The sequence below is a fragment of the Ranitomeya imitator genome, chromosome 1 (assembly GCF_032444005.1).
Source record: "Ranitomeya imitator isolate aRanImi1 chromosome 1, aRanImi1.pri, whole genome shotgun sequence".
In the NCBI taxonomy this organism is placed as follows: Eukaryota; Metazoa; Chordata; class Amphibia; order Anura; family Dendrobatidae; genus Ranitomeya; species Ranitomeya imitator.
Genome location: NC_091282.1, coordinates 293,344,887 through 293,480,035, shown reverse-complemented (window position 1 = coordinate 293,480,035; position 135,149 = coordinate 293,344,887). Strand labels below are relative to the sequence as shown.

Sequence of the window (135,149 nt, the reverse complement as noted above, 5' to 3'; positions counted from 1 at the left end):
CTGTTTTTGCTATCGCTTCATTGGGGGACACAGGAAACCATGGGACGTCCCAAAGCAGTCCCTCGGGAGGGAAGAGCAGAAACTTATAAAAGTTCTGACTGAGAAGGGGAGGATAAGTTTTTCTGAAAAAGAATAGAAAGCGCTAACACCTGGCCCTTTAGCAAACTAAGAGCAAGACCAGCGTTAAGGCTAGGTTCACATTGTGTGAACAGCAGCCCGTTCAACACATACGTTAACGGGCTGCTGTTAACGCAAGTGCTGGTTTTGCAGTGCGCTAGCGCAGATAGAGCATCTGCTAGCTCTATCTGCGCTAGCGGTGACGGACCCGGAAATGCTGCAGCCCACGTCTCAGGGTCCGTCAGTCAATGACGGCACATGGCTAGCGCACGCCCATTGTGGGCGTGCGCTAGCGATGCGTCCGACATTGCATAAAGCAATGTCGGACGCATCGCTAGCGCAATGGGCGTGCGCTAGCCATGTGCCGTCATTGATGCTCTATCTGCGCTAGCGCACTGCAAAACCAGCACTTGCGTTAACAGCACCCCCTTAACGTATGTGTTGAACGGGCTGCTGTTCACACAATGTGAACCTAGCCTTAACGCTGGTCTTGCTCTTAGTTTGCTAAAGGGCCAGGTGTTAGCGCTTTCTATTCTTTTTCAGAAAAACTTATCCTCCCCTTCTCAGTCAGAACTTTTATCCAAGGGGTAGCTCATGCATTGCTTATGCCGCGGTGTAACGTAGTCCGTTTAATGGAGGTGCAGAACGCAATGTGAACCCAGCCTAAGTCTCGCCTGCAGAAACGCCAGAATGGAAGGGTGAGCAAAGGACATAGGGGGTATGTGATTAGACTAACACCAGCAGAAATAGGCTCTCCAAGTCCGTTAATAGACCTGGGACGACGACTGCTTTCTAGCCTAGATCATGGTCTGAATCACCCGATCTGAAAATCCGGACGCTTTCAGAACTGCGGTTTCAACAGCCACGCCATTAAATTGAGAGTCCGAGAATTCTGCTGGCAGATCAGTCCTTGAGACAGAAGATCCAGTCTGTCTTGAAGCCTCCAGGGGACATCTGCGAGAAGATTGATGATCTCTGCGAAACAATACCTTCTGGGCCAATCCGGTGCAATCAGAATGACCGGCATCCTTACCGCCTTGATCTTCAACAGCCTTGGAAGAAGAGAGGAGGAAGCAGGGAAGAACAAACTGTGACCAGGGTATTGCCAGAGCGTTGGTGCCCACTGCGAGAGGATCGCGGGACCTGGAAACGAACAATGGAACCTTTCTGTTCAGCCGGGACGCCATAAGATCCACATCCGGAATACCCCATCGACGGCAAATCTGATGGAAGACTCCCTGATGCAGAGACCACCAAGACCCTCATGGCTGAAAAAGTCTGCGGCCTAATTGTCTACACTGGGGATATGTACTGCAGATATCGCCAGAACTGTCGCCTCTGCCCAGAGCAGAATCTTGGATACCTCGGCCATCGCAAAGGGACTCAGAGTTCCTCCCTGGTGATTGACATATACCACCGCCGTGGCATTGTCTGTCTGAACTCGGATTAGCAGACTCCTGAGAAGCCTTTCCCAGTGACGGACTGACAGAAGAATGGCCCTTGTCTCGAGGATATTGATCGGCAGAAAAGATACCTCTGCCATCCAACGACCCTGGACAGTCAGATGGCAAAAGACTGCACCGCAGCTGAGAAGGCTGGAGTCCTGCCAGTGAACGGGAAGGAAGGACCGACCATGGAAGATGAGAGGGGATAAAAGCCACCAATTGAGAGATCGTTTGACTCTGGAGGAGAACCAAACCGGACGATCCAGAGAGAGAAAGATAGGATGGCCCGCTGAAGTGGTCTTGAACGGAATTGCGCAAAAGGCATTGCTTCCAATGCTACCACCATCCTTCCCAGGACTGCCATGGCCGAGCGGAAAGAAGGAAGCTGAAGGCCCTGCAGAGAGCAAACCCCCTGCTGGAGGATTGCGCTTTTCCCCTTGGGAAGAAAAACCCTTGTCTAGTGGGTGTTGAACAGCATGCCTAGAAAAATGAGGTGCTGAGTCGAGACAAGGCAAGACTTTGCCCTATTGATTAGCCCTCTGAATCGGGACAGGGTGTCGAGAACGATGGACAGACTTTCGTGGGCCTGATAAAAGGACGGAGCCTTGATGAGAATGTTTTCGAAGTACGGGATGAGCACTAGACCTCTGATCTGCAAAATGGCCATTAACGCTGCCATGATTTTTCTGAAAAGCCTGGGAGCGGTTGCAAGACCGAACGGCAGGGCGACAAACTGAAAATGGTCCGGTCACACTGCAAATGGCAGGAAACTTATGCCCTGGGAAGATAGGGACATGGAGGTAGGTGTCCTGGATGTCTATGGATCACAGGAACTCCTGCGACTCCATGGAAGCAATTACTGAACAAAGGGACTCCATTCTGAAATGTCGTAGACGGACCCCTTTGTTGAGTAACTTTAGGTCCAGGATGGATCGAACCCCGCCATTCCTGGTCTGGGGCAAGAATGATGACGCCTGAACTGAGAAGGGAGGTAATGGACGCAAAGATTCCCGGAACCATAGAAGCATCTCTTTGAGGACTGGATTCAAAGAATCGATCTCGGGGCCACAAAACAAAATCTATTTTGTATCCGAAGGATACAACCTCCCTGACCCATGCGTCCTCTACCGAGGCGAGCCAAACATATCTGAAAAACTAGAGACCGCTGCCCAGCCTGGGAGATTCCCTGGAACCTGGAGATGAGTCATGAAGAGGAAGATCTGCCATTTCTAGACCTGGCGGATCCACCTTGCGCATTATGGGAACGCCAGGAGGGTGTGGGTTTAAAAGAAGCACTTTTCTCATCCTGGAGAGCCTGTGGCCTCTCCTGGTGGGAAAAATCTTCCATCGCAGAGAAGCGGCGAAAGGACCAAAACTTACGATTCAGAAGAGGCCGGCGGGGTCTGGACTGAGGAAGGAGGAAGCACATCCCTCCGGTGGCCTCCTTAATAATTGGTCCACCTTGGAGCCAAATAGATGGGAACTCTGGAAAGGCAAGCTGGTAAGGGACTTTTCTGAAGATAAGTGTGCCTGCCTCTCCTTAAGCCAAACAGTCCATCGGATGGCCACAATATTGCTGGACGCCTGAGCCGCACATGAAGCGGCGTCCAGGAAGGCAGATACCATGTACTTCCCTGCATGAGAAATCTGGTCCACGAGATTGGCCAATTCCTTCGGTTGGGCTCCAGAAAGAATGCCCTGAGAGTTGTTTAGCCCATGCGGCTATGGACTTTGACACCCAGGTGGTGGCAAAGGCAGGGTACAATGTAGAAGCGGCCGCTTCAAAGGCAGACTTGGTAGAAGACTCTATGATCCTGTCATTGGAGTCCTTGAGGGATGCTCCATTTGTAAGCAGGAAGACCGTATTGGTGGATAGCCTGGAAACTGGGGGGTCCACAGTTGGAGAAGAAGTCCAATTCACCGTGAGCTCAGGGGCGAGGGATATCGGATGCTGAAGCGCTTGCCTCTTTGGAAGCATCTGGTCAGGTTTTCCCGTTCACTGGAAAGTACCTCTGATAGTGCATCCAAAATCGCCTTGCCTGACTCGGGGGAGGAGGACCAGGAAGAAGCAGTCCACCGGGAAAGACCAGGGGGAGAGACAGAGCGAGAGGAGGACCTAGAACAACGCTCCAGCCTGGATCTCTTACGGTCCGTGTTGGTAGGCAGAGCCTGTGAGTTCTGCAATCCACTATCAAGGGCAGAGGCAGGAAAAGGCAATCTGTCAAGAGCGGACACCAGAGTCTGTGAAACCTTGGTGAGGTCCACCACAGATTGTGACATAGAGGTAGGCCACACTTGGATAGAGGCACCACTCTCTCCTTGGGCAGTAGGGAACTCCTGGGTAGCAGGCATGCAGGGGCTGCTGCAGTCCTGACATATGGGAGAGGACTGACCTGAAGGAAGTTTGCAATTACATAAAGCGCAGACAAAGTGTCTGACAAGAGTAGAAGAGGAAGCAGGAGGGTGAGAGCACTCTCCTTTAGGATTAGGCATAAGAAGCAGACCCACTAACTAATGCCGGAAGGTTAGGGGACAGGAAGATGTGTGCTGAGGAGAGTGCTAGTCTGCAGCGCAGAGCTACTAACAAGAAGATGCAGGACCTGTCTGATTCCAGGCTGAAGAGGGAGCTCTAGGACAGTTGCAGGAGTAAATGCAGAACTTCCTGCAGAGAAAAACCACCTTCCTGGTTCCGATGCTGGCAAATGATTACCACGGGGAGGAAGAGGAGAGCCCCCAGTGTTAAAAGCGTGAGGAGATTCCGCGCCACTAGAGGAAAGGGGGGTGTGTGTATAAGAACTTACATGATAAAGGCCGAGCTACAACGGGCTGGAAAAAGCCCGTCTGATGATGCTAGGAAGAGGGACGGAGCTAGCTGCCGAGGCTAGGCCGTGCTGAAGCCTGGGACCAAAGTGGAAAACACTGATGAAGCAGGGGAGAGCGGCATGGAGGCCGCAAAGTTAACGGTACCGTAACGCTGCGCCCCCAATCCCTGCTGTGCTGCTCCCCCAGTGCCTGCCCTAAATAAAATATAGGAAAGCTAGATCTTCCTCTATCTTCATTCTTTCCTCCTTTCTTCGTCCTGCCTGAACCTTCTCATCACCTCTAGACAGGGACCTGAGAGGGAGAGAAAGAGAGAGAGAGAGATGTACCTCTCCATAGAAGACCATTGATAGACGTCTGAGCCTCTAAGGCCTCTTTCACACTTCAGTCTTTTGGCGTCAGTCTGAAACTGCCATAGCGGATCCGCCATTTTTTGGGGGGCGGATCCGCTATTTTCCCATAGACATACATTAGCGACGGATTGTGACGGATGGTTGTCCGTTCCATCTGCCATGTGACGGATCCGTCGAGATATGGCGGACGTCATCTAGACATTGACGGACATTATAACGTTTTTTGTCTGCGCCGAAATGGCGGTTCGCGACGGATCCGTCACGTCCGCCATTCCATAGAATGGCCGCCTATGGGCGACGGAGCCGTCGCCCCAATCCGCTTTTTCAATTGCGCATGCTCCAAAAAGTAGATACTTTTCCCAGACAACCCCCAAGTAACGGAGCTGTCAAAAAAACTGATCTGTCGGAACTGCTTTCTCAACAATTGTGACGGATTCGTCGATCCGTCACCATGTCGGAGCAGACTGACGCCAAACAACTGAAGTGTGAAAGAAGCCTTAGATTGAGGGACATCAATGCCTCCTGAAACAGACAGGCTCGGGTGGGTGAGTGGGTAGGAGACGGGGGGCCAGGACCAAAGTTAGGAGTCACCTAAACACTCTTCTGTGCTAGGGGTTGGGGTCCTGCCGACTAGACATATGAGGATACGGGATTGCAGTACACGCTGTACTCAAAGTCTCTACGTGGGAGTAGATTGTGACTGTTCACACTGCATCCCTCCAGAGGTAAAGAAGATCTATCTGAAAAAGAAGAGACGTTGCTGGAAAACACCGAAAACCTAGTGAAAGACCCATGTCCACCTCCTACTGACACTAAGCGAAAGCGGATTACCTAGTGACAGTCGGTTGGGTGTACACTGCGGAGGAGGAGTTCACTTTTTTTGTACACAGTGTCAGCCTCCATGTGGCAGCAGCACACACTCATGGTTTCCGGTGTCCCCCAATGAAGCGATAGAGAAAACCCTTTAGGGTATGTGCACATGGCATCGACGCCAGCGTACCCAACGAATTTTCCAAAGCAAAGACGCTTCAGGAACACTCCGGTGTGTTTTTCTGTAGTTCAGACTTTAAATAGCAAGTGGCTTCCGCATGAAGAACACCTGAAGAATGTTACTTCTTTTAACCACTCCTGGTTTTCAAGCCTAAAAGTACTTAAAAGAAGTGCTAAAAGATGGAACATTTGCACAGCTTTGTCATTTTTATATCGCTGTGCATTTTGTTCATTCTTTGTAGCATTTTTCTGCCCTTCAGGAAGGTTCCAAGCAGAATCCATCTGAAAAAGATGGCGTGTGCATCCATCCTTAGAGTGACATTTAGTAGCAACAAAATGTTCCAGAATTTTAGTATTTCATTATAACAAATTAAAGTTTAAATTAAAAAGTATCCATAAAACCTATATAACCTTTTTATTTTTGTCACTTCGGCCATGTTGATTTTCCCATTGATGGTCTACGCTAGCAATAATGGTTTATAAATGGTTTATATATATGTAGTTCTGCATGTCAGGACTGATAAAAAAAAAAAGCTCCAAACAGCTCCTCTCGTGGTATCATTTACTTCCCACCTCCCTCATCATCTATGCTAACAAATTGTGACACAGCAGGAGTGAAGTGTTCTCTTTGGACACTGCATTATTAGAGTAAGAGAAAAAAGGCCCCATTTCTTCTTAAATCTTTCAATGCAAAAAGTATCATATTGAGGTTATGTCTGGTATAGTGATGAGCGAATGTGCTTAGATAACGTCTTATTCGAGTACGCTCGTGTGTTATCTGAGTATCTGGGAGTGATCGTATATTATGTACAAGTCCTTGGAGCTACATGATTTTGTGGCTGTTAGACAGTCTCAACACCTGGGAATTCCCTAACAAACAGGCAATCCCAACATGTGTTGAGGCTAACAGCTGAAATCATGTAGCTGCAAGGACTTGTACATAATATACGAGCACTCCCAGATACTGGGATAACACTCGAGCATGCTCAGATAAGACGTCATCAGCACACATTTGCTCATCACTAGTCTAGAACAGATGCCCCAAGACTGTTCACATAAGACACATTACAGCAGCTTTGCTAATCCTGTACATTTAGGTGGTTTGCATGAATGGGGCACTGGAGTAAAAAAAAAAAAAAATCTCCATTCTGTCAAGTTCGTGAAAATCAGGACTGCACTCAGATGCCATCCGAGAGGTCCCATTTTAACCATGGACTCTGACTTGCATGGGGAGTGCGATCCAAATATTGCATGCTAATCAAGAATGCTCCAATTTTTTCCTTGGACAGACTCTGCACTCGGACCGAAAATACAATATGTGGTGTGGTATAAAAAACAAAAATTGTAAAATTTTGTGACATATAAAGCACTTTTACTCTATAATTCTAGCAAACACTGCTTGATGAATAGAGGCCTTAAGACACAGACCGTATGAAAATGTGGCAAATTTATCCCAGTGGATAAATTTGGATGATAAATTTGGGGCATTTTTTGTGATCTGTTGGCTTAGTTTAACACTACTTTTCTCCACCTAAATTTTGATGAGCATTGAGGAAACACTACTAGGATAAATTTTCTTTGACTGTCCCATTCACAAAAACAGTGATTTTTGTGTACTCACTGTAAAATCCTTTTCTCCGAGCCAATCATTGGGGGTACACAGGACCATTGGTGTTATGCTGCTGCCACTAGGAGGACACTAAGTAATACTGAAAGAATAGGTACTCCCCTGCAGTATACACCCTCCTGCTGGCTCCAAGTGAACCAGTTCGGCAACAAAGCAGTAGGAGTGTAACATTTAACCATTAACCAGAATGAACTATGTCAAAACCAAGGAAACACAGAAAACCAAAGCCATTAGGCTAACAGGGTGGGTGCTGTGTCTCCAATGATTGGCTCGGAGAAAAGGATTTTACGTTGAGTACACAGAAATCCCTGTTTCTCCTACGCCTCATTGGGGGACACAGGTACATAGGACGTCCTAAAGCAGTCCCTGGGTGGGGATCAACTGTAATTGCTCCTTGTACCCACAGGTTACAGATGCGGCACAGCGGCCTGCAAAATTCGTCTGCCAACGGTCGCATCTGCCGAGGCCTGAGAATGAATATGGTAATGTTTTGTAAACGTATGCAGACTGGACCAGGTCGCAGATCTGCAAACCTGTGCTGCCGAATCTCTTGAGAGCTCTCACTAAATCCAGTATGTGGAGGGCCTTCTCGATGCGATGTGCCGAACTATCCTCACCTACTGTATTCTCACCCATCCCTTGTAGATTGTGAGCCTTCGCGGGCAGTGTCCTCACTCCTCCTGTACCAGTTATGACTTGTATTGTTTAAGATTATTGTACTTGTTTTTATTATGTATACCCCTCCTCACATGTAAAGCACCATGGAATAAATGGCGCTAGAACAATAAATAATAATAATAATAATAAGACAATCTCCTGATTGAGATGGAAGGATGAGACAACTTTTGGCAAAAAAGACAGGGATGTTCTCAAAACCACCTTATCCTGATGAAAATTCAGGAACGAAACTTGACAAAACAAAGCCGCCAGCTCTGAGACTCGTCTAATGGACGTGACAGCAACCAGGAAGGCAACCTTCCATGAAAGAAAGGACAGGGAAACCTGTAGAGGTTCGAAAGGAGCTTCTTGCAAGACTCCGAGGACCAGATTAATGTCCCATGGTTCCAACGGTATCTTATAGGTCGGCACCTTATGGGAGAATGAACGTCTTCATTTGTAATCTGTTGGCAATCCTGTGTTGGAAAAGAACGGACAGGGCTGAAATCTGCCGCTTGAGAGAACTAAGGGCGAGACCCAAGTCCAAACCGGTTTGTAAAAATTTGAGGATGGAAGGAATGGAAGATTCAGGAGGAGAACGTCCCCGGTCATTGCACCAGGAAAAGAAGGTCTTCCAAGTGCGATAATAAATACGCATAGACGTAGTCTTTCTAGCGCTGATCATGGTAGACTTCCGGAGAGAAACCTGCCTGGGTTAGAACCCAGGACTCAAAGGCCATGCCGTCAAACACAGGGCCTCGGAGTTCTGGTGGTAAATGTGGCCCTGTGATAGCAGGTCTGCGCGATTCGGTAATCGCCAGGGAACATCGGCGACTAGTTGAACTAGTTCCGCGTACCATGCCCGGCGCGGCCAATCTGGCGAAATCAGGATTACTGGTATTCGCTCTGATGACTCTCGGCAGTAAGGGGAGCGGGAGAAATATGTACGGAAGCCGAAAATGATGCCACGGGAGTACGAGTCCATCTGCCCCAATGACTGTTGGATCGTGGGACCGAGCTATGAAGTTGGGAACTTTGGAATTTAGCCGTGAGGTCATCAGATCCACGTCTGGAGTTCCCCAACGACAGCAGATCTGGTGGAAGATCTCCGGATGGAGAGACCACTCCCCAGAGTCGAGGCTTTGACGATTGAGGAAATCTGCCTCCCAAACGTCCACTCCTGGGATGTGAACTCCAGAAATCATTGAGCGGTTTTCCTCGGCCCAACGGAGCATGTAGCCTACCTCGCTCATGGCTGCCATGCTGCGGGTTCCCCCGTCAGCTGATGTATGCCACTGCAGTGCCATTGTCGGACTGAATCCTGATGGGACGACCCGCCAGGAAGGGGTGGAACTGGAGAAGAGCTAACCTGATTGCCCGAATTTCTAAGATGTTGATCGGAAGGCGTGATTCCTGAAGTGACCAGCGGCCCTGAGCAGTGTGATGTAGGAACACCACTCCCCAGCCTAGAAGACTGGCATCTGTTGTCACAACTAGCCAATGTACTGGAAGAAAAGACTTCCCTTGATTCAGGGAGGACTTCAATGTCCACCACCTGAGAGACTGTCTGACTCGCTGGGGAAGAAAGAACCAACGGTTGAGGGAGGACGGGTTCCTGTCCCAAACAGCCAGGAGGGCATGCTGTAAGGGACGGAGGTGTAATTGGGCAAATGGAACCGCCTCCATAGCTGCTACCATCCTTCCGAGGACTCTCATACTGAAGCGCAGAGAGTGAGTGCGAGGTTGAGAGAGCTTCTCGCTGTAAGGGCTTGTTTTTTTTTTGCGAGAAACACGTCCGTGTCTCGCATGTGGAAGCGAAGCTCTGGTGCCGGCACTCCGGAGCGGAGCGTGCAGCTTCATGTGTTGCTATGCGGCCGCACGCTCCGCTCCGGAGTGCCGGCACCAGAGCTTCATTTCCACATGCGAGACACAGACGTGTTTCTCACAAATGGAAACAAGCCCTAAGGCTGACATCTTTTTCGGGGGAAGAAGCACCAACCCTTGGGACGAATCCAGTATCATTCCTAGAAAGTAAACACGCTGATCTGGTTCTGGGGAAGATTTTTTGAAGTTTATCTTCCAACCCAGGCGAGAAAGAGAATCCATTGTGATGTTCACAGCCTCCTTGCAGGTGCGGAAAGAGGAGCCTTTGATGAGGATATCGTCTAGATACGGTAGCACCACCACGCCTCGGGTGTGAAGGATGGCCACGGCGGCCGCCATGACCTTGGTGAATACCCTGGGAGCGGTGGCGAGGCCGAAGGGCAAAGCAACGAATCGGAAGTGTTGTTCCTGAACTGCGAAGCGAAGGAACCTCTGGTGAGAGGGGAACATTGGAAAGTGGAGGTACGCGTCCTGGATGTCTATAGATACCAGGAACTCGCCTTTTTCCATGGAGGCGATGACAGAACGAAGCGATTCCATTCGGAACCGTCGTACCCTGACGAACTTGTTCAGCAGTTTTAGGTCCAGTATGGGCTGTACTGTACCATCCTTCTTTGGAACAATTAACAGGTATGAATAAAAACCTTGAAACCTTTCGCTCTGAGGGACCGGGATAATAACCCCGTCTTCTTTTAGAGAGCTTATGGCTTGGAAGAACTCTGATGCCTTTGCCCTGGGAGAAGACAGGAAAAAAACAATTTGTTGGGAGAAGAGAATTCTATCTTGTATCCGGAGGACACTAGGTCGCGGACCCATTCGTCGTGAACGACCGAGAGCCACGCGTTGCTGAAGGAAAGCAGGCGGCTTTGAGGGTGTCCCGCGGATACCACAGGGAGACATTGTGTGGGAGATCTGCCCGGTCTAGACCCCCTGGATCCTGACTGCCTAGGCCTGCCTCTCCATGAAGGGGAAGGTTTGTAAGAGGTCTGGGGACCTCTATCCCTAAGTTGTGCCCGGCCGGGTCCAGAGGATGTGGAAGTAGAGGACCAATTTGAGTTGGAACGAAAAAATAGTGACCGAGCCTGCTGTTGCTGGTTCCGAAAGGGCCTCTGTTGTGGGAGAAATTTACTCTTCCCTCCAGTAGCGTTGGAAATTAATTGATCGAGTTTTTCGCCAAAAAGGCGACCGCTCTGATATGGTAAAGAAGTCAATGACTTTTTGGAAGCAGAATCCGCCCACCAGTCCCTGAGCCATAAGGACCTCCGAATGGTGATGGCGTTTGCTGCTGCTTGAGAAGCGCAGCCAGCGGCATCCAGAGACGCGGTCACTAGAAAATCCCCAGCTCTGGCTATCTGAGTAGCAAGGTCTGCTACCTCGGGGGGGGGGGGGGGGGGGGGAAGATTGGTATCCAAAACAGCTGAAGACAAGACCTCAGCCCAATGGGTCATAGCCTTAGCCACCCACCTGGCGGCGAAAGATGGAAAGAGTGCGGCTTCAAAAGGCTGAATGAGCCATATTGTCTTTCTGACGATCGGTGGGGTTTATAATCGAGGCGCCCTCTGAGGAGGATAAAATAGATTTAGTAGCTAGGCGCGATACTGGAGGATCTACCGGAGGAGACTGTGACCAATCTTTTCTTAGATCAGGAGCAAAGGGATATTTTGACTCCATGGGCTTTTTCCCTGTGAAGCGTTTATCTGGACGGATCCTATGATATTCAACGATTTCCTTAAATTCGGGATGATTGGCGAACACTCTGTGAGCCCGCTTGGTCCTCTTAAAGGACACAGCATGATCCGTTTTAGATAAAGGTTCCTGATCAAGCTTCAGGGCCTTGTTTACTGACGCAATGAGAGAGTTGAGAGTCTCCTGATCGTGTTGAAATTCCTCATCTAGGGACGTGTCAGAATCATCCTCTGAGACAGGTTCTCTACTAGCCCCAAGGGAAGGGGAGCGAGAAATGTAACTCTCAGAACCCGATACCCGCTGATGGTCTGGGGACAAGGCATGAGTCCTTTTCCTGGAAGAGCGAGAGCTCCTTGGTAAGGTACGACCCCTAGTGTACAAGGGGTTCGATCATCGGAAGCGTTGTCCATAAGAGTGCCCTGGTTAGAGGAAGGGTCTCGGAACGAGTCTAACTCTTTGGCCAGGGATGCCATAGACCGGGTAAGGAAGGTAGCCCACTCAGGGGGACTAGGCTCACTGGGTCCGGTATCAGTAACAGGTGGTTCCAGAGCAGTCACCAGTTCACAAGCTGAGCATAACGCAGTATTGTGACCCCGGTGTAGAGATACCTTACAAGACGTACAAGTAGCAAAAAACAGTGTGGGTTTTCCCAGACTTTTTGTCAGGCTTTGATTGAGACATAGTGTAGCCTTGAGGAGAGCGCTTACTAGCAGGGGAAGGGTTAAGCTATGTTTCTGCAGCTTACCCAGGTCCTGTGTCTTAAGTCCCCGGGGGAGGTCCGCAATGTCCACAGAAATCGCTCCCTGAAGCTGTGATTCAAAACGCTGGAGCAGCGCTGCAGGAGGAGCGCTGCAGCATCAGCCTGTTTGGTGTCAAAAGATGGCCGCTGAGATCAGGAAGAGAAGGCACTTCTCGCATAACGAGAAGCGCCAGAGAGAGTGGGCGGCGGTAACAGCCGGTGGGCGGAGTCAATGTTCAAGCCTGGAAGGGGGTTAAAGCTGGGGGCTAAGTTTTAAGCTTGCGGTTGCGGCCTGTAGCACCGCTACTTGTGCGACGTGACCCACGAACCCGGGCTTTAAGGTATATGCGGACCTCCTTTATCCCAGGGACCAGGACCCCCCAGCGCCTCGGCCTCGCAGGTGTACTCACGATAGATGCGGTGGGCCGGTGCTGAATCCACCGTCGCCATAGTCAGGGAGGGGGTGGAGCTTCTGCCGCCTTCCATCATCTGCTATAACAGTGGTGATGCAGTGGGGGGCTGCACGGACGCCATAATCATCATGTCCGGCTATGCACCTGGCTCCAGGAGAGGTAAATGGAGGACTACTCCATGTGGTCGCCTGCTATGGAGGGGGGGAGATCGGAACGTGAAAGAACCGTCACCCGTAAAGTGAGCTTAGGGCTGGCATCCAACGGTGCAGGATAGAGTACGGGGAGGAATGCTCCGCGTTCTTGCCTGTTGATGGTTCGGGAGAGATCGGAACCTAGAAAGGGTCCGTCGCCCCCATTCGCTCTGTTAAAGGGAACCTGTCACCTGAATTTGGCGGGACTGGTTTTGGGTCATATGGGCGGAGTTTTCGGGTGTTTGATTCACCCTTTCCTTACCCACTGGCTGCATTCTGGCTGCAATATTGGATTGAAGTTCATTCTCTGTCCTCCATAGTACACGCCTGCACAGGGCAAGATTGCTTTGCGCAGGCGTGTACTATGGAGGACAGAGAATGAACTTCAATCCAATATTGCAGCCAGCATGCAGCCAGCGGGTAAGGAAAGGGTGAATCAAACACCCGAAAACTCCGCCCATATGACCCAAAACCAGTCCCGCCAAATTCAGGTGACAGGTTCCCTTTAAGGGAAAAAAATAAATATAAAAATGGTGGGGTCTGAAAGCAGACCCAAGTGCCTCCTACAGACACTAAGCAAGAACGGGTTCACTTGGAGCTAGCAGGAGGGTGTATACTGCAGGGGAGGAGCTATTCTTTCTGTATATAGTGTCCTCCTAGTGGTAGCAGCATAACACCCATGGTCCTGTGTCCCCCAATGAGGCGTAGGAGAAATAGTGCTTGCATGAATCAATAAGCTGCTGTAACATCAACCCTATACAGATCTATGGACCACGTGTCTACGGGAAATACTCTTAATGGGCATCTGTTATCTCATGATCTCTACAGCTAAGACTTGGCTAACAACTGAAGTGGTGAGGGTAATCAACAGAAAGCGGCACTGACCCGGGTGCAATATCCTACTATAGGTTTATCAAGAAGTGAACTTTGTTCTTAAAAAGTGAAACCGTCATGTCCTATTTAGAATGTAAACTGTCCCCAATGAATTATTAATGCAATGTGCATTACTAACACTTTTTTTCATTATAAACGGCAGTCTAATCATGTGCAAAAAGCACTTTATATAGTTACATCGTACCTTCTCATTTAGTCATAGGGGTGTGCTTCATGTCATTCAGTCTTGGTTGTCTCTGCCCACTCAATTTGAATGATGTTCACAGGGTTGCGCCGACTTTACTCAAATCCGCTTTGAAAAATCCAGCGCTTGCGCACTATCGTGGAGTCGCGCTTGCGCCATGTCATTCAGGGAGCCACACATGCGCCATGACGAGCGGCTCCAGGCCACACAGTGGAGCTGGGTACCACACACAGCTTCAGTGCCCACGCGAGGGAAGGCGCTCGTCATGGCGCATGCACGGCTTCCCAATTGACACTGCGCAAGTGCGGGATTTTTCAAAGCGCACTTGAGTAACGTCAGCACAACCCCAGGAACATCTTTCAAATTGAGTGGACAAAGACTGAATGAAATGAAGCACAATGATGTGTTAGTAATGCACATTGTATCACTAACAACGCACTGGGGACAGTTTACACGCTAAAAAGGGCATGATGGGTTCCTTTTAAGAAGCAAATGATACAATGAGTATACAGGATGGATCAGCAGTCTCCATACAAAATGGATATAGTGGGCCATATTTAGAGTAAGGACACTGGCATTTTAGTCTATGGCATCCACACTGTACAACTTTAGATTGCAGCATATTTACTATGCTTTATACAAGTTTGAGATTGAACTTATTCTGTATAAGAAGTCCAAGTTTGTTCTAAAGAGTGCAGTATACAGCTGCTTAATGTCCATGTATTTTTATCTGGGCAGCACAGTCTTAGGTTTGATTCGTCAGCAGCTTTCCTGAAAATCGGTATTACTACTAATAACTTTGTAAAAAGCCTAGTAAAATGTTTTATAAAATTAAAGGGAATCTGTCACCTCATTTTTCGTATATAAGCTGTGGTCACCACCATTAGGGGCTTATCTACAGAATTCTGTAATGCTGTAGATAAGCCCCCGATGTAACCTGAAAGATAAGAAAAACAAGTTATATTATACTCACCCAGGGGCGGTCCGGGTCCAATGGGAGTCGTAGGTCCGGGTCCGGCGCCTTCCATCTTCATATGAGGACGTCCTCTTCCTTGTTTCTGTCGTGGCTCCGGCGCAGGCGTACTTTGTCTGCTCGGTTGAGGGCAGCGTAAAGTACTGCAGTGTGCAGGCGCTGGGCCTCTCTGAGCTTTCCCGGCGCGTGCGCACTGCAGTACTTTGCTCTGCCCTCAACAGCCGCAACAGAAGCAAGGAGGATGACGACATTGTATGAAGATGGGAGGCCCTGGACCCAGACCTGTGACGCCCATCAGACGCGAACAGCACCGGCCACCCCTGTGTGAGTACAATCTAATTAGTTTTTATCATCTTTCAGGTTACATCGGGGACGTATCTACAGCATTACAGAATGCTGTAGATAAGCCCCTAAAGGCGATGGCCACCGCTTATATTTGAAAAAAATGAGGTGACAGATTCCCTTTAAATGGTATTCGGATTAGAAGTCATCACTCATTTATCAGAAAGGTGATAGTTTCTAGATTAGTGGGGTACAACTAATGAGACCCCTACCAATCTCCAGAACAGGGGACTTTTACTCCCTGTCTGAATTGAGCAGCAATGCGCACGCTTGACCACTGCTTCACTCATTTTCTATGGGATCTTATCTGATTACAAAAAGAAGTGTGATACTTTTTTTTTTTAATTGGAAGTTAGAAAAGGAATGGAAAAACCCTGTTTTTTACAAACATTTAAAAATCAAAAACTGAATGAGTACAGAATCGTTGTTGGATTATTTAAACACAGCAGTCATAGTCTGACATCTTCCTACATTCGCCGGACATGTAGGGTTGATTGTTGGCCTGTGGACAGTGCATTACAAGTTAGTACAGTCTAGTATAAAAATAGTCTGAAATGGGGCAGCATTCTTTTTATATTCACAGATGAAATTTGGCTGGGGAAATAAAACCTTCAACGCGACCATTATCTTTACATTTGTATAGTGCAAGGTCTTGATTAAGCAATGGGACACTACCCTAAACATGGATGGGGCAAAGAGATTCAAGTGTTTTAGTAACATCCTGTGCTTTTCTTGCAAACAATGGCCACATCCTGTCTTCAGTCTTTAACAAACATCTTCAGTTTTCCAGCAGTTACGAAAGATAGAACAAATACAGGGCTTCAAGCTGATGCTCAGCAGGCTAAAATCGGCTTCTTTAGTTCATCCTTCATGTCCATGCATGTTCCCCACAGCACCTTTGTTTCTCACAGTGGTCACTGCCATGCTGGTCATCTTCCAAAACTAGCAGGCAAGCACACAAAGGAGAGCAACCAAAAGGAGGTTAAGGATGTGAACCAAGTGTTATTTGTCCGTTAGACTGTCCAGCTGCTCCCGATATTCCGTAAAAAGACGCTGGAATCTGAGATTTTGTCCAATAAGTGGGAGCAATTCCTGCAGTAAACTCCTTTTCCTAAATCCCTGGAAAATCAAAAACACACCAAATATCAGCACATTCTCTTTAAGGTAAAATTATGGAACCCCCATTTTAAGTCAATCACGTCCATTAGGCCCCAGTGGTGACCATCATGCGATAGGTCGTCTCTGCCATGAATTCTATTCAGCACTGTATCCAATTTCATCCTAAATGTGAGTGCTACCTTTTAAAGAAAAATGGCTTGTAAATCGGAATCCCCAGCAAAGAATATTCTATGGCTCCAAATAGAAACTACCTTTAAGAAGGAGATGTAGAATCTAAGAATACCAGTAAGGATAGGAATTCTACACGTACAAGAATATTTTTCAAGAAGCTTACCAATATTTTAGATTCCCATTGGCTGTCAGATGAGTGATGGACAGGACCAAGTAGCTCCTGACATACTTCACGTAGCTTCTGTTCAAAACCTGTGGGGAAATTGTTTTTCCGTCTGCGTTAATATATATTAAATTCTTACTTGAATACTTTTATCATGCAGTTGTGCCTCACTGACTTGTGTTTCAGCATCTGCTCTGTGAGCAGGCATTGCTCTGAAAGTCACTATTTTCTTTCATATAATTTTAAATTGCAAAAAGTCATGCCACATAAAAATAACGGTTTCTCATGTTAGGATACATTTTAGAGATTGAAACTCACCTTCATTAACCAGGTAACGTGCATAGATGAGCAACCAGTATTTGTATTCCTGGCTTGACTGTAGTATCAGGGCACCCGCAATCTGATTCTCAAGGTAAGCCATGGTGGTTTCCTGCTGCACTTGGTGAGGCATTGTGAAAAGGTGAGCGGCCTGTCTGCCTGCACTGAAAATTACAAAGCTATTATTTATAAAACTAATGAAAAATAAAAAAATAAAATGTTTACGTAATTTGTATCTAAGTTATACACTAATATAATGGTATATAACTGGGAGAAACAAGATTCTACATCTGGACAAGAAAAACCAAAATTAATCTACAGAATGGGATGAATAGAACTCATCAACAGCATGTGCGAAAAAGACTTGTGTATACTAATAGATCACAGACTGCACATGAGTCAACAGTGTGATGCAGCAGCAAAAAGGCAAGCACAGTTTTAGGATGTATTAAGAGAAGCATATAGTCTAGATCACGTGAAGTAATTATCCCACTCTACTCTATCTTGGTCAGACCTCATCTGGAATACTGTGTCCAGTTCTGGGCACCACATTTTAAAAAAAAGACATTGAAACACTGGAGCAAGTTCAGAGAAGAGCTATCAGGATGGTGAGCTGCAAAGTATGTCCTACGAGGAACGATTAAAGGATCTGGGAATGTTTAGCTTGCAAAAAAAAAAAGGCTCAGAGGAGACTTAATATCTGTCTACAAATGTCTCAAGAGATGTCACAGTGTAGAGGGATTATCTTTATTCTCATTTGCACATGGAAACACGAGAAGCAATTAAATGAAACTGAAACGGACAAGATCAATGAGTGGGACAGGTTGCCACGAGAGGTGGAGAGTTCTCCTTCAATGGAAGTCTACAAAGAGGCTAGACAGACATCTCTTTGAGATGGTTTAGTGAATCCTGCATTGAGCATGGGGTTGGACATGATGATCCTGGAGGTCCTTTCTAACTAACATTCTATGATTCTATCCGCTATCCAAAGGAACCACACCAATTCCAGGAGTGGGCCAAAAGGAATCTGAGCACAGGGACCTTCACATACCCAAGATAAACAGTACTCTGCATTCGCCTCCTCCATTCCATTCATTATGAGATTTCTGGAGCGCTAAGGCTACGTTCACATTAGCGTCTTGCGGTGGTGCGTCGGGCGCCACCGCGGCGACGCATGCATCATGCGCCCCTATATTTAACATGGGGGCGCATGGACATGCATTTGCATGCGTTTTGTGATGCATGCGTCTTTTTTGCCGCAAACGTTAGGGTGTAGAGGACGCAGCAAGATGCATTTTTTTGCGTCCAAAATCCGGCAAAAAACGACGCATGCGTCGCAAAACTATGCGTTTTGCATGCGTTCTTGTTTGCGTTGTGCGTTGCGTCGCCGACGCAGCAGCGCACAACGCAAATGTGAACGTAGCCTAAGCTCAGCATTCTTAGTCTTCCCCATGCAAACCCCCATTCTTGGTTAAGTGGAGGTGCCAGGAGTCAAACACCTGACGATCTATAGGTCTTATGTCTTATAGGTACGAGGTAACGTAAAAGCTTGTTACAAAGCCTTAAAATTCACCCTTTTCATACTTGGACAAAGTAAGGAAACATGGTATTTTTTAGACTATAAGATAAAAAAAAAATTGCTATATTTATGCGTCTTATCGTCTGGAGGCAGCTTCTTTCCCGATCACAGAACAGATCTCTCTCCTCCTGCCCATACTGATCAGTCTGATCAGTGCAGGACAGGAGAGCACACTATCAACACCTGCAAAGATGCTGCTCCTCCTGATCAACTGAAGGACCTTCAGGTCAAGTGATCAGTCACATGCCTGGAAGGAACTTCAAACCATGGTATAGTGTATGTGTGCTTGGATTATGTAGCCGAGTGAGTTATGATTGAGCTGTGCGAGTGTTGTTTAAATATAGTTGAGCGTGGTGTAATTGATCATGTGTAAATGTTGTAGAGGCGCTGTCTGTGTTTTGATGATGCAGCTGAGCAGAGTGTGTATGTACTGTACAGTGTTGTCTATATGCATGCACTGGAGCCTGGAGCTCCCTCACATCCACTGCTGTGATGCGGTGGCCTCCGGGAAAACATCCACTGGAGGCGGCCATTTTTCCGGAGGCCATAGCATTGCAGCAATGGAAGTGCAAGGGCTCCGAGCTTTCACAAAATGTTGGAGGAGCCCCCGCACCACCGAGCACTGCTAAATACTGCAGCGCCAGCCTGGGATGGGAGTGAGATCATCAACGTGCAGCATCAGAACACCGCAGAATCGCCCGACTCCTGTTGCTGCTATACTACTGGTAAGTACATTCTGACTATAAGACGCACCCCCAAAAAAGTGCATCTTATAGTCCGAAAAATACGGTATATGTAAATGGTATAATTCTTTGTATTTTAATGCAATACAAGAACACTCACATAGTATTTTGTATAGTAAATTGTAGTAAGCGAATGATAATACCTACGATAAATGTTTATATGAACCGTTTTTTATTTGATTCACAATGACTTGTATTTTTTTTATTTTTGTGTTTCATTTAGTTTTGATTGTTCTAAAAACAAAATTAAAATGTGAATGTATCTTGATATCTTTCACACTAAAAAATAGTCTAATTGGAAAAAAAAATAGTGATATTGACCCACGCACTTCTTTATGCCTCCAGGAAAGTTTATAATTATTAGGAAATATATTTTCCTGCTGTCTAAATCACCTGCGGTTTGTTTTATAGTAAGGTGCATCCTACAGTACGAAAAATACAGTATTTACTTTGGTTTGCTTTGCCTTTAGAGAAAAAGAAAAAAAATCAGACCTACCTCTATGAAACCACAGGGCAAAAAAATACCACTAAGATTGTGTGTGGGACATTGTACTAAGTGCCATGAGGGAGAGAATCTTGAAAATACCTATTTAAGGTTTCAATGTGACTTATAATTAATGGTATGTAGACATACAAAAAAAAATTATAGTTTTAGCTAGACTTCAAGAAGGAATATATTATTTTCTTACTTGGACGCTCTTCCTTGGATTATGGCTAGTGGTCCAGAGCACATCATGGCTTCCTGCGAGCCCAAACAATTCCTATAATCTGCGCACTGGAGCAAGAAATCTTGTTTGTCAGATACCAGGTTCCTGTTCAGGTACAGAGATCAGCAATTAATGCAAAAGTAATACAAATCATGTAGATTTTGGTGAGTTCTCAACAAAAGTAAAAAAACAACCAGGATGAGAACAGGACAGATGAAAAAAACAATATTACAAACAACATTGTTACAATAAAAGCATGCTTTTGATAATATTTAATAATATTTAGCAGGAAGTCTGTTTAGATCACATAAAAAGTAAAGACTGATCATAATGAAAAGAAACGTAGTTTTAATAAAGGTTGGATCGCAATAACAATTATTTGCTGCATATAAGCTTCAAATCTATTGATTTTATAGCATAGGTAAAATCCCAAATGCCACCCCAAATCTTTTGTAATGGTATTTAACTCATTCAATCTATTGCAACTGAATCTTGCATGTATCCAGCCACTGTTAGCCATCTTGGCAAGCTTTTGTAATGGTACATAGCTATTTCAACTTACTCTGCTTGTCCCCTTATGCTGTGAGGTCAAGTAACTTTTCAAAGTGGTTTATGATCCATGTAGGCCTGGACACTTATTTCTCTACTAGATGGTGGCCCGATTCTAAAGCATCGGGTATTCTAGAATAAATATGTATGTATGTATGTATGTATGTATGTACCGTATTTTTCCGACCATAAGACGCACTTTTTTCCCTCCAAATTTGGGAGGAAAGTGTGGGTGCGTCTTATGGTGCGGATGTAGCATGTGGGGATGTGGGGAGGGGGGCAGCAGTGAGTGGGATCGCACTGTTATCCCACTTCAGGATGTCCCTGCTGCCCGGAATCAGTGCTGGGGAAACCATGTGGTCCGGATGATTAAGTGCAGTGAATATTCGTTAGCGGCTCCCTGCCCACCTATCAGCTGAGCAGTGAGCCAGGAGCAGCAAATGAATACTGCACTTAAGCAGGGACACACATGGATTCTCCAGCGCTGATTCCTGCAGCAGCTGGGGAGGTCTGGGAGGAGGAGGCAGCAGCAGCAGGGGCCAGAGGAGATCGCTGCATACCTGCCTGCCATGCCTGGGCTGGACGCCAAGTGCTGTGCACAAACAGGACCTGTTTGATGTCAGGAGTGGGCGGGCTGGAGCATCACATGGCAGCTCAGAGCCCACCCTGTTCTTGACATCATCACAGGTCCTTCAGGCTCTCCACTAGAATCTGCAGCTTCCTCAGTCATAACCTGTGCTGTGGAAAGGAAACAAGAGGGAGGGCTCTGTGTGCAGTCATGGGATGCTTTTACCTCACCACAGTGTGGCTGGCTGCCACATTTAAGAGGTTAGTCTTTACAAAACACAATAAAGCACTCTGCCACTCCTTTGGTGAACTATAACTCCCAGCATGTCATAGGATCTGCAGGACATGCTGGGAGTTATAGTTCTCCGATGGGATTTTAAAGCAGCACTCCAGTGTTATTTTGCAGTGCTGGAGTGGTGCTTTAAATATAAGCCCTGTGCCCCCATTCTTGTACTAACCCTCCAGCATCTTCATATAGTACTGTACAGACACCACACTGGTCCCGCAGCTTCCAACATAATAAAATACTATTATATATAATAACACCACATATAATAATATGTTATTAAATATTTTACATTTTTTTGCTTCAAATATTTTTTTTCCCTATTTTCCACCTCTAAAACCTGGGTGGGCCTTATAGTCCGGTGCGTCTTATAGTCCGAAAAATACGGTATGTATGTATATAGCAGCCACATAGTATATAGCAGAGGCCACGTAGTATATAGCAAATACTACGTGGCCTGTGCTATATACTATTTGGCTGCTATATACATACATATTCTAGAATACCCGATGCGTTAATACAGGCCACGCAGTATATAACAGTGGCCACGCAGTATATAACACAGCCCAAACAGTATATAACACAGCCCACATAATATATAACACAACCCACGCAGTATATAGCAGCCACGCAGTATATAACACAGGGCACGCAGTATATAACACAGGGCACGCAGTATATAACACAGGGCACGTAGGATATAGCACAGCCCACATACTATATAACACAGCCCACGCAGTATATAGCAGCCACGCAGTATATAACACAGGCGATGCAGTATATAACACAGCCCACGTAACATATAACACAGGGCATATAGTATATCACACAGCCCACGGAGTATATAACACTGCCCATGTAGTATATAGCAGCCACACGGTATGTAACATTGCCCACGCAGTATTTAGCAGTGTGGGCACCATATCCGTTAAAAAAATAATTAAAATAAAAAATAGTTATATACTCACCCCTTGGGATCCAGCGAAACTCTGGCGATGCGTGTGGGGCTGCTGCCATCTTCCGTTCCCAGGATGCATTGCGAAATTAGTCTTCTGGGTAATTTCGCAATGCATCTCTGGGAACGGAAGATGGTGGCCGGCGCGAGTGCAACGTCGGACTATGGAAGGTGAGAATAGCAGGTTTTTTGGTTTTTTTATTATTTTTAACATTACATCTTTTTACTATTGATGCTGCATAGGCAGCATCAATAGTAAAAAAAGTTGGGGACACACAGGGTTAATTGCAGCGGTAACGGAGTGTGGTACTCGCGGCCAGTTACCGCTGGCATTAACCCTGTGTGAGCGGTGACTGGAGGGGATTACGGAGCGGGCACCGACTGCAGGGGAGTAGGGGAGGGACTAATCTGACTGTGCCCGTCGCTGATTGGTCGCGGCAGCCATGACAGGCAGCTGGCGAGACCAATAAGCAACGTGGGATTTCCGTTACGGAAGTTGCCGACAGAAAGACGGAAGTACCCCTTAGACAATTATATATATAGATGCACTACATTTATTGTGTCCTGCTGCCTCAACGTAATTTGATTGATTAATAACGAGGTAATATTGTGAGATCTTAGAGCTAGAGTCCTATATATTGAGACATAGCCTGGGGAAGCATTTATGCACATTTAATCTAAGTATATTTTATCAAAGTACGGGCAGTTATACCATGGCAGTTAGACAGGTAAGACAATTAAACAAACCTATTCCTAGTACATTTGGACTACAACAAATATTTACCATATGCATTTGTATAATTTATATCCTGGCTGCTGCATTCACTCACATCTACCATGTTTTCACCAACTCTTTACACTACATCCATATTGGCACCTCACTCCGCTCCTATGTACAGCACTCATGCTCTTTTCACATTGCTAAATTGCACAGATCCATTCAGTCCCAACATCAAACACAAGAGACTCTCTCACAAATCACTTAACCATCTGCTCACTCTTTCTATCCTCCTCCTTGTAGTCGCAGGAGATATCTCTCCCAACCCCGGCCCTCCATGTTAGGCTACTTTCACACTAGCGTCGGAATCTGCCCATCGCAATGCGTCGGGCCGAGATTCCGACGCTAGCGTTTGATGCGCCACACAACGGGTGCAGCGGATGCATTTCTCCGGTGCATCCGCTGCCCCATTGTGAGGTGCGGGGAGGTGGGGGCGGAGTTCCGGCCGCGCATGCGCGGTCGGAAAAAGCGGTCCGTCGGCAGCAAAAAATGTTACATTTAACGTTTTTTGCTCCCGGCGGTCCGCCACAACACGGCGCAACCGTCGCACGACGGTTGCTACGTGTGGCAATGCGTCGCTAATGTTAATCTATGGGGCAAAAACGCATCCTGCAAACAACTTTGCAGGATGCGTTTTTTGCCATAAACGACGCATTGTGACGTATTGCAAAAAACGCCAGTGTGAAAGTAGCCTTAGGCTGCCGTCACACTAGTAGTATTTGGTCAGTATTTTACATCAGTATTTGCAAGCCAAAACCACGTGATAAATGCAGAAGTGGTGCATATGTTTCTATTATACTTTTCCTCTAATTGTTCTACTCCTGGTTTTGGCTTACAAATACTGATGTAAAATACTGACCAAATACTGCTAGTGTGACGGCAGCCTTATAGTAAGTCAAACCCCTCAACTGCTACACTCAAACTCCTCTAACCTTAATAATATTCCCTGCATGCCTTCTGTCTTTCAATTGTGCCATTTTGAATTCTTGCTTAGTGTGTAGTAAACTCTCCGTCATGCATGACTTTTTCCTTTCTAATTCTCTTAACCTCCTGGCGCTTACTGAAACCTGGATCCAGAAGTCAGACACCACCGCTGCTGCTCTCTCATATGGTGGACTACACTTCTCTCATACCCCAAGATCGGACACTAGACCTGGAGGAGGCGTTGGTCTTCACCTATCAACCAAATATACCTTCCAGGTTATTCCTCAAGTACCCTCACTTGTCTTCCCTTCTTTTGAGGTCCATGCTGTCAGACTCTACCATCCCCTTCTCCATGCAAGTGGCGGTGGTGTATCGTTCTCTGGCCCCTCCCATCAGTTCCTGGATCACTTTGCCACCTGGCTCCCCCACTTTCATCATGGGTGATTTCAACATTACCATTGCTTTTCCCCTCTCCCCATCTGCTACTCAACTTTTATCTCTAACCTCCTCTTTCGGCCTCTCGCAGCATACTAACTTCAACGCATGAAAATGGAAACTCCCTCGACTTGCTCTTCTCCCAGCTTTGCTCAGTGGATGATTTCACAAACTCCCTTCTCCTGCTCTCTGACCACAACCTTCTTTCATTCTCTATCAAGAACTGCCATCCCGCTCAGGTCACCCCTACTTTCCACACGTATAGAAATATACAGGTCATTAAAACCCAGAAAGTTATGAAGAACTTGCAGTTACCATTGGCCCCTATCTCCTCCCTCATGTCCTGATTCTGCACTGAAGCATTATAATGAAACACTGCAACGTGCCCTGGTTGATGCTGCACCTCCTATACATAGAACATGGCACAGACGGCGACAACCCTGGCACACGCTGCAAACACATTTCCTACAGAGGTGCTCCTGGTGCGCCGAACGTCTATGGAGAAAATCCAATCTACCCGAAGATTTAATTCATTGTATGTTTTAAGCATAAACTTATAACACTGCCCTTCACCTCTCCAAACAAACCTATTTCAACACCCTCATCACCTCACTATCCAATAACCCGAAACATCTGACACGTTTCATTCCCTACTCAACCCAAGAGTGCAGGCCCCAACCACGGATCTCCGTGCGGACGATCCAGCCAATTATTTCAAAGAAAAAATTGACAATATCCGACAGGAAATTATCTCCCAATCTCCTCATACCATGCACTGACCTCCCTCCCCCACTGCATCTAGCTCACTCTCTGACTTTGATCCAGTCACAGAAGAAGTAATCAGGCTCCTTGCATCTTCTCGCCGGATCACTTGCACCAGTGACCCCATTCCGTCACATCTCCTCCAGTCCCTTTCCCCTGCTGTTACCACCCACCTAACAAAAATATTCAACCTCTCTCTCTCTCTTCTGGTATCTTTCCCTCCTCATTTAAGCATGCCATCATACATCCTTTACTTAAAAAAACCATCCCTCAACCAAAACTGTGTCGCTAACTATAGACCTGTCTCCAATCTTCCCTTCATCTCTAAGCTCCTGGAACGCATGGTCCACTCCCATCTTATCCGCTATCTCTCAGATAACTCTCTTCTCGACCCTCTACAATCCTGTTTCCGCTCTTTACACTCTATTGAAACTGCCCTTACTAAAGTCTCTAATGATCTACTAACAGCTAAATCTAATGGTCACTGCTCCCTCATTCTCTTGGATCTCTCTGCAGAATTCGACACTCTAGATCATCAGCTCCTCCTCATTATGCTCCGCTCCATCGGCCTCAAGGACACTGTTCTCTCCTGGTTCTCCTATCTCTCTGACCGTTCCTTCACTGTATCTTTTGCTGGCTCCTCCTCCTCCTCCTCTCATCTTCCCCTTACTGTTGCGGAGTTCCTCAAGGATTGGTTCTAGGCCCTCTCCTCTTCTTTTTGTATACTGCCTCTATTGGTCAAACAATCAGTAGATTTAGTTTCCAGTACCATCTCTATGCTGTTGACGCCCAATTGCACGCCTCTACTCCTGATATCACGCCTGCCTTTTTAGAAAATACTAGTGATTGTCTTACCGCTGTCCCTAACATCATGTCCTCCCTCTATCTGAAACTGAACCTGTCAAAAACTGAACTCCTTGTGTTTCCTCCCTCTACTAATGTGCTTATGCCCGACATTGCCATTTCCGTGTGTGGTTCCTTCATTACTCCCCAGCAACACGCCCACTGTCTTTGGGTCATTCTTGATTCAGAGCTTTCATTCACCCCCCACATCCGATCACTGGATCGCTCTTGTTATCGGCACTTCAAAAACATTTCTAGAATTCGACCCTGTCTTACTTTCGACTTTGCAAACACTCTCACTTGTTTCTCTTATTCATTCTCGTCTGGACTATTGTAACTCTCTACTAATCGGTCTCCCGCTTACCAAACTCTCCCCTCTCCAATCTGTATTGAATGCTGCAGCCAGGATCATATTCCTCACCAATAGTTACACCGATACCTCTACCTTGTGCCAGTCATTACACTGGCTACCCATCCACTCAAGAATCCAGTACAAAACTACTACCCTCATCCACAAAGCACTCCATGGCTCAGCACCACCCTACATCTCCTCCCTCGTCTCAATCTACCACCCTACCCATGCCCTCCATTCTGCTAATAACCTGAGGTTAGAATCCTCAATAATCAGAACCTCCCACTCCCGTCTCCAAGACTTTTGATGTGCTGTGCCAATTCTTTGGAATGCACTACCCAGGTTAATTAATCCCCAATCCACACAGTTTTAAGCATGGCCTAAAAACGCATTCGTTCAGACTGGCCTACCATCTCAATGCTTTAACCTAACTATCCCTGTGTTGCCCATTCAAAATTTTTACCATAGACAGGTTCCTCGCATCATGTTCTCACATGCTTTATGCATTGAATAGTCCTCTGTGTCTGTACTGTTACATACTGATAACCGGCTGATAACCGGTTCATGCACCATTACATGAACACCCGATTCTTACACTATGGCTGGTCCGAACAACTAAAGCAATTGTTACCATCCATCTTTTGCGTCTCCCCTTTTCCACATAGATTGTAAGCTTGCGAGCAGGTCCTCTTGGTATCTGTTTTGATCTATGTGCTTATTGTTATGCTGTAATGTCTATTGTATGTACAAGTCCCCTCTAAAATGTAAAGTGCAGCGGAATATGTCGGCGCTATAGAAATAAAATTATTATTATTATATGCACCTATTAAAGGGAATCTGTTAGCAAGCAATCTGATTTCTCAGAGGACAGGACTGGCCATGTAAAGTGTCACGCTCACGCCCTGACTGGTGGGCGTGAGCTCGGGGGGTTTGTGGCCCCACTGTGCCACAAACCAGACTACCCTGGAAGGGGCGTGACTATGACAGCTGCCTGGGTTTTCACTGGAGCCTTTGATGGTGAGGTCAGGCTTGTGCAGCAGGCAGTTGCCAGGTGCTACTCCAGGGTGGTGTCTGACTGTGGCTGCTGATCCCACTTGAGACACAGGAACACCAGGATTGGTGCAGGCATCAGGCAGGACTGGCAGAAGAGCACGGCTGGAACTCAGACGAGTAGGCTGGCACGGCAGGAGACAGAGGACTGGCTAGGACGGCAGGAGACAGAGGACTGGCTAGGACGGCAGGAGACAGAGGACTGGCTAGGACGGCAGGAGACAGAGGACTGGCTAGGACGGCAGGAGACAGAGGACTGGCTAGGACGGCAGGAGACAGAGGACTGGCTAGGACGGCAGGACACAGAGGACTGGCTAGGACGGCAGGACACAGAGGACTGGCTAGGACGGCAGGACACAGAGGACTGGCTAGGACGGCAGGACACAGAGGACTGGCTAGGACGGCAGGAAACAGAGGACTGGCTAGGACGGCAGGAAACAGAGGACTGGCTAGGACGGCAGGAAACAGAGGACTGGCTAGGACGGCAGGAAACAGAGGACTGGCTTGGACGGCAGGAAACAGAGGACTGGCTAGGACGGCAGGAAACAGAGGACTGGCTAGGACGGCAGGAAACAGAGGACTGGCTAGGACGGCAGGAAACAGAGGACTGGCTAGGACGGCAGGAAACACAGGACTGGCTAGGATGGCAGGAAACACAGGACTGGCTAGGACGGCAGGAAACACAGGACTGGCTGATGTGGTATATGAAGGAACAGGTAGGGGCCTGTTCACACAGGAAGTGCAGATACGGAAATGGAGTATAAAAGTAGTAAGAGGGAACAGGTAGGAACCTGTTCAGACTGAAAGAGAACTGCAAGCTTGCGAATAGGAGCGGTAGAGCAGCAAGAGATAGCACAGCAATAAAAGCTAAGCAGAGCAGAGCGACAAGGAATGTGGAGAGGAGATGCAGCAAGAGACACTGCAGAAGCTAAGCAGAGTGGAACCGCAAGGATTGCGAAGAGGAGCTGCAGCAAGAGATTAGTGCAGCAACGAGAGCAGAGCAGAGCAGAGCGGAGCAGAACCGCAGGAGTGCAGAGTAGAGATCAAGCCACAAAGGTATAGAGCAGGCAGAGCCGCAAGAGTGCGGAGTGTAAGCAGACTGAGAACACAAGGAAAGACACAGCAGGGAAGGAAGCCACAGACAAGGAGACCGAGATAGGTCAAAGTACAGACAAGGCACTGGAACAAGACACAAGGACCAGGATATTCTGCCTCCTGGAGGGCGGACAACAAGATCAAGGCTATAGCACAGAGAAAAGCCTCCAGAGAGGGAGTAACTCAGAGCAAGGCCTGGCAAACTCAGAAGCTAAACAGTAACTGAGCTAACACATTGCACAGGCCCAGTCCACAGGGTGGAGCTGCACTAAATACTGGAGGCCTCTTGGTAATTGGTCAGGAACAGATTAGACAGATGCACCTGATTCCTATAAGAACCAGAGAGTTCAGGCGCCGGCCCCCTATACACACAGCCATGAAGCATGCAGAGAGCAGAGACACAGAACATGGAGCTGGCATGAAACAGAAACCACATCATGGCCTGGAGCAGTGGGTAAGATAGTGTGAGAGATGTGAGGCCATGCCGTGATGCCAGCAGAGTTGTTACATAAAGGTATTGCCGGACTTGTCTTTGAAAGAGCTACAAGCAGATATAAATAGTTTGGGGTGAAATTTGTCTGACAGATTGTCTCTATTACAGACCCTCATTCACAGGGGGCAATCAGAGTAACCTAACCTGATTAACGCCAATAGATCCAGATGCAATAAATACATCTTTGTATCAAAAATGTTACATATTTTTTAATAAACTCAAAGTACCAATAATAAGATCATGTCCATAGCTAACAGCTGGGTATGAAATATTGAAAAAAATGAACATTTTCAGAAGCACTCAATTTAGCAAAATCCTTCCACTACTAGGTGAATTAGCAATCACATTTTCCATAAAGCTAAGTAAAAAGAGTAGAGTAGACAAATTGGCAGGACTCTTTTACACAATAAGGCAGCCAGAGAAGGGCAGTGTGAACTTCCTCAGATGGCACTCGAATGCTGGCATTCTAGCACTCCTTATGATTACTAGGGTCCCATGACATCATGAGAACTTAGTGATCTCAAGAGCACCTCCCATGATATCATGAGGGCTTAGTGATCTCAAAAGGTGCCCAGAATGTCAGCATCCTAGCACCTCCCATGACATCATGATGATGATCACAAGAGATGCCCAGAATACCGCCATCCTAGCACCTCCAGTGAAATCATGAGGGCTTAGCGATCAGAAGAGATGCCCAGAATGCCGGCATTCGAGTGCCAGCTGAGAACGTTTGCAACGGCCTAATCCATCTGCTTGGTCCTGTAAATGTTTTTGCTCAATTGAAGAAGAGAGGTATCCACACTCCACAAACTGATTACTAATGTTGATGCGAGCACAATCTAAATGGTACTCGGCATGTTGTGCATCCAACATACTGGCAAAAAATAACTGATCACATTTACCACATATCATGTATCACAGATTAGTTATATATAGCAAACCTCAGAATAGACCACAAATGTCTAATAGAGATCTATCAGACATGTATGGCATATTCTGTGTGAGATGAGACAGTGTTATGTAAGGTGCGGTTTATGTATGAAGGAAAAGTCTGACTGGGTCAATGCTATATGGTTTACTGCTGTTATTAGCACATTTAAAGAAGCCATTTGAGGACCGGCAAATATAATTTCCTGTTTCCTATCATAATCATGTCCAGGGGGGATTCTTCATGTGGAACCCTAGATGTCATCTTTGTTTTAAGTGATTTTAATTGTGTGGTGTGCCGTTTTTGTTTGACAAAATAAAATTTATTGTATTTTCAAAAATTGATTTAGTGGTGGTCCCTGCTGTATAGCTTGACGCTTTCTTGTCTTTTGAGTCTCATGGTTGGTCAAGCTTTGGGTTGACCCCCTTCTTTGTACTATTATGTTTGATGGTGCCCTCCACCCCCTCTTTGCTAATGCCTGGGCAATACACTACGCGCGCTGGGCAATACACTACGCGCGCTGGGCAATACACTACGCGCGCTGGGCAATACACTACGCGCGCTGGGCAATACACTACACGCGCTGGGCAATACACTACACGCGCTGGGCAATACACTACGTGGGCTGTGCATATTCTAGAACACCCGATGCGTTACAATCGGGCCACCATCTAGTAGTACAGGTCCTTCTCAAAAAATTAGCATATAGTGTTAAATTTCATTATTTACCATAATGTAATGATTACAATTAAACTTTCATATATTATAGATTCATTATCCACCAACTGAAATTTGTCAGGTCTTTTATTGTTTTAATACTGATGATTTTGGCATACAACTCCTGATAACCCAAAAAACCTGTCTCAATAAATTAGCATATTTCACCCATCCAATCAAATAAAAGTGTTTTTTAATAACAAACAAAAAAAACATCAAATAATAATGTTCAGTTATGCACTCAATACTTGCTCGGGAATCCTTTGGCAGAAATGACTGCTTCAATGCGGCGTGGCATGGAGGCAATCAGCCTGTGACACTGCTGAGATGTTATGGAGGCCCAGGATGCTTCAATAGCGGCCTTAAGCTCATCCAGAGTGTTGGGTCTTGCGTCTCTCAACTTTCTCTTCACAATATCCCACAGATTCTCTATGGGGTTCAGGTCAGGAGAGTTGGCAGGCCAATTGAGCACAGTAATACCATGGTCAGTAAACCATTTACCAGTGGTTTTGGCACTGTGAGCAGGTGCCAGGTCATGCTGAAAAATGAAATCTTCATCTCCATAAAGCATTTCAGCCGATGGAAGCATGAAGTGCTCCAAAATCTCCTGATAGCTAGCTGCATTGACCCTGCCCTTGATGAAACACAGTGGACCAACACCAGCAGCTGACATGGCACCCCACACCATCACTGACTGTGGGTACTTGACACTGGACTTCAGGCATTTTGGCATTTCCTTCTCCCCAGTCTTCCTCCAGACTCTGGCACCTTGATTTCTGAATGACATGCAAAATTTGCTTTCATCAGAAAAAAGTACTTGGGACCACTTAGCAACAGTCCAGTGCTGCTTCTCTGTAGCTCAAAAGTGGCTTTACCTGGGGAATGCGGCACCTGTAGCCCATTTCCTGCACACGCCTGTGCACGGTGGCTCTGGGTGTTTCCACACCAGACTCAGTCCACTGCTTCCTCAGGTTCCCCAAGGTCTGGAATCGGTCCTTCTCCACAATCTTCCTCAGGGTCCGGTCTCCTCTTCTCGTTGTACAGCGTTTTCTGCCACATTGTTTCCTTCCAACAGACTTACCATTGAGGTGCCTTGATACAGCACTCTGGGAACAGCCTATTTGTTGAGAAATTTCTTTCTGGGTCTTACCCTCTTGCTTGAGGGTGTCAATGATGGCCTTCTTGACATCTGTCAGGTCGATAGTCTTACCCATGATGGGGGTTTTGAGTAATGAACCAGGCAGGGAGTTTATAAAAGCCTCAGGTATCTTTTGCATGTGTTTAGAGTTAATTAGTTGATTCAGAAGATTAGGGTAATAGGTCGTTTAGAGAACCTTTTCTTGATATGCTAATTTATTGAGACAGGTTTTTTGGGTTATCAGGAGTTGTATGCCAAAATCATCAGTATTAAAACAATAAAAGACCTGACAAATTTCAGTTGGTGGATAATGAATCTATAATATATGAAAGTTTAATTGTAATCATTACATTATGGTAAATAATGAAATTTAACACTATATGCTAATTTTTTGAGAAGGACCTGTATATAGAGCTGGAAAACCAGCACTCCTTATATGTTGTTGTGTCAGTTCTTGGGTTCTGCAGCTCCCAGCTGCCTTTGTATAGGTTTTGGCAAGATGAGTACAAGACATCAACCATTTCAAGGGAGGTAGGACATAGTGCTGCTTGTGACGACATGCTGGAAGTGCAGCCTCTCTAACAAACAAGTGAGGAGCAGATGGTAAGCAAAGCCAAAAATCGCAGCATTTGCTCCGAGGTATAGTCAGCATCAAATTGTTGCCAAATACCGTAAGGAAAAAGCTTCACATGCTCTGTGTTTTCCAGATGTACAGCTATAATAATGGCATCAAGGGGAACCTGTCACGTGTAACACTATTAACATGCAGATATAGGATCAATCTGCTGTACTGAAAGCACGGCTCCAGGGAGAAAATTAACTGTATTCCTCCTGGGGGCCACCGGCTTTCATAAAAGGCATGCCCTGATGGCTACAGTCACTGCTCAGTACACAGAGAGCGGTGGCTGAAAGCAATTCTCAGCACTTTGGCTGATGCACTGTAAGGTTGGCTGTCAGTTAAAGCGCCAGGGCGTGCTGACAGCTGCCGCACACGTGCTGTGAGCTGTGACTGTAGCCACGCCGGAACCTTCCGGGAGGAATAAAGTTCATTTTCTCCCAAGAGCCACACTTTCTGTACAGTAGCCAGGCAGCTTTCTAATGCAATTAAAGGGAACCTGTCACCCCCAAAATCGAAGGTGAGCTAAGCCCACCGGCATCAGGGTTTATCTACAGCATTCTGTAATGCTGTAGATAAGCCCCCGATGTATCCTGAAAGATGAGAAAAAGAGGTTCGATTATACTTACCCAGGGGCGTTCCCTCTGCGGTCCGGTCCAGCTCCTCCCATCTTCTTACGATGACGTCCTCTTCTTGTCTTCACGCTGCGGCCGGGAAAGGTCAGAGAGGCCCGGTGCCTGCGCACTGCAGTACTTTGCTCTGCCCTCAACAGGGCAGACAAAGTACGCCTGCACCAGAGCCGCAGTGTGAAGACAAGAAGAGGACGTCATCGTAAGAAGATGGGAGGCCCCGGACCGGACCACCCGCCCAGGTGAGTATAATCTAAGCTCTTTTTCTCATCTTTCAGGATACATCGGAGGCTTATCTACAGCATTACAGAATGCTGTAGATAAGGCCTGATGCCGGTGGGCTTACTTCACCTTCGATTTTGGGGGTGACAGGTTCCCTTTAATTTGCAGATTAACCCAATATCTGTAGTTTAATAATATCAGGCGTGACAGATTTTCTTTAATTAAAAAGTAGGAACATGCTTTTATAAGAAATCTTATCGTTTGGGCTCAAAACCACTACAAGAATTATTATTGATTCTGACTGCCATATTCAAACCCAAATCACATGTAGTTATTACAACTGTGCAAAATGGGATGATCTTATAATTGCACGTTTAAAGACTTACCATGTAGAAAGTGCAGGATTAAAGCAATATGCTTTCCCATTAGACAAGCTTAGTACAGGTACACCTCTCTGCGTAAGCAACGTTTGAGAAACCAACAGGTCATTTCCTAAGAAAAAAAATTGTGGTGAAGAATATAATATTTATATATATATATATATATATATATATATATATATATATATATATATATATATATATATATATTTTTTTTTTTTTTTTTTTTAAATCAGATTCTGATAAATTAATGAAAAAATATAGCATCTTACAATAATGTAGTAGCATATAAACAAACAAGCAATAAGGCAACCCGTATAATAGTACAGAAGTGGTTACCTGTTAATATGGGCAATAAAGATTCATTCTTTATAACAGCTTTCTGGTTGTGGACATCCCTAAAAAAACACAACTGCAGCTATAAACACGTGAAATACCATGTTATCACAACAATGTATGCAGTCATGGTCAAAAGTATTGATACCCCTGCAATTCTGTCAGATAATACTCATTTTCTTCCTGAAAATGATTGCAAACACAAATTATTTGGTATGATTATCTTCATTTAATTTGTCTTAAATGAAAAAACACAAAAAGAATTGTCCTAAAGCCAAATTGGATATAATTCCACACCAAACATAAAAAAGGGGTGGACAAAAGTATTGGCACTGTTCGAAAAATCATGTGATGCTTCTCTAATTTGTGTAATTAACAGCACCTGTAACTTACCTGTGGCACCTAACAGGTGTTGGCAATAAATAAATCACACTTGCAGCCAGTTGACATGGATTAAAGTTGACTCAACCTCTGTCCTTGTGTGTACCACATTGAGCATGGAGAAAAAGAAGACCAAAGAACTGTCTGAGGACTTGAGAAACCAAATTGTGAGGAAGCATGAGCAATCTCAAGCCTACAAGTCCATCTCCAAAGACCTGAATGTTCCTGTGTCTACCGTGCGCAGTGTCATCAAGAAGTTTAAAGCCCATGGCACTGTGGCTAACCTCCCTAGATGTGGACGGAAAAGAAAAATTGACAAGAGATTTCAACGCAAGATTGTGGGGATGTTGGATAAAGAACCTCGACTAACATCCAAACAAGTTCAAGCTGCCCTGCAGTCCGAGGGTACAACAGTGTCAACCCATACTATCCGTCGGCGTCTGAATGAAATAGGGATTTTTGTGTACTCACCGTAAAATCCTTTTCTCCGAGCCATTCATTGGGGGACACAGACCGTGGGGTGTATGCTGCTGCCAATAGGAGGCTGACACTAAGTGATACAAAAAAAAGTTAGCTCCTCCCCTGCAGTATACACCCTCCTGCTGGCTCTCAGCTGACCAGTTCGGTGCAAAAGCAGTAGGAGATCAATAACAATATATGAGCGTATAGCATGTCATATTCTAAAAAACAAGCATAAGCTAATAACAGGGTGGGAGCTGTGTCCCCCAATGAATGGCTCGGAGAAAAGGATTTTACGGTGAGTACACAAAAATCCCTATTTCTCCTTCGCCTCATTGGGGGACACAGACCGTGGGACGTCCCAAAGCAGTCCCTGGGTGGGGACAACAATAGATCAGGCCCTGTGTAACCGCTACTTACAAGTGCACCACCGCGGCCTGCAGAGTCCGCCTGCCCAGACTCACATCTGTGGAAGTGTGGGAATTATAGTGCTTCAAGAATGCATGCGGACTGGACGAATCCGCAAGTTGCAGGCGTGCCTTGCTGACGCCTGGTGCCTAGGACCCTTGATAGACAGGGAGATAGGCTGACATCTAGCACGGAAGGACTCCTGGATGGTGAAAAGAATTCACCATGTTATCATGGTCGATGAAACGGCTAAACCCTTCCTGAAAATGTCAGAAAGCCTTCCTCTACCGTCAGGAAGCCCAAATAAAACGTCCAACCTTCAGAAGGACGCCGTCCTCAAGACGTACCTACTCAGAGCACTCACTTCGTCCAGAATATGGGGGATCTTATTCCATTTTGTGGACTGGAGCCAAAAGAGATGAGGGAAGAACTAAACCCTTATAACAGTGGTAATACAGTACCACCTTGGTAACAAGGGATGGAGATGGCCTGAGGACAACCTTGCCTCGAAGATAATAAGGGAAAAAAGCCTGAAAGAGCAGAGAAGCTAGCTCCGAAGACTCGTCAGAGTGAGAATATTGCAGAGGAGAACGGGACGACTTTCTCTGATAGTAAAGTCTGCCCGGATGAAAAAGGAGCCTACTGTAAGGCTCCTAGGAATAATAAGGTCCCAATGATCTAACGGTATGTGATAGGGAAGAACTACGTGTGAAAACTCCCTGTGAGAAAGTCCCTACTTGCAGTTGTGCTGCGATAAGGCGAGAAGATACTAGCTCTGCAAACAAAAAACGGACGTGGTCAGTGCGGATCTCTGAGGATCACTGGGGCCCCTTTATGCTTCCGAAAGGCTTTCGGAAGCAGTGGAAGGGGAGTTATGGAAACTGGTACCACGGCAGAACCAGAGCATGGAGAGCGATGGCTCTTGGATCTCGAGGCCGAACCACGAACTCGAATACATTGGCCTTCAGTCTGGATGCCATCCCACCTCCAACTGGAGAGCTCCAGTAAGGACAGATCTGATGGAAGACTTCGGGGTGAAGTTCCCACTGACTTGAGGCAGAACCCTGACGGCTGAATTTGTTTGCCGTTCAGAGTTCTACTTCTGGGATATATACTGCCGAGATCACCGAATAATAGACTTCGGCCCATCAGAGAAAGTGAGGTACCTCAGTCATGGCGCCTGACCGTGGGTACCTGCTAGATGACTGACGTATGGCACCGCCGTGGCATTATCCAATTGAATTTGGATAGGATGACCCGCCAGAAGGCAGTGGACCTGCTGTAAGACTACCGTTCGGATCTCCAGAACAATGATGGGGAGAAGAAGACTGGCATTGGTAGTTACGAATAACCATTGAACCGGGAGAAAGGCCCTGGATGAAGAAGGAGCTCAGAGACTATTGTCTGAAAGTCTGTTTGACTGGCTGAAAACGAGGGGAGCGAAGGAAACCGCTTCCATTGTCGTCACCATTTTTCCTCAGAACTCTCTTAGCAAATCGAATGAAATGAGGGGGTGAGTAATCAAGTCATCAGAACTCTCCTTGCGCGAGGTCCCTGTTGAAGGGCCATGACCTTGTCTCGAGGAAGAATTACCATCCTTCTAGAAGTGTGCAGGATCATCCTCAAAAAGGATATCTGCTGGGCTGGAAATGAGGAGAACTTGTCTAAGTGTAGCTGCCGGCCCAGGAGAGAAGGTATCGCAAGAGATATAGACGACTCAGCGTAGTCCTGGAAGGGCGGCTAGCCAGATCAAACAGGGCAGGACGAGCACGCCTCTAGAGTGCAAGAGAAACATGACATCCGCCATGACCCGAGTGAACACTCTGGGTGCGGAAGCAAGGCCGAAGGACAAGGTTGTGACTTGAAAATGCTGCTGACGAATGAAAAGGCGAAGGAATTTTTGCAGAGGGCAAGCAACCCGAATGTCGATGGATGCCGGAAACTGCATCTTTTTCTGTTGAAGTAATGGCTGAGCGGAGGAACTCCATCCAAAGAAGGAGGACCATGTCAAAGGTTGTTAGAAGTTTGAGGTCCAGGGTCGATCTTACTTTTCGTTCCCCTGTTTGGAACCAAGATCCCTTAGATCTAGACTGTGCTGGACAATCCTTAAACAATCCTTTGTCAGTCTCCCGCTCAAAGGATTTGATTGGCCAGTTGTTGCTGGTGTGAATCAAGGTAGTTAAGGTCTCCAGCCAGGAGACCATTGCTCTAGCAATCCATGCGGCCGCTAGGGAGGATAGAGCGCTGGACCCGAAGCCGCAAGACGGAACGAAACAGATTTGCTATCTGACAGTCCGTGGTATTTTTAATTGATGACCCATCAGGTAGGGATACTGGTAGGTATACCACAGGAGATTATTCCCGGTTAATCTGCCCCATGGCAGAATGTGCGGCTGCATCCAGCAGGTCATAGTCTCTTGCCATCTCCTCTTTTCACGGTGCAGAGATAAAAATTAGGAACCCTCGATCCATCAACCTCTTAACAGGGAAGTGGAGAGGAATTGTCCGCCTTCTTGCATCATCCACTAAATAGTGGTGATGCAGAGGGGGGAGCTTGTACGCCAAAAAGGGTGCCTCTATATGTCCACAGAGTTCAGGTCTCCAGGTGGACAGGACAGGTTGTCTGGCGTTAGGCCTGGATGCAGAAGAGGAAACATGGAGACGACACTCCTTGTGCTCGTTTGTTGATGGTGTGGGGAGATCGGTGCCCTTTAAAGGACCCGTCGCCCTTAAAAAACAGGCCAGACATGGCATCCCACGTAGAGGCTTCTGTCCAGTGAATCGCTTATCCGAATTGAATGGCAAATGCTCTCGAGGTAGTTTAGTCTCTGAAGCCCTGGCAAGCTCAGGCAATATCCAATCCATATTCAGAGCCTTGTTGTCATCAAATCGTTGGTGAGGGAGCAGGAAACGAAAAACTTCCGTTTTCTAGATGCCTGTATGTTTCTAGACGCCTGCACGTTTCTAGAATACTTGCGGCCCCTGCTAGCCGACGGCTCCCATGTAGGATAGGGACCATGTATATTGGTCCTGCGAGCGCTCCAAACACAGAGGGTACACAGAGGGATTCAATCTCTTGGTCAGAGAACCAAGGATTGGTCAGTGAAGAAGTCCACTGAGGGGAACTAGAGGATAAAGCTGGGGTCGGCGGCGGAAGGCTCCTCGGACTGATCAAGCGCCTTTAAGACCAGGGAATACTGGTCATGCACCTGTAAGACCAGGGAATACTGGTCATGCACCTGTAAGACCAGGAAATACTGGTCATACGCCTTTAAGACCAGGGAATACTGGTCATGCGCCTTTAAGATCGGGGAATACTGGTCATGCGCCTTTAAGATCGGGGAATACTGGTCATGCGCCTTTAAGAACAGAGAATACTGGTCATGCGCCTTTAAGACCAGGGAATACTGGTCGTGCACCTTTAAGACCAGGGAATACTGGTCGTGCACCTTTAAGACCAGGGAATACTGGTCGTGCACCTTTAAGACCAGGGAATACTGGTCGTGCACCTTTAAGACCAGAGAATACTGGTCATGCACCTTTAAGACCAGAGAATACTGGTCATGCACCTTTAAGACCAGAGAATACTGGTCATGCACCTTTAAGACCAGAGAATACTGGTCATGCGCCTTTAAGACCAGAGAATACTGGTCATGCGCCTTTAAGACCAGGGAATACTGGTCATGCGCCTTTAAGACCAGGGAATACTGGTCATGCGCCTTTAAGACCAGGGAATACTGGTCATGCGCCTTTAAGACCAGGGAATACTGGTCATGCGCCTTTAAGACCAGGAAAAACTGGTCATGCACCTTTAAGACTGGGAATACTGGCCATATGCCTTTAAAGACCAGGGAATACTGGTCATGTGCTTTTAAGACCAGGAAATACTGGACATGTGCCTTTAAGACCAGGTACTTACTTACCCGGGTACTGATGTAGAGTCGATGTGCCCCATTAATGCAAAAATACTGTCACCCCAGTGTGAGCTGGCCGGGTGGACCAAGATGGCCACCGGGAGCTGCAGAGTTGATAAACTCTCGCAGAGAGCGAGAAGCGCCAATTTGGGGAGCGGAGCCACAGACACGATGTTGAATAGGCCTAAGCCGGGGCCTAAATTTCTGTAGCCGGCGGACGTCACCAGTGGGTCGTTCCAGGCAAGACTTCCAGGATGCGGCCTACAAATCGGCCGAAGCCGGGGACTAAATTTTTGCAGCCATCCAGAGCGTTACCTCAGAGAGGTGGGCCACAGGGAAGTGGCTGAGGCTGCCTGTCAGCATGTGAATATCCCTCTGAAGATGGATCCACTCACCATTGATGCGCGTCCCGGCGTGGAGCCGCCGTGGATGTGGGTTTCAGCGCTGTTCTGTGCAGCGTGGACGGTGCAGGGATAAGCCTCAATCCATCATCCGTTTGTTAGGGAGGTGGAGAGGAACCGTCCGCCTCCTTGTGCCATCCGCTTTCACAGTGGTGGGACAGTGGGGGCTGCTCGGACGCCATAGAGAGGGGCCTCTGTACAGCCACGGAGTTCAGTCCGGGTGGACAGGGCCAGTTGTCCGGCATTAGGCCTGGCTCCAGGAGAGGATACATGGAGGAGACACTCCATGTGGTCGCCTGCTGCTGGTGTGGGGAGATCGTGACCATGAAAGGAACCGTCGCCCCTGAAGTGAGCTCAGGCATGGCTTCCCACGTCGCAGGAAAGTGTACGGGGAGGTATACTCTCCGTGCTCGCCTGTTGATGGTTCGGGGGAGATCGGAACCTTGAAAGGAACCGTCGCCCCCTTCACTCCGTTAATTAAAAAATAAAAATTTACAGAAAAGTAAACAATAAAATAAAAACGTTGGAGTCTGAAACAGACCGATGTGCCTCCTACAGACACTAAGCAAGAACTGGTTAGCTGAGAGCCAGCAGGAGGGTGTATACTGCAGGGGAGGAGCTAACTTTTTTTTGTATCACTTAGTGTCAGCCTCCTATTGTGTCCCCCAATGAGGCGAAGGAGAAAAGGAACTGTATGGTAGGAGACCCAGGAAGACCCCACTTCTTACCCCGAGACATAAAAAAGCCAGGCTGGAGTTTGCTAAAACTTACCTAAAAAAAGCCTAAAACGTTTTGGAAGAATGTTCTCTGGTCAGATGACACAAAAGTAGAGCTTTTTGGGCAAAGGCATCAACATAGAGTTTACAGGAGAAAAAAAAGAGGCAGTCAAAGAAAAGAACACGGTCCCTACAGTCAAACATGGCGGAGGTTCCCTGATGTTTTGGGGTTGCTTTGCTGCCTCTGGCACTGGACTGCTTGACCATGTACATGGCATTATGAAGTCTGAAGAAAACCAACAAATTTTGCAGCATAATGTAGGGCCCAGTGTGAGAAAGCTGGGTCTCCCTCAGAGGTCATGGGTCTTCCAGCAGGACAATGACCCAAAACACACTTCAAAAAGCACTAGAAAATGGTTTGAGAGAAAGCACTGGAGACTTCTAAGGTGGCCAGCAATGAGTCCAGACCTGAATCCCATAGAACACCTGTGGAGAGATCTAAAAATGGCAGTTTGGAGAAGGCATCCTTCAAATATCAGGGACCTGGAGCAGTTTGCCAAAGAAGAATGGGCTAAAATTCCAGCAGAGAATTGTAAGAAACTCATTGATGGTTACCGGAAGTGGTTGGTCGCAGTTATTTTGGCTAAAGGTTGTGCAACCAAGTATTAGGCTGATGATGCCAATACTTTTGTCTGGCCCATTTTTGGAGTTTTGTGTGAAATGATCAATGTTTTGCTTTTTGCTTCATTCTCTTTTGTTTTTTCATTTAAGACAAATTAAATGAAGATAATAATACCAAATAATTTGTATTTGCAATCATTTTCAGGACGAAAATGAGTATTATCTGACAGAATTGCGGGGGTGTCAATACTTTTGGCCATGACTGTATACTCTGATCAGCCACAACATTAAAGGGATTGGATTTTCCATTATCGGTTTGTTTTTTTTTGTTTTTTAAGACATAGGCTTCTGGTGACTGTTACAGCGAACATGAATGCGGCAGCCAATGTTTAGATAGGATGTCTTTTTCCCTATAATGAATCCTGATGACATTTATTTCCCAGGTAAGTAATGCATCTGGACGTCCACATGATTTATCTAGCCAGGCCAACTTCTTCCATTGTTCCGTGGTCTTCGTTTAATGTACTTGTGCCAATTACAGTATCTTTTGGTAATAGACAGGGAACAGCATGGGCACATACAGTGATCAGCTCTACACGCAACAAGCTGCAATGCACAGTGTGTGTTTCCTAAAACCTATCATCCTTATTCAGCATTTTGTGTATCAGTAATTTGTTTAACACTAGCTAGGATCAGGTAGGATGGACTAGTATTTTCTCCCTATTGGGCCACTTCTGGCAGGTAATAGATTGTGCTTACAGGAAACACCCTACGCAACTTGCATTCAAGAAAGGATTGTTCACTTGCTGTCAAATAGATCCATGTCCTGACAAACGTCACTGTCCCAGGATAAATCAATGTCATTCACTTTAACCTGTCACTAGTTTTAATTCTGTGGCTGATCGATATACAAGCAGTTGCTTCATGCAGGATAATTTTCCATTACTCACCAAACCGAAAGAGCAGCTGAGGACGTAAGAGCCATGACAAAGCGGCCTGTGCATTGTATCGTAGAGATTTGGGAAGGCAAAATGATAGGTGGAAATACTCGTCTGCCACTGCTAGAAAACATTGATAACATTCGCTTCTCACAAGCTACGCAAACCATCTCACTAAAGTATGTAAAATACAAAAAAAAAAAAAAATAAAGAAAAGGAAACCGTTACAAATTTGTACGATACCTGCTAGATTGCTTTGGAGCACCCAACCATGTGACAATACTAACTTGCTTCCTGCTGCTGCAAGAATGCGACTTGTAAGCACCGTCCTCCATTCCTTCCCGTCTCGGTTACACTTGAGCTGGCTTAGTTTTGATCCGCCTACTGATCGGAAGTCATTTTCTACTTCAATGTATATTGTGGGGTCTGCACTAATCTGAAAAGTTGGAAAAGTAAATAAATTCTTGGCACCTATGTAACCTGACAAAATATATAACAAACACAATTAGAACACTGCAGAACTATTAACAGTGAAACTGTTGGAACTCAAAGCATCAAACCGAATATGCTTGTTTTAGGTATAACCATATTTTGTATTCCATGCACTCAACTTTTGGAAAGTTTTTGAAAATCACCAGTTTTCTTATTTTGTAAATTTATATAGTTGACTGACCTGCAAGGTAAAAGATTTCTGAATGGTTGGGATAGGCAACCGAAGCGATATTGCAGAAGTCATACATGTTAAGTCCTTCTCGGATGTTGAAGCCACCTGAGACTGAAAATATTAAAATAAAAAAATGCGTTATCGGAATTCAAAAAGAAGAAATTAAACAAAAGTGGTGAGGTTTATACTCCTTTGTAGAAGCCTCTGTGCTTCTACACAGAATGTAGCAGAATTCAGGTGCATGTCGAACATAAATGAAAAGCACTTTTGGGCCTGATCATCAACACAATTACACCAGAATTCTGACATCAATCCCTATGATAAGTTGCAATTATTTTGTGCAATCCAAAGTTTTGCCAAAATGAGCAGAGCTGATGCAGAGCAGGGGAATGATGTCACAGCTCATAATGAATTAGACAAGCTTGATGACACTAGAAATCTATGACTGGAGTAAAATTTGTGGAGAGGTGTACACCACTTTTCAAAAACATGCTTAAGTCATCAAAAGAATTAAGAGCATCTACCCACACCCACGGGGCCTATGTGAAATTACACTTGCTGCTCATACTAAATTATTTTAGCTATCATATTTTGTGTAGTTCCATGATTGGTACTGCAAGTGCTCTCCTATAGAAGTGAATGGTATAGGTCATCAATAGTAAAGTCGCAGGAAACCTTTATAAACTTTTCTTTATCGCTTCATTGGGTGACACAGGTAAATACAGTTGTGGCCAAAAGTATTGACACCCCTGCAATTCTGTCAGATAATACTCAGTTTCTTCCTGAAAATGATTGCAAACACAAATTCTTTGTTATTATTATCTTCATTTAATTTGTCTTAAATGAAAAAACACAAAAAGAATTGTCCTACAGCCAAATTGGTTATAATTCCACACCAAACATAAAAAGGGGCTGGACAAAAGTATTGGCACTGTTCAAAAAATCATGTGATGCTTCTCTAATTTGTGTAATTAACAGCACCTGTAACTTACCTGTGGCACCTAACAGGTGTTGGCAATAACTAAATCACACTTGTGTCCTTGTGTGTACCACATTGAGCATGGAGAAAAGAAAGGAGACCAAAGAACTGTCTGAGGACTTGAGAAACCAAATTGTGAGGAAGCATGAGCAATCTCAAGGCTACAAGTCCATCTCCAAAGACCTGAATGTTCCTGTGTCTCCCGTGCGCAGTGTCATCAAGAAGTTTAAAGCCCATGGCACTGTGGCTAACCTCCCTAGATGTGAACGGAAAAGAAAAATTGACAAGAGATTTCAACAACTCAAAGATTGTGCGGATGGTGGATAAAGAACCTCGACTAACATCCAAACAAGTTCAAGCTGCCCTGCAGTCCGAGGGTACAACAGTGTCAACCCGTACTATCCGTCAGCGTCTGAATGAAAAGGGACTGTATGGTAGGAGACCCAGGCAGACCCCACTTCTTACCCCGAGACATAAAAAAGCCAGGCTGGAGTTTGCCAAAACTTACCTGAGAAAGCCTAAAACGTTTTGGAAGGATGTTCTCTGGTCAGATGAGACAAAAGTAGAGCTTTTTGGGCAAAGGCATCAAAATAGAGTTTACAGGAGAAAAAAAAAGAGGCATTCAAAGAAAAGAACACGGTCCATACAGTCAAACATGGCGGAGGTTCCCTGATGTTTTGGGGTTTCTTTGCTGCCTCTGGCACTGGACTACTTGACCGTGTGCATGGCATTATGAAGTCTGAAGACTACCGACAAATTTTGCAGCATAATGTAGGGCCCAGTGTGAGAAAGCTGGGTCTCCCTCAGAGGTCATGGGTCTTCCAGCAGGACAATGACCCAAAACATACTTCAAAAAGCAATATAAAATGGTTTGAGAGAAAGCACTGGAGACTTCTAAGGTGGCCAGCAATGAGTCCAGACCTGAATCCCATAGAACACCTGTGGAGAGATCTAAAAATGGCAGTTTGGAGAATGCACCCTTAAAATATCAGGGACCTGGAGCAGTTTGCCAAAGAAGAATGGTCTAAAATTCCAGCAGAGCATTGTAAGAAACTCATTGATGGTTACCGGAAGCGGTTGGTCGCAGTTATTTTGGCTAAAGGTTGTGCAACCAAGTATTAGGCTGAGGGTGCCAATACTTTTGTCTGGCCCATTTTTGGAGTTTTGTGTAAAATGATCAATGTTTTGCTTTTTGCTTTATTCTCTTTTATGTTTTTTTCATTTAAGACAAATTAAATGAAGATAATGATACCAAAGAATTTGTGATTGCAATCATTTTCAGAAAGAAACTGACTATTATCTGACAGAATTGCAGGGTTGTCAATACTTTTGGCCACAACTGTATGGGCATATTGCTGCTGTGTCGCTAGGAGGCTGACACTATGCAATAAAAGGAAAACAGCTCCTCCTCAGCAGTATACACCCACCGACTGGCACAAAGCACATCAGTTTTTAGCTTAGTGTCAGTAGGAGGCAGGCCTGGAGCTGATCGCAGATCCGTTTTTTACTTTTCAGGTCACCTGTTGTGTTTTATTAATCTTTTCCCCTTTTTCTTCCACGTTTTCCTTCTATAGGGTAACAGGGTGCAGGTTTTTCACCCTGTTTTTTCCCACTTTTGTGGGACCAAGAGAGCAGTGTAATATCACCATATCGCCCACTCTTGGACGCGCAAGACAAAACCTAATCCCTTGTCACCTCACGGTGCTTTCAGGGTGATTCCCGGTTGCCGGTCCTAGCCTTTTCCCCACCTTTCTCCTCGGAGCCGGATGGCTGGAAGACGGTGCTCACCGGTGGTGGCCTTCCCCCTTCTTGGTTAGGGGTTAACACCAACTTCTGCACTGTCCGGACCCATGACGGTGCGGGAAGGAGGATGCCATATCCCAGTGACCCTTATCCACCCGAGGGCTCCTGACGTTATCCTCAAGGATGAAGAAGGATTCGTGACTCACATTTACGTTACTGACTGCTACTGTCACATTACGTCCCTGTCCTCCCCGTGGTCCCCCTTACAGGATACACTTGGCACAGATGCACCACGATGCCCATCCAGGCCATTTGTTTTAGATTTAATGGCCTTCATAATGCCCCTTCTCTCCATCCACACCCCTTTCCCGGCTTGCTGACCACTCACTGCGCTTTTTCCAGATCATGCATCTTCTTGTCCAATGAGAAAGCTTGTCTATCTGTCCCGGCCACGCCCCAGCAATCACATCACTCAATGCACGTTTTCTCCACACGCTTTTAGGCCTATCACAGGGCCTCATCTCCTTGGCTTGTAGACACCCTCGGTGGGACAGCCAATCAACGGGCGGATCCCTTACAGTGCATTACCAGCCGGTATATCAGCCGACCACGCCTCCTTCAGCGTTTGGTTCTTGGGCTCCCTCCATCTTCACCTCCGCAGCCTGCAAAACAGACTGAACGCACCGCTTCAGGGTTGATGCTATGTTGCAATCGGTTTCTGACCTGGTGTCTCAGTCCCTGGTCCAGGTCCTAGAGTGCTCACCAAACCTGTCCGCCGCCAACAGTGCTCCGAACGTCTCGCACGGTGATTCGCATGCACCTGAACACCACCCTCACAAGGGCAGATCAAGGACTAAATCTAGGAAGCAAGCCGTTTTCAGCTCTTCATCCAGCTCTCCGGCCTCTGATGCCAATCTGAATTCTAAACTACAGGATATGGTCGGTAGCCTTATTTTGGCGATTAACCAAACCCTTAATATCGAGGATGAGGTCCCTCCCCAGGACCACTCTGGCTCCTTCAAACGAGTAAAAAATCCTGAATGTACGTTTTCCAACCACAGGGAATTTGAAGCCATTTTTTTCAAGCACTGATAACCTAAGAAGCCCTTCCTGGGGAGGAAGCAACTGGATAGTCTTTATCCCTTTAGCCCGGGCCTCATTTGCAAATGGAAAAGCGCCCCCGACCGTTGATCTGCCAGTTTTTTGGCTGTGTTCCAAGACTGTTTTGTCTCTGCCAGACAGATCTTCTCTCAAGGATTCCACTGACAGACAGATAGAATCCATGGCTAAGTTAGCTTTTGAAGAGGCCGGCGCCTCTCTGTCCCATTTTTGCTTCCACCTGGGTAGCAAATCCATTTCTGCCAGGGCAAGACTCCTTCGACAAGGCATTCTAGCTGCAGCATCTCCTGACAAGCTAACTGACTTTGTAGACCAGATCACCCACACTGGCAAGTATCTACTGACTGCGTCCTTGGATGCGGCCAGTTGCTCCGCCCAGGTTACCAGCAATAGAGTTGTCATACGCCAGATTCTTTGGCTGAAGGCCTGGAATGCAGATCCACCTTCCAAGAAGCCTCTTACCAACCTCCCCTTCCAGGGTTCTAGGTTTTTCGGGTCCAAGTTGAATCAGATAATCTCAGATGCTACCGGCGGTAAGAGCACTAGCCTTCCTCAGCCTAAGCGCCCATTCACTAGGAAGCGATTCCTCCAGTTACGTTCCTTTTGCCTCTTTTCCCCTCCTGGGACCTTCTCACATCAGTACCGCTCTCCCGCCCATCGGGAGAGGAAGAAGATATCCTTCAATCCAGCCCTTCACTGGCTTTTAAGGGTCGCTCCTCAAAGCCCCCAGGGTCTCGCTCCAACAGGTTTTTCTCTACGTGACGGGTCACTCCCACTCGGGAATCCTTCAATTTGCTAGAAATCAGAGCAATTTATCTCTCCCTTCGCCACTGGCAGATCTGCTTCACACGTCACCCAGTTTGCGTTCAATTGGACAACACCACGACAGTGGCATATATAAATCACCAAGGCGGGACGAGCAGCAAGTCAGTCATGGCAGAGGTAACAAGGATCCTACTTTGGACGGAACGTCAAGCTCCCGCTATATCAGCCGTTAACCTACCGGAGGTGGACAATTGGGCAGCCGATTTTCTGAGTCGTCAGGGTCTCGCATCAGGTGAGTGGTCTCAGCACTGCCGTCTTCGACCAGATCTGTCAGAGATGGTCCACCCTGGAAGTCGACCTGATGGCGTCTCGGGTGAACCACAAGGTGCCTCGGTTCGTAGCCAGGTCCTGCAACCCTCTAGCCATCGTTTACGATGTCCTAGTAATTTTGTGGTCCCAATTTCAGCTGCCTTACCTTTTTCCGCCTCTCCCGCTGATTCAGAGTGTCGTAAGAAAAATCAAAGTGAAAGGAATTCCGGTAGCTCAGGACTGGCCCAGACCGTTCAGATCTGCTCTCACAAGGCCGTCTCCTCCACCAGATTTCACGGTCTCCGAACTTAAATGGCAAGGCTGTTGAGACCACCGTTCTGAAGGAGGCGGGTTTTCTCCTCTGGTCATTCACACCATGATTAATGTGAGAAAAAAAGCATCCTCGCGCATTTACCATAGATACTGGAAAGCCTTCTTTCCTTCCCTTCCCTCCATATTGGCTTTTCTTCAATCAGGTCTAGACTCCAGTCTTGCACTCACACCCTTAAGGAGCAGGTCTCTGTGCTTTCAATCCATTTTCAGCTAAATCTGACCTCTCATCCCTAGGTCAAGAGATTCCTTCAAAGAGTCGCTCGCCTGTCACCTCCTTATCGTCCTGTGGTAGAGCCGTGGGATCTTAACCTTGTTCTAGGCGCTCTTTAGCGCCCTCCTTTCAAAACCATTCAGGACATTCCGTTTTCTCTCCTGTCATGGAAGGTTACCTTTTTGGTAGCTATTACATTCATCAGGAGAGTCTCTGAGTTGGCAGCACTATCTTGCCATTCTCAGTTTCTTGTTCTACACTTGGACAAGTGGTCCTCAGACCCATTCCTTCCTTCCTGCCTAAGGTAGTCTCTTCATTCCACATTAATGAAGAGATTGTCCTTCCTTCCCTCTGTCCTTCTCCAGTCCATCCCCTGGAGAGGTCTCTTCACAAGCTGGATCCAGTCAAAGCTCTCGGGGTCCATCTCTCAAGAACTGCTTCCTTCGTTATGCTTACGCCTTGTTTGTCATTTCTGAGGGTCATAGTAAGGGGCTCCCAGCTTTCAAATCTACCATTGCCCGCTGGATTCGCTCGGCCATACAGGAGGCATATTGCGTTCAAGACAGACATCCTCCTCCGGGTGTAAAGGTTCACTCCACACAGGAGGTGGGGGCATCCTGGGAAGTTTGTCACCAGGCCTCTGCTTCTCAGATTTGTAAGGCTGCGACCTGGTCATCTTTGTACACCTTCGCGAGGTTTTACCGGGTTCATACCCCTGCCTCCTTCAATGCGGGTCTGGGAAGAAAGGTGCTGCAGGCGGCAGTCGCCCACAGTCAGACTTAATTTTTTTTTCTTCTTACACTTGTTTCCCACCCTCGGGACTGCTTTGGGACATACCATGGTTACCTGTGTCCCCCAATGAAGAGATAAAGAAATAGATTTTTGGAACGCACAGTAAAGTCTCTTTCTTGGAGCGTTCATTGCAGGGGGACAGCACACTCCCTGGTTTTGTGCCTATGTTGGGCCTACGTGCCTTTTGTTAGGCTTGAATATAGTTGAGTTATTGTTGCTTCTCCTACTGCTTTGACACTAACTGACAAGCTTTGTGCCAGTCGGTAGGTGTATAATGCTGAGGAGCTATTTTCCTTTTTTTTGCATAGTGTCATCCTCCTAGCGACAGCAGCAAACATGTCCTCCAATGAAGGCTCCAAGAAAGATTTTATGTTGAGTACCAAAAATCCCTCTTTTCATATTAATCTAACAATATTTGCTTTAGATTTGCAAATGTATGCAGTGTTGAGAATGCTTGGATAAAGCAATTTACTACCCTTAAATTACATCAGGCTTAACAGTCTCTTTATAAGCTGTTAAAACATTCCAAGTATTACAATCCTTTAGGCTATGTGCACAAGTCAGGATTTCTTGCAGAAATTTCCAGAACAAAATCGGACATTTTCTGCAAGAAATCCGCATGCATTTTTTTTCGCGTTTTTTTCCCGGAGCTTCCCAATGCATTAAATAGCGGGAAAAACGTGAAAAATGCGCAAAATTAATGACCATGATGCGTTTTTACTGCGATGCGTTTTTTTCGCAGAAAAAAAACGCATCATGTGCACAAAAATTGCGGAATGCATTCTAAATGATAGGATGCATAATGTATGCGTTTTTATAGCGAAAAAAATGCGAGAAATCCGCAACGCGTGCACACAGCCTTACACACCAGCAGCATGAATCATTTGTTACACATCTATTAAGGCTAGACAGCTCTATATATTTGGCACAGAGCGCTATTCTTCTCCCACCTCACATCTATAAATACTTTTGCCAGTTGCCATCACTATCCGCCCTATTATTATTTAGGTTAAAAGTGGTACACTGATCGGAGATAGCAATAGGAAGGTTTTACAGTGCTGTGAAGGAAAACAAAAATACATTGAAATGAAATATCAATTTTTAAACCCTTAAACCCTTCTTAGGGAAAGGATACTCCTGGATTGATCCAGAGAGAAGATAGGTGATAACTTCCAAAGGGGTTGTGCCACGTAGGTAAACCATCAATTGTGCTGCCTATTACACCGTGGGTGGTATTGAGGATTAGGGATTTAAAAAGATAAAAGTGTTTCAGTAACCTGTACAGCGAGAGAAACAGACATCATGCGTGAGTCTTTCCGAGGTCGTCCCTTTTTTCTTTTTTCGACAAGGTCTGCATCTAATTCTGCTTTCCGTTTGGTGAGAGACTTTGTTGCATTATTTTTTTCTTCACTGTCGCTACTACTGTCTACTTCACGTGGCTTTGCTTCCTTAGAAACAACACTATGATCTTTTGGTCTGCATAAAGAATTTAAAAAACAATGTAGCACACATACTCAGAGGAGATTCACAAATCATGCATAAAAAAACTAAAAAATAAATAACATTCCCACGTGATACTGTAAATTTTAAGGAACACAGGTTCTTTACTATACATACCGATCAGCAGCGATCTGGTTTGCATGCGAAATTCCTGTTGTCCCTGAGGTAGCTTTTGATCGTTCAGTGAATCGAGAATCAAGTGCTTTCATGGGCTCAATCTTCGGCTGGGCAGAGACGCTTGTAGGTGTCGAAGGAGTAACGGTAGCAGTGTTTACACTGTATTGAATGGTCAGAGGACATGGAAATTGTAATGATCTCACAATAAACAGTTTCACAGTTATCTATTCTGACTAGAATCTACCCACAAGAAAAAAAACTAATATATGAAATTTAAAAAAACTCAATTGTTTTATACATAACATTATCATTCTGTAAAGATCTACACCGAGGTTATTTAAAACAACATATTAAATGAAAGCTACAGAGTAAATAAAAACAATCCTTTGCTATTAGCACCAAAAAGTCTTTTGTGTAGTAGCCATTTCTTCTTATCATCCCATATACATGCAAGATTGAGCGAAAATTAGGACACTCCCATATACGTTAGATTGTCAACAGAACCGAGCGTTTTTTTCTGACATTTATCTAATGTAGATGGCCACTTTTAAGAAAGTCTTGATGCAAATCCTAAGATTAATGATGAGCGCAAGTGCTTGTTACTCGAGTTTGCCTAGAGTGCTCGGGTATGCACCGAGTATTACAGATGCTCGAGTGACATGTTCGAGTCCCCATGATTGCATGTTTTGCGTCTGTTAGCCACAAAACATGCGGGGATTTCCCGTGTTTGTCAGGCATTCCCTGCATGTTTTGCGGCTGTCTAAGGCTACGTTCACATTTGCGTTCTGCCGGGCTGCGTCGGGCGCAGCCGCGGCGACGCATGTGCCATGCGCCCCAATATTTAACATGGGGGCGCATGGACATGTGTTTGCATGCGTTTTGCGATGCATGCGTTTTTTTGCCACAAGCGTTAGGGCGCAGAGGACGCAGCAAGATGCATTTTTTTTGCGTCCAAAATTCGACAAAAAAGGACGCATGCGTCGCAAAACTATGCGTTTTAGCGTGCGTTTTTGTTTGCGTTGTGCGTTGCGTCGCCGACGCAACATCGCACAACGCAAATGTGAACGTAGATTAACACATGCGCAACATGCAACGGCGGGAAATTGAACATGTCATTTGAGCACCCGCGCTACTTAGTGCATGCCCGAGCACCCTAGATAAACTCAAATAAGGGCCACTTGCGCTCATCACTATCTAAGATGCCTGACATCTTCAAGCACACCTATCATTAAGATCACTAGGTTTTTCTTCATGTTCTCATAAGCTAAAATTACTCTATCAGTGCCCATTATATACTTTACAGGTTTATAGGAAACCTATGACACCAGAAGACTTCAAGAAAGGCCTGCTAGAAGAGATCCCCTAGATATCTCCGAATGATCCACGTGTATTAGCGCAATGATTGGAATATGATGCCATGATTGATTATACTGTTCTGTACTGAAAGAGCTGCTACTACTAGTGCAATATTATGGAGTGGATCAGCATAAAGTGAATGAATGTTAAAACTTTTCCTTTCAGTTGGATATTTTAGCCTTGACAAATTCTCATTAGCAACAAGCAGAAAACTCAGTCTTATTTTTCATTACTATGGCAGTACATTATTATATTTTATACATACGGTATATACTGCTAATTAAAATTTCTCTGAAAGTTACGGATTTACAAGATGAATTGGATCAATCACTGTACGACAATAAGTTAATATTTGAAAGAGACAGTAAAATCTGAAGTTAAACCATAATTCCAGTGTTAGTTTATATATGGTGATTTCACTATACCTCTCTTTGTTGGCAGGCTCTTCTGATGGTTTTGCATTTCCCACTGGTTCGAGGGTGGATTTAGTGCCTAAAGAGCTGTTGGTGTTTGAATCCAGAGATAAGAGCTGCTGGTTGCTCTGAGATGACAGCATGGACCCTGCGACCGACCCCGATATAGGAATACTATTAAAAAAAGCTGTAGAAAAGTCCCTGCAAATACGAATAGCCAAAATAAACTGTGTTTATAACATTGTATGATCTTCACAACATGTGATGGATTATATTATGGCATTAAATATGACAAAAAAAGTGTAGCAAGTCATACAAACCCAGTGTCCAGCTGGGCAATGCACAATGGGGTGATCCTACGCCGGCCATCCGCTGTCCTTGTTTCCACTTGTTTCTTTAAAAGGTTCTATTAAAAATATTATTATTGTTATTATAATACATAAACTATTACCTGCAAATGCTACATGTTTTTCTTTCAGATAATTTAAGCATCCAAATGTGCAGAAAGTCATATCTGCTGCCTAATCCACTAAAATAAATAACATTTAAAAAATTAAAATGTGTATAGAGATGAATATGTGGCTGTCTATAGTCAAGCCAGACCTGTTATGCCAATACCAGTTAAGGTCAACTGGATAGACTGACGTGTGGCAAGGAATGGGTGGAGACAGACCGAGAAGAAACTAACATGGCCTTAAGGTACCGTCACACTAAGCGACGCTGCAGCGATACCGACAACGATGTGGATCGCTGCAGCGTCGCTGTTTGGTCGCTGGAGAGCTGTCACACAGACAGCTCTCCAGCGACCAACGATCCCGAGGTCCCCGGGTAACCAGGGTAAACATCGGGTTACTAAGCGCAGGGCCGCGCTTATTAACCCGATGTTTACCCTGGTTACCGTTGTAAATGTAAAAAAACAAACACTACATACTTACATTCCCGGTGTCTGGTCAGGTCCCTCGCCTTCAGCTTCCAGCACTGACTGAGCGCCGGCCGTAAAGTACAGCGGTGACGTCACCGCTGTGCTTTGCTTTACGGCTGGCCGGCGCTCACCAGTCAGTGCGGGAAGCTGAAGGCGAGGGACATGACCAGACACCGGGAATGTAAGTATGTAGTGTTTGTTTTTTTACATTTACAACGGTAACCAGGGTAAACATCGGGTTACTAAGCGCGGCCCTGCGCTTAGTAACCCGATGTTTACCCTGGTTACCAGTGAAGACATCGCTGGATCGGCGTCACACATGCCGATTCAGCGATGTCAGCGGGAGATCCAGCGACAAAATAAAGTGCTGGACTTTCCCCAGCGACCAACGATCTCCCAGCAGGGGCCTTATCGTTGGTCGCTGTCACACAGAACGATTTAGTTAACGATATCGTTGCCACGTCACAAAAAGCAACGATATCGTTAACGATATCGTTCAGTGTGACGGTACCTTTAGAATGATGTGGTAAAGAAAGCATAGCTAACTGCATGGTTTACGATAGACAAAGAGATGCCAATCAATGGGTTATTTAAAATGCAGAATTAATCTTTGGAATGATGAAAGGAAACAGTGCCACTTTGTCTCAATATACTCTCTATATTTGGAACCACTGGTGCCAGGACCTTGAGAGATAAAGCACTTTTCAAGTTTGGCTAGTTATTCCTGCACAGACTGTAAATTATACATAATCTGACACACCTCTACAACAGAAGGTAAAAAGGTGAGTAGATCAATAATAGACCCTTGTTAAATGGAATCTGTCAGCAGGTTTTGCCATGTAATCGGAGAGCAGTATAATATAGGACAAGAGAGCCTGATTCCAGCGATGTGTCACTTACTGGACTGTTTGGTGGAGTTTTGATAGAATCCCTGTTTTCTGTGTTGTAGAAGCGGTCACATAACTAAGCTGTATCTAAACCCGCCCACACCTGACTGGCAGCTTCCTTGTGTACACTGTGCATTTCAGCAAGCAGCCAATCATTGGTGAGGGGCAGGTTTACACAGATTAGCCTGACTGCTGTGCACTTGATACCTAGTCCTGTAGTGAGTCTGCGGATGATAAAACGCTAATCGCATTGAAACTACAACACACAGACCAGTAAATGACACAACCTTGACACAACCTTGGAATCTATTTCAAATGCCCTATATTATCAAGCTGTCAGATTAAACCCTTAATGCCCAGTGACAGATATATCCGTCATAGGGCACATCCACCTCTTTTGTGTGGGCCCCGGCAGTGAGCCAGCACCTTTTCCGGCACATGATAGCTGAACAGCTGTCATGTGCCCCTAACACCCGCAGGTGGAATTGTGATCCACCACGGCTGTTAACCTCTTCGACAGTGGCATTTAATATGGCTGCGCCAGAAGCGCATCTTAGTTCCACCTATCGGCACCCATGTCACATGACACAGAGTGCCGATGGGTTGGCATGACAACCTGGGGTCTCTGCAGGCGACCCCTGTGGTTGTTACCTCTATGGTTGCAGCCGGTGCTTATAGCAGATGAGCATTTTTGTTACACATAGCAGGGCTTCAGGCTCCTAAAGAGACTATTGGAAGTAAAAAAGTAGAAAAAAAAAACATTTTAAAAATATATATAAAAGTTCAAATCATCCCCCTTTTGCCCCCGTTCAAAATAAATTAAAAAAAACACATTTGGTATTGCCGCATTCAGAATCGCCCAATCATCAAAATATTAACAGAATTATTCCAATCACTAAACAGCGTAATGATAAAAAAAAATCAAAATGCCAGAATTATGTTTTTTTTGGGCCGCTGCAACGTAGCAATAAAATGCAATAATGGGCAATCAAAACATCAGATCTACCCTAAAATGGTATTAATAAGATCTCCAGCTCACCCTTACCAATCCCCATGATCCCGAAAAATGTTGACACTGCTCGTCTCGCAAAACTTCATTTTTTTCTGTTTTTTCTTATAAACTTTCGATTTTTTTTTCCACCACTTAAATAAAAAAATAACCTAGACATCTATGAACTCGTAATATCCTGGAGAATCATAATGGCCGGTCCAACACCCCCCCCCCCCCCCCCCAAAAAAAAAAAATTTGTGGAATTGCACTTTTTTGCAATTTCACCGCACTTGGATTTTTTTCCCATTTTTCAGTACATGATATGGTAAAATTAATGGTGAAGTTCAAAAGTACAACTCGTCCCGCAAAAAAAGTCCTCACCTGGTCATATGGACAGAAAAATAAGGGGAGCAAAAATCGGAAACGCAAAAATGGAAATACCCCTGGTCATTAAGGGGTTAAATGGCAAAACCCTGCTGACAAGCTTCCCTTTAAAAGTCTGCTAAATGAGGATGGAAGTTTGAAGGAGTTTTCCCCAAAGTGGGCATAATTCACTGGATAGGTGACAAAATCTCTGATTGCCGGGGACCCCATCACTGGGACCTCCACAGATCACTAGAATGAGGTTTCCGAACCACTAGTTCCTCAATAATGTATTACTCTAGTGATGAGTAGCTTGAATGAATCAACGGTCAAGCATATGAATTGCTGCACTTTTAAAGGTCTATAGGGTAGATAGAAACAGCAGAGCACTGAACTCCCATAGACTTTGGATGGAACAGCGCATGCTTGTGAGGTCATGCGATGAGGAAGGATGGATGGTTCGGTTTGGCCCCAGGGGTGAATAAATGACACCTGTCACTTGAGAGAACGCTTTAATGATGCTCCTAAAAGACCATCAGAGTTAAAGTGTACACAAGAGGTGCAAAAATATTACAATTTTCTTCTACAACCACACACAGGTAACATTTACAGCAATTTATGACAAAAACATACTATACAGATAACACTAGTTAACACTAGTTAACTAATGAATGGACAGACTATACAGAAATGCTGTTTGTATTTTTGCCAGGTGCAATTTCATACCTTTCTGATGTCCTCCAGGCTTTCACCATTTACCATGCTAGCCACTTTTGGTGCTGGGATATCTTTCTGTACAGGTGCCACGTGTTCTCCATCTAAATGTGGATGTTGCCTTTGTTGAAACTTCAACATCTCAGGATTTTCAATAATGGTATTAGGAAGCTGGGACTCCGTTGTAATGGCAAGACTTTTCCCATAAGTGCTTTGGTGGATGTGATTCTTCAATTATATTTTTGCACAATAAAAAAATAAAAAAACAACACAAAATCGACTCACGTTACAGCTAAAGGCTACGGTCACACTATCAGTATGTGGTCAGTATTTTACATCAGTATTTGTAAGCCAAAACCAGGAGTGGAACAAACAGAGGGGAAAGCTATAATAGAAACATATGCACCACTTCTGTATTTTTGTTCCACTCCTGGTTTTGGCTTACAAATACTGATGTAAAATACTGACCACATACTGATAGTGTGACCGTAGCCAAATACTTTGCGAAATAAGTAGCATGGAATAATTTAATACCTTCTCTTCCTCGCTCAGTGGATCACCCAGCTCATCTTGTGAGAAATCTAAGTATGCAACTGATCCATCCATGGAACACACCAATATGCCAAGCCCATTTAGAGTCCTAGAAGCAACCAAAGAACAGGATTTTGCCACTTATATTGAAAGGGATGAAATGTAAAGATTGGTAGCAGCATATGAGTTACAGGATAAAAGCTTTGGCTAGTTATCCAGAGGTTGAGATGCGAATGGAACCCTTCTGGGACTATAATAACTTCAGGGCAAAACTTCAGGCTTTTCTTTATTATTCAACATAGTGACAGCTCAGTACCTTAATTAAAAGAGGATGGGGCACTAGTGAGAAGTCGTTTCTAGTATGGATGAATGTATTGCTGGTCTGCACAATAGCAACAATCAATCTGTTGCCTGTGAACAGGGCAACCCAGGAAGGCATCGAGTTACTTAACATGTGTGACTATCAGAAATGGACACCTAATGTCTGTTCTGATAACAAATCACCTTGAATTTCGCATGTCAATCAGCTTTCCTCCCCTCTATGGTCGTCTATCAATCTAGACTATTATTTTAGCCTTCTGGGAATACATTGTGAATTTCCACTCATCTATATTCTTATTAATAAGCCAATAGACTACAAGTAAAAAATCATGAGGCTCAACTGTCATCATCTTCGGTATAACTGTGTGACAGGAGACCGTCTAATCATCATCAGTAACAGTGATAAACATTTCTGTCCCCAATGAAGAACTTGTGCAGTACAGTTAACGCAGTTTCAAAACGCAGGAATAACTTGGGTATACCCTTGTAATTAGTTCACCATGAGAGGACAATCCACATCAAAAAAAGAATTATGTAGTTTTCAGATACACAATTAGACAGGATAATATATACAGTATACATACACACATACAGTACTGGGCAAACGTTTTAGGCAATTATGGGAAAAATTCTGCCCAAGAGGCTCTCCATGCATGTATTGTGACTGTCACACAGCAGCGACACATGCAGCTGCGGCGCCAAACAGCTGATCGGGAGCGCTACAGGTAACCGAAGCACCTATTCGGTAAGTGCTATAGATATTCGGATGAGCTTTTATCCAAAGCTATTCGATCATCCCTACTAACCACACATCGTCGATGAATGTAGCCTTGTGCAAATCCTTCTGTATATTTTTGTAATCCCACACAGACTCAATGATGCCAAGTTAAGGACTATATGGGGGCCATATCATAATTTCCCTGCCTCATATTAATAGTCTTGTTGATGAGAAATGGTATATTCTTTCTTTATGTCAGGGGTGGGGAATCTTTTTTGCCAAGGGCCATTTGGATATTTATACCATCCTTCAGGGGCTGCACAATCTCCGCCCACAAAGCACATCCTGACTCTGGCACTGGTGTCAGGACGTAATCTTTCATTGCATGCCCTTCAGTGTACAGTAGTGAACACTGCGTGTGTGTGCTAACAGACCAAGAATGAATGAGCTGGTGGTAAACTACAGCTCCCTGCCCAAGCACTGCGGTCAATGAGAATCTGCCAGGGGCCGGATAAAAAGGTAATCGAGGGCTGTAAATGGCCTGGGGGCCTGAGGTTCCCCACCCCTGCTTTATGTTAATGATTTCTTCCAGGCTTTAGGGCGAGCGGTGCCTGAAAGAAAACCCTGCCTCCTGTCTTCATATTAATACTTACCTCCCATCAGCATCAGTTACGGCCCCGAAATCCTGCACTCCGCACTCCCTCAGAAATACATACCTCATCCTCCCTTTTGTGGGCACTGCATTCAGGGATCTTTTGCACAGGCGCCAGCGATTCACTGTGAACTCCAGTGTGCGCGACAATAATATGCTCTCTCCTCTTCCTACCTGCACAGTCATCACTAGGAACCATGTCTACATGGCGGTCACAATATTCACCGGCCGAGGAGATTAGTTCTGCTTCCAGAGGACGTCACTGTCCTGTATGGTCCTGCTCATGGTATCAGCCCAAGAGACCAAAGCTTTAGAAACACACACCACGGCAAAAGAGGGGGAGAGTGCCAAGCCCGAAATCTCGAAAAACCAAATGGTCCAGATTCTCTGCCAGTCCGTGGGGTCTTTAATTGAGGAACCATCTGATAAGGACAGAAGGGTTTGAGGCCAAGCGGGAGAAAAGCGGATCCACCGAAGGGGTTACTTCCCATTCCTTCCAAAATCAAGGGAAAGGAGTATCTCGCCTCTATAGGCTTTGACTTGTGAAGCGTTTGTCCGGTCGCTCTCTGTGCCAGTGAACTATGTTCTAGCCTTCCACCTACCCACTCCGAGGGAGAAGGACTGTTTGTCTTCCTGCCATCGCCACTGTTCATCAGAGGCTATGGGGAGGGGGCCGCACGGACACAGTAAATGCCTCTAGACATCCAAGGGGTTAACTCCCCAAGAATGGATCAGGGCTATTGTTTCAGCTTAGGGAAAAAGGGCAGGATGAAGCTGGGTGCAGAGGGGGCTACGTGGAGGCGACACTCCACGTTCCAATCGGCTGCTGGTTGTGGAGAACGGTACCCTGAAGGGATCAGTCACCCTGGAATATCACGGGTATGCCCATCACAAAAAACAATGCACGAATGGGTATGTGGAGGAGATACTCTGCATTCCCGCCTGTTGTAGGTTTGTAATCTGAGGTGTAAGAATCCTCCGAGACAGGCTGGCAAAGGCCACGGCCGATAGAGGAGGGACTGTATCGCTTTGGCCAGTGACGACATGGACTGCGACGAAGCCCGCTCAGGGGGGCTATTTACACTTGGTTTGGTAGCGGCGGAGGGCTCCTGAGCGCATTCAGGATCACAGTCCTTGCAGAGTGGGATACTATGTCCCTGCGGTAACAACGTCTGGCAGGTTGTACATGAGGTGAAGTACACCGTATGTACCTTGTTACCCTATTTAGATGTCATAGGGAGTGACAATGTACCACGGTATGCCCCTTGACTCCTTATTCTGCGAATATCCTCCAATAGGGAGTGAAGTCCAGAGGAACTGCAGGAAAGGGCCAATGTGGGCTGATTTGCAGGGTCAGGGCTCTTACTCAGGTCCTGTTGCCCGTGAATTCTGCAGGTCCGTTGTGCCCCTTTAAAACGCCACCGGGACCTACTTGGCGTGGGGGAGCGCTGGAAATCCTGCTGCAGGAGCTCACTGCCAACCAGGATTCACTTACCTGTGGTGCACGTCCCGGCATGGAGCTGCCGTGGATGACTGGGCTTCAGCGTGGACAGGGAGGGGCCTTCCATCTACCCACTCTGGGGTCAGAAGAGGAGAGAAGGACTGTTCGCCTTTCTGCCATCGCCGCTGTTCATCAGGGGTGATGGGGAGGGTGGCGCACGGACACGGTAAACGCCTCTGGACATCCAAGGGGTTCACTCCCCGAGGATGGGTCTGGGCTGTTGGTCCGGCGCAGAGGGCGTGATGAGCCTGGGTGCAGAGCGGGGCACGTGGAGGCGACACTCCACATTCCCATCTGTTGGTGGGGTAGGGAGAGCGGTACCCTGAAGGGATCCGTCGCCCTGGAAGATCACAGACATGCCCATAAAAAAAGGTTCAGAAGGGGGTACGTGGAGGAGACACTCCGTGCTCCCGCCTGTTGAAGGTTTTCAGAGAACAGAGCCCTTAAGGGATCTGTCGCTCCTCTGTAATCTGACAAAAAAGATGTAAAATAAAGAAAAAAATAAAAGTCAGCACATGTGCCTCCTTCTGACGATCAAAAGACCTTCAGAAAGACTTAACAGACTCTGGAATTGTAGTACATTGTTCTATTGTTCAGAGACACATGCACAAGTATGGCTTTCATGTTAGAGTCATCACAAGAAAACCTCTCCTGTGTACTCACCAAAAAATTCACTGTCACAATTATGCAAAAAACATCTAAACAAGCCTGATGTATTTTGGAAACAAGTCCAGTGGACCGATGAGGTTGAAATAGGATTCTTTGGCAACAATGATGAAAGGTATGCGAGTAGAGAAAAAAGGGCACAGAATTTCAGGAAAAGAACGTCTTGCTAACCATTAAGCATGGAGGTGGATCAATCATGCTTTCTGGTTGTGTTGTAGCCAATGGCATGGGGAACATTTCACGGGTAGAGGGAAGAATGGATTCAATTACATTTCAACTAATTCTCGATGCAAACGAAACACCATCTGTAAAAAATCTGAAGCTGAAAAGATGATGGCTTCTACAAATGGATAATGATCCTAAACAAATGTCAAAATCCACAATAGACTACCTCAAAAGGCGCAAGCTGAAGGTTTTGCAAATGGCTTCAACAGTCCCCTTAACTGAACATCATTGAAAATCTGTGGCTTGACTCCAAATAGCAGTGCATGCAAGACGACCCAGGAATCTAACAGAACTGGAAGAATTTTCCAAGGAAGATTGGATAAAAATCCCTCAAACAAGAATTGACAGACTCTTGTCAGACTACAAAATGCGTTTAAAAGCGGTGATACTTGCAAAAGGGGGTGCTACTAGCTGCTAATTAAGTAAACTTTTTCATCTGCCCATTTTTCTTTTTGAGAGCGAGATAATTTGGGGGGGGTATAAAGTAGGAAATAAATGTGTCATCTTAAACTTTAGGCCTTTTAGAGATAAGTTAATTGTCAACTTGCTTAACTGTTCACAATAAGTAATTTTGTCCAGGGGTGACCAAACTTTCACATTCCACTGTATATATTGCACACACATACATACTATACAAAACACACATACATACATATTGTACACTGCTCAAAAAAAAAAAGACAACCCTAAAATACCACATCCTAGATATCACTGAAAGAAATATTTCAGTTGCAAATCTTTATTCTGCACCAGCATATGGTCTCACACGGGGTCTCATCTCAGTATCTAATGGCAGTCAGGTTACCTCTAGCGAGCACATGGAGGGCCTTGCGGTCCTCCATAGAAATGCCACCCCACACAATTACTGACCCACTGCCAAACCGGTCATGCTGAAGAATGTTTCAGGCAGCAGATCGCTCTCCACTGAGTCTCCAGACTGTCACATGTGCTCAGTGTGAACCTGCTTTCATCTGTGAAGAGAACAGGGCGCCAGTGGCGAATTTGCCAATCCTGGTGTTCTATGGTAAACGCCAATCGTCCTGCACGGTGTTGGGCTGTGAGCACAACCCCATCTGTGGACGTCGGGCACCCAGACCATCCTCATGTTGTTGGTTTCTAACCGTTTGTGCAGACACATGCACATTTGTGGCCTGCTGGAGGTCATTTTGAAGGCCTCTGGCAGTGCTCCTCCTTGCACAAAGGCTGAGGTAGCGGTCCTGCTTCTGGGTTGTTGCCCTCCTATGGCCCCCTCCACATCTACTGGTGTACTGGCCTGTCTCCTAGTAGCGCCTCCAGCCTCTGGACCCTACGCTGACAGACACAGCAAACCTTTTTGCCATAGCTCGCATTTATGTGCCATCCTGGATGATCTGCACTAACTGAGCCACTTGTGTGGGTTGTAGAGTCCGTCTCATGCTACCACGAGTGTGAAAGCACAACCAACATTCAAAAGTGACCAAAACATCAGCCAGAAAGCATTGGTACTGAGATGTGGTCTGTGGTCCCCACCTGTAGAACCACTCCTTTATTAAGTGTGTCTTGATAATTGCCAATAATTTCCATCTGTTGTCTATTCCATTTGCACAACAGCATGTGAAATTGATTATCAAACAGTGTTCCTTCCTACATGGACAGTTTGATTTCACAGAAGTTTGATTTACTTGGAGTTATATTCTGTTGTTTAAGTGTTCCCTTTATTATTTTGAGCAGTGTATATAGAAGTACTATGAACTTAAAGTAGTGTGCGTATACATATATTACACATCGGGACTAGTTAGCAAATTCAGTTAAAAAAACAAACAACAGGAATAGAGGTTTCATATACATTAATTACCATGAGATGTCCATTATAGACTTGTCAAATAGGTCGTGGATTACCACCAAAGGTCTCTTAAGGCAAGTGAGCTACAACAAAGAGATAAATTAAAAATGCCCATATGAATGTGCTATGCAGATTAATAACACAAATATTATGTGTCTGAAATCTAAACAATTTGATTTTGATTTTGAGGAAAAATTCTACTACCTTAGTGGAGCTTAAAGAAAATAAAGTGTGGTAAGTCAGAAATTTATGAATAGCAACAGTCTAAACATCTAAACCAGGATCCCAAACTGCAATCCACTCTGAATAGGTTTCAGATTACTGTGATGAATGAGCAGAATGGAGACAATATGCAAAATGATGTACAATGATTCTGAATTGATCAGGAAATTATGTGTTTGTATTGTGATTAGGCTACGTCCCCACGGTCAGTATTAGGGCTTGTTTCCACATGCGAGAAGCACGTCCGTGTCTCGCATGTGGAAACGAAGCTCTGGTGCCGGCACTCCGGAGCGGAGCGTGCGGCTCCATGTGTTGCTATGCGGCCGCACGCTCCGCTCCACAGTGCCGGCACCAGAGCTTCGTTTCCACATGCGAGACACGGACGTGTTTCTCGCATGTGGAAACAAGCCCTTAGGCAGCACTTTGGATGCAGCACATGTCCACTCCGTCCAAAGCGCTGCCAGTTTTTGAATGCAGGTGATTCCAAATTTGTTTCATTGAACCGTGCGGATTCACCGTGCCCAATACATTGGAATGGTGATATTTATCTTGCAGAGACTGAGTGTCTCCGCAAGATAAATAGACATGCTGCGGTCTGGAAAGAGGCGCCGCATGTCCGTCTCAGCAGGGAAGCCGGAGGCGTCTGGGCACGCAAAATGGAGAGATTTCTTGAAATTCCATCCATTATGCTGTAACATCTGGACCCTGCGGATGTACGTAGCGTCCAACCCGTAGTGTTTTCTGACTGTGGGAACATACCCGTAGTCATACGTTTCATCCCTTTTACGGTTTATACCACACAAAACACAACAAGTGTAAGCTCAGGGAGAGCTGCAGTTTAACTTTCACTGTAGAAGGGAAATCTAAGAATTTAGGAGAAGAAAAAAAAAACTACTACAGTCAAACACCTAATGTCTTAAGGTACTGTCACACTAGACGATATCGCTAGCGATCCGTGACGTTGCAGCGTCCTCGCTAGCGATATCGTCCAGTGTGACAGGCAGCAGCGATCAGGCCCCTGCTGGGAGATCGCTGGTCGGGGAAGAAAGTCCAGAACTTTATTTCGTCGCTGGACTCCCCGCAGACATCGCTGAATCGGCGTGTGTGACACCGATTCAGCGATGTCTTCACTGGTAACCAGGGTAAACATCGGGTAACTAAGCGCAGGGCCGCGCTTAGTAACCCGCTGTTTACCCTGGTTACCAGCGTAAAAAAACAAACAGTACATACTTACATTCAGCTGTCTGTCCCTTGCCGTCTGGTTCCTGCCTTGACTGCTGGCCGTAGTGAAAGCAGAGCACAGCCACAGCGGTGAGTCACCACTGTGTGACTCACCGCTGTGCTGTGCTTTCACTTTCACTTTGCGGCCAGCAGTCAGTGCAGGAACCAGACGGCAAGGGACAGACAGCTGAATGTAAGTATGTACTGTTTGTTTTTTTACGCTGGTAACCAGGGTAAACAGCGGGTAACTAAGCGCGGCCCTGCGCTTAGTTACCCGATGTTTACCCTGGTTACCGGGGACCTCGGGATCGTTGGTCGCTGGAGAGCTGTCTGTGTGACAGCTCTCCAGCGACCAAACAGCGACGCTGCAGCGATCCGGATCGTTGTCGGTATCGCTGCAGCGTCGCTAAGTGTGACGGTACCTTAAACTGCAACTACACTAAATATTTCTGGAAACAAAAGGATAGATTGCCTCACCCACACAGACAGTGAGCGGTCCTTGCTCCCCACTGCACAGCAGCAGTACGGACAGCCAGCTTTGCTTGAGCTTCCATTTTTTTGTTTCTTCTTAAAGATTTTGGGATTAAATTTCTGTTTGAAGAAAATGCAACATTATTTCAAAGCTGTATCCTGGATTTAAAACACTTTATATTCATGTAAAAAAAAAAAAAAACAATATTCACACCAAGTAGGAATTATATTATTGTATTTGGCTGTTTGGAGACGCCAAAAGGTCAACGTCACAACAATACATTTAAAGAGAAAATGTTAGCAGCATCAAGATCTGGACACAAGGTGGTGAGACATTAGCTGAAATTGATATTTAAGCTCTAAAAATGACAACTGAGTTTGAGGATTTGATTCATATTGCATTGCAATGAGAAAAACAATCATGTTTCCTATAACTGAACACAAAAGAGGATTCCTACCACCACTGTGACAGCTTTTCGATGACCCACAAAGTCCATGTTCGTTTTCCAACCATCACGCTCAATAATCTGTGCTGTAGGACCAGAGTTGTTCATTGCATGAGCAGATACAAGGTAATGTCCATCAGGAGACCAACTAAGACGTAAGACATGGGTAGTTCCTCCACACTAGAGTAAAGTGTAAGACTGTGTTAAGCAAGAGTTTATCTACAATTTTGAGGTGCTGAGATCACTATGTAGCCGGTACCTCATCAAATGGTTTGGTGATACTAGTTTCTAGCTGCCAATCCATGGTTCTCCAGACTTTTAGGCTATGGTCATCAGCTTGAGAAGCTATATACTTTCCCACAGGATCCCATGTCAGTCCTTTAACAAGTCCCGAATGACCTCTCAATGTGGCTATAATCTCTGTAAGATTATGTCAAATATTCCCATTTTTCAAAACATTAAACTATCATAATTATTGATAAAATAATTATATTTTGAAGTCATATACATTTAGCCGACCTACCAGGAAATTTGAAGGCATTCCATATAACGATGGTGTTGTCAACACTGCAGGAAGCCAGCCATGCATCATGTGGAGACCATGCGACATCCATTACATCTGAAAGGTGTTGAAAGACAATACAAAATGTATCAAACACTATGCAGTTTACACAACAATACTAAAAGCAACGCACATTGTTACTTACCTCCTGAATGATTCCTGAGAATGGAGAGGCAACGCCACTGTTCTACATTTGCCAATTTGCTACTGGAGCCAAAGACAGTACTGGGTCCGATGTACCTGAGATACAGAACAACATTAAGGATAAGGCAGAAGATACAGTCTTGTAGATTGGAAACCATTGCACACATGGGCCTACGGAATGGTTTTCTAACTTATGTTATGGATTCCTGGTTATGTACAGAAAATCTTTTCATATGTACAGTTCCCTGGAGTTAAAGGTGTTGTCCAGCCTTAGGTTACAAGTCTGCAGCCTTGTGAATTCATTTCGAATGTGAGCATTCTCCGATGCCGGCGGTGAGAGGGGGCGGCCATGTGACTGCAAGTATGCAAATTGCAATAATTCCAACTAGTTTGTGTTCGGCCTCACACAATACTCTTGCATTGAGTGATGCTGCGAAAATCTAGTCGGCATGTGACCACATATATGCAAATCACATACTTACGGTCACACACCTGGCACTGGAAAATTCTCACAATGCACGCAATTTGATGTCTTCACAAGTCTGCAGTCACAGAGTGACTGCAGTCTTGTAGCCTAAGGCCGGATAACCTTTTTAAAATAAAACATTCCAACATTCAGGTTTTAATCCAAGAAATCCTTCATCTTTATAGAGGCTATTGGGAATTTTTCCAAATTATGGCAAGATGCATATTAATGCCACTGATGAAAATTCTCGATAATGTAATACTAGTAGTCAGAATTCTTATCTAGCAGGTAGTGGTTATGCAGGCTGGATGAGATGGGTGTATGCATAATGAGTGTGTAAATATTATATTTCAACATATATAAACTTTCAGTTCAATAAATATTTAAGAAAAATAAACAGTTAAATTCTCACTAAAATATTTGCTGTAGGAGATGGATCTTTAGTAATGTAGCTGTGAACCTATAGACCATTTAGACAACTTAACATGAACCTGTCCGCAGAATCCTGCCGTCATACTTAAAAGCAGCAACATGAAATACAGACAGGCTCACTATAAGGAATGCACAATGTTTTACTCTGGAATAAAGTAGAAAATGTTTCAGCGAAATGTGACGGGTGAAGAGCAGTTTCTGCCATCTGCATGTACGGAACAGACCCGTGAATTAAGTTGAAAATGCTTTAATTAGTCGCAACTTAGATTGTTTTTGTTATAAGTCCGCAAGTATGGAAGGTAGGTAACCGTTTCTGTAACTTCCTAGCTCGAGTACCTCTCCCTCCTCCGGCATCGCGAGACACGGCGTCAACAACAAGTGCCAAAGCGTGTAAGTATTTTGGTGCGGCTAACTGTAAGCTACAGAAGTTGTCTGCTTCTTGTACAACTTCTCATACCCCTTGCTTGGCCCCCATAAAATAATAAAGTTTATAATCATCTCCCGTGCTGGCGCCATTTCAGCAGTCTCTCTCTCAGGGCTTCGGTGCAGTTGTTGCGACACGTGAAAACGGCGCCCAATCAGCTCCTGTCGAAATGAACACAAAGAGGAAGTCAAAGATCAGCTGCCGTCCGGACTTCCTCTTCATGTTCAATTTGTCCGAAGGCGGGGACAGTGGGCGCCGGCGTCACATGTCACAACAGCCGGACGCAAGCCACGGGGATAGTGAGTGCAGACACCGCGGGAACAGCGCCAGCCCGGGAGGCGAGTATAGACTATTATTTTATGGGACCCAAACGTTTTGATCACAAACGGGTTGTCCTAGTAGTGGACAATCCCTATAACAACAAATTCAGTCCAAAAGAAGCCAAGACACAGTGTGGACAGTTGACCTCACCCAGATTTCTTCCACACCATGATGAGCTTGTCATCTCCTCCGGATGCTAAATAAGCTCCACTGTTGGACCATCGCACACAGTTCACACAGGCTGAAACAAAGAGTGTAGAGTTTTATTCAGTTCCGTAGTGACAACATGACAGGGACAGCAAGCTGGCTAATCTTCCATTCCTAAGTTCTTTCACATCACAAGAAATGTGAACCCACCAAGCAGTTATTTGCTATGTACTCTGGTACCTAAGTGGTTGTCCATCTGGCACAGCATCTTGGGGATACTTTCATTCTTCTCATCTTCTTCCTTAACAACAGGTGGCATATTCCATATGACAACTTTGCCAGAATCTTGCCCTGGGAAATAACATAATTAACAAACAACTGAGTGTAAATTACAATTATGCTAGACAGGCCACAAAACCAAGTAATAAACCAAACGTGTCCATGCGATGTTGTAGCGTAAAAATTTAGGAGCTGCAATTTGGCTACAGAAAAAAACAAAAACAAAACAACACCCCATTAACCAGCAAACAGGTTGCTCTAGGCAAAGCTACATGTGAGAAAACATCTAGAATTAGATTTGTTTGTGCATTTATTGGGTTGGAAAGCGGACAATCCTTAGACGTGATGTTGCAATGTGACACAGCAGACTCCATGCCACACAACCAGGGTCGCCGTTTGCTCCTGCCCCCAACATCCCACCAATACCACATAAGAAGGCTAAGGGCACATGATGGCTTTTAGACATTGGAGTACTACTGACTTCTTCCTGCAAAAGATGCTCCAGAAAACAGAGTGTTTTTCCTGAAACTTCTTTTTTTGTGTATTTTGCAGCAACTTTGCTGACGATGTAGTTTATTCATTAATTGTATGTATTAATCATGAGTGGCATCCAAATGCAAGCCGCCAGATCAATGCTCAGGTCACGTCTTTTAACTGCTTTGGAAGCCGGAAGTCGTTAAAACAGTCAACAGTCAATGGAGAACACAGAGAAATGATGTATCCAGTCTTCTCCGCACCTGTGCTGCGATTCCCTCAAGAATTGGATCACAGCAAATGATGCTCAGATCAAACTGTGACAGTCTGAGCCGACTGTCATTAGCATAATCGGCGCGATTCTCCGCAAGAGAGGATATACGAATGTGAGAGAGCCCTTAGACACTAATGATCGTTCGCACAATGGCCAATAATGGATGAAAATCAGATCTAGCTCACCACTGAACAGTGATCCATGTTTTGTCATGTCCACATCCCCCCAATAAAAAACTACCCTCTGAATGAGGCCCGAGCTGCATCTTACGTGCGTCCCAGCCATCAGCTACATTACAAGGTACGGCCACAACCGCACACCAGTCAGGCACATACATATAACAAGACCGGCACAATCCACCATGATCCCAAAACACACCTTGTCCTCCTGTTGCAAATTTTGTGCCATCGGGGTGTATGTCCACGGAAAATATTGGTTTTCCTAAAACGAGAGATAGTTTGGGTTTAATTCTCAGAGAAGCTAGGTAAGATATTAGGAAGGCATCAGTAAGGCACAATGTGTGTGACTGTGGCAGCGGAGCTCTGCCCCAGGGGGCCCCATGCCAGCTGTGCAGGTGACAGCAGAGCTCTGCCACAGGGGCCCCCATGCCAGCTGTGCAGGTGACAGCAGAGCTCTGCCCCAGGGGCCCCCATGCCAGCTGTGCAGGTGACAGCGGAGCTCTGCCCCAGGGGCCCCCATGCCAGCTGTGCAGGTGACAGCGGAGCTCTGCCCCAGGGGGCACCATGCCAGCTGTGCAGGTGACAGCAGAGCTCTGCCCCAGGGGCCCCCATGCCAGCTGTGCAGGTGACAGCAGGGCTCTGCCCCAGGGGCCCTCATGCCAGCTGTGCAGGTGACAGCGGAGCTCTGCCCCAGGGGCCCCCATGCCAGCTGTGCAGGTGACAGGAGCTCTGCCCCAGGGGGCACCATGCCAGCTGTGCAGGTGACAGCAGAGCTCTGCCCCAGGGGCCCCCATGCCAGCTGTGCAGGTGACATGAGCTCTGCCCCAGGGGGCCCCATGCCAGCTGTGCAGGTGACAGGAGCTCTGCCCCAGGGGGCCCCATGCCAGCTGTGCAGGTGACAGCAGAGCTCTGCCCCAGGGGCCCCCATGCCAGCTGTGCAGGTGACAGGAGCTCTGCCCCAGGGGGCCCCATGCCAGCTGTGCAGGTGACAGCAGAGCTCTGCCCCAGGGGCCCCCATGCCAGCTGTGCAGGTGACAGGAGCTCTGCCCCAGGGGGCCCCATGCCAGCTGTGCAGGTGACAGCAGAGCTCTGCCCCAGGGGCCCCCATGCCAGCTGTGCAGGTGACAGCAGGGCTCTGCCCCAGGGGCCCCCATGCCAGCTGTGCAGGTGACAGCGGAGCTCTGCCCCAGGGGCCCCCATGCCAGCTGTGCAGGTGACAGCAGAGCTCTGCCACAGGGGCCCCCATGCCAGCTGTGCAGGTGACAGCAGAGCTCTGCCCCAGGGGCCCCCATGCCAGCTGTGCAGGTGACAGCAGAGCTCTGCCACAGGGGCCCCCATGCCAGCTGTGCAGGTGACAGCAGAGCTCTGCCACAGGGGCCCCCATGCCAGCTGTGCAGGTGACAGCAGAGCTCTGCCCCAGGGGCCCCCATGCCAGCTGTGCAGGTGACAGCAGGGCTCTGCCCCAGGGGCCCCCATGCCAGCTGTGCAGGTGACAGCGGAGCTCTGCCCCAGGGGCCCCCATGCCAGCTGTGCAGGTGACAGCAGAGCTCTGCCACAGGGGCCCCCATGCCAGCTGTGCAGGTGACAGCAGAGCTCTGCCCCAGGGGCCCCCATGCCAGCTGTGCAGGTGACAGCAGAGCTCTGCCACAGGGGCCCCCATGCCAGCTGTGCAGGTGACAGCAGAGCTCTGCCACAGGGGCCCCCATGCCAGCTGTGCAGGTGACAGCAGAGCTCTGCCACAGGGGCCCCCATGCCAGCTGTGCAGGTGACAGCAGAGCTCTGCCACAGGGGCCCCCATGCCAGCTGTGCAGGTGACAGCAGAGCTCTGCCACAGGGGCCCCCATGCCAGCTGTGCAGGTGACAGCAGAGCTCTGCCACAGGGGCCCCCATGCCAGCTGTGCAGGTGACAGCAGAGCTCTGCCACAGGGGCCCCCATGCCAGCTGTGCAGGTGACAGCGGAGCTCTGCCACAGGGGCCCCCATGCCAGCTGTGCAGGTGACAGCGCAGACCCTGCCCCAGGGAGCAGCTCCTCTGCGGCTGGTGCGGAGCCTGGGGGGCGCTGGGCACACAGCTGCAGGACACTGCTCCTCCTGGCACCACCAGGGACCTCGCCCATAGCCGTCTATGGCAGTCACACATGCCCACAACACGCTCATCCCCATGCAAACTCATGACCGTTAAAAGTTGCGCAGAATTCGGCGACCTGTGCAACTTCTGTGGCCCCTGGGGGCCAGTCTCCCCCGCCTGCTCCTCCCTCACCATTGTGATTAACCCAGGTGGGTTTCAGAAGCTTCATCGTCCCGCTGTGCCCGGAGCAGGGTGTCAGCTCCGGCCGCCCATTGAGCACCGGAGCTTTCCCCTGTGCAGGCTTCTCGGAGCCGCCTGTCAGCGCCGCTCCATCCCGCTCCGGCACCCGCACCAAGACCGGAAGCCCGCGGGAAGTAAGGTTTAAAAATGTCCTACTGGAAACATAGACCTGGAAGCAGGCGTTCCTCGCTGCTCACAACAGTGTAGAGGAGGGAGGGACGCACGCCTGGTGTGACACGCGACGACACTGGTGGCATTCAGAGCCCCCCGGGAGCCTGCTCACACCTCAGCCTGTGAGGAGGGTCTTTGTGGCGGGCTAGGGGGCAGCTGCTACTGCCAGCAGTGACTGCTGTAGCAGGAGCTGCCTCCATCACACACGTGTGGCATGGCTGTGTGACAGTAGCACGGGGCAGACATTTTCTGGACTTCTTGTCATTAATGTGGAGATACTCAGTGTTCAGTCACTCCCCAGCCCAAAATGGCTGCACATAGGCACCAAATGAACCTGTGCAGTAAATAGCTTGTCCCTTCCAGGCGAGCTTCATCCAATAAGCAGGGGTGTGAGGGCCACATTGTCAGACTGGACCCCAAAATATTATGAGGTCTTCCGTCTGGAGCGTACGGAGGCGCAAAACCAAGGCGCCATGTTCCCACACTGGAAGCAATGACTTCTTGCGCTGCGTTGTGACCTCATATGACTGCAACAGAAGAGCCATGATTGTGTTGGATTTTCTCGTCACCATTGGCTACCATTTATCTGTAACGTTGTGTTATTTATGGTAAAATAGTCGCACGACGCTGGTCGCACAAATGGTTTTGGTCACAGGACACATGTCGCTCTTTTATGGTATGCGAATCCGCAGCAGTTTTCTATGCGGTGTACATTACCATGTAAACCTATGGAAAACCAAATCCGCAGTGCACATGCGGAAAATTCCACGCAGAAGCGCAGCGGTTTATTTTCCGCAGCATTTCAATTCTTTGTGCAGAATCTGCAGTGTTTTACACCTATTCCATTATAGGAATCCACAGGTGTAAAAACGCAGACGAAATCCGAACAAAACCCACAGGTAAAACGCAGGTCATTTTACCTGCGGATTCTGCAAAATCCGCTTGGAAAAATCCACAATGGAATCTGCAATGTGTGCACATAGCCTTAATGGAAATGAGTGGATATTTTAGAATAGGCAGTTTTGTAGGTTTTTAAATTATCATAATAATGACTTTCCACTGTAAAAGCCCAAAACCATAATGGTTGTGCATGCTGTCGTTGGCGTATAAGCTGAGAACGCTCCCAACCAGAGTTGGTGCAGATCGATTTGTCAAGTCCATCGGGCAGTAATCTGTGGTTGCCGGACAGGACCCCCGAGAATCGGCTCTGATCTGATGGCATCCGCTGCTCCTCTTGATGAGCCGTCCTGGCGCGATGTCAAGGTTTCGGTGCACTAGAATGCAGTCAAGCTTGCGGTGCGCCAGGATGGCTAATCAAAACAAGATGCGGTTACTCAGGGCACATGTCCAGCAGATAAGCAATATGGTAGCTGGACTGGGTCCTGCAAATGGATTTGCACCAACTCCACTCCCAATAATGACAATCACATGCATTGAGCTCCATACACCTAACAGACCTAGGGTCCCCTCTTGGTCTCCATTGTGTCAGTGAACATATATGATATGTTTAATCTGGTTTTTACTGAAAAGATTTTCAGAACAATCAAGTGACACAGGATTCAGTAACATAACGATTACTGAGTACAAAAAGAAATCTCATTTACAACTGTATATCAAGTGAACACATATCGTTACTTATTAAAAGGGTTGTTCACTACTTGGACAGCTCCTTCTTAAATGTTGTAGTCCCGAGTAACCTCACCTCCCGCACCAGTGCCGTTCCAGAAATGGAATAATATTGTTATGTCACATGAGCGCCGCAGCCAATCAGCAGTGGCTAAAGGGCCGCTACACTCACAAGTCCCCCGCGAGCATCATCCGAGGGACGTAAGAGTGAAGCAGTGCATTAGCAACCACTGACTGTTATGTCACAAGAGCACCGGAAAACCTGGTGCCGACATCACTGGAACAGTGCCAGTGTGTGAGGTGAGTAAAAGTTCGTTTTTGGTTTTACCCGGGGAACTACAGCGTTTAATAAGCAGTTTCCAGTAGTAGATAACCCCTTTAAATGCTCTTTTGTGTAAGGCAGTCCCACTGGGTCAACTTGCCATGATCGGCCTCTGGATGTAAGTAAAAATAAGAAAGTATAAAATGTTTTAATTAAAATCTTGTACATTTTAATAATGCTAGACATTTAATACACATTCTAATCATGAGGATGGCACGGACAGGCTGAGTGAAGTATTGTCAGAATATGTGAAGCTGAATACAGCTGTAAAATGTTTGTAGCGTTGATTGTTGTAGGAGCAGCAGGGATCAATGCCTCCTAAATGAAGAAGGTATTTGTTGCATATGCACACCATACTTCCTGTCTGAGGAGTGGAAAGAAGCCATATCTACTTGCAGCTTATATTACATGATTCACACATATATATTCTGAACTGACGTGCACAATGTCACTTATGTAAATGATCATTTTTGTTACAAGGAAATGCAAAGCAGAACTTATGTTTTATTCTTCTATTTAAAGGGAACTTGTCAGGTGAAAAACACACTATTAACCTGCAGATATGAGGTTACTCTGCAGGTTAATAGCGTTCTGAATCTGCCTGGCATCTGCACTTAGAGCCCCGGGATTTATTCCTCCCAGCAGCGTTCGCGTTTCTGTCACGGGGATGGCACCAGCGCGGGATCAGTCACCGCTCTGAGTATAGAGAGTGACAGCTGTAACTGCACCCATGGCACTGACTGATAGCCAGCCCTAATGCTAAGGTGCTGTCAGTCAGTGCCGGGGTCGCGGTTACAGCTGCTACTCTCTATACTCAGCGGTGACAAATCCTGCGCAGGCGCCACCCCCATGACTGAAACCTGAACATTGCCGGGAGGAGGGGCGCCAGGCAGTTTCAGAACGCTATTAACATGCAGATTAACCCAATATCTGCAGGTTAATAGATTTTCATTTTGTATATTGAAGAACTGTATTTTTACAAGGTCAAATATACTAACACCCAAATTACAAAACCAAAGATTGACCAGCACGTCCTAACAGAATGAAGCAAGTGTGAACAGGTAAGCTGCTATGACCGCATAATATGCAAACTATAGAATACAGCAGCACTCTGTATACACTAATATATACGGTATGTAAAGATTGAATATGTGAAATTTAAACTACGTTACTGGTATAAGGAATATACTTACAAAACTAAGGTTCTTAGCACACAAATTGGCCAATTTGTGTGTGCCCATCAGCCACAAGGAGGCAACCTTTCTCTGATGGGACTCTAACCTAATATTTACCAAACTTAATGGGAATCTGTCAGCAGGTTTTTGCTATGCAGAGACCAGCATGATATAGACGAGGCAGATGCCATGATTCCATCAATGTGTCACTTACTAGGCTGCTTGGGTTTTAAAAGCAGGAGATTGTCACTAGTGGACTAGTTGCTTTGTGCCATGTAGTCCTCCTGCTCTGTGTAAATCCACTCCCAACAATGATTATCAGCTTATTGTCAATATACAATGTACACAGAAAGCTGCTATTCACTGGTATGAGCGGGTTACGTAGGGCTCAAAATTCAGAGCTCTGCTATATCTGCAGCAGAGGAACCGTTCTGTCACAACTTCTGCACCCAGTAAAGTAAGTGATTCATTGCTGGAATCATGGTCTCTGTCCCTACATTATGCTGCTGTCAGATTATATAGCAAACCTCTGACAGATTGCCTTTCAAGTCTACAAATTACCCATCAGAGAAATTCGCCTTGTCATGGCTGGTGGGCAAACACAAATGGGCCCAATGTTTGTGCTATGTACTTTCATTTTATATGTGCAGTGGGGGATCCCTTGCTGATTTTGTAATTTTCCCCACTGACAAAGACATAAACAGTAAAGGTAGGTTATTTTTAACAATTGAGAGATAGAATATAAAAAGTATTTGATCCCTCAAACAAGACTTAATACTTGGTGGCAAAACCTTGTTGGCAAGCATAGCAGACTTTTTTTTGTAGTTGATGGTGAGGTTTGCCCACTCCTATTTGCAGATCATCTCTAAATCATTAAGATTTTGAGGCTGTCACTTAGCAACTTGGAGCTTCAACTCCCTCCATAAGTTTTCCAAGGATTAAGGTCTGGAGGCTGGCTAGGTGTCATGGACGTGGCTTATGGAACCACTGTGCCTAGGACCGCGGAGAGCCAGGAGGGGAGTGACTAAGGCTAGTTTCACACTAGCGTTCGGTAGGGCTGCGAAGGAAAGCCTTCTTCCTCCGTGAAGCCTCACCCACTGCCATGCCTCTTCCTTCAGCTCCGCCTATGTCTGCATGCGCCCTTCGCACCCTATCTTTAACATTGGGTACGCAGGCCGTGCTGATGTATGCGGATGCCTCCTCATGTGTCATTTTGAAGCTGCGCCGACCGCAACAAAATCCAAACATGTTGCATTTGACGCAGGTCAGCGCAGCGTCAAGACGACGCATGGCCTGTGTACCCAATGTTAAAGATACGGTACGCAGGACGCATGCAGACGTAGGCGGAGCTGACGGAAGAGGCACGGCAGTGGGGGAGCTTAAAGGAGAAACTACGCAGCCCTCCGCAAAACCCTCATCCGCAAATGTGAAACCAGCCTAAGCGAACACCGGACTGTTCACTAGAGCCTCTGATGGTGAGGTTAGGCTTGGCTCTCGATGAACGCCAGGTGCCACTCCTGGACAGACCAATGGATGCTCGGTAGCTGGACCCAGAAAAACAGACTGGATGGTGCAGCAGGCAGGATCTGCACCAGAGTGCAGCAGGCAGGATCTGCACCAGAGTGCAGCAGGCAGGATCTGCACCAGAGTGCAGCAGGCAGGATCTGCACCAGAGTGCAGCAGGCAGGATCTGCACCAGTGTGCAGCAGGCAGAGTGCATGTCAGAGTGCAGCAGAAAATGAAAATGAATTCCAGCTCAACGAGGCAGTGAAAAGTAAAAACTTGGTACTTTATTCACTTCATATAGGAAGCAGAGGATAAAACATCAGCACAATGAAGATAAAAAACACACTATCTACGCGTTTCAGGTGACAAGGCACCCTTAGTCATGATATCATGAGATCTCGTTGATCCAGTTCAGCACCTCGAAAGCCCCGATAAAATGAGGACCCAACTTGTAAGAGGGAACCCTCAATCGGACATACCTGGACGAGAGCCATACCTTGTCGCCAGGGCGGAAGCACTGAGGGTCCAGACACCTCTTGTCTGTATGTCTCTTCATACGGGTGGAGGATGCTTCTAACGTGGCTTTGTTGTCCTCCCACAACTTTACAAAATCCTTGGAGAGAACATCTGCCACAGGAACATCAGAAGGAACCGTCACCGTGAGGGGAACCTCAGATAAATAGCAAAAAGGGCAGGAGATGCTTACCTGCCTAGGCCTCCAAACAAATGCACTATCAGGATGCAGTGGACCCATATGGTTAAGATGGCAACACAGGTGCAGAAATAACGATGAAGCAGCCACTCACAACCTACCAAATTAATAGCGCTGGGCAGCCCGCCTCAGCTAATAGAAGGGCGTCACGAATAGGCTGTTAACCTGGATGCTGTGCATTCCCATTGTGTGAACAGCGCCACATACAAGTCTCTAATGTGCAGTCATATGCCAAGCAGCCACCCCCTCCATTAATTTGGTAGGTTGTGAGTGGCTGCTTCATAGGTATTTCTGCACCTGTGTTGCCATCTTAACCATATGGGTCCACTGCATCCTGATAGTGCATTTGTTTGGAGGCCTAGGCAGGTAAGCATCTCCTGCCCTTTTTGCTATTTTTCTGAATTTTTGGAGGATCTTTGAATCCTGTTTTTGTGCTAGCATTGGGAACCTCAGGTTGCCATCCGAACACAATGTAGAAAGGAGACTCTCCCAAGGCTTCACCAACGTTATAGTTGTACTAGAACTCAGCCCAGGGAAGTAATTTCACCCAATCATTGTGGTGCCCAGGACCTGGTTGACACGCTCCACTTGCCCATTGGACTGAGGGTGATAGGATGAAGAGAAGTCCAAGAAGATATCCAGATGTTTACAGAGACTTCGCCAGAATCTGGAAGTGAACTGCGAACCTCGATCGGACTAGGAAATCCGTGCAGGCGGAAAATATGTTTGATTAAGCTGTCAGCCAGTTCAGGAGCAGACGGAAGAACAGACAACGGGATAAAATGCGCCATTTTGGAGAAGTGATCCACGATTACCCTGATGACGGTGCAATCCTCGGATATTGGCAAATCTGTAATGAAGTCCATTGGTATGTACTGCCATGGACCATACTGCACGGGTAAAGGCAGGAGAGAACCGGTAGGAAGTCGTCTGGGAACCATATTGCGGGCACAAATCGGATAGGCAGCCACGTAAGCATAGATCTCCCTCCTCATGGAGTGAGGAGTGGAGATAAATCAATTGTAGTATCTTCCTTTGTCCAGCGTGACCAGCCACTTTGGACGAGTGACCCCTCAGATTCGGCCACAAGGGTTTTTCTGGGGGAATTTGCAACAGGCTGACGGGAGCGACAGTAACCATCTTGGACGGTTCGATGATAAACTGAAGATCCTCCTCTTGATCCCCAGACACAAATGAGCGAGAGAGATCATCGGCTCTGACATTCTTGTCACCAGATCTGAAATGTAATAAAAAGTTAAAGCGGGCAAAAAACAAAGACCATCTGGCTTGGCGTGAATTAAGTCTCTGGGCGGACTGAAGGTACGCCAGGTTCTTATGGTCCATGTAGATGACCACAGGGTAGACTGCGCCCTCCAGGAGGTATCGCCACTCCTCCAAAGCCATCTTAATGGCGAGTAACTCTCAGTCACCAATGGAGTAGTTACGCTCTGGAGCGGAGGTAGCCTTAGAGAGGAAACCGCAGGACACGCGGCCACCCAAGGAAGATTTCTGAGTTAGCACAGCTCCAGCCCCTAACGAGGATACGTCCACCTCTAGGAAGAACTGCATCTCTGATCAGTCTTCTCCTTGTTTGAGATGAAAGTTTAGAGGGACGACGGGTCTTAGTAGATTTGCAGTGGTATGATACTCCTTCCATTTCAATATGATCGCTTGCACAGTGCTCTTTGGGATGTTTAACGTTTTGGAAATCATTTTGTATCCAAATCTGGCTTTAAACTTCTCCACAACAGTATCACGGACCTGCCTGTTGTGTTCCTTGGTCTTTATGATGCTCTCTGTGCTTCAAACAGAACCCTGAGACTATCACAGAGCAGGTGCATTTATACGGAGACTTGATACCACACAGGTGGATTATATTTATCATCATTAGGCATTTAGGACAACATTGGATCATTCAGAGATCCTCAATGAACTTCTGGAGTGAGTTTGCTGCACTAAAAGTAAAGGGGCCGAATAATATTGCACGCCCCACTTTTCAGTTTTTGAATTTCCCAGAAAATTTAAAATAACCAATAAATTTCGATCAACTTCATAATTGTGTTCCACTTGTTGTTGATTCTTCACTAAATATTTACATTTGGTATCTTTATGTTTGAAGCATGATATGTGGGAAAAGGTTGAAAAGTTCCAGGGAGCCGAATACTTTTGCAAGGCACTGTATGCTTTCTGATATGAATAGAGATAACTGGACACATGCAGGATCTATGTATAATGCTCTTCATTAGAAAAGTCAGGAAACAAATTCCTTCTATGGGTGTCTATCGGTTGTGACATATTGTATGGATTCAGAAAAAAACATGCACTTCCCTTTATCAAATCTGCTGATCTAAAAAATGTAGCATACTGGGATGTTTTTGTGCTTTATAATAATCCAAAAAAATAAGCAGCAAGGCAACACTCGTGAAATAGAAAAAGGGGGAAAGTCAGCTCACCCATTTGGAGACCATTATCATTAGTGCCGCATGGACGTTTGCTCAGGAGGAGCAATCCAGCGAAGTGATTTTCAATAAAATGTAAACTTTTATTAATAGCAAAGCATAAAATGGATAATTCAATGACACAACTGCGCCAGGGAGTTATAGGCAAATGCATTTCGGATTGAGATCTTTATTTATTGCTTGCTGAAAATGCACATACTATGGCGTCTTATGTCACATCCTGTCAGGCACATCTAGATTCTCCAATTGTATACATACTAAAATCCAACTAGAAAGTTATGTGAAAAAAAACAAACCTTAAAAAACATACTAAGCAATGATAGAGATAGCAAATTCACTTATAATGATTTATTAAATTGTGTTTTATATTCATACTTCTAGGAGATCTGGTGTTCTGTTTATCGATCCACCAGGATTCACGATTTACTAGTTTCCTGTGATGATCCCCACTTCTATAAGGTTTTTTAACCTGTTCTATTCCTAAGATGCTGCAGTAAGAGGTATCTCCTCCAAGTTTTATGCTGAAGTCTTTAGAGTCCACTGAACATTTGTTGGTTCATTTATTAGATGCGTCTGACAAATGACGTCTGATGCGGATTTTTAGAGCATTGATTATGCATTCCACGTACTGTATGTCACACAGTTTGCAGGTAATTCAACCGCTGGCAAAAATTATAGAATCAACGGCCTTGGAGGATGTTCATTCACTTGTTTAATTTTGTAGAGAAAAAGCAGATCACAGACATGGCACAAAACTAAAGTCATTTCAAATGGCAACTTTCTGGATTTAAGAAACACTAAAAGAAATGAAGAACAAAAAATGTGGTAGACAATAATGGTTACTTTTTTTTAACCAAGCATAGAGGAAAAATTATGGAGTCACTCAAATCTGAGGAAAAAATTATGGAATCACCCTGTAAATTTTCATAACCAAAACTAACACCTGCATCAAATTAGATCTGCTCGTTAGTCTGCATCTAAAAAGGAGTGATCACACCTTGGAGAGCTGTTGCACCAAGTGGACTGACATGAATCATGGCTCCAACACGAGAGATGTCAGTTGGAACAAAGGAGATGATTATCAAACTCTTAAAAGAAGGTAAATCATCACGCAATGTTGCAAATGATGTTGGTTGTTCACAGTCCGCTGTGTCTAAAATCTGGACCAAATACAAACAACATGGGAAGGTTGTTAAAGGCAAACATACTGGTAGACCAAGAAAGACATCAAAGCGTCAAGACCAGAAACTTCAAGCAATATGTCTCCAAAACAGGAAATGCACAACAAAACAAATGAGGAACGAATGGGTGGAAACTGGAGTCAACGTCTGTGACTGAACTGTAAGAAACCGCCTGAAGGAAATGGGATTTACATACAGAAAAGCTAAACGAAAGCCATCAGTAACACCTAAACAGGAAAAAACAAGGTTACAATGGGCTAAGGAAAAGCAATCGTGGACTGTGGATTACTGGATGAAAGTCATATTCAGTGATGAATCGCGAATCTTCATTGGGCAAGATGATGATGCTGGTGCCATTCAAATGAGATTTATAAAGATGACTGCCTGAAGAGAACATGCAAATTTCCACAATCATCTACTATATAATTGTCTAAGGGTCACTTCCGTCTGTCTGTCCCGGAAATCCCGTGTCGCTGACCAATCATCGATGGGCACAATCCGGCCGAGAATTAGTCCCTCCCTACTCCCCAGCCGTCAGTGCCCGCTCCATACTCCCCTCCAGTCACACAGGGTTAATGGCAGCGTTAGTGGACCGCGTTATGCCGCGGTGTAACGCACTCCATTAATGCTGCTATTAACCCTGTGTGACCAATTTTTACTATTGATGCTGCCTAGGCAGCATCAATAGTAAAAAAATCTAATGTTAAAAATAATAAAAAAATAAAAAATCATTATACACTCACCTTTCGTGGGCCCCCGGATCCAGCCAAGGCCTTTCCCGCGCCTCGCAACGCTTCGGTGACCGGTCCATGCATTGCAGTCTCGCGAGATGATGACGTAGTGGTCTCGCAAGACCGCTATGTCATCAACTCGCAAGACCGCAATGCACACTTGGGACCGGAGCATCGCGAGGAGCATCGGTAAACGCCTCGGCTGGATCTGGGGGGCCGACGGAGAGTCAGTATAAAACTATTTTTTATTTTACTTCTTTTTTTAACAGGGATATGGTGCCCACATTGCTATATACTGCGTGGGCTGTGTTATATACTACATCTCTGTGCTATATACTATATGGGCTGTGCTATATACTACGTGGCTGTGGTATATATTACGTGGCGGGGCAATATACTACATTGCTGTGCTCTGTACTACGTGACCTGTGTTATATACTGCATTGTTGTGAATTCTGCTTTTGGGCTCCCTCCGGTGGTTGTAGGTGGTAATGCAGTTGTCCCTGGGTTGCAGTCCTGGTCAGGTATATCTGCTGATTGCAGTTCTGACTGGGGTATTTAGGTGTGCAGGATTCATTAGTCCTTGCCAGTTGTCCATGGTTGTTGGGAGGTGTTGGACCTCTGTCTGGTTCCTCCTGCCTTGCTGCCAAATCAACAAAGATAAGTGTCTGGTTTTGTTTCTGTGGCACACATGCTGTGTGCTTGATAATTCAGTGCTATTCATTTGTTTTTTCTTGTCCAGCTTAGATTGTGTCAGTATTTTCTCAGTCTTGTTGGAGTCTCAGGAGTTGCAGATATACGTTCCACGTCTTTAGTTAGATGGTGGAGGAATTTTTTGTATTATCTGCTGTGGATATTTTTGGAAGGGTTTTAATACTGACCGCTTAGTATTCTGTCCTATCCTTTCCTATTTAGCTAGAGTGGCCTCTTTTGCTAAATCCTGTCTTCTGCCTGCGTGTGTCTTTCCTCTCCTACTCACAGTCAATATTCGTGGGGGGCTGCCTATCCTTTGGGGTTCTGCTCTGAGGCAAGGTAGAATTCCTATTTCCATCTATAGGGGTATTTAGTCCTCCGGCTGTGTCGAGGTGTCTAGGGTTTGTTAGGCACACCCCACGGCTACTTCTAGTAGCGGTGTTAGTTCAGGATTTGCGGCCAGTACAGTTACCACCTACTCCAGAGAAAGTTTCATGCGGCTTCAAGGTCACCAGATCATAACAGCAGATAATACAAAAAATTCCACCATCTAACTAAAGACGTGGAACGTATATCTGCAACTCCTGAGAATCCAACAAGACTGAGAAAATACTGACACAATCTAAGCTGGACAAGAAAAAACAAATGAATAGCACTGAATTATCAAGCACACAGCATGTGTGCCACAGAAACAAAACCAGACACTTAGCTTTGCTGATTTGGCAGCAAGGCAGGAGGAACCAGACAGAGGTCCAACACCTCCCAACAACCATGGACAACTGGCAAGGACTAATGAATCCTGCACACCTAAATACCCCAGTCAGAACTGCAATCAGATACACCTGACCAGGACTGCAACCCAGGGACAACTGCATTACCACCTACAACCACCGGAGGGAGCCCAAAAGCAGAATTCACAACACTGCATGGGCAGTGTTATATACTACGTCTCTGTGATATATACTAAGTGGCTGTGCAATATATTACATGGCTGTGAAATACTACGTGGCTGGGCAATATACTACGTGTCTGTGCTATATACTATGTGCCTGTGCTATATACTACGTGTCTGTGCTATATACTACGTGGCTGGGCAATATACTACGTGGCTGGGCAATATACTACGTGGCTGGGCAATATGCTACGTGGCTGGGCAATATACTATGTGTCTGTGCTATATACTACGTGTCTGTGCTATATACTAAGTGGCTGGGCAATATACTATGTGGCTGGGCAATATGCTACGTGTCTGTGCTATATACTACGTGTCTGTGCTATATACTACGTGTCTGTGCAATATACTACGTTGCTGGGCAATATACTACGTGTCTGCAATATACTACGTGTCTGGGCAATATACTACGTGGCTGGGCAATATACTACTCAGGAAGGTGCTCAGGAAGGATATAATGGAACTAGAGAGAGTACAAAGGAGGGCAACAAAATTAATAAAGGGGATGGGAGAACTACAATACCCAGATAGATTAGCGAAATTAGGATTATTTAGTCTAGAAAAAAGACGACTGAGGGGCGATCTAATAACCATGTATAAGTATATAAGGGGACAATACAAATATCTCACTGAGGATCTGTTTATACCAAGGAAGGTGACGGGCACAAGGGGGCATTCTTTGCGTCTGGAGGAGAGAAGGTTTTTCCACCAACATAGAAGAGGATTCTTTACTGTTAGGGCAGTGAGAATCTGGAATTGCTTGCCTGAGGAGGTGGTGATGGCGAACTCAGTCGAGGGGTTCAAGAGAGGCCTGGATGTCTTCCTGGAGCAGAACAATATTGTATCATACAATTATTAGGTTCTGTAGAAGGACGTAGATCTGGGGATTTATTATGATGGAATATAGGCTGAACTGGATGGACAAATGTCTTTTTTCGGCCTTACTAACTATGTTACTATGTTACTATGTTACTTGGCTGGCCAACATACTACGTGGGCTGTGCTATATACTACGTGGCTGGGCAATATACTACGTGGCTGTGTTATATACTACGTGGCTGTGCTACATACTACGTGGCTGTGCTATATACTACGTGGCTGGGCAATATACTATGTGGGCTGTGCTATATACTATGTGGGCTGTGTTATACGCTACTTGGCTGTGCTATATTTCTCTGCTGTATCTGTGCATCATGAATCATGGTATGTTTTAAAGAGGGGGGCCCACTGAGACTTCTTTCGCCCGGGGTCCTCAAAAACCTGGAGCCGGACCTGGCTTCACTGATTGGTCACGCCCGGCCGTGAACAATCAGCGACAGGCACAGTCCGCCCGCGAGTTGGCGCGGAATTTGAACCACGCTTCGCTAATTGGTCGCGGCCGTCCGGCTGAATCCTGTGTATAAATTGCATTATTCTGAAAACTTTATAAATAAACTACATACATATTCTAGAATACCCAATGCGTTAGAATCAGGCCACCATCTAGTTGATGATATGGGATTGTATGTCAGGTAAAGGCACTGGGGAGATGGCTGTCATTACATCCTCAATAAATGCACAAGTTTATGTTGATATTTTGGACGCTTTTCTTATCCCATCAAGTGAAAGGATGTTTGGGGAGGATGAAATCATTGTTCAAGATGATAATGCATCCTGCCATAGAGCAAAAACTGTGAAAACATTCCTTGAAAAAAGACACATAAGGTCAATGTCATGGCCTGAAAATAGTCCGGATCTCAATCCAATTGAAAATCTTTGGTAGAAGTTGAAGAAAATGGTCCATGACAAGACTCCAACCTGCAAAGCTGATCTGGCAACAGCAATCAGAGAAAGCTAGAGCCAGATTGATGAAGAGTACTGGTTGACACTCATTAGGTCCATGCCTCAGAGACTGCAAACTGTAAGAAAAGCCAGAGGTGGTGCAACAAAATGCTAGTGATGTTTTGGAGTGTTTTTTTGTTTGTTTATTTTTCATGATTCCATAATTTTTTCTTCAGAATTGAGTGACTCCATAATTTTTCCCCTATACTTGGTTAAAAAAGTAACCATTACTAACTACCACATTTTTTGTTCTTGATTTCTTTTAGTGTTTCTTAAAGCCAGAAAGTTGCCATTTGAAATTACTTTAGTTTTGTGCCAAGTCTGTAATTTGCTTTTTTTTTTCTACAAAATTAAACAACTGAATGAACATCCTCCAAGGCCGGTGATTCCATAATTTTTGCAAGGGGGTTGTATGATACATTACAAAGGTGGATTACAATTATTACAAATTTTTTTATAGAATATGTTTTTTCAGTTGATGCAGATGTAAATATAGTTGAGTTACCTACATTTCTGCAGTAACTGCAAATATTGTAACTGCATTACTGATGTAGATATAGGCTAGGAGAAAGAAAGTTTCCCAATGTTGGTGCTTTCTTTTCCAAAAATCTAATAGGTGTGGAAAGGATATTTTTTTGTTTTTTTTGTCTTGATAAAGCATAGGTAAGTGATTATTCATATTTCTTTTTATGGTTGGAAACTGAGGGCTATAAAACGAACACAAGCTGATTTTACTTTTTACTTCCTTTAGTTTTATTCTTGTTTTTATTTAATATTTCTGATCTTGGAATGTTATTAACGATATTGTTTGCTCGTTGGAGCATCCATTTAGGATATTTGCATTCTCTTAGTCTATTATTTATTAATAACGCTTCTGTTAGGGGTCGAGTTCCCGCCTCTGCACAGGGGGAATCTTGGGCTATCTCCGCTGCGGTCTCCCAATCTTCTCCTGCCGCAGTGGAGCCTGCTCAGCGGAGACGTCGGTCCCGGCGTCTTGCTCGGTCCCACTCTGTACAAAGAGTTACTGCTGCTTTTCCTGCTTCTGCCATTGAAGCCAGTGCTGGGCAGCGGCGAGCAGACGCAGTCCTGCTTTTCTCGTTCTGAGCATGCCCAGAGTAAGATTTCTCAGTGGAGATCGAGGGTCACATGGTCAAATACTGCAGCTAAGTCCATTGGTCCTTTCAGGAAGGTCCTGTAGGTGCTCTGGCTTTGTGGTAGCCTCTCATTGGTCCTTCTAGGAAGGTCCTGCACGTGCTGCAACTATTTAAGACGCTAGTATTGTTCCATGTTATGTGCTTTGCGCCAGTGTGGTCACGTAAGAGTGTGTTCAGGGACCCGGCTGAAATAAGCCCCTAGAATGCTGGCACCTCCGGCGAGGAGTTTGTGTGTGTATGTATTCAGGGACCTGGCTGAAATAAGCCCCTAGAATGCTGGCACCTACGGCGAGGAGTTTTGTGTGCATGCGTGACCACTGACTGCTCTCTGTTTGGGCAGTTAGCCTGTGCCTCTGTGAAGTCTAACAGGGCACAGTGCTTTGCTTTCACGGCTACTCGGTGAATTAACTGAGTTAGTCTATACTGCCATATAGTGCCGCCGTTTGCTAGCAGCAGGTTCTCCTGCACGGAGGACCCCGGGCTGCGAATGCACCAATAACAATAAAAACATCTATATTTACTCGGTGCGTTCCGCTAGCCCTAACAGCTTCTTGTTTGATCGCTAGATCTTTTCTTTTTTTTTAAAAAAAAAACATAATTTTTTATTTATTTACAAATTGTGTCGAGCATTACATCTTATTGTCAGTAAATTCTTAACAATTAACACAATGTTATGGGGGTTAGGGAAGGGAAGAGGATAGGGGATATGGTGACATTACAATAACTATCCAATCACATTCTCTATATGCGAATCTGCAAAGTTATTTAAGACGGTATTTAAACGGAAAGATAACCAATTGTTCCATTTTTTATGGAATTGAGCTACAGTTAGGGCCAGAAATATTTGGACTGTGACACAATTTTCGCGATTTGGGCTCTGCATGCCACCACATTGGATTTGAAATGAAACCTCTACAACAGAATTCAAGTGCAGATTGTAACGTTTAATTTGAAGGGTTGAACAAAAATATCTGATAGAAAATGTAGGAATTGTACACATTTCTTTACAAACACTCCACATTTTAGGAGGTCAAAAGTAATTGGACAAATAAACATAACCCAAACAAAATATTTTTATTTTCAATATTTTGTTGCAAATCCTTTGGAGGCAATCACTGCCTTAAGTCTGGAACCTGTTGTGGATTCTGTTTCTGGGCTCCCTCTGGTGGTTACAGATGGTACTGGGTGACTTGTGTTCTCTGCGGTCTCTGGTGTCCACCTGTTCTATCAGGATATGGGAGTTTCCTATTTAACCTGGCTTTCTTGTCATTTCCTCGCCGGCTATCAATGTAATCAGTGTGTCTTGTTACCTCTGCTTCCCGCTTCTGTATTCTTCAGGACAAGCTAAGTTTTTGATTTTCCTGTTCCACGTTTTGCTTAATTTTTGTCTTAGTCCAGCTTGCAGATATGTGATTCCTTTTTGCTCGTTGCTCTAGTGGGCTGATATTACTCCTCATGTTCCATGAGTTGGAACATGAGTTCAAGTAATTTCAGGATGGTTTTTTGTAGGGTTTTTCGCTGACCGCGCAGTTCACTTTTGTATCCTCTGCTATCTAGCTTTAGCGGGCCTCATTTTGCTGAATCTGTTTTCATAACTACGTATGTGCTTTCCTCTCATTTCACCGTCATTACATGTGGGGGGCTGCTATTTCTGTGGGGTGTTTCTCTGGAGGCAAGAGAGGTCTGTGTTTCTTCTAATAGGGAAAGTTAGTTCTTCGGCTGGCGCGAGACGTCTAGAATCATCGTAGGCACGTTCCCCGGCTACAGCTAGTTGTGTGTTGAGGTTCAGGATCGCGGTCAGCTCATTTTCCATCACCCTAGAGCTTGTTTTGTTTTTTGTGCTTGTCCATTTGTGATCCCCTGCCATTGGGATCATGACAGTATAGCCGGTCAAAAAGTGGTAATCGTATTGGCTGAAGTAGGAGGAAAAGTAGTCTGAGGAAGTTTTTTTTTTTTTTTTTTCCCCTCAGAGTTTGCTGCATAGCCTTAATTGCAGCCTGGCTGCGTCTTACCTCCTCTTAATCCTTGAATGGCTCTGACCTCAGCTGTTTATCATGGACGTCCAGAGTTTGGCTTCCAGCCTGAATAATCTTGCTGCTAAGGTTCAAAATATACAAGATTTTGTTGTACATGCTCCTATGTCTGAACCTAGAATTCCTATCCCAGAGTTTTTTTCTGGAGATAGATCTAGTTTTCTGAATTTTAGGAACAATTGCAAGTTGTTTCTTTCTTTGAAATCTCGCTCTTCTGGAGACCCTGCTCAGCAAGTCAAGATTGTTATATCTTTCCTGCGGGGTGACCCTCAGAATTGGGCATTTGCATTTGCACCAGGGGATCCTGCGTTGCTCAATGTGGATGCGTTTTTTCTGGCATTGGGTTTGCTCTATGAGGAACCTAACCTAGAGATTCAGGCTGAAAAAGCTTTATTGGCTCTCTCTCAGGGGCAAGATGAAGCAGAAATATATTGTCAGAAATTTCGGAAATGGTCGGCGCTTACTCAGTGGAATGAGTGCGCCCTGGCTGCAAGATTCAGAGATGGCCTTTCTGAGGCCATTAAAGATGTCATGGTGGGGTTCCCTGCGCCTACAGGTCTGAATGAGTCTATGACTATGGCTATTCAGATTGATCGGCGTTTACGGGAGCGCAAACCTGTGCACCATTTGGCGGTGTCTTCTGAACAGGCACCTGAGACAATGCAATGTGATAGAATTCAGTCCAGAAGTGAACGGCAAAACTATAGGCGGAAAAATGGGTTGTGTTTTTATTGGGGTGATTCAGCTCATGTTATATCAGCATGCTCTAAACGCACAAAAAAGGTTGATAAGTCTGTTGCCATTAGTACTTTACAGTCTAAGTTCATTCTGTCTGTGACTCTGATTTGTTCATTATCAGCCATTTCCGTTGATGCCTATGTGGATTCAGGCGCTGCCCTGAGTCTTATGGATTGGTCATTTGCCAACCGCTGTGGGTTTAGTCTGGAGCCTCTGGAAGTCCCTATTCCTCTGAAAGGAATTGACTCTACACCTTTGGCTATGAATAAACCTCAGTACTGGACACAAGTGACCATGCGTATGACTCCCGTTCATCAGGAGGTGATTCGCTTCCTGGTACTGTATAATTTACATGATGTCTTAGTGCTTGGTCTGCCATGGTTACAAACTCATAACCCAGTCTTGGACTGGAAAATGATGTCTGTGTTAAGCTGGGGATGTCAGGGGGTTCATGATGATGCACCTCCGATTTCTATCGCTTCATCTACTCCTTCTGAGGTTCCGGTATTTTTGTCTGATTATCGGGATGTTTTTGAGGAGCCTAAGCTCAATTCGCTTCCTCCTCACAGGGATTGCGATTGTGCTATAGATTTGATTCCTGGCAGTAAATTTCCTAAAGGTCGTTTGTTCAATCTGTCAGTGCCAGAGCATACTGCTATGCGGGATTATGTTAAGGAGTCCTTGGAAAAGGGACATATCCGTCCATCTTCGTCCCCTTTGGGAGCAGGTTTTTTTTTTGTGGCCAAAAAAGATGGTTCCTTGAGGCCTTGTATAGATTACCGTCTTTTGAATAAGATTACAGTTAAATATCAGTATCCTTTGCCATTGTTGACTGATTTGTTCGCTCGCATTAAGGGGGCTAAATGGTTCACTAAGATTGATCTTCGGGGTGCGTATAATCTTGTGCGGATAAAGCAGGGTGATGAGTGGAAAACCGCATTTAATACGCCTGAGGGCCATTTTGAGTATTTGGTGATGCCTTTTGGACTTTCTAATGCTCCTTCTGTCTTCCAGTCCTTTATGCACGATATTTTCCGTGAATATCTGGATAAATTTATGATTGTGTATTTGGATGATGTTTTGGTTTTTTCGGATGACTGGGAGTCCCATGTTCAGCAGGTCAGGAAGGTGTTTCAGGTCCTGCGGGCCAATTCTTTGTTTGTAAAAGGTTCAAAGTGTCTCTTTGGAGTCCAGAAGATTTCTTTTTTGGGGTATATTTTTTCCCCTTCTACTATTGAGATGGATCCCGTCAAGGTTCAGGCTATTTGTGACTGGACGCAGCCTACATCTCTTAAGAGTCTACAGAAGTTCTTGGGCTTTGCTAATTTTTATCGTCGTTTCATAACTAATTTTTCTAGTGTTGTTAAGCCTTTGACGGATTTGACTAAGAAGGGTGCTGATGTTGCTGATTGGTCTCCTGCGGCTGTGGAGGCCTTTCAGGAACTTAAGCGCCGGTTTTCTTCTGCTCCTGTGTTGCGTCAGCCAGATGTTTCGCTTCCTTTTCAGGTTGAGGTTGATGCTTCCGAGATTGGAGCGGGGGCGGTTTTGTCACAGAGAAGCTCCGATTGCTCAGTGATGAAGCCATGTGCGTTCTTTTCTAGAAAGTTTTCGCCCACTGAGCGGAATTATGATGTTGGTAATCGGGAGCTTTTGGCCATGAAGTGGGCATTTGAGGAGTGGCGTCATTGGCTTGAGGGTGCTAGACATCGTGTGGTGGTCTTGACTGATCACAAAAATCTGATTTACCTTGAGTCTGCCAAGCGTCTGAATCCTAGACAGGCTCGTTGGTCACTGTTTTTCTCCCGTTTCGATTTTGTGGTTTCATACCTGCCAGGTTCAAAGAATGTGAAGGCGGATGCTCTTTCTAGGAGTTTTGTGCCTGACTCCCCTGGAAATTCTGAGCCCACTGGTATCCTTAGGGATGGGGTGATTTTGTCGGCTGTCTCCCCAGACTTGCGACGTGCTTTGCAGGAGTTTCAGGCGGATAAACCTGATCGTTGTCCGCCTGAAAGACTGTTTGTTCCGGATAATTGGACCAGTAGAGTCATCTCCGAGGTCCATTCTTCTGCGTTGGCAGGTCATCCTGGAATATTTGGTACTAGAGACTTGGTGGCCAGGTCTTTTTGGTGGCCTTCCTTGTCGAGGGATGTGCGTTCTTTTGTGCAGTCTTGTGAAGTTTGCGCTCGGGCTAAGCCTTGCTGTTCTCGGGCCAGTGGATTGTTGTCACCTTTGCCTATCCCGAAGAGGCCTTGGACGCACATTTCCATGGACTTTATTTCGGATCTCCCTGTCTCTCAAAAAATGTCCGTCATCTGGGTTGTGTGTGACCGCTTTTCTAAGATGGTTCATCTGGTACCCTTGTCTAAGTTGCCTTCCTCCTCTGAGTTGGTCCCTCTGTTTTTTCAGAACGTGGTTCGTTTGCATGGGATTCCGGAGAACATCGTTTCTGACAGGGGATCCCAGTTTGTGTCTAGATTTTGGCGGACGTTCTGTGCTAAGATGGGCATTGATTTGTCCTTTGTCCTTTTCGTCTGCATTCCATCCTCAGACGAATGGCCAGACGGAACGAACTAATCAGACCTTGGAAACTTATTTAAGGTGTTTTGTTTCTGCTGATCAAGATGACTGGGTTACCTTTTTGCCGCTTGCCGAATTTGCCCTTAATAATCGGGCTAGTTCTGCTACCTTGGTTTCTCCTTTCTTTTGTAATTCGGGGTTTCATCCTCGTTTTTCCTCTGGTCAGGTGGAGCCTTCTGATTGTCCTGGAGTGGACATGGTGGTGGATAGGTTGCATCAGATTTGGAGTCATGTGGTGGACAATTTGAAGTTGTCCCAGGAGAGGGCTCAGCAGTTTGCTAATCGCCGTCGCTGCGTGGGTCCTCGACTTCGTGTTGGGGACTTGGTGTGGTTGTCTTCTCGTTTTGTTCCTATGAAGGTCTCTTCTCCTAAGTTCAAGCCTCGGTTCATCGGTCCCTATAGGATCTTGGAAATTCTTAACCCTGTGTCGTTTCGTTTGGATCTCCCGGCATCGTTTGCTATTCATAATGTGTTCCATCGGTCGTTGTTGCGGAAGTATGAGGTACCTGTTGTTCCTTCGCTTGAGCCTCCTGCTCCGGTGCTGGTGGAGGGAGAATTGGAGTATGTTGTGGAGAAGATCTTGGATTCTCGTGTTTCCAGACGGAAACTCCAATATTTGGTCAAGTGGAAGGGTTATGGGCAGGAGGATAATTCTTGGGTGGTTGCCTCTGATGTTCATGCTGCTGATTTGGTCCGTGCATTTCATAGGGCTCATCCTGGTCGCCCTGGTGGTTCTCGTGAGGGTTCGGTGACCCCTCCTCAAGGGGGGGGGTACTGTTGTGGATTCTGTTTTTGGGCTCCCTCTGGTGGTTACAGATGGTACTGGGTGACTTGTGTTCTCTGCGGTCTCTGGTGTCCACCTGTTCTATCAGGATATGGGAGTTTCCTATTTAACCTGGCTTTCTTGTCATTTCCTCGCCGGCTATCAATGTAATCAGTGTGTCTTGTTACCTCTGCTTCCCGCTTCTGTATTCTTCAGGACAAGCTAAGTTTTTGATTTTCCTGTTCCACGTTTTGCTTAATTTTTGTCTTAGTCCAGCTTGCAGATATGTGATTCCTTTTTGCTGGTTGCTCTAGTGGGCTGATATTACTCCTCATGTTCCATGAGTTGGAACATGAGTTCAAGTAATTTCAGGATGGTTTTTTGTAGGGTTTTTCGCTGACCGCGCAGTTCACTTTTGTATCCTCTGCTATCTAGCTTTAGCGGGCCTCATTTTGCTGAATCTGTTTTCATAACTACGTATGTGATTTCCTCTCATTTCACAGTCATTACATGTGGGGGGCTGCTATTTCTGTGGGGTGTTTCTCTGGAGGCAAGAGAGGTCTGTGTTTCTTCTAATAGGGAAAGTTAGTTCTTCGGCTGGCGCGAGACGTCTAGAATCATCGTAGGCACGTTCCCCGGCTACAGCTAGTTGTGTGTTGAGGTTCAGGATCGCGGTCAGCTTAGTTTCCATCACCCTAGAGCTTGTTTTGTTTTTTGTGCTTGTCCTTTTGTGATCCCCTGCCATTGGGATCATGACAGGAACCCATGGACATCACCAAACGCTGGGTTTCCTCCTTCTTAATGCTTTGCCAGGCCTTTACAGCCGCAGCCTTCAGGTCTTGCTTGTTTGTGGGTCTTTCCGTCTTAAGTCTGGATTTGAGCAAGTGAAATGCATGCTCAATTGGGTTTAGATCTGGAGATTGACTTGGCCATTGCAGAATGTTCCACTTTTTGGCACTCATGAACTCCTGGGTAGCTTTGGCTGTATGCTTGTGGTCATTGTCCATCTGTACTATGAAGCGCCGTCCAATCCACTTTGCAGCATTTGGCTGAATCTGGGCTGAAAGTATATCCCGGTACACTTCAGAATTCATCCGGCTACTCTTGTCTGCTCTTATGTCATCAATAAACACAAGTGACCCAGTGCCATTGAAAGCCATGCATGCCCATGCCATCACGTTGCCTCCACCATGTTTTACAGAGGATGTGGTGTGCCTTGGATCATGTGCCGTTCCCTTTCTTCTCCAAACTTTTTTCTTCCCATCATTCTGGTACAGGTTGATCTTTGTCTCATCTGTCCATAGAATACTTTTCCAGAACTGAGCTGGCTTCTTGAGGTGTTTTTCTGCAAATTTAACTCTGGCCTGTCTATTTTTGTTATTGATGAATGGTTTGCATCTAGATGTGAACCCTTTGTATTTACTGTCATGGAGTCTTCTCTTTACTGTTGACTTAGAGACAGATACACCTACTTCACTGAGAGTGTTCTGGACTTCAGTTGATGTTGTGAACGGGTTCTTCTTCACCAAATTAAGTATGCGGCGATCATCCACCACTGTTGTCATCCATGGACGCCCAGGCCTTTTTGAGTTCCCAAGCTCACCAGTCAATTCCTTTTTTCTCAGAATGTACCCAACTGTTGATTTTGCTACTCCAAGCATGTCTGCTATCTCTCTGATGGATTTTTTCTTTTTTTTCAGCCTCAGGATGTTCTGCTTCACCTCAATTGAGAGTTCCTTTGACCGCATGTTGTCTGCTCACAGCAACAGCTTCCAAATGCAAAACCACACACCTGGAATCCACCCCTGACCTTTTAACTACTTCATTGATTACAGGTTAACGAGGGAGACGCCTTCAGAGTTAATTGCAGCCCTTAGAGTCCATTGTCCAATTACTTTTGGTCCCTTGAAAAAGAGGACGCTATGCATTACAGAGCTATGATTCCTAAACCCTTTCTCCGATTTGGATGTGCAAACTATCATATTGCAGCTGGGAGTGTGCACTTTCAGCCCATATTATATATATAATTGTATTTCTGAACATGTTTTTGTAAACAGCTAAAATAACAAAACTTGTGTCACTGTCCAAATATTTCTGGCCCTAACTGTATATTATTATTATTAGATGTAGCGATTATTTTTTTCCGATAGGCAATTCTCATTGATCAGTGACACGATCTCGGACAGTGAGGGTCATTTGTAGTTTTTCCAGTAACTAGCAATTTTGATTCTTGTTGCTACAATAATATGCACAATCACTGTACGGAACTCATAGGGAAACGAGTCCAAATCAATAGCGAGTAACGCCTGCTGTGCATTAAGAGACACCGGTATACCACAAATATGGAACATCAGATGATCTATGGCTTCCCACAAATGTCTAATTCTGTCACAACTCCACCATATATGTAGCATGTCTGCACAGGGGTCTCCACACCTCCAGCACGTGTCTGGGGAACTGCGAAGCACCCTAGACAATCTACTGGGAGTGAAATACCACCAATGTAACAATTTCCTGGCGTTTTCTATATGGTTAGTACATTTAGATTGGCTTCCAATAATTAAGAAGGATGCCCTCCACTGATCCGGGGAGAATGTGCATTTTAGGTCTTTTTCCCACTTTTGCAGGTATGTAGTTAGAGAGGGCAGGGTATTCTCCAACATATTTGTGGACAGCGCCCTAATCTGTGATTCATCAGCATAGAGTAAAGTTTAGATGGTGGTGCAGGCATTTGTTTTTTCCTTTCAGTTAGGAAATGCCGAATCTGCAAATATTTGTAAAAATCCCTTTGATCACTAGATCTTTTCTATAGGGGGATATTTTAATATTAGTGCCATCATTGTTGTTGAGAGTGATGTCTAAACAATCAATTTATTTTGCATGTACATTATGTGTACATTTAAGATTTATAGTGTCATGATTTAGATATTGGACACAATTTTTTCCCGATTCTGAGGATCTCTCCCATATCAGGAGGAAGTTGTCGATATAATGACCAAACTACCTGATATGGGAGGGAAAAGGATTGGAATTGGAGAAAATAAAAAGTTCTTCCCAATGAAACATGTAGATGTTGGCTATAGAAGGTGGGACACTAGTCACTACTTACGGCCAAGCAGTGAGTCAGAGTGGTCAGGGAGTCCAAGGTCAGAAGACAGGAGGGTACGTCATAAACAGAAGGAAGCGACAAAAGTGTAGTCATTGGTTTCAGGGTGATAAGGAGATGAAAAAGACAAGTCAATCCCTAGTTTACTGCAAAAAGGTCTACAAAATTTAGAGACAAATTGTAGGGTTGGAAGGGACCTTCTGGGTCATCTGGTCCAACCTCCTGCTCAAAGCAGGATTCACTAAATCATTCCAGACAGGTGTCTGTCCAGCCTCTGTTTGAAGACTTCCATTGAAGGAGAACTCACCACCTCTCATGGCAGCCTGTTCCACTCATTTATCACCCTAACTGTAAAAAAGATTTTTCTAATATCTAATCTGTGTCTCCTCCAATTCAGTTTCATCCTATTGCTTCTATTCTTTCCTTGTGCAAATGAGAATAAAGATGATCCTTCTACAATTTGACAGTCCTTGAGATATTTGTAAACAGCTATTAAGTCTCCTGTCAGTCTTCTTTTTTGCAAGCTAAACATTCCCAAATCCTGTAAACGTTCCTCATAGGACATGGTTTGCAGACCAGTCACCATTCTGGTCTCTCTTCTCTGAACTTCTCTAAACTTCACGTGATCTAGACTGTATGTGGATCGCCCCCAGACACAGGGCCACGCGTTTCGGTACCGGGCCTCTCTGGTTCGGTTCTGAGGCTGTCACGGTGGCTAGACCCGGTCCGCGACCCTGCTAAGGGGCGTCCAATAAAGGTGGTATAGTCTGTCAGGGGTTCGTGACGCCACCTGTGGTGTTCAGTCAGGGTGACCGACGCTGCTGCGGGGTCCGCTGGGTGATGGAATTGCAGCTGGATGGTATATCTTCCCACAGGTGAAGTATGTCCCCAGGGCTTCCCAGTAAGGTGGATAGTGATGGTGTGAGGTGCAGGCAATAACGAGGACACAAGGTTGCAGTCTCTTTACCTCTTTACTGAAGACTTCAAGATGCTCAATCCAGAGCACGTTTAACAGGGCTATCAGAGACAGGCCGGTCTGATGGGCACTTCCAGAGTTTCCCTCGCAGATGGAAATCGTTGCCCACCACTAGCGCCTGTGTGTTGTAGTTCTACCCTGCTGAGCATTCGGAATAGTCCTCACAACTGCTGTTCTCGTTTTGTTCGTTCTTTACAGCTCTCTCTCTCTCATTAGTTCCAGATGTTGCTAGTTTCTCGTCCCCCAGTATGTTTTGGCTAGGACGCACCCGTATGACGGGAAGGCTTGGAGGTCTTCCGGGACCCTAGAGACGCCCCTCTCCCAATGTTGCCCCCTATGTCTTCTTAGGAAATTTAAGGTAGACAGCCAACCTATAATTAACTGTCCTGCGGAGTTTGAAGTAAGGCCTGAAGTCAGTTACTCCCGCGGTGTTCCGGCCACCGGCTACGCGCCTCAGTAGGATGTTGCCTCGGTCTCACGGCACGACTCCTACTGGTACTCCTTTTTGCTAGATCTTGTTTACACTGTTCCACAAGAATTAATAATACATCCCAGAATTGTATTTGCCCTTTTTGCTGCTGCATCACACTGTTGACTCATGTTCAGTCAGTGATCTATTAGTATACACAAGTCTTTTTCACATGTGCTGTTGCTTAGCCCTATTCCTCCCACTCTGTATATGCTTTTTTTCATTTTTATTGCCCACATGTAGTACTTTACATTTTTCCTGTTAAAAATAATTCTGTTAGTTGCTGCCCAGTGCTCCAGTTTATTTATATCTTTTTGAATCCTCTCTCTCTCTCTTTTCCAGTATTAGCTATCCCTCCTAGCTTTGTGTCATGGGCAAATTGAATCAGTTTACCCTCAATTCCTTCACCTAATCATTGAAAAAGATGTTGAACAATACAGGGCACAGGACAGAGCCCTGTGGTTCCCCACTTGAGACATTCTTCCAACTGGATGTGCAGCCATTTACGACCACTCTTTGGGTCCGATCACTAAGCCAGTTATGAATCCACCTAACAGTTGCCTTGTCCATTCCATACTTAGTCATTTTTTCAATAAGGATTGTGTGAGATACTTTGTCAAATGCTTTGCTGAAGTCAAGATATACTATATCTACAGCATTTCCCTGATCCACCCAGTCAGTGATTCTGTGAAGGAAATTAAGTTAGTCTGACATGACTTATTAGTTACAAACCCATGCTCACTCTGTTTAGTCACTTCATTCTTATCCAGGTAGTTACATGTTGTTTAATAATTTGTTCAAAGATCTTTCCTGATATAGACATCAGACTCACCAGTCTATAGTTCCCTGGGTCCACCTTCTTCCTCTTTTTGAAGATAGGAACAACATTTGCTCTTCTCCAATCTCCTGGGACTTCTTCTGTTCTCCAAGAATTTTCAAAGTTCATGGAGAGTGGTTTAAAAATTTCTTCTGCTATCTCCTTCAGTACTCTGGTGTGTAATTCATCTGGACCAGGAGACTTTAATTCATTTATGTTAGCTAAGTATTTCCTCACTATCTTTCTGTTTATAGATATCATGGATTCTTCTATGCCCTTAATAGGACAGTGGAAATCAGTTGATGTTACATTTCCTTTCTGAGAGAAAACAGATGCAAAGTCGGAATTTAAAAGTTCAGTATTCCCACCGCTCTGCTCCATCGCTGCTTCACGGACCGCGGTTCTCAGCGCTCTTCCATTGCAACGTCGTTGCCTCTACCCCTAGCGCTTTATGTGCCATGCGGTACCAAGCAGCAGTTCATCGTATCTATTCTATAGCAGACTCTATGCCCCGTTGCTCCTTTGCATATAAGGTTGTTCCTTCACATCCAGCTTATGTTTAAAATTGATCTGATGAAGGTCCTATGCCGGACCGAAAACGTTCATAACATTTTTTTTTTGGGATGCATAATAAAAGGAACTTCTGCGTTTCAAGTACCGAGTGCCAAGTTTGTTTTATTTTAAAGGAACAAAAATGAGCTTGTTTTCTGAATTGATCGACTACCACCCAAATAGCAGTCTTACAATCTGACAGAGGTAAATCTGTAATGAAATCCATGGACAAACGAGTCCATGGTCTTTCAGGAATAAGCAATGGAGCCAATTCCCCAGCTGGCTGACTATGACTGACTTTGGCGCATGCACAGACTTCACAAGCAGATACAAAATCTTTAATATCATTATACATGGATGGCCACCAAAAAAATCTAGCAACGGCTTTCCTTGTGGCAGTAATTTCAAGAAGACCACATAAAACGGAATCATGAAATTCTTGTAACACCTGTAATCTTAGGTACACAGGCAAAAATAATTTAGATCCTGGGGAAGTGGAAGGAGCCAACGACTGGACTTTACGAATCTCCTCTTCCAGCTCTGAGGTTACCATAGACAACCCAATACCCTGAGGAATAATGGAAGATGAAGGTTCTGGAGGAGAAATGGAATCTAGACTATGAGATAAAGCGTCAGCTTTCACATTTTTAGACCCTAGCCTGAAAGTAATAGAAAAATTAAACCGTGAAAAAAAACAAGGATCATCTGACTTAACCTTTTAGCCGATTCATTGTAACTGGATGAACCGCCCCCTCCAAAATATGTCTCCAGTCATCAAAAGCCAATTTGACAGCAAGTAACTCCCGATTCCCAACATCATAATTTCTCTCCGCCGGTGAAATTTTTTTAGAAAAAAAAGCACATGGACGCAGGTTAGTCAGAGTTTTAGGCCCCTGTGGTAAGTCTGTCCCACTCCGATCTCCGAAGCATCCACCTTCACATTGAACGGTTCTTGGAGATAAGGTTGGATCAGAATGGGTGCGGACATAAAACACTCTTTTAACCTTGAGATTCGCCCCCTTACGTGTAAGGTCATCTGTGAAAACCCCTTGATAAATTTTCTATAGTAGTTGGCTAATCCCAGAAAACGCTGCAAAACCTTAAGATCACGCGGTTGAACCCAATCAATTATGGCTTGCACCTTCCCAGGGTCCATCTTAAACCCTTTTGCTTCTCCCTCAGTCTCTAACACAACACCGTCATGTTCCTGGTGAGTGCCCAAGTCTGGAGAGCAAATTAAAATGTAATCAAGGTAAATCACAACATATCTTCCAATGCAATCGGAGAAAATATTCATAAAATTATGAAACACAGCAGATGTATTAGATAATCCGAAAGGCATGACAAGGTTTTCAAACAGACCCTCAGACGTTAAAAAGCCGTTTTCCACTCATCACCCTTCTGGATGCGTATTAAATTGTAAGCCCCTCTAAGATCAAGTTTAGATAACACCCTGGCCACCAGAAGCTGATTGTATAGGTCGGGGATGAGTGGAAGTGGGTAAGTATTTTTAACTGTGATCTTGTTTAGTTCTCGGAAATCAAGGCAAGAATGGGGACCCCATCTTTTTAACAAAGAAAAATCCAGCTGTTATAGGGGAGGAGGAGGGACGGATATGACCCTTCCGTAAACTTTTGTGAATATATTCTTTCATGACAGTCCGTTCAGGCCTCAACAAATTGTAAAGACAATCTTTTGGCAATTTGGCGCTAGAATTAAGATCAATAGCACAATCATAGGGAGGTAGTATCTCTGCCTCTTTTTCCAAGAACACATCTCCAAAGTTCTTCAGATACCCCGGAAGACCCTCCAGACTAGCAAAGCATATTTGTACATTTTTTGGACATTTTTTGGAACAGTTGGGGCCCCATTTCACAATCTCCTTCAGACACCAATCAATAACTGAATTGTGAATCTGCAACCATGGAAACCCCAGTACTAATACTGCAGGTAAATTATCCAACACAAAACAGGAGATAGATTCAGAGTGGAGTGTCCCCACTTGGAGAGTGAAATCCACAGTTGCTCTCTTGACCAAATTGTGAGCTAACAGTGTCTTGTCAAGGGCGATGATTTGAATGGGTCTTTCCAAACTAACTCCCTAACCCTAACTTCAGAACCAGTCCTGAATCAATAAAGTTAGCAGAAGACCCACAGTCAATGAATGCCTAACACCTGGTTCTCAAAGGAAATCATCGTATTTATCAGTACTTTATTAGAGGAAGAAAAAGGTACCTGGGAGTGTTAGGAGTCGAGTTTCCTCTGCTGCACAGGGTGAATCTCGATCCGTGTCTGCTGCGGTCTCCCATTCGGTATCGGCCGCAGTGGGCTCTGCTCAGCGGAGACGTCGCTCCCAGCGTCTCGCTGAGGCTGATTCGGTGCATAGGGTCACTACTGCCTTTTCTGGCTTTCCTATGGTACCCTGCACTGATCTGCGGCGAGCAAGCCTCTCTGGGACTAAGTCCTTATTTACTCACACTGAGCATGCCCAGGGCAGGGTCTCCCATTGGAGGTCGAGGGCCACATGTTCGGTCACATGCTCAGGTACTGCAGTACATTCCATTGGTCCTCCTGGAAGGTCCTGAAAGGGCAAAACATGCTCAGGTACTGCAGCACTTCCCATTGGTCCTCCTGGAAGGTCCTGAAAGGGCAAAAACTTCAGTAGCAGCTTCCTGTGCTGCAACTATATAAACTGCGCATGACTGCACGGCCATGCGCTAGTATTGTCTTGTAAATATGTGTGTGTGTTGTGAGTGAAAGTCGCTCTTTAAATAACCCTCCCTATTGAATGTCTGTTCGCGGAAGGTGTATGTTTGCTATTTAGCGCCCGACTTATCCAACAGCACGTAACACACATCACAGCGTCCAGTTGCTGTGTCCGCCAGTACGGCGCCGTGCGCTTCCTCTGCGCTTTCCTTACCCAAGCCTGGGTGGTTAGTGGCGTCCGTCAGTGCGGCACCGCACGCACTCTCGTGCCTTCATTTACTATTTCAATAGTTTCCTTACACACCCAGTTGCGGTGTTGTGCCAGCAGTGGTCTAATCGGACTTCAATCCTAGTTGGGGTTGTGTTCGCTGACTTATTGCTCGCGTTCTATGTGCGGTACCGCGGTCCTGTGACGCAACAGGATCGCTTCCTTCACGCAGGGTGAAGTTAACCCTTGTATGTATACTTATAGTACCGCCATATAGTCCGTCTTACTTAGCAGCAGGTACTTTCCTGCACGGTGGATCCCGGGTTGCGAACGCATCAATTCCATTTAATAAACTATATATTTGGTGCGTTCTGCCAACCCTAACAGGATACTAGCGCCTGGATCTGGCTAAGTAATGGCGGATGAACAGCGATTGCAGGGGTACATCCAGCTGCTGGAGGGCCGGTTGGCGTCTCTTGAGCGTGCAACCTCGGCGGTGGATGTTACCTGTTGTGAATTCTGTGGCCAAGCTCCCTCCTGTGGTTGTGAGTGGTACTTCGGCTGGTTCTGTCTATGAGCTTCCTTTGGTGGATGAGAGTGGTACTGCGGCTTCTGAGTTTCCTTCCTCAGGTGATGAGGTTAAGTCGTTAGGTGCTGCTCTATTTAACTCCACCTGATGCTTTGATCCTGGCCTCCAGTCAATGTTCTAGTATTGGTCTTGCTTCCTCCTGGATCGTTCCTGTGGCCTGTCTATCCTGCATAAGCTAAGTTCTGCTTGTGTTACTTTTGTTTGCTATTTTTTCTGTCCAGCTTGCTATATTGGTTTTTCTTGCTTGCTGGAAGCTCTGAGACGCAGAGGGAGCACCTCCGTACCGTTAGTCGGTGCGGAGGGTCTTTTTGCCCCTCTGCGTGGTTGTTTGTAGGGTTTTGTGTTGACCGCAAAGCTATCTTTCCTATCCTCGGTCTATTCAGTAAGTCGGGCCTCACTTTGCTAAATCTATTTCATCTCTGTGTTTGTATTTCATCTTTACTCACAGTCATTATATGTGGGGGGCTGCCTTTTCCTTTGGGGAATTTCTCTGAGGCAAGGTAGGCTTATTTTTCTATCTTCAGGGCTAGTTAGTTTCTCAGGCTGTGCCGAGTTGCATAGGGAGCGTTAGGCGCAATCCACGGCTACCTCTAGTGTGGTGTGATAGGATTAGGGATTGCGGTCAGCAGAGTTTCCACGTCTCAGAGCTCATCCTATGTTTTTGGTAAATGTCAGGTCACTTTGTGTGCTCTGAACTTCAAGGTCCATTGTGGTTCTGAATTACCTGTTCATAACAGTTACCGCAATAGCTGTTCAGGCTGCTAGCGTGGCTGCAGCAGCTTTACCCACTGCCACCTCTGTTCCGACCCTATCTCACCTTCCTTTGCCTGAGAGATACTCTGGGGACAGTAAGTCCTGTAGGGGTTTCGTGAGCCAATGTGGTATACACCTCGAGCTCCTGGCTGCACGTTTCCCTACTGAGCGGGCAAAGGTGGGATTCATAATCTCCCTCTTGTCGGACAGAGCGTTGGAGTGGGCTACGCCGCTGTGGGAGCGCAACGATCATGTGGTGCGGAGTGTTCCTCGGTTTCTGGACTCTCTGAAACAGGTCTTTTTAGAACCTCAAGTCACCCATGATACAGCGCTCCAGCTGCTGGCTTTGACTCAGGGTTCAACCATGGTCAGCCATTTTGCTGTTCTCTTCCGGACATTAGCATCTGAGTTGGAATGGTCAGATAAAACCCTCATTCCCGTATTTTGGAGGGGGCTGGCTGACCATGTGAAAGACGCTTTGGCCACTAGGGAGATTCCCGCCACACTGGAGGAGCTCATAGCCATAGCTACTCGCATAGACCTTCGTTTTCACGAGCGAAGGTTGGAGCGAGCCCAGTGTAGGCAGAGGTTTCGGCTGGCTCCCACCTTCGCCAAACCTTTGGAATCTCCAGTCCAGGCGTCCGAGTCACATGAGGCCTTAGAGGTGACACGAGCGGGATCCAAGTCTCAGTCCGCCCGTGCACATAAGCTCCGTCATGTTTGCCGGCAGTCAGGACATCTTGCCTCCAAGGGTCCTCAGCGGTCGGGGAAACGTCAGCGTTTAGTGGCAGTTGGAGGAGGTACACTAGACACGGCGACGTTTGCCTCAAAGTTGTCCTTCAAGGGGACAATTACCATAGGCCAATCTACTCTTATGGTCGAGCTATGCGTGGATTCTGGGGCAGAGGGTAATTTTATGTCTTCCTCTTTTGCCCAGCGTCACGCAATACCCTTGGTGATGCTCGCCAAGCCTGTGACCGTTCGAGTGGTAAATGGGTCAACACTACCCTCACAGATTACCCACCAAACCATTCCTTTCACGCTTTCTGTGTCTCCATCACATCAGGAGATAATCTCCCTATTAGTAATTCCTGAGGGAATTGATGAGGTCCTGTTGAGGATACCATGGCTTCGCTACCATTCTCCTCATATTGAGTGGTCCTCTGGGAGAATTTTGGGATGGAGTAAATCCTGCGAGGGTAGATGTCAGAGGGAGTGCGTTCAGGTTGCTACTACACAGGTACCCGCAGATCTTTCCTCTCTCCCCAAGCACTATTGGCCCTATGCAGACGTGTTCTCCAAAAGAGCTGCGGAGACCCTTCCGCCTCACCGCCCCTATGACTGTCCTATTGACCTCTTGCCTGGTGCTGAGCCTCCCCGGGGTCGAGTCTATCCGTTATCTCTCCCGGAGACGGAGGCAATGTCTCAGTACATCCAAGAGAATCTGGCAAGAGGATTCATTAAGAAGTCAGTGTCACCGGCAGGGGCTGGGTTCTTCTTCGTACAGAAGAAGACTGGAGACTTACGTCCATGCATAGACTACAGGGGTCTTAACGCCATCACCGTTAAGAACAAGTACCCATTACCCCTGATATCTGAGCTGTTTGATAGGCTACGGGGAGCAAGGGTATTTACGAAGTTAGATCTGCGGGGTGCCTACAACCTGATTCGCATCCGTGAGAGGGATGAATGGAAGACGGCTTTTAACACCAGGGATGGGCACTATGAATATCTGGTGATGCCCTTTGGGCTCTGTAATGCCCCAGCCGTTTTCCAAGACTTTGTGAACGACATCTTCCGGGATATGCTCACCACCTCGGTCGTAGTCTATCTGGATGATATTCTCATATTCTCTCCAGATATTGACTCCCATCGGAGAGATGTTCGCAAAGTCTTCGACCTCTTACGGGCAAACTCCCTCTACGCCAAGTTGGAGAAGTGTGTGTTTGAGCAGGAGTCCTTGCCTTTCCTTGGTTATATCATCTCTGCCCAGGGTTTGGCTATGGATCCTGCCAAGCTACAGGCTGCAATGGACTGGCAGGAACCCCATTCTCTTAAAGCGGTGCAGCGCTTTGTGGGGTTCATTAATTATTATCGCCAGTTCATTCCACACTTCTCAACTTTGGTAGCTCCCTTGATTGCCCTCACCAAGAAGGGAGCAAATCCCAAGTTGTGGTCAGAGGAGGTCTCCAAAGTCTTTCTCTCGATCAAGTCACACTTCGCTAGCGCTCCCATCCTACATCGCCCCGATGTTGATAAGCCATTTATCTTGGAGGTGGATGCTTCATCCGTTGGTGCTGGAGCAGTCCTTTTCCAAAAGGATGCTCAAGGTCGGAAGCATCCTTGCTTCTTCTTCTCCAAGACCTTCACACCAGTGGAGAGGAATTATTCCATCGGGGACAGGGAGTTGCTGGCCATGAAGTTGGCTTTTTCGGAGTCTAGACATCTCTTGGAGGGAGCTCGCTTTCCCTTCCAAGTCTTCACTGACCACAAGAACTTGGTGTATCTGCAAACGGCCCAGCGGCTGAATTCTTGCCAGGCTAGATGGTCCCTGTTCTTCTCCCGGTTCCATTTTACTCTCCATTTCCTCTCCGGGGAGAATAACGTTCGTGCTGACGCTCTCTCTTTCTCCGTAGTGTCATCGGAGGAGGAGGAGCCTCGGCTTATTGTCCCTTCTGAGAGCCTGAGAACTGTAGCTCCGGTTTCGCTAGAGTCTTTGCCCCCGGGCAAGACTTTCGTACCAGCTAACTTGCGACCGGAGGTTCTCTCTTGGGCTCACTCCTCCAGAGTGGTTGGGCATTTTGGGACCAAGAGGACATCTGAGCTTTTGGCGAGAACATACTGGTGGCCGCATATGGCCCGAGATGCCAGGGACTATATTCAGGCGTGCGTTTCTTGCGCCCAGAATCGGTCTCCTCGGCAATGGCCTGTTGGGTTGCTTTACCCTCTACCGGTGGGAGACAGGCCCTGGGAGATGGTCGGGATGGACTTTGTGGTGGGCCTACCCAAGTCACGTGGCTGCTCCATTATTTGGGTTGTCACCGACCATTTCTCTAAAATGGTGCATTTGGTGCCGCTTCCTCGGTTACCCTCAGCACGGGCCTTGGCGGTGTTGTTCATTAAGCACGTTTTCCGATTGCATGGTATGTCTGATAAGATTGTAAGCGATCGGGGTCCCCAGTTCGCGTCTCGGTTTTGGAGAGAGCTCTGCCGTTTACTCAGCATAGAGTTAAACCTCTCCTCTGCATACCATCCCGAGATGAATGGGTTGGTGGAGAGAACCAACCAGACTCTGGTGACATATTTGCGACATTTCGTCTCTGCTAGGCAGGATGACTGGGCATCTTTGCTACCTTGGGCGGAATTTGCCTTGAACAACGCCGTAGCCGATTCCACTGGCCAAACTCCTTTTCTCCTTAATTACGGCCAGCATCTGCGTGTCCCTGTGCCCATGCCCGTGTCATCCACCGATTCTAGGGTGGCAGACTGGGCGGTGGAGGCACGTGACATCTGGGACCGCACACAGGATGCCATCCGGGCCTCCAAGGAGAGAATGAGGGTGTCGGCTGATACACACCGGCGCCCCGCTCCGATCTTTGCTCCTGGCGACTTAGTGTGGCTCTCCGCCCGTAACATCAGGCTGCGAGTTGAGTCCACTAAGTTTGCTCCTCGCTACATTGGCCCGTTTAAGGTTCTGGAACAGGTCAACCCTGTGGTCTACTGTTTGGCTATTCCTCCACGCCTTGGTATCACCGATACTTTTCACGTTTCCCTCTTAAAGCCCGTTCATTTGTCCCGGTTTTCTGAGTCATCTGCTGGGACATCGGGTTCATCCACGGATGAGTTTGAGGTGAATGCTATTGTGGGGTGCAAGGTGGTACGTGGCAAGAAATTTTATCTGGTGGACTGGAAGGGTCACGGCCCAGAGGATAGAACCTGGGAGCCTGTGGAGCACATTCGGGCTCCGCTGCTTATCGCAGCTTTTGAGCGTAGTGAGGCTCAAGGAGGGGGGTGTAATGTTAGGAGTCGAGTTTCCTCTGCTGCACAGGGGGAATCTCGATCCGTGTCTGCTGCGGTCTCCCATTCGGTATCGGCCGCAGTGGGCTCTGCTCAGCGGAGACGTCGCTCCCAGCGTCTCACTGAGGCTGATTCGGTGCATAGGGTCACTACTGCCTTTTCTGGCTTTCCTATGGTACCCTGCACTGATCTGCGGCGAGCAAGCCTCTCTGGGACTAAGTCCTTATTTACTCACACTGAGCATGCCCAGGGCAGGGTCTCCCATTGGAGGTCGAGGGCCACATGTTCGGTCACATGCTCAGGTACTGCAGTACATTCCATTGGTCCTCCTGGAAGGTCCTGAAAGGGCAAAACATGCTCAGGTACTGCAGCACTTCCCATTGGTCCTCCTGGAAGGTCCTGGAAGGGCAAAAACTTCAGTAGCAGCTTCCTGTGCTGCAACTATATAAACTGCGCATGACTGCACGGCCATGCGCTAGTATTGTCTTGTAAATATGTGTGTGTGTTGTGAGTGAAAGTCGCTCTTTAAATAACCCTCCCTATTCAATGTCTGTTCGCGGAAGGTGTATGTTTGCTATCTAGCTCCCGACTTATCCAACAGCACGTAACACACATCACAGCGTCCAGTTGCTGTGTCCGCCAGTACGGCGCCGTGCGCTTCCTCTGCTCTTTCCTTACCCAAGCCTGGGTGGTTAGTGGCGTCCGTCAGTGCGGCACCGCACGCACTCTTGTGCCTTCATTTACTATTTCAATAGTTTCCTTACACACCCAGTTGCGGTGTTGTGCCAGCAGTGGTCTAATCGGACTTCAATCCTAGTTGGGGTTGTGTTCGCTGACTTATTGCTCGCGTTCTATGTGCGGTACCGCGGTCCTGTGACGCAACAGGATCGCTTCCTTCACGCAGGGTGAAGTTAACCCTTGTATGTATACTTATAGTACCGCCATATAGTCCGTCTTACTTAGCAGCAGGTACTTTCCTGCACGGTGGATCCCGGGTTGCGAACGCATCAATTCCATTTAATAAACTATATATTTGGTGCGTTCTGCCAACCCTAACAGGGAGTCTGGGTCACCTCCTCTATCGTCACCCAGACTCAGATGTTCTCCCAATGGTTTGGTGGCTTGTGGATGAGTTGGGCAATTCTTAAGAAAATGTTCAGAGAGACCACAGTATAGACTGAGTCCAAGATCTTGTCTCTGTCTTCTCTCCGCAACACGAAAACTGGCAACTCTAACTTCAGGTAAATGGATCTGCTCCGGGTTAGTATAACATGCGGCCTGCTGTTCACCATGCCTCTCAAGGATTCTGCAGTCCATTTGTATGGCCTGAGTCATGACCTCTATCAGAACAAGGGGCATAATGGAGGACCAGAGCATCCTTGAGTGTCTCGGAAAGGCCTCTTTGGAACTGGCACCTGAGAGCAGCATCGTTCCATAGAACTTCGGTGGACCACTGCCGAAACTCAGTACAGGTTTTCTCAGCTGTGCGACCCCTCTGTGCCAGGTTCATGATCTTAGCCTCCGTGTCCTGGATCCTATCGGGTTCATCATATATCAGACCTATACTGTCAACAAAAGGCATCAACAGAAAACCGTTCTGTGGCTTGCGGGGGACAAAGAAAATGCCCAAATCTGAGAACATGATTATTCCCACCCGCTGGAACTCCTCCCCTCATGACAGGGGGCACAGGGTAAAAAATAGCTTGCATCTTTCCCTGAATACCCTAAACTGGTCTTTCGCTTCTGAAAATTTATCAGGGAGGGATATGACAGGTTCGTTAGAGATCAAATGTACATCAGAAGGTACTGATGTCACAGCCACTGCTGGCAGTGGGGGGCTATGGGAGGTCTTCATCAAGTTATTTATCTGACCATGGAACTGATATTGCGATGACTCCAAACTCTGGCAGTCCTTTGCCAGATCCTGAGTCCTCTGCATCAAATTCGCCACCTGGTCACAAAGTGTGTGAACAGGATCCATACTGGCGAAAAACAAAAACGTATGGGCCAGATGTAATGTGACGCTAGTCACTTCTCCAGGCCAAGCCGTGAGTCAGAGTGGTCAGGGAGTCCAAGGTCAGAAGCCAGGAGGGTACGTCATAAACAGAAGGAAGAGACAAAAGTGTCAGGTAACGTTCAGAGGTCAGAGTACCGAGACGATAACGGATCAGAGCTAAAGGGGTTAAAAAGGTGGATGGTCAAAATGAAGTCCAAGGTCAGGCAACAGATTAAGCATACAGAATTCAAGGTACAGGAAAGCACATAGCACAAACCTCACAGGCTGAATTCAGACCCCTTTAAATTTTTCACTCTTTGTTTCATTGCAGCCATTTGGTAAATTCAAAAAAGTTTTTTTTTCTCATTAATGTACACTCTGCACCCCATCTTGACTGAAAAAAAAACAGAAATGTAGAATTTTTTTGCAAATTTTTAAAAAGGAAAAACTGAAATATCACATGGTCATAAGTATTCAGACCCTTTGCTCAGTATTGAGTAGAAACACCCTTTTGAGCTAGTACAGTCATGAGTCTTCTTGAGAATGATGCAACAAGTTTTTCACACCTGGATTTGGTGATCCTCTGCCATTCTTCCTTGCAGATCCTCTCCAGTTCCATCAGGTTGGATGGTGAATGTTGGTGGACAGCCATTTTCAGGTCTCTCCAGAGATGCTCAATTGGGTTTAGATCAGGGCTCTGGCTGGGCCAGTCAAGAATGGTCATAGAGTTGTTCTGAAACCACTCCTTTGTTATTTTAGCTGTGTGCTTAGGGTCATTGTCTTGTTGGAAGGTGATCCTTTGGCTAAGTCTGAGGTCCAGAGCACTCTGGAAGAAATTTTCATCCTGGATATCTCTGTACCAGTTGTCCTGTCCCTGCAGCTGAAAAACACTCCCATAGCATGATGCTGCTACCACCATGTTTCACTGTTGGGATTGTATTGGGCAGATGATGATCAGTGCCTGGTTTTCTCCACACATACCGCTTAGAATTATCACCAAAAAGGTCTATCCTCGTCTCATCAGACCAGATAATCTTATTTCTCATAGTCTGGGAGTCCTTCATGTGTTTTTTAGCAAACTATGTGGACTTTCATATGTCCTGCACTGAGGAGAGTCTTTCCTCGGGCCACTCTGTCATAAAGGCCTGACTGGTGGAGGGCTGCAGTGATAGTTGCCTTTGTGGAACTTTCTCCCATCTCCCTACTGCATCTCTGGAGCTCAGCCACAGTGATCTTTGGGTTCTTCTTTACGTCTCTCACCAAGGCTCTTCTCCCAAGATTGCTCAGTTTGGCTGGACGTCCAGATCTAGGAAGACTTCTGGCCGTCCCAAACTTCTTCCATTTAAGAATTATTGAGGCCACTATGCTCTTAGGAACCTTGAGTACTGCAGAAATTCGTTTGTAACCGTGGCCAGATCTGTGCCTTGCCACAATTCTGTCTCTGAGCTCCTTGGCCAGTTTCTTTGACCTCTTGATTCTCATTTGGTTTGACATGCACTGTGAGCTGTGAGGTCTTATATAGACAGGTGTGAGCCTTTCCAAATCAAGTCCTATCGGTTTAGTTAAACACAGCTGGACTCCAATGAAGGAGTTGAACCATCTCAAGGAGGATCACAAGGAAATGGACAGCATATGATTTAAATATAAGTGTCTGAATACTTATGATCATGTGATATTTCAGCTTTTCTTTTTTAATACATTTGCAAAAATTTTTACATTTCTGTTTTTTTTTTCATTCAAGATGGGGTGCAGAGTGTGCATTAATGAGAAAAAAATGAACTTTTTTGAATTTACCAAATAGCTACAATGAAAAAAAAAAAAGTGACAAATTTAAAGGAGTCTGAATACTTTCCATACCCACTGTACATCTGGCACTGTTCTGGGAAACACAGCTCAGTTAAGAAGCATGGTCATTAACTGGAATAATGAACACATGGAGATAGCCGATGCCTCACAGTCTCAGATTGGATATTCAAGCTGTCAATCAACACATTGACAGCTCAGCATGCCCCTGTACCAGATTGGATGGCCAAACTGTCAGTAACTGCATCTCAGACACGCTGAGGGGTGGAACCGTGACAGAAGGTGAAACACCCGCCCCCATTGAGTCTTCTTGTTTCTAAATAAAAAACGATCCATTGAATGAAAAATAGTTATTTTCCAAAACAAAATTGACAGCCGTAACAATAAATTCTTGTTTTTGCAAAATATGTGTGGCTTGATTATTTAATAAACTTGGATAGCGGCTAATCACGTCACAGCTCAGCCAAATACTGTACTTGAATGCAGCCATATTTTCTGATCCAGACAGGAGATGACATGCTTTGTGTCTCGAATAAACTGGGAAGGTTCCTAACTAGGGGCTGAAGATGCAAATCTACCCAAGAGCTGAGTTGTTCCCACAAACTGACAATTCCTGCCACTACGGGTCTCAGTGGGAGTGGGAATATGTTTTTACAGTATGTACTTTAGAAAGGAATGGTAAATATGAGTCACTGGATATTTAGCCATTAATTTCTTTACTATTTGGTGTGACTACCCGTTGCCTTCAGAACAGCATCAAAGCATCAGTTCTCCTAGGTACACTTGAGGACTGTTTTTGAAGGAACAGAGAAGTTTCTCCAAATATCTTATCTCAACCCCTTCACAACATGCACCGTACTAGTACTGCGCATGTCGTGTCTCCCCCTTTGATGTGGACTCCTGCTCTGAGCCCACATCAAAGCCGCAAAATGCCAGCTGTTTTGTACAGCTAACATGTGCGTGCAATAGTGGCGAGTGGAATCGCGATCCACCCGCCACTATTAACTAATTAAATGCCGCTGGCAAATGCTGACAGCAGCATTTAACTAACGCTTCCAGCCATCGGGCCAGAAATGTGCGCATCGCTGACCCCCGTCACGTGATCGGGGTCAGCAGTGTCGGCATGACAACCAGAGGTCTCGTTGAGAACTCTATTGTTGTTGATGCCGGAATGCTGTGAGCGCCACACTGTGGTTGGTGCTCATAGCAATGCAGGAATCCAGCAACATAGGAGCAATCTGAGCTTCGCTCCTATGTAGCAGAGCCGATCGAGTTGTGCCAGCTTCTAGTCTCCCATGGAGGCTATTGAAGCATGGCAAAAGTAAAAAAATAAAAAAAAATATGAAAAAAAATAAAAAGAATCTAAAAAGTTTAAATCACCCCCCTTTCACCCCATTCAAAATAAAACAATAAATAAAAATCAAACACATATTTGGTATCACCGTGTTTGGAATCACCCGATCTATCAATAAAAAAAAAGGATTAACCTGATAATTAAACGGCGTAGCGAGAAAAAAATTCAAAACTCCAGAATTACTTTTTTTGGTCGCTGTGACATTGCATTAAAATGCAATAGCAAGCAATCAAAAGAACGTATCTGCACTAAAATGGTATCATTTAAACTGTCAGCTCGGTGCGCAATAAATAAGCCGTCACCTGACCCGAGCTCCTGAAAAATGGAAACGCTACGGGTATCGGAAATTTGTGCAATTTTTTTTTTTTTAGCAAACTTTGGAATTTTTTTTCACCACTTAGATAAAAAATGGTGCTTGGTGTCTATGAACTCGTAATGACCTGGAGAATCACAGTGGCAGGTCAGTTTTAGCATTTAGTGAACCTAGCAAAAAAGCCAAACAAAAAGCAAGTGTGGGATTGCACTTTTTTTGCAATTTCACCACACTTGGAATTTTTTTCCCGTTTTCTAGTACAAGACATGGTAAAACCAATGGTGTCATTCAAAAGTACAACTTGTCTCGAAAAAACAAGCCCTCATATGGCCATATTGATGGAAAAATAAAAAAGTTATGGCTCTGGGAAGGAGGGGAGCGAAAAGCGAAAAGGCAAAAACGAAAAAGGGCTCCGTAATGAAGGGGTTAATTATAGGGAACTAACCACATATTTTCTGTGAATATGAGCTTGCACAAATCCCTTTTTCTTCTTCATGAAAACACAGACTTTATGATATTGAGATCAGGGCTCTGTGGAGGCCAAATCACTCCAAGGACTAGTTCTTCTTTATGCTGAAGATAGTTCTCATTGACATTGGCTATATGTTTGAGTATGTTCTCCTGCTGCAGAATACATTTGGATCCAATCATATGCCTCACTGATGACACTGCTGGATATCTTCCGATATCAAATAGAAGTAAGCATGATGTCTTTCATTTGCTGCTTCCTTGGCCAACCTCTGCGTCTACGAAATACAGACATATACCGTATATACTCGAGTATAAGCCGAGATTTTCAGCCCAAAATTTTGGGCTGAAAGTGCCCCTCTCGGCTTATACTCGAGTCAAGGTGGGTGGCAGGGTCGGCGGGTGAGGGGGTGAGGGCGCTGAGGTATACTTACCTAGTCCCAGCGATCCTCGCGCTGTCCCTGCCGTCCCACGGTCTTCTGTGCTGCAGCTTCTTCCCCTCTTCAGCAGTCACGTGGGACCGCTCACTACAGAAATGAATAAGCGGCTCCACCTCCCATAGGGGCGGAGCCGCCTATTCATTCCTCTAATCAGCGGTGCCGGTGACCGCTGATAGAGAAAGAAGCTGCGGCACCGAAGACCAGGCAGAGGGACAGCGCGAGGATCGCCAGGACTAGGTAAGTATAGCATATTCACCTGTCCTCGTTCCAGCCGCCGAGCGTCGCTCCATCTTCCCGGCCGGCGCCTCCATCTTCCCGGCGTCTGCACTCTGACTGTTCAGGCAGGGGGCGCGATGACGCATATAGTGTGCGCGGCGCCCTCTGCCTGATCAGTCAGAACAGAGACGCCGGGAAGATGGAGGCGCCGGAACGAGACGCCGGGAGCTGCAATCAAGGGAGGTGAGTATGTGTTTTTTTTTTTTATTGCAGCAGCAGCAGCGGCGGCAGAGATTTATGTGGAGCATCTATGGGGCACAGTGAACGGTGCAGAGCACCGTATATGGCACATCTATGGGGCACAGTGAACGGTGCAGAGCACCGTATATGGCACATCTATGGGGCACAGTGAACGGTGCAGGGCACCGTATATGGCACATCTATGGGGCACAGTGAACGGTGCAGGGCACCGTATATGGCACATCTATGGGGCACAGTGAACGGTGCAGAGCACCGTATATGGCACATCTATGGGGCACAGTGAACGGTGCAGGGCACCGTATATTGCACATCTATGGGGCACAGTGAACGGTGCAGAGCACCGTATATGGCACATCTATGGGGCACAGTGAACGGTGCAGAGCACCGTATATGGCACATCTATGGGGCACAGTGAACGGTGCAGGGCACCGTATATGGCACATCTATGGGGCACAGTGAACGGTGCAGGGCACCGTATATGGCACATCTATGGGGCACAGTGAACGGTGCAGGGCACCGTATATGGCACATCTATGGGGCACAGTGAACGGTGCAGGGCACCGTATATGGCACATCTATGGGGCACAGTGAACGGTGCAGGGCACCGTATATGGCACATCTATGGGGCACAGTGAACGGTGCAGAGCACCGTATATGGCACATCTATGGGGCACAGTGAACGGTGCAGAGCACCGTATGTGGCACATCTATGGGGCACAGTGAACGGTGCAGGGCACCGTATATGGCACATCTATGGGGCACAGTGAACGGTGCAGGGCACCGTATATGGCACATCTATGGGGCACAGTGAACGGTGCAGGGCACCGTATATGGCACATCTATGGGGCACAGTGAACGGTGCAGAGCACCGTATATGGCACATCTATGGGGCACAGTGAATGGTGCAGGGCACCGTATATGGCACATCTATGGGGCACAGTGAACGGTGCAGGGCACCGTATATGGCACATCTATGGGGCACAGTGAACGGTGCAGAGCACCGTATATGGCACATCTATGGGGCACAGTGAACGGTGCAGAGCACCGTATATGGCACATCTATGGGCCACAGTGAACGGTGCAGGGCACCGTATATGGCACATCTATGGGGCACAGTGAACGGTGCAGGGCACCGTATATGGCACATCTATGGGGCACAGTGAACGGTGCAGAGCACCGTATATGGCACATCTATGGGGCACAGTGAACGGTGCAGAGCACCGTATATGGCACATCTATGGGGCACAATGAACGGTGCAGAGCACCGTATATGGCACATCTATGGGGCACAGTGAACGGTGCAGAGCACCGTATATGGGGCACAGCTAAGGGGCACAATGAACGGTGCAGAGCACCGTATATGGCACAGCTATGGGGCACAATGAACGGTGCAGAGCACTGTATATGGGGCACAGCTATGGGGAAATATGAACGGTGCAGAGCACTGTATGGCACAGCTATGGGGAAATAATGATCTATTTTTATTTTTGAAATTCACCGGTAGCTGCTGCATTTCCACCCTAGGCTTATACTCGAGTCAATAAGTTTTCCCAGTTTTTTGTGGCAAAATTAGGGGGGTCGGCTTATACTCGGGTCGGCTTATACTCGAGTATATACGGTAATTGTAATGCAAAACCTACCATTAAGGAGGCGTCTGACTGGCTTCAAATGTATTCTGCAGCAGAATGACGACCCCCTAATGTGATTAAGAACTATTTAACCTCTTTAGTGAACACTAAAATAAAAAATAGGCAAAAACATTATGCTTTATCGTACCGCTGAACAAAAAGTGGAATAAAACACGATGAAAAGACGAAGTTATAGCTCTCAGAATAAAGTGATGCAAAAATAAAATAGTTTTTATTGTGTAAAAGCGCTAAAACATAAAAAAAATTAATTATATAAATGTGTTATCGCTGTAATCGTACTAACCCGAAGGATAAAACTGCCTTATCAATTTTACCACACGCGGAACGGCATAAAAAAAATCCTGAATTGCTGGTTTTCGTTCATTCTGACTCTCAAAAATTGGAATAGGAAGCGAGCAAAAAATGTCATGTGCCGAAAATGGTACCAAAAGATATGTCAACTCATCCCGCAAAAAAACAAGCAGCCACATGACTGTCGACTGAAATATGTAAAAAAATATAGCTGTTAAGATATGGGTTTTTTTAGTGTGTGACAACAGTCAAACATAAATGCATAAAAACCTGATATAAATCTGGGATCACTGTAATCTGTCATGCCCTCAGCCGCAGGTCCGGTCTCCGCTGCGCAGGGAGACTGGCGCCTATCACACAGCATTACTCACCCTGTCCGTGGCTCCAGACGATCAGTGGCTCCTTTCTCTGCTAAGAACCTGCATTCGCTTGGCAGGTATACTGGAAATGCTCTTAGGAGCCGCACCCCGCTTCCTGCACATACTTAAAACAGCAGGGCACCTGTTCGCTATTTGGGCTGTCTGTGTTATGATGCTCTGTGCATAAAAAGCACCCTCCCCTTAAAGGAGGTGCCTGGGCAATGTGTTCATTCTCTGGATTGTTACCCCAGCTTCAGGCCACGCTCTGCTGTGCTCTGCACTTTACTCATACTTCTATTTTCACAGAGTCCTCGTCTGGCGATTCCCATCCTGGACTCCTCTGGTCTCTCCGGTTCCCACTCCAAATTGTCTTGCCTCTCCTCACGGAACCCTCCAGACCCTGCTACTGGTGGGATCAACCTTTCTGGATTTCATGGAGCTTCTGGGATACTCTCCACCAGCAGGCCCAAGTATTCTACAGTGTTGCTAGTTTGTCAGTATGGATCGTCCTCTGGTCCTGGTTTCGTGGCATTCAGGCCACCTGGTGTTATGACGGGGGAATCCCTGTATAGGGGTACACCTTGCCCGGTGCTCCACTATGTGGTACAGTGTTGTGATCCAGAGGTTCTTTCCCTCTGACACCTTTTTCCTCTCTTTTGGTTTATGAGATCCACTCTCCTGTCTTTTGAGTATCGGGTATACAGCTGCCACTGCACCATCAGTGGTCTAGTGAGTCCACTATACCTTGTCACACCCTGTGGGCGTTACAGTTTGCCCAGGCCATGGACTCCGCTGATACCCGATTCTCAGTCCAGAGGGAGCTAGCTGCGCTTTGTCAAAGTCAGGATCAGCTAGTCGCCTTCATTCTGGATACCCGCATATCTACTCTACAGGCTGCCGAGTCCACCAACGTGACCCAGCTAGCAGAGCTCCGTCTGGAATTCAATCACCAACATGAGATGCAGACCCGCTTGCTGAACTACATGACCTCTGTGGATGACCGGTTAACTAAGGTACAGCATTCAACGGTTGAGCCCACCATGAGACCCTGTCCTCGTCTCTGCAAGCCTCCTCGTTACTATGGTGACCCCAAGTTGTGCAGAGGATTTCTCAACCTATGCTTGCTGCATTTTCATTTTTTGCCTCAGCATTTTGAGACACACATGGCCAAGGTGGCTTTTCTTGCCTATCATCTGGAGGGAGAGGCTTTAGCTTGGTTCAACCCCCTAATGGAGTGGAATTATCCCATCGTGTCTGATCTGCAGGTATTCTTGGACACGTTCCGCAAGATATTTGATGAGCCTGGTCGCGCCACATCTGCCATGGAGTCTCTCTTCAATTTGTAACAGGGCTCTTTCTCTGTCGGTCAGTATGACATCCATTTCCACACCTTGGCCTCGGAGCTCCAGTGGAACAATGAGCCCCTGGTCGGAGCCTTCCGGCGAGGGTTATCCGGAAGAATCAAGGATGAATTGGCAGGCAGGGACCTACCCGAGACCCTGGATGGTCTCATATCCCTCACCATTCGGATTGACCTGCGTCTTCAGCAGCGCTCCCTTGAGAGGCTTCTCGAGAAGCAATTTCCACATCCAGCGTCTTCTTCACCGAAACCTTGGTTTCCACTTTGTCCTGCTCCGGTCTTCGAGGATGAGCCCATGGAGCTTGACCGCGTAAAGGTGAAGAGGAATCAGCAGGAGGAGATTCCCACTAGGAATCCATATCGTTATGGTGGACGCTCCAATTCCGGTCAATGCAGTGGAACTGAGAGGTCAGAAGAACTCTTCCGCCTAGGACAGGTAAGGGAGACCTCCCTATGTGAGAATGACTCTTCTCTCCCACTAACCATATACATACAGGTGATCTTCGGGAAGGTGCCGTTCTCCGAGACGGCCTATCTGGACTCTGGGTCTGGTGGAAATTTCATCCAGCAAGCTGTGGCCAGGCAGTTTGGGATTCCAATCGTTCCACTGCAGCGGTCCTTGCGCATCGCCTCCGTAGATGGTAGACCCCTGAAAGATGCCATTATCGGTATCACCGAAGAGGTGGAGCTTCTAATCGGAGCACTCCACAGGGAGAAAATTACCTTCTATGTGTTACCGAATCTTTCTCCACCATTCCTTCTAGGTCTTCCGTGGCTACGCCTCCATGAACCTGTCCTGGATTGGCGTTCTGGAGATGTCCTTCGATGGGATCAGTCTTGCCACGAACACTGCCTCAAACCAGTACGGCCTGGCTCTACCCCGCGGCCTCCTGCAGCTTTACCCGGGTTACCTTCTGCCTACTGGCCCTTCGCAGATGTATTCAACAAGAGGGAAGCCGAGACACTTCCGCCTCGCAGGCCTTACGATTTCCCCATCGATCTAATCCCTGGATCTACTCCGCCTCGAGGTAGGATCTACCCTCTTTCTCCCACTGAGACTCAAGCCATGTCCTATTACATCAAAGAGAATTTGGCTCAAGGGTTTATCCAGAAGTCCTCCTCCCCAGCTGGAGATGGGTTCTTCTTCGTCAAGAAGAAAGATGGGTCTCTTTGCCCGTGCATCGACTACCGTTGTCTCAACCTAGCTATGGTAAAGAACAGATACCCTCTTCCCTTAATTCTCGAGCTCTTTGATCGGCTTTGAGGTTCCATGATTTTCACCAAGTTGGATCTCCGTGGGGCTTACAACCTCCTCAGGATACGATCCGGGGATGAGCGGAAAACCGCCTTCAACACGCGAAATGGTCACTACAAATATCGGGTCATGCCTTTTCGGGTTAAGCAATGCACCCGCCGTCTTCCAGGAGTTTGTCAATGACGTATTCCGTGACCTGCTCTATGTTTGTGTGGTGTGGTGGTGTATCTAGATGACATCCTGGTATTTTCTCCCGACTTACCAACTCACAGGGGGAATGTTCGTCTCGTTCTTCAAAGATTGAGGGAGAATTGTCTCTACGCGAAGTTTGAGAAATGTCTGTTTGAACGGAGGTATTTACCCTTTCTTGGCTATATTATTTCCGATACAGGTCTCGAGATGGATCCAGAGAAGGTCTCTGCTGTGTTAAAGGTGCCCCAACCTGAGGGAATCAAGGCCATTCAGCGGTTCCTAGGATTCTCCAACTACTATCGGCAATTCATTCCCCAATTCTCCTCTCTGGTAAGACCACTCACCTCCCTGACTTGTAAAGGTGCCAAGCCTAAGGATTGGTGTCACGCCGTTAACAGTGATAAAGGGGCAGGATGGCGTACTGGGACCCGCACCTGCCCCTGCTACTATAATGGGGCCCTGGCTTTCCCTTATCGCAGGGGTACCTATAATGGTTAGGCCTGAGCCACCAGTGTATCCCTGTCTCCTGTGCAGGCCCTATCATCCAAGGGAGGTGGACGGCACCAGTGTATAAATATGACAATTAAACAGGGAATACAACCACAGAGGAAACACAGAGAAGGGAAGAGAAGGAAAAAACTAGGAAGGAAAACAGGTTTAACATGCAACCAAAACAGCAGACACCAATCTCTGTAAATAAACCTCCAAGCTCCTAATACCACGCTCCTTCTCATTCCAAGCCAGGCAGCAGAACTGATCACTGACAACAGTTGTAGACAAAGCTGAGTCTATAAAGGAGCGGAGATTACCAAAACCAAATCAGCTGAGAGACATACCTCTCAGTAACTTCAGTAACAAGGTTTAACTCCTGCCCTGCTGGCACAAGACAGCCAGGTCGGAATTCAGGAGAAGAGCTTCTGTTCATCGTGTGTGAACGAGGCCCAGAGCGCTGCGGTTCTCTGGAACCTCTTTGTCGCGGTAGCCCCCCCTTCTACGAGGGACCTCCGGAACCTCAGGACCAGGTTTCTCAGGATGAGCTGTATGAAATGCCCGGAATAACCTCACCGCATGGACATCGGCTGCAGGTACCCACATCCTCTCCTCAGGACCTTACCCTTTAGAATGTATTAGATACTGTAGAGACCGGCGAACAAATCGAGAATCCATGACCCTGGCTATCTGGAACTCGAGATTTCCATCAACAAGGACCGGAGAGGGAGGTAAAGGTGATGGATTAGGTGACGCCACAAACCTCTTGAGTAAGGAGCGATAAAAAACATTATGAATCCTAAACGACTGAGGTAAAGCCAGCCGAAATGCAACAGGATTGACGACAGCCACAATCCTATAAGGGCCAATAAACCTAGGGCCTAATTTCCACAAGGGAACTCTCAGTTTAATATTCTTTGAGGACAACTAAACCCAATCACCCACACATAGGTCCGGACCATTCAAACGTCTCCGATCAGCCGCATTCTTATATCTGGAATTTATCCTCTTTAACTTATCAAGAACCCCTTGCCATACGGACGTGATGGACGAAGAAAACCTCTCCTCTTCAGGCACCACCAAGGAATCTTTCCTATTAAATGAACTGAATTGAGGATGAAAACCATATGCCCTGAAAAACGGTGACTTACCAGTGGACTCATGAGTATGGTTGTTTATTGCAAACTCTGCCAATGGTAAGTACTTAACCCAGTCCTCCTGATTTTCTGAAATGAAACACCTGAGATAAGTTTCAAGATTTTGATTTACACGTTCTGTTTGACCATTAGATTGAGGATGAAAAGCTGAAGAAAACGACAAATGAATCCCCAGCCGGCTGCAAAAAGCCCTCCAAAACTTAGAAATAAACTGCACCCTACGGTCTGACACAATATCTGAAGGAACACCATGTAATCTCACAACCTCCTTGATAAAGATCTGTGCCAGAGTCTTGGCATTAGGTAACGCGGGAAGGGCAATAAAATGTGACATCTTGCTAAATCTGTCAACTACGACTAAAATAACGGTATTACCCTCAGAAACCGGTAAATCAGTGATGAGGTCTATTGACAAATGGGTCCAAGGTCTACTGGGAATCTCCAGAGGTTGGAGAGACCCAGACGGGCGAGTACGAGGGGTCTTGGAACGCGCACACACAGAGCAGGCAGCGACATATTCCTGTACATCATGATTTACCCCAGACCACCAAAAACGCCGAGTGAGAAGGTCCGTGGTAGCTTTACTTCCAGGGTGTCTGGCCAGGACCGAATCATGATGTTCATTAATGACCATAAGATGAAGATTAGCAGGAACATAAAGTTTACCTAAAGGACAGGCTGTTGGGGCATCCCCCTGCGCCTCTAGGACCTCTCTCTCAAGATCCGAATTAATTGCGGCGACAATTACACCCTTCTGAAGTATAGGACCTGGCTCACAATTATCCCCACCCCCTGGAAAACAACGGGATAACGCATCAGCCTTGACATTCTTGCTTCCTGGCCTATACGTAATGTAGAAATTGAACCTGGCGAAAAACAGAGACCACCTAGCTTGTCTTGGTGTGAGACGCTTCGCAGATTCTAAATACAACAGATTCTTGTGATCTGTGATCACAATGACTGGGTGAAGTGCTCCCCCCCCCAAAATGGCGCCATTCCTCAAATGCCCATTTAATTGCCAACAGCTCCCTGTAACCAATATCATATTTCCTCTCAGTAGGAGATAATTTTTTCGAGAAAAATGCACATGGACGCCACTTACTCGGAGAAATCCCCTGAGACAATACAGCTCCCACTCCCACCTCAGAGGCATCCACCTCTACCACAAATGGCTGCGTGATGTCAGGCTGTATTAGTATGGGTGCAGTGGAAAAACACTTCTTCAAAGTCTCAAAAGCCTGGCAGGCTGTACTGGACCAGACAGAGAAGTCCGTGCTTCTCTTGGTCATGTCTGTTAAAGGTTTGGCTACTACTGAAAAGTCTTTAATAAATTTGCAAAACCTAAAAACCTCTGTAAGGCCTTAAGGTCCTCAGGACGCTCCCACTCCAAGACCGCCTGGACCTTAGCTGGATCCATGCGAAATCCTGTGGAGGATAAGAAATAGCCCAAAAACGGAATCTCTTTGACCGCGAACATGCATTTCTCAAGTTTGGCAAACAGTTTATTGTCCCTGAGTACCCGAAGGACCTGCCGTACATGAACCTGATGGGACTCGAGGTCAGGGGAATAAATTAAGATGTCATCGAGATATACCACCACGAACCTACCTATTAGGTGACTAAGTATATCATTGACAAAGTGTTGAAACACAGCAGGAGCATTACTTAACCCAAAAGGTATAACCATGTTCTCGTAATGTCCCTCTGGAGTATTAAACGCCTTCTTCCATTCATCCCCCTCCTTCATCCGAATGAGGTTATATGCCCCCCTGAGATCTAATTTGGAGAACCATTTAGACCCCACAATTTGATTAAAGAGGTCTGGAATAAGAGGGAGCGGGAAAGAATTCCGGACCGTAATTTGGTTTAATTCACGGAAGTCTAAGCATGGGCGTAAACCCCCGTCCTTCTTCTTCACAAAGAAGAACCCGGCACCAATGGGTGATGACGAGGGTCTGATATGACCCTTGGCCAGACTCTCCGTGATATAGTCCTTCATGGCCTGTCTCTCTGGGGCAGAGATGTTGTATAGCCTACTTTTAGGCAGTTTAGCACCAGGAATGAGACGTATGGCGCAATCATAAGGACGGTGTGGAGGTAGCTCTCGACTCCCCTCCTCAGAGAATACATCCTCAAAATCTGAGATGAACTCTGGCAAAACCTGAGAACTCAACCCAGCCAGCCGAGTGCCTAGTGTTGTGAATTCTGGGCTCCCTCCGGTGGTTATGAGTGGTAGTGCTGCTGTCTTTGGATCGCAGCATTTATCAGGTGTGTCCACTTGCAATTTTGACTGGGCTATTTAGTCTTGCTTGATCCTTTAGTCAGTGCCAGTTGTCCATTGTTTTTGGAGGATTCACATCCATACCTGGTCTCTCCTGTTTTGCTGTTCATTTCAACAAAGATAAGTTCTGGCTTTGTTTTTGCTGTCCACATGCTGTGGATCTTATAGTTCAGTGCATTTTCATGTTTTGTCTTGTCCAGCTTTGTCTGTGAAGGATTTTTTGCAGCCAAGCTGTGTCTCTGGAGATGCAGATATACCCTCCATGTCTTTAGTCAGATGTGGAGATTTGTATTTTCTGTGGTGGATATTTTCTAGTGTTTTAATACTGACCGCATAGTACTCTGTCCTATTCTTTCTTTTTAGCTAGAATGGCCTCCTTTGCTAAATCCTGATTTCAGTCTGCGTATGTCATTTCCCTCTCCTCTCACAGTCAATATTTGTGGGGGGCTGTCTATCCTTTGGGGATTTTCTCTGAGGCAAGATAGTTTTCCCGTTTCTATCTTTAGGGGAAGTTAGTTCTAAGGCTGTGTCGAGGTGTCTAGGGAGCGTTAGGTACATCCCACGGCTACTTCTAGTTGCGGTGCTAAGTTCAGGGTTGCGGTCAGTACAGGTACCACCTTCTCCAGAGTACGTCTCATGCTGCTCCTCGGCCACCAGATCATAACAGCCTAGGCAATGTTCCTGACAAAACTCACTCCATCTAGTAATCTCCCGAGTCTGCCAGTCTAACACCGGGTTGTGTAACGTGAGCCATGGTAAACCGAGAACTACAGGGGACGGCAAACCCCCCAACACATAACAATCTATTGACTCAGAGTGCAACGCCCCTATTTGTAGGCTCACCCCATGGACGATCTGAGTGAAAGTCCCATGGCTCAAAAGTGCGGAATCAATAGCAATTATAGGTATGAGTCTAGACAACTCTTGAGTTTTAAACCCATGTGCCTGAACAAACCCAGCATCAATTAAATTAAAGCCTGCCCCAGAGTCCAGAAAGGCAGAGATATTGAACCTACTTTCACCAAGACGAATCTCGGCTGGTAGGAAAAATTGTGGTTTACTGTTGTGAATTCTGCTCTTGGGCTCCCTCCGGTGGTTGTTGATGGTAATGCAGTTATTCCTGAGCAGCAGTCTTGGACAGGTGTTTCTGCTAATTGCAATTCGGACTGGGGTATTTAGCTTTGCTGGACTCATTAGTTCTTGCCAGTAGTCAATGTTCCTTTGGAAGTGTTGGTCCCATGCCTGGCCTCTCCTGCTTGCTGCCATTTCAGCAAAGATAAGTGTTTGCTTCTTTTTTTTTAGACACACTGCTGTGTGTTTATTTTCTGTGCTGTTCTTGTTTCTATTTTGTTCCTGCTAGACTGTGCCCGATGTTTTTCTCAGTCTAGTTGGATTCGCTGGAGTCGCAGATATACTCTCCACATCTTTAGTTAGGTGGTGGAGTTTTTGTATTTTTCTGCTGTGGTTATTTTGTAGTGTTTTATGCTGACCGCATAGTATCCTGTACTATCCTTTCCTATCTAGGTAGAAGTGGCCTCCTTTGCTTATCCCTGTTTTCTGTCTGCGTGTGTCTTTTCCTCTCCTACTCACAGTCATTATTTGTGGGGGGCTACCTATCCTTTGGGGGTCTACTCTGATGCAAAAGAGAGTTTTCCTTTTTCCATCTTTAGGGATATTTAGTTCTCCGGCTGTGTCGAGGTGTCTAGGTCTGGTTAGGCACATCCCACGGCTACTTCTAGTAGCGGTGATAGGATCAGGGTTTGCGGTCAGTAAAGTTACCACTGCTCCAGCGAAGGTCTTTTCATGCTGCTCCAAGGCCACCTGATCATAACAGTACTACTTGCCAACAATGAGTTAATTGCATCTCAGAAGAAGGGAGGAAAGATCTTGAGCCATTTTTTTTTCTCCAGTCTGTTTTGTCTTCTCCTCCCTCTTTATCTCTGGGTGGCTGAAGAGTCTTGTGCTAGCATGAATGTTCAGGAATTAGCTTCTCGTATAGACCAGCTGGCTGCTAGAGTACAGGATATTTCTGATTACATTGTTCAGACTTCTGTTTTAGAACCGAAGATACCTACTCCTGATTTGTTTTTTTGGTGACAGGTCCAAATTTTGAGTTTTAAAAACAACTGTAAACTGTTTTTTGCATTGAAACCTCGATCCTCTGGTGATTCCATTCAACAAGTTAAAATCATCATTTCCCTGCTGCGTGGTGATCCACAGGATTGGGCATTTTCCCTGGAATCTGAGGATCCTGCTTTGCTTAATGTAGACTCCTTCTTTCAGGCGTTAGGATTACTGTATGATGAACCTAATTCGGTGGATCAAGCTGAGAAGACCTTGTTGGCCCTTTCTCAGGGTCAAGAGGCAGCAGAATTGTATTGTCAGAAATTCAGAAAATGGTCTGTATTGACTAAATGGAATAATGATTCTTTGGCGGCAATTTTCAGAAATGGTCTTTCTGAATCCGTTAAAGATGTTATGGTGGGGTTTCCCACACCCTCCAATCTGAGTGATTCTATGTCTCTGGCCATTCAGATTGATCGGCGCTTGCGGGAGTGCAGAACTGTGCGCGCTATGGCGTTATCCTCAGAGCAATTTCCTGAGCCTATGCAGTGTGATAGGATTCTGTCTAAAACAGAACGACAAGGTTTCAGATGTCTCAATAGGTTGTGTTATTATTGTGGCGACGCTTCCCATGTCATTTCTGTCTGCCCTAAGCGGACCAAGAGGATCGCCAGTTCATTTACCATCAGTACTGTACAACCTAAATTTCTGTTATCTGTGTCCTTGATCTGTTCATTGTCATCATTTTCTGTCATGGCGTGTGTGGATTCAGGCGCTGCCTTGAACTTAATGGACTTTGACTTTGCCAGGCGTTGTGGTTTTCCCTTGCAGCCTTTGCAGAACCTTATTCCTTTAAGGGGCATTGATGCTACACCCTTGGCTAAAAATAAGCCCCAGATTTGGACATAGGTGACCATGCGCATGGCGCCAGCCCATGAGGAAGATTGTCGATTTCTGGTGTTGCATAATTTGCATGATGCTATCGTGCTGGGTTTTCCATGGTTGCAGGTACATAATCCTGTGTTGGATTGGAAGTCCATGTCTGTGACTAGTTGGGGTTGTCAGGGGGTTCATAATGATGTTCCTCTGATGTCTATTGCCCCTTCTCCCTCTTCTGAAATTCCGGAGTTTTTGTCTGATTTTCAGGATGTATTCGATGAGCCCAAGTCCAGTTTCCTTCCACCACACAGGGACTGCAATTGTGCTATTGACTTGATTCCAGGCTGTAAGTTTCCTAAGGGCCGACTTTTCAACCTGTCTATACCTGAACATACCGCCATGCGGAGCTATATTAAGGAGTCTTTGGACAAAGGGCATATTCGGCCATCTTCTTCACCGTTGGGAGCGGGGTTCTTTTTTGTTGCTAAAAAAGATGGTTCCTTAAGACCCTGTATTGATTATCGCCTCTTGAATAAGATCACGGTCAAGTTTCAATATCCTTTACCTTTGCTTTCCGATTTGTTTGCTAGGATTAAGGGAGCTAGTTGGTTTACTAAGATTGACCTTCGGGGGGCTTATAATCTTGTTCGTATTAAGCAGGGTGATGAATGGAAAACTGCATTTAACACGCCTGAGGGCCATTTTGAATACCTTGTGATGCCATTCGGACTCTCTAATGCTCCATCTGTTTTTCAGTCCTTCATGCATGATATATTCCGGGATTATCTTGATAAATTCCTGATTGTATATTTGGACGATATTTTGATTTTTTCCGATGATTGGGAGTCTCATGTGCAGCAGGTCAGGATGGTATTTCAGATCCTTCGTGACAATGCCTTGTTTGTGAAAGGCTCTAAGTGTCTTTTTGGGGTGCAGAAGGTTTCCTTTTAGGGCTTTATTTTTTCTCCCTCGTCTATAGAGATGGATCCGGTTAAGGTTCAGGCCATTCATGATTGGATTCAGCCCACATCCGTGAAGAGCCTTCAGAAATTTTTGGGTTTTACAAATTTTTATCGCTGTTTCATTGCTAATTTTTCCAGCGTGGTTAAACCCTTGACTGATTTGACGAAGAAGGGCGCTGATGTGGCAAATTGGTCCCCTGCGGCTGTCTCTGCCTTTCAGGAACTTAAACATCGTTTTACTTCTGCTCCTGTGTTGCGTCAACAGGATGTTTCTCTTCCGTTTCAGGTTGAGGTTGACGCTTCTGAGATTGGGGCAGGGGCCGTTTTGTCTCAGAGGGATCCTGTTGGTTCCTTAATGAAACCGTGTGCCTTCTTTTCCCGTAAGTTTCCGCCTGCTGAACGCAATTATGATGTCGGCAATCGGGAGTTGTTGCCTATGAAGTGGGCGTTTGAGGAGTGGCGACATTGGCTTGAGGGAGCTAAGCACCGTATTGTGGTCTTGACCGATCATAAGAATCTGATTTACCTCGAGTCTGCCAAACGGTTGAATCCTAGACAGGCTCGATGGTCCTTGTTTTTTTCTCATTTTGATTTCATGGTCTCGTACCTTCCGGGTTCTAAGAATATTAAGGCTGATGCCCTCTCTAGGAGTTTTTTGCCTGATTCTCCTGAGGTCTTGGAACCAGTCGGTATTTTGAAGGAAGGGGTGGTCCTTTCTGCCGTTTCTCCTGATTTACGACAGGTTCTTCAGAAATTTCAGGCTGACAAACCTGATCGTTGTCCTGTGGGGAAGCTGTTTGTTCCTGACAGATGGACTAGTAGAGTGATTTCTGAGGTTCACTGTTCTGTGTTGGCTGGTCATTCTGGCATTTTTGGTACCAGAGACTTGGTTGGTAGGTCATATTGGTGGCCTTCTTTATCGCGTGATGTACGTTCTTTTGTGCAGTCCTGTGGGACTTGTGCGTGGGCCAAGCCTTGTTGCTCCCGTGCTAGTGGGTTGCTTTTGCCATTGCCGGTCCCTGAGAGGCCCTGGACGCATATTTCTATGGATTTTATTTCCGATCTTCCTGTTTCCCAGAGGATGTCGGTTATCTGGGTTGTTTGTGACCGATTCTCTAAGATGGTTCATTTGGTGCCTTTGCCTAAATTGCCTTCTTCTTCTGATTTGGTTCCGTTGTTTTTTCAGCATGTGGTCCGTTTGCATGGTATTCCTGAGAATATTGTGTCCGACAGAGGTTCCCAGTTTGTTTCTAGGTTTTGGCGGGCCTTTTGTGCTAGGCTGGGCATTGATTTGTCTTTTTCTTCTGCATTTCATCCTCAGACAAATGGCCAGACCGAGCGTACTAATCAGACTTTGGAGACTTATTTGAGATGCTTTGTGTCTGCTGATCAGGATGATTGGGTGGCTTTTTTGCCATTGGCCGAGTTTGCCCTTAATAATCGGGCTAGTTCGGCTACTTTGGTGTCGCCTTTTTTTTGTAATTTTGGTTTTCATCCTCGTTTTTCTTCTGGGCAGGTTGAGTCTTCTGACTTTCCTGGTGTGGATTCTGTGGTTGACAGGTTGCAGCAGATTTGGGCTCAGGTGGTGGACAATTTGGTGTTGTCTCAGGAGGAGGCTCAACGTTTTGCTAACCGACGTCGCTGTGTTGGTTCCCGGCTTTGGGTTGGGGATCTGGTTTGGTTATCTTCGCGTCATGTTCCTATGAAGGTTTCTTCTCCTAAGTTTAAGCCTCGGTTTATTGGTCCTTATAGGATTTCTGAGATTATTAATCTGGTGTCTTTTCGTCTGGCGCTTCCGGCCTCTTTAGCTATCCATAATGTCTTCCATAGATCTTTGTTGCGGAAATATGTGGAGCCCGTTGTTCCCTCTGTTGATCTTCCGGCCCCTGTGTTGGTCGATGGGGAGTTGGAATATGTGGTTGAGAAGATTTTGTATTCTCGTTTTTCGAGGCGGAAGCTTCAGTACCTTGTCAAATGGAAGGGTTATGGCCAGGAGGATAATTCTTGGGTTTCGGCCTCTGATGTCCATGCCGCTGATTTGGTTCGTGCCTTTCATCTTGCTCGTCCTGACCGGCCTGGGGGCTCTGGTGAGAGTTCGGTGACCCCTCCTCAAGGGGGGGTACTGTTGTGAATTCTGCTCTTGGGCTCCCTCTGGTGGTTGTTGATGGTAATGCAGTTATTCCTGAGCAGCAGTCTTGGACAGGTGTTTCTGCTAATTGCAATTCGGACTGGGGTATTTAGCTTTGCTGGACTCATTAGTCCTTGCCAGTAGTCAATGTTCCTTTGGAAGTGTTGGTCCCCTGCCTGGCCTCTCCTGCTTGCTGCCATTTCAGCAAAGATAAGTGTTTGCTTCTTTTTTTAGACACACTGCTGTGTGTTTATTTTCTGTGCTGTTCTTGTTTCTATTTTGTTCCTGCTAGACTGTGCCCGATGTTTTTCTCAGTCTAGTTGGATTCGCTGGAGTCGCAGATATACTCTCCACATCTTTAGTTAGGTGGTGGAATTTTTGTATTTTTCTGCTGTGGTTATTTTGTAGTGTTTTATGCTGACCACATAGTATCCTGTACTATCCTTTCCTATCTAGGTAGAAGTGGCCTCCTTTGCTTATCCCTGTTTTCTGTCATAGTAACATAGTAACATAGTTAGTAAGGCCGAAAAAAGACATTTGTCCATCCAGTTCAGCCTATATTCCATCATAATAAATCCCCAGATTTACGTCCTTCTACAGAACCTAATAATTGTATGATACAATATTGTTCTGCTTCAGGAAGACATCCAGGCCTCTCTTGAACCCCTCGACTGAGTTCGCCATCACCACCTCCTCAGGCAAGCAATTCCAGATTCTCACTGCCCTAACAGTAAAGAATCCTCTTCTATGTTGGTGGAAAAACCTTTTCTCCTCCAGACGCAAAGAATGCCCCCTTGTGCCCGTCACCTTCCTTGGTATAAACAGATCCTCAGCGAGATATTTGTATTGTCCCCTTATATACTTATACATGGTTATTAGATCGCCCCTCAGTCGTCTTTTTTCTAGACTAAATAATCCTAATTTCGCTAATCTATCTGGGTATTGTAGTTCTCCCATCCCCTTTATTAATTTTGTTGCCCTCCTTTGTACACTCTCTAGTTCCATGATATCCTTCCTGAGCACCGGTGCCCAAAACTGGACACGGTACTCCATGTGCGGTCTAACTAGCGATTTGTACAGAGGCAGTATAATGCTCTCATCATGTGTATCCAGACCTCTTTTAATGCACCCCATGATCCTGTTTGCCTTGGCAGCTGCTGCCTGGCACTGGCTGCTCCAGGTAAGTTTATCATTAACTAGGATCCCCAAGTCCTTCTCCCTGTCAGATTTACCCAGTGGTTTCCCATTCAGTGTGTAATGGTGACATTGATTCCTTCTTCCCATGTGTATAACCTTACATTTATCATTGTTAAACCTCATCTGCCACCTTTCAGCCCAAGTTTCCAACTTATCCAGATCCATCTGTAGCAGAATACTATCTTCTCTTGTATTAACTGCTTTACATAGTTTTGTATCATCTGCAAATATCGATATTTTACTGTGTAAACCTTCTACCAGATCATTAATGAATATGTTGAAGAGAACAGGTCCCAATACTGACCCCTGCGGTACCCCACTGGTCACAGCGACCCAGTTAGAGACTATACCATTTATAACCACCCTCTGCTTTCTATCACTAAGCCAGTTACTAACCCATTTACACACATTTTCCCCCAGACCAAGCATTCTCATTTTGTGTACCAACCTCTTGTGCGGCACGGTATCAAACGCTTTGGAAAAATCGAGATATACCACGTCCAATGACTCACCGTGGTCCAGCCTATAGCTTACCTCTTCATAGAAACTGATTAGATTGGTTTGACAGGAGCGATTTCTCATAAACCCATGCTGATATGGAGTTAAACAGTTATTCTCATTGAGATAATCCAGAATAACATCCCTCAGAAACCCTTCAAATATTTTACCAACAATAGAGGTTAGACTCACTGGCCTATAATTTCCAGGTTCACTTTTAGAGCCCTTTTTGAATATTGGCACCACATTTGCTATGCGCCAGTCCTGCGGAACAGACCCTGTCGCTATAGAGTCCCTAAAAATAAGAAATAATGGTTTATCTATTACATTACTTAGTTCTCTTAGTACTCGTGGGTGTATGCCATCCGGACCCGGAGATTTATCTATTTTAATCTTATTTAGCCGGTTTCGCACCTCTTCTTGGGTTAGATTGGTGACCCTTAATATAGGGTTTTCATTGTTTCTCGGGATTTCACCTAGCATTTCATTTTCCATCGTGAATACCGTGGAGAAGAAGGTGTTTAATATGTTAGCTTTTTCCTCGTCATCTACAACCATTCTTTCCTCACTATTTTTTAAGGGGCCTACATTTTCAGTTTTTATTCTTTTACTATTGATATAGTTGAAGAACAGTTTGGGATTAGTTTTACTCTCCTTAGCAATGTGCTTCTCTGTTTCCTTTTTGGCAGCTTTAATTAGTTTTTTAGATAAAGTATTTTTCTCCCTATAGTTTTTTAGAGCTTCAATGGTGCCATCCTGCTTTAGTAGTGCAAATGCTTTCTTTTTACTGTTAATTGCCTGCCTTACTTCTTTGTTTAGCCACATTGGGTTTTTCCTATTTCTAGTCCTTTTATTCCCACAAGGTATAAACCGCTTACACTGCCTATTTAGGATGTTCTTAAACATTTCCCATTTATTATCTGTATTCTTATTTCTGAGGATATTGTCCCAGTCTACCAGATTAAGGGCATCTCTAAGCTGGTCAAACTTTGCCTTCCTAAAGTTCAGTGTTTTTGTGACTCCCTGACAAGTCCCCCTAGTGAAAGACAGGTGAAACTGTACAATATTGTGGTCGCTATTTCCTAAATGCCCAACCACCTGCAGATTTGTTATTCTGTCAGGTCTATTAGATAGTATTAGGTCTAAAAGTGCTGCTCCTCTGGTTGGATTCTGCACCAATTGTGAAAGATAATTTTTCTTGGTTATTAGCAGAAACCTGTTGCCTTTATGGGTTTCACAGGTTTCTGTTTCCCAGTTAATATCCGGGTAGTTAAAGTCCCCCATAACCAGGACCTCATTATGGGTTGCAGCTTCATCTATCTGCTTTAGAAGTAGACTTTCCATGGTTTCTGTTATATTTGGGGGTTTGTAACAGACCCCAATGAGAATTTTGTTACCATTTTTCCCTCCATGAATTTCGACCCATATGGACTCGACATCCTCATTTCCTTCGCTAATATCCTCCCTTAAAGTGGACTTTAGACAAGACTTTACATAGAGACAAACCCCTCCTCCTCTCCGATTTTTACGATCCTTTCTAAACAGATTGTAACCCTGTAAGTTAACTGCCCAGTCATAGCTTTCATCTAACCATGTCTCTGTTATTCCCACTATGTCAAAGTTACCTGTAGATATTTCTGCTTCTAGTTCTTCCATCTTGTTTGTCAGGCTTCTGGCGTTTGCGAGCATGCAGTTTAGAGGATTTTGTTTTGTTCCAATATCCTCGCTGTGGATTGTTTTAGAAATGTTCTTACCTCCCTTCTGAGTATGTTTTCCTGGGTCTTCTTTGTTCAAGTCTAATGTTTTTCTTCCCGTCCCCTCTTCTTCTAGTTTAACGCCCTCCTGATGAGTGTAGCGAGTCTTCTGGCGAATGTGTGTTTCCCAGGTTTGTTGAGGTGTAGTCCGTCTCTGGCGAGGAGTCCATCGTACAAGTAATTCACACCCAGGTCCAGGAATCCGAATCCTTGTTGTCTGCACCATCGTCTTAACCAGTTGTTTGCATCAAGGATCCTGTTCCATCTCCTGGTGCCATGCCCATCTACTGGAAGGATAGAAGAAAAAACTACCTGTGCATCCAGTTCCTTTACTTTCTTCCCTAACTCTTCAAAGTCTTTGCAGATTGTCGGTAGGTCCTTCCTTGCCGTGTCATTGGTGCCAACATGTATCAGAAGAAATGGGTGGACGTCCTTGGAGCTGAAGAGCTTTGGTATCCTATCGGTCACATCCTTGATCATCGCACCTTAAATAATAATCTTTATTTTTATATAGCGCTAACATATTCCGCAGCGCTTTACAGTTTGCACACATTATCATCACTGTCCCCGATTGGGCTCACAATCTAGAATTCCTATCAGTATGTCTTTGGAATGTGGGAGGAAATCGGAGTGCCCGGAGGAAACCCACGCAAACACGGAGAGAACATACAAACTCTTTGCAGATGTTGTCCTGGGTGGGATTAGAACCCAGGACCCCAGCGCTGCAAGGCTGTAGTGCTAACAACTGCGCCACCGTGCTGCCCAATTCCTTTATCTGTCTGTGTGTGTCTTTTCCTCTCCTACTCACAGTCATTATTTGTGGGGGGCTACCTATCCTTTGGGGGTCTCCTCTGAGGCAAGAGAGTTTTCCTTTTTCCATCTTTAGGGATATTTAGTTCTCCGGCTGTGTCGAGGTGTCTAGGTCTGGTTAGGCACACCCCACGGCTACTTCTAGTAGCGGTGATAGGATCAGGGTTTGCGGTCAGTAAAGTTACCACTGCTCCAGCGAAGGTCTTTTCATGCTGCTCCAAGGCCACCTGATCATAACAGTTTACCTAAGGAGGAAACTAGTACACCCGAGTTGCCAACCTCCCTGCAACCCAGGCTCAATAGTTTTCCGGCGGTTGTCTTCTAGAAGGACACACATTCACATAATGACCCCTTCTGCCACAAAAAAACATGCACCTCCCTTATGCCATACTACTGCAGCCCCCTTAGAACGAGAAGCGCCACCCAACTGCATAGGTTCTCCTATAGACTCAGATTCCGGTGAGTCCAAATCTGAATTACACTTGAATAGCGGCGATTCATTAAGTCTCTGGCGCAGGCGGCGGTCCACACGGATCGCAAGAGACATAGCTGCCTCCAGTGTGGTTGGTGTCCCCTGTAGGGCGAAGGCATCTTTTATATTATCAGATAGGCCCTGATAAAATTGACTGCGGAGTGCAGGGTCATTCCACATTGTGTCAGTAGCCCATCTCCGAATCTCAGAGCAGTACTCCTCTACTGGCTGGTCTCCCTGTGTAAGATGGCGTATTGTGGACTCAGCGAGGGAGACGCAGTCAGGATCATCATACACTTGACCTAAGGCTTGAAAAAACTCCTCCACAGTCCATAACGGCAAAGCGTCAGCGGGAAGTGAAAATGCCCATGCCGGAGGATCACCTTGTAGGAGTGATACTACAAATCCAACCCTCTGCTCCTCTGAACATGAAGTGTGAGGACGCAACCTAAGATATAAATTACAGGCCTCCCTGAATGTAACAAATTTGTTGCGCCCCCCCCAGAGAACCTGTCAGGTAACGCAATTTTAGGCTCTAGCAAAGCTTGTGGAGGTGTAGCAACCCCTGCAGTGGCCACTGGAGTGCGCTGTACAACCGCCGAGCGGAGGTCAGCCACCTCTAGACTGAGTTGCTGCAATTGTCCAGCTAAAGTAGCAATGGGGTCCATATTGGACCAAGAAAATTTTTAAGGTCAGTGATACTGTCACACTGTTAACGGTGATAAAGGGGCAGGACGGCGTCCTGGGACCCGCACCTGCCCCTGCCACTATAATGGGGCCCTGGCTTTTCCTTATCTCAGGGATACCTATAATGGTTAGGAGGCCTGAGCCGCCAGCGAATCCCTGTCTCCTGTGCAGGCCCCATCAGTGGCCCCCTCTCCCCCCAAGGGAGGTGGACGGCACCAGTGTATAAATACGACAATTAAACAGGGTATACAGACAAGGTAACTAAAAGACTCAAACTCACCAAATGCTCACACAACCACAGAGGAAACACAGAGAAGGAAAAAAACTAGGAAGGAAAACAGGTTTAACATGCAGCCAAAACAGCAGAAACCAATCTCTGTAAATAAACCTCCAAGCTCCTAATACCACGCTCCTTCTCACTCCAAGGCAGGCAGCAGAACTGATCACTGACAACAGTTGTTGACAAAGCTGAGTCTATATAGGAGCGGATATTACCAAAACCAAATCAGCTGAGAGACATAGCTCTGAGTAACTTCAGTAACAAGGTTTAACTCCTGCCCTGCTGGCAGAAGACAATTGGACTCCTGAGGCCGAATCAGCTTTCGCCTCCCTCAAACAAGCCTTCTAAACCGCACCAGCTCTATGATCAACAAACAGTTTTTCCTTGAAGTGGACGCTTCGTCATCCGGAGCCGGAGCAGTCCTCACACAAAAACTGCCTACCCGTAAAGATGGGGATTTGTGGTTTCTTCTCCAAGGCATTTTCACCCTGTGAACGTAACTACTCAATTGGTGATAGAGAGTTACTGGCAATTAAGCTAGCCTTAGAGGAATGGCGATATCTGCTTGAAGGAACAGTTCATCCAGTCATTATTTACACTGATCATAAGAATCTGTCCTATCTTCAGTCTGCTCAAAGACTCAATCCTCGCCAAGCTCGTTGGTCATTATTCTTTGCTCGGTTCAATTTCTCTCACTTTTTCCGTCTTGCAGAGAAGAATATCAAAGCCGATGCGCTTTCCAGGTCCTTCTTGTCAGACGACTTTGAAGAGGAGCTTCAGCATATCATTGAACCATCCAAGATGATCACGGTGGCTCCAGTCAGGCTGTCGCAGCTCCTTCCCGGTAAGACCCTTGTAACTGAAAGAGACAAGAAGCGAGTTCTACGCTGGGGTCATTCTTCTAAGCTTGCCGGACATGCCGGTCAAAAGAAGACGTTACAACTAATATCTCGACACTACTGGTGGTCCACCTTGCACCAAGATGTTCTGAACTTTGTTGCAGCCTGTCCCTGCTGTGCTCGTAATAAAACACCCAAGAGACTGCCAGCCGGTCACCTCCTCCTGGTCCCGATTCCGTCTGCTCCCTGGCAACACATTGCCATGGATTTCATCACAGATCTGCCAGCATCATCCAGTTGTACAGTAATCTGGGTTGTTGTGGACCGGTTCTCCAAGATGGGACATTTCACTCCACTGTATGGACCTCCTTCTGCTCCTAAATTTGCAGAGCTCTTCATTCAGCATGTCCTTCGGCTTCACGGACTTCCACTCCACATTGTTTACGACAGAGGAGTCCAATTCATTTGCCGATTCTGGCGGTCCCTCTGTATGTTGTTGGATGTCGCCCTGGACTTATCCTTGGCTTATCACCCACAATCTAATGGCCAAGTGGAGAGAGTGAATCAAGTCCTCAGCAACTATCTGCAACACTTCGTGAATGGTCACCAAAGCGACTGGGCCGACCTGCTGCCATGGGCTGATTTTCCCACAATAATCATGTCTGTGAGTCCTCCTCTAACTCCCCATTTTTCATTGTTTATGGACAGTTGTTGTGAATTCTGTGGCTGAATTCACTCCTGTGGTCACAAGTGGTACTGCAGCTTCTGAGCTTCCTCCCTCAGGTGTTCTGGTGAGCTCGTTAACTGCTTCATTACTTAACTCCGCCTGATGCTGCTATCCTTGCTCCTTGTCAATGTTTCAGTGTTGGATCTGAGCTTCTCCTGATTGTTCCTGTG

General features: G+C 46.1%; 1 protein-coding gene across 2 annotated transcripts; it reads right to left on the bottom strand.

Moving 5' to 3' along the window:
* Window positions 1-15,639: 15,639 nt before the first annotated feature.
* On the bottom strand, window positions 15,640-71,227 carry HIRA (histone cell cycle regulator). Of its 2 annotated transcripts, none has more exons than XM_069756561.1 (25): window positions 70,944-71,227; window positions 68,884-68,946; window positions 67,719-67,829; window positions 67,482-67,572; window positions 65,690-65,784; window positions 65,506-65,601; window positions 65,242-65,402; window positions 64,995-65,162; window positions 64,543-64,656; window positions 62,635-62,705; window positions 56,721-56,826; window positions 56,199-56,414; window positions 52,630-52,715; window positions 52,322-52,510; window positions 50,541-50,699; window positions 50,201-50,399; window positions 42,682-42,783; window positions 42,296-42,444; window positions 42,021-42,182; window positions 34,174-34,232; window positions 33,841-33,946; window positions 20,098-20,220; window positions 17,087-17,250; window positions 16,769-16,857; window positions 15,640-16,434 (listed from the first exon to the last, which is right to left on the bottom strand). In XM_069756561.1, exons 1-25 carry the CDS (start codon window positions 70,978-70,980, stop codon window positions 16,318-16,320), a joined length of 3,033 nt encoding a protein of 1,010 aa, XP_069612662.1. In that variant the 5' UTR covers window positions 70,981-71,227; the 3' UTR covers window positions 15,640-16,317. The 2 variants fall into 2 exon arrangements, with proteins under 2 accessions (XP_069612662.1, XP_069612670.1); XM_069756569.1 differs by having other exon boundaries at window positions 67,689-67,829; window positions 70,944-71,104.
* Between the last annotated feature and the right edge of the window lie 63,922 nt (window positions 71,228-135,149).

Bases quoted from the DNA above. Each gene is read 5' to 3' on its own strand.
- HIRA (XM_069756561.1), bottom strand. From the start codon at position 70,980: ATGAAGCTTCTGAAACCCACCTGGGTTAATCACAATG. The intron at 56,827-62,634 runs GTAATTAATGTA...GGTTGCTTCTAG, and splicing joins TCTATAATGGACATCTCATG to GACTCTAAATGGGCTTGGCA. The intron at 16,435-16,768 runs GTAAGCTTCTTG...TTGATTTTCCAG, and splicing joins AATGGGAATCTAAAATATTG to GGATTTAGGAAAAGGAGTTT.